At 39.4% G+C, this 137,199-nt stretch overlaps 4 protein-coding genes across 4 annotated transcripts in view; 2 read left to right on the plus strand and 2 right to left on the minus strand.

Annotated features, from left to right (window-relative positions):
• rbm15 (RNA binding motif protein 15) overlaps nucleotides 1–2,372 on the plus strand; it is a 4,650-nt gene extending 2,278 nt beyond the window's left edge. Inside the window, exon 1 of the mRNA XM_080846598.1 lies at nucleotides 1–2,372. This exon is cut by the window's left edge and continues 2,278 nt beyond it. Within this exon, the coding sequence (XP_080702724.1) occupies nucleotides 1–419 (419 nt within the window). The 3' untranslated portion in view covers nucleotides 420–2,372.
• Nucleotides 2,373–24,332: 21,960 nt separating this feature from the next.
• dock3 (dedicator of cytokinesis 3) lies at nucleotides 24,333–102,244 on the plus strand (the record flags this gene model as incomplete). The annotated part of the gene is given in 55 exon segments (XM_080846109.1): nucleotides 24,333–24,369; nucleotides 38,940–39,023; nucleotides 40,763–40,803; nucleotides 41,515–41,570; nucleotides 45,613–45,709; nucleotides 47,406–47,554; nucleotides 49,120–49,204; nucleotides 52,066–52,107; nucleotides 52,375–52,529; nucleotides 55,614–55,695; nucleotides 55,805–55,865; nucleotides 56,942–57,089; nucleotides 57,676–57,764; nucleotides 59,917–60,042; nucleotides 60,736–60,860; nucleotides 61,058–61,226; nucleotides 61,771–61,877; nucleotides 62,270–62,441; nucleotides 63,162–63,259; nucleotides 64,892–64,975; nucleotides 66,209–66,309; nucleotides 66,482–66,563; nucleotides 66,823–66,993; nucleotides 71,154–71,346; nucleotides 72,127–72,254; nucleotides 73,386–73,532; nucleotides 75,133–75,231; nucleotides 75,896–75,990; nucleotides 76,296–76,365; nucleotides 76,930–77,030; nucleotides 77,792–77,850; nucleotides 78,862–79,010; nucleotides 79,180–79,265; nucleotides 81,495–81,521; nucleotides 81,896–81,991; nucleotides 82,211–82,271; nucleotides 82,996–83,089; nucleotides 84,030–84,178; nucleotides 85,657–85,743; nucleotides 85,960–86,064; nucleotides 86,305–86,446; nucleotides 87,149–87,315; nucleotides 87,651–87,737; nucleotides 88,012–88,191; nucleotides 89,378–89,461; nucleotides 89,739–89,855; nucleotides 90,834–90,943; nucleotides 91,405–91,477; nucleotides 93,151–93,226; nucleotides 94,070–94,188; nucleotides 94,578–94,665; nucleotides 96,199–96,320; nucleotide 96,322; nucleotides 98,709–98,791; nucleotides 101,711–102,244. Coding segments are annotated over 55 exon segments (6,090 nt in total).
• A 12,710-nt stretch (nucleotides 102,245–114,954) lies between these two features.
• Nucleotides 114,955–117,702, minus strand: rbm15b (RNA binding motif protein 15B; the record flags this gene model as incomplete). The annotated part of the gene is given in 2 exon segments (XM_080846492.1): nucleotides 114,955–117,657; nucleotides 117,660–117,702. Coding segments are annotated over 2 exon segments (2,562 nt in total). The 3' UTR covers nucleotides 114,955–115,138.
• A 2,240-nt stretch (nucleotides 117,703–119,942) lies between these two features.
• manf (mesencephalic astrocyte-derived neurotrophic factor) lies at nucleotides 119,943–125,614 on the minus strand. Its single transcript, XM_080846787.1, has 4 exons — nucleotides 125,420–125,614; nucleotides 121,701–121,828; nucleotides 121,455–121,596; nucleotides 119,943–120,380 (listed from the first exon to the last, which is right to left on the minus strand). The coding sequence occupies exons 1-4, from the start codon at nucleotides 125,505–125,507 to the stop codon at nucleotides 120,196–120,198; spliced, it is 543 nt and encodes a 180-aa protein (XP_080702913.1). The 5' UTR covers nucleotides 125,508–125,614; the 3' UTR covers nucleotides 119,943–120,195.
• Nucleotides 125,615–137,199: the final 11,585 nt, after the last annotated feature.

A 137,199-nucleotide genomic window follows, 5' to 3' on the forward strand; every position in this document is an offset into this window, starting at 1 on the left:
CCAGCAGGCTGCTAGTGGATGGCAGCACTGGTAGTCAGGTGTGCCAGCTGAAGATCACCCAGCGCCTTCGCCTGGACCAACCCAAACTGGACGAGGTGGCACGCCGCATAAAGATGGCAGGACCCAGCGGATATTCAGTACTACTTGCTGTGCCTGGAAGCTCAGAGGAGGGCCCCTGTGACACGGGCAGCTCGACAGAACGGCCCCTGAAGAATCTGGTGTCCTACCTTAAGCAGAAACAGGCTGCTGGGGTCATCAGCCTCCCAGTTGGGGGGAGCAGAGACAAGGACAACGCGGGAGTTCTGCACGCCTTTCCCCCTTGTGAGTTCTCCCAGCAGTTTCTTGACACCGCAGCTAAAGCCCTCGCCAAAACCGACGAAGATTACCTGGTAATGATCATAGTCCGAGGAGCATCATAAAAAGTAACACACAAGTAAATGATAACTTATAATGGCCTGTAATATATAGAGTGCCGCTGTGTCATAGAATATAGTCTTGAATGTCAAAGGGTATTTTGCAGTGTCTGTCTGTCACTGGAGAAAAAAAAAATTGTAACATTGTGCTTTCAGCAGTCCAATGCCTCAGATATGATTCTGTTTGTCTTTATGCATGGTAGTCTACATTTTTTGTAAGATTCACTCTTAAAGCAAATGCGAATGGGAAACTTTGACGGTACATCAGAATAATGTGATACATATTTTTCCTGACACAATGTAACACTACATGGCCTTCATTACAGAGTTAAGTTTAGATTTACCCTCAGACTAAACATTGTTGTCCATCAGTCAATGTGCACTCTACTAAATGATCTACCTGATATGCTCATAGTAATTGTCCTGTGATTTCTGCTTTTACTGAGTTCTGCAAACTTGTTTTGAAATACATATATTTTTTGTTTCTTAATATTGCAGTCATTTGCAGACAGATTATATGTTCCCAAATCATCACACTCATAACCTGACATTATTGCTATAGATAACTGAGATTTGAATTTCATTACATTGAACAAAGAGTGTTCTTTGAATCCTGAAAGAGAAAAAAAACCTCGATGGTTTATTGTTTTGGAAATGCATTCTTAATTATAAATTAATTTAATGAGATGCTATATGGAATTGCCCCTCAGTCTTCAATCTCTGAAAATGTACATGTGACTGGGACTGAAATATTTATGAAAATGTTGGTTTATTAGTATGTTTAAACTGAAATTGTAGCCTAAAGGTTTTATTTTTCGACACAAGGGCCTCTGCCATCAGATATTGAACAGGAATTTATTATTGGGTTCTGGTCAGGCATGAAAATCGCCTTTGTGTGTTTATGTAGAGTGTGAGAGAAATATTAGCCTACCAGTTCTACATCAGACGCTTCCTACAACTACAGATAACCTGTTCAGAAAAGATGGTCACTCCAGATGGTAGAAATAAAATGGTGTTTATATGACTGTAGGTTTTACTGGGATAGGTAATTCAATTTATGAAGATAGAACTAGGTAATTGTAAATCGGTTACTTGGAAGAAGAGTTGCCGGTGAAAGAAGAAATAGTATTGATTTTCTAAAGATACTGTTTTTCCCCCCGAGATAGCTTCTTTGTATTGTGTTTCTGTTGTATTTTTTTAAATGTCTGCTTAATTACTTTTAAACAAGTCTTTCATCAGATAGGATCATGTAAAATTGACTAATATTTGAAGACACTAGTCCAGGGGCATTAGTCATTTACAGGCGTACATACAATTCTTGTATTAATAAAGGGGGTTCCTTGTTTTTATCAGATGAAATCATATAAAATATGCTCCAGGTCATCTTCAATTACATTTGGTCTTAATTTGGTCCCACTATTACATGTTTCATTACTTTTGGTGCAGTTTTTCTTTGCCAGTCTGCTTACGTACTCAAGGGTGGTGAAAGACATAGCCTCCTAATTCTTTTTTTTTAGTGCAGTCATTTTCTTGTCATGTAAACAGCTGTCATATTTTTGCTGATCTTTTGTTTCTTAAAACAAGTATACTTGTATGGACAGTGATTATTGTTCTGAGAGGATTCTAGAAAACTCAGCCGTGGACATTCATGGAAACATGTGCATAAAAAAAAAAGATCATCCATGATTCTCAGATTACAGGCATTGCTTTGTGCGTCTAACTGAACAGACTGCTCTTAAGTTGTGTAATTGCTTTGTTATGACTGTGCCCATGTTTTAAATGGAAGTTTGCATTGTGCTCTTTACTGTACAACTGAATTCTGGAGAGAAAAAATGGAAACCATCTTTGCACATGCGACTAAAGAAGTAGCTGTTCACCACAATCACACACAAAGAAAAAAAACATGCATCTGGCACTTGCTTGATTTTTGTCTCAGTGTCAATAAATTGTTTCTCTTTCGATGGAAAATCCGTCTGTTTCTGCCTGGAAGTGAATTGAAGACGGCCGATTTGTGACCTTTTCTGTTTTGTTTCGCCAAGGCCCCTCATTTCTGTCTGATACAGAAAGGATATCCACTCCATACAGCACAGACAAAAGGAGTGAGAGAGTGGAGAGGGAGGGGGGAACACCCCAAACTTGTATCTGTTTTGACCCTTGTTGCATGACATTTTTGCACTACTTGTTGCTTCTTCCAGGAAGAGGGAAGTCATTGTCTTCCTGTGGAGGGGTAGCAGGCTGTTCTGTTTGACCTGCGCGTTATGAGAGCGTTATGAGTTATGAGTTGCACGTGTTCAGCCCAACTGCAGACAGCCGCCACTGCATATGTTGTGGCTGCCCTCAGGTTTGTCTTCTGGCTCTGGCCCAGATCGTCGGAGTTGAGGATCTCCTTGTTGGCGCTTTAACACAGCTGCATTTCAGGGCATTGGCCACTGGGCCCTCCTCCAACACTATCAGGAAGCAACCTTCAGTGCCTTCACAGAACAAGAGGAGTGAGTGACCTTTCAAGGTTACTCTTTCCTGCCCTCAGAAAACAAGGATCAGCTGTGATTTGTGAATTCCTGAGTTTATTAGCAGATTTGCATTGAAGCCTGGTGGAAGTATTGTTAGGAAGGCTCAGCGTAAAAGGAGAGGCATTGTTTTCAGCTGGTGCAGGGATTCCCGCTTTTAATGAAGTGCATTAATTGGGGAAACTTCCAGTGTTATTTGTACTGAGAGCATCAACAGGGATCCTGCGTTTGAAGGAGCCTCACCAGCTTTTGACAACATTCACATTTAAACACACATGTACACGGTGATATCAGGAGAAGCAGAAACCTCAGCATCTGGGTCAGTCAAGTCCAGGAGCCTGTAGGAAATGTCCTTCACCTGAGCTTACTGGTTTCTCTCCCTGGATGTCCCTGTTGACCATCAAACCCAGTTGCCTGAGTGTTTTGATCTTAATCTTGACCTTCAAACAGAAGAGGATGCTGATTGCTACTGATTCCCTTGATGCAGGTAAAGTGATCCACCTACACTGGCTCTGCTGGATTGGCAGGGGATGTATGTATGGCTGTATGTACGGAAACCACCCTAGCTCAAATTTTATGCAAAACATATCAATGTTTTCAAAGGTTTCAGGTGATGTGATGGCATAAGGAGAAAATGTAGAACAGCACTATGGAAAAATATTATTTAGTTGTGTTACTATTTTAAATGCCAACTGAATAGGGTCTTTATAACTGCTAAAATTATAATTGATGTATGAAGATGTGTGTGTGTACTATTATCGACCTGCTAATTGAGATTGAGTGTTTCTTTTAGTTCTTATGTTCAAAATGTTATGGCCTGACGGTCAACAGTGGTTGACTGCTTGTCAGTTTATGTCAACATACTAGTAGTTTAAAGCAGAAAGGACAATCAACCCAGTTACCTAAGCTGATTGTATCTGTCTCTCTGGTTTGTACAGCTTGAACAAGGCAGTCTCAGAAACATGCACCTCTACTGAAATCAGTATCTTAAAATGTGAAAAGGTAAGACCCAATTGGTACCTGGACATGCAGATTATTCAGGAGTTGAGAAATTGCAGTAGTTTAAGTGGACATGTATTGATATATAAATAATATATTTGTCCATATGACCAACAGTATACATATATTTTTCCATATATATATATATATATATATATATACATAGGCTACGCCTTTATAAATGTAGTCATGCTTAAGTGTAACCACTTCAGTAAACACATTCACAAACATTTGTGGCTTTTAAAGACAAAAAAAACGATATTTAATGCAATTGAATTTATGACTAGGCCATAGAGTCTTACAAATGTACTGTAATCTGTTTTTAATTTATGAAGCTCTATTATCACTCTGCTCATCCACCAGTATGGATTTTGAGGTTGGATTAGAAGTCATTCCCCCCTTCACAAAAATCATACACCTTTACCTCCCATTTTATTTATATAGTGCCAAAACAATTACATTATTTCAAGGTGCTTTATGAAGCCCAGGCCCTGTACCCCCATTAGTGTTTCAAAAAATATAACTCTGCAGTATTCTACTACTTTGGTGGACTGCTTGTTGACTGCTTGCGCTTAGGACTGGTAGCAGAAAATGATAATATGCCGACCAATAAAAACATTTGGGCCGCCTGCACTGGCCACCTTTGATTGACACGCCTCACCTCAACCTTTAAATAGTTAAACGTATAAAAACCTTTAAAACGGATCACATGACCAGACCCTTATGTCCCTTGGCCATAATGAAACTCATGCCTTTCTTCAAATCTAGCATACAGCATGCAGCACATCATTTCCTTATATCCAATCAGCACATTAAACATGCAGTATGACCATAGCTAGTGGTAGTCTATTTGAACAATTACAGTAAGAGTCACACATGTCAACAAATATAAAATATTGAACTAAGTCATTTCATGTGGGGTGTGGTGGTGCAGTGGTTTGTGACAACACTTTGTTTACCAAGGTTTGACTCCCAATTGGTACAGGTTGGCTGTAAGTGTCTGCCTTTCAGACTTTAGTTATAAAAACTTCACAATACGTTGTCAGTGACAAAAAAAGATTGATGACTGAACTGAACACTACTTCCAGTTATTCATACAATTAATTAAATACCCAGCAAAACAATGACAGTATTGTAAGCTAATATCTGAGAAAACTTGTACAATGTAGCCCAGATACGGTAAGAGCGGTTTCTTACACCACAACCAGCTGCTGGGAGACAGTATGGTTTGTCATTTTGAAGAACATCATAAAACTAGTAATGAAATGATAGGAAGTTTGCTTTATACAATATAACAGCCTTCCAAAAAGGACAGATAGTTAACTTATCAAGAGATGTTGACTGATTATGACAAACCTACTTATGACAGATAAAACATGGCTAGGTTTAATGAAGTTCCCTTCCATTAAGCTGATAGTGAGTGTCTTGGTATAACGAGATAAAACAACTATTTCGTTTATCTTCCTGTCTGCTAACTGTTTTTCTTTTCTTTCCTGACAATACCTCCCTTGGTGGAATGGCTGTTGTCATCAATGTTATTCAAATACCATGGACTTTAGTTAGACTGGAGGGAAAGATGGATTTCATTTCCCTACTGTCTTTTTGACATGTTGGGCTTGGTTGCTATGATGTACATTTACCCTGTACTCTTGTAATATTATTGTTTTAGGGGCTATTGAATTGCCTGGATGAAATCCGAAACTTAACTTAACAAAGACTAAATCTTGTGAATGATTTAAATAGCTAATCTTTAGCTGTGTGTGCTCTAGGAAAATATGATGTTAATACAGCGGCATGTGGTTTCTTTTAACTGAAAGGCAAGCAGTCCACTCCACCCCCAAAATACCACTAACATGTGGGTCATTATTGTGAGGAAGCCTGAAGGGTTACTAGATGAAAAGACTTATCAAACAGGCAATAGCAGATTGTGTATGACTTCAATATTTTATATTATAATTTGTGTGTGCATTTTTGGCACTGGCTGGGCAATTAATGCTTAACCTGCCACTTAAACATTCATGTTTATAATACCAGGGGAGAAGTCAGCAAGAAAGACCACAGTACGGTAGTAAGGTCCAATATCCTACATAGGGGTCTGAAGACGGTAAATGCACTTCCCTTTCAAAATGGGCAGGTGAGCTATTGGATAAACATCTAGCAAGAGGTAATACACTGCTCATGTGAAATAATACTTAAGATGTAATACACTCCTCATGTGAAAAAATACTTGAGAGGTAAAACAATATTAGGGGTCTGAACAGCAAAGCTGCTGGAACCCTGACAAACTATATATTCTCTATATTCATCTTAACTCTTTTTCTGCCTCTAGAGGCGTCTCATGAGCACAAACAGTAAGGAAAACATGTCCCCAGTGTGTGTATAATCACTTTTGCGCGTGTGTGTGCGTGCGTGTGTGCGCGCATGTGAGTGATGCTACACACTCGCGTCAGATGAGAATGTTGTATCCCAAGGGTCATCTCTGTGTGAGTATAATCACGTCTGCTTGCCATTAGACGATGCTCTGATGAACAATTTTTAGACCCTAGATTGAGGGAGAAAATGGCAGCACACGTACACTGTTTCACAAAAAAAGGACATAGTTCATAGAGAGGGTGGAGGTGTGGTCAGAGGCACTAAGTGGGCAGAGCCGGGCAAAGGTTAAGTAGTGAAAAGTTTGGTTAAAGCCTTCTGATAGCATTGTCTATTGATCTGTCATAGTCAATCTGTCATCATTAATGCAACTGAATGCATCAGACAAGATTATAATGTAAGATGGCAATATGGCTGCGGGTTCTGGACAGTGATATAAATATAGCCCATCTCACGTCCACTCTGGAGAATTTATTTAGGCCTAGAATGTCAAATGTCCAAACATGCGTAACATTTGATACATATTCAATTCATTAATCAAAATTTGTATAATGGAAGTTTCATTTTCAGTTTGTATAACTGAAGAGAAAAATGTATTGTGTACAACTTTGCTAAAATGTAATATGTTTCAGCAGACATTCTGGCACTGGCTGTGGTGCATCTTGTGGGAGCAGGGGAGGTCAAGTCTAGGCCCCTTAAAATCTTGAGAGTTGTATGGTATAGAATCAGAAACAGTCTTTAATGTGTCTAGGTTGGTCTGAGTGTTTATCCTGAACTTAAGCAATGTCAGTGACATTAAGCATTAGGACATTCCAATGGTAGTGTATTTCTGGCAAAACTAACCCTATATACACAAGGGAGGGACATGAGATGAAAGTGACCATATTCAATTCATGTTCAATGAAAACGTTGAATGATATGGTTTTTACATAGAATACTGACTGCTGATTGAGTAACATTATCCCGGTAACCTCAGGTCAGAAACATCTATTAGGGGCTCAAATCAAGCAAAGCTGGTGGTTCAGTGGCTCTTGTGTGTATCTAGGGTAAATATTTGAATTCAATTTGATCCTACAGCACCATTTACAATTCACATTGTCTCAAGGTGCTTCACAGAGCCCAAGGGCTGAACCCCTTAGACCAAGATCACAGGCGACAGCGTTTTTTTAGCAACTTGAGGCCATGGCAGTATTAGTTAAGAGATGGTATGTGTTGAAGCAGCCAAGGTAGCTCTATCAACAACGGGGGGGGGGACAGCTGAACATGTGCATTGTGAAGATAGGCAGAAGGATCTGGCGGTGTTGTCTTCTTAGCTGACTCCAAATCCTGTAGCATGTGTTTATAACATGCACAAGCATTCCACTGAACTCAGAATGTTAGCATGCTAGGCAAACACAACAAGAACAACAAACACTGAACTATAAGCTATAGTAATAATAATAATAATAATAATAATACCTTAGACTTATATAGCGCGTTACCCAAAGCCACTATAACAGAGGAATGTTGGGGAATTCTAACTCACAAAGAACAGCTCAATTCCCCCTGATATAAATCGATGCAAACTTGGGTAGCTAGCTAGCCCAACATAACTAGTGTCTGAGCAGCAAAAATCATAGGGTTCCAACACAAAAAATTGCTCATAGGTTCATATTCAAATAACTTTTTTCAATAACTAGAATGTTGCCATGCCATACCACAGGTACAAGTCATGGAAATAAACTATGGTTCATAATGACTAATAATATTTCTTGATTTTTTTTGTAAAATACCAGTTTGTCCTTTAAACACAAATGTCTGCCAGTTTGAAGAAGTACTCGATGTCAAATTCTTCTTATACAAATCATTCGATGTGAATCATTTTCAGACAATGCTGAGGTGTGAAAGGAAGAATGATGTCTCTGATATATGTTATCTGATACATGTAATCAAAATATAATATCAGTAAAGTAACTAAAAGTGACCTCTCCAATAATTATAACGTCTAATGTAATTCATTTTATAATTTGGCTATTTGTAGGTTTTGCATTTCCAGGTTTCCACGTTTCTTCCATTGATATTTCTGAAGATTTCTTAGCTTTGATACACAAACTGACTGCTGCTAAGGTGTTTTCTCTCCTTAAGTTCTCTGATCCTTAAGTTCCTCAATTTGGCAGAGCTGAGTGGTGAAAATATCATTGATGACATGAGGACCATCTGGTGAGTCATTCTTGCTATGGATATATAAAGTTACCTTTCTGTTGTTGTATTACACTAAATGTAACCTATTAATGTATGACACTAATTCTTTATTATATATATAACATTGGTTCTAGTTCATGAGATCTACACTGGCTGATATTTTAAAGACCCCTGTGTTCCCTTGAGACATTACATACATAATTAAATAACTACATACCTGTTGCTGGTTGCCATTGTGAAATAATTAAATCATGAAATATGACAAATTCATCCATCAGAGCTAGTGATGTTTTTTTTCAGCAACTAAAGTTTAGTTTTAAGTTTAGGTAAAGAGATTAAAAGACCCCATAACATGTCAGACCCAATAACATGTCAGAAAAAAGGTAAACTTCATCTCTTTGACTGCTTTGGTCCGTCAGGTACTACACTATGCTACTATGCTACCTTTGTTTTGTTACACACACGCATATATATTAGTTACTGCCATACCTTTTGTCTTTTTGAGGGCATCTTAGTTTTGATGAGCTAGGAGAGGGAACTCGGGTACAGGATCTACTGAACAAATGGTGCGGCTTTGTCTTGGTTAGCTGTGTAGCTAGCATGGGTTCTTAATAGGCTAGTTAGCTTATTGGCTAGCTCACGCTAGGAATAAGCTGCCACCAAAATAGTTGCTGTTGTTGATATTATTTCTAAATATTTGAATTGACGTTTTCTTTATGTGTGTTTTTTGCACTGGTGGTACTAAGAGACTTAGGTAACAGTAGGCAACTTTTGGCAAAGTTGGATTTTGCCATTTTCGCCTTTTAAGTTTGTCTGTTTCTCAGAATGAGTGAAGAGTTTAGAGCAGAGTTCTCTGTAGATACTGAATAAGGGACTGGTATGAGTTGAGAATACATTAAAAATATAAGTTATCAGTATATAAGTACATAAGTATATAAGTATAAGAATAAAAGTTAAGAATCTGTGAAACATCAAGCCCACATACGGAAAGTTGACCTCATCTCTAAAGTTTCTCCAGACACGGGTAAGTCAATGTTGAGGTGCAACTTGCTAAACTGGAAATGAAAAGGGTTCATATTCAGCAGTGCGTTACTCAAGAGTCTGCAATGCTGGAGTTGGATAGGAAGTGAATGAGTCACATTTCTCAGTGTTGGTAGAAAGAAATTGAACAATCAGCAGCAGAGATTGCAGTTCGAAGGACGTAAAATAGCCAGCATGGAGGTGGATAAAACTTTTGATTTGAATAGAAGCATGCAATGGTCACAAGACAAATGGTCACTCCTCGTGAAGAGTGTGTTTACTGGGAGAGCTTAATGCTGCACTGGACACCATGCAGTCATCATCTTCTGATGTTGTGAAGTCTGCTGTCCTGGATGCATATGAGAGGTTTACAGACAATGCTTTTGTAACCTGAAGAAGAGAGAAGAAAACATTCGTCCTGATTATGAGAAATTGAAACTGTGGCCTTTGAGGTGAAAAACTATCTAGAATATCCAAACAAAGACATCAAGAAAGCTGCTGCTGTGGCAAAAAGAAAAAGGTTTTTAATGTATTTAATTATAATGTAATAATTTTGTATTTATTAAGTTTTGGTGGGGAGGTGTTCCGTACACATCTATACACGCACATTACATAGTACATTAACATGCATTTATATTGTATTTATTTTATTAAAACAGGTGTGACATTATCAAACATCTTAGTCCTTGTTAAAAGATACAAACATTATTTTTTTTAACTGAAAAAAAAAAAACCTAGAAAAAAAAAAAAAAAACACCCTGAAGGCATAAAGCAACACTGGCTCTCTGTGCCAGACTGATGGGGGACACTGGAGAAACCCATATTTGGTGGGGTAAAAATAGGTAAGTCTCATCTCTTTGGGGGTCTGTCAGGTGCCAGACCATTTGAGTTAGGTTTGTTTTGTTTTGTTATAGACACACACACACACACACACACCTTAGTTACTGCCCTACTTTCCGTCCTTTTGAGTGCTTAGGTTTAACAAGCTGGGAGAGTAGCCTTGTATGTAACAGTGTTTTGTTCCACCTATTAAACATCTTAAGTTTAACAGTAATGTTTGGTAACATAGCCTTTTTAAGTCAATTTGTCCACCTAGCCTACGGCCATCTTATGTTTCTTTTCTTCCTCCATAGACAGCTTGTCATAGGCCATGTAAAATGTGTATCAGCGTTTTTATTTATTTAAGAGCAGGCCTCTCCAGAAAATCTTGTGGCCCACCTAACAACATAAAGCTGGATACAGACGTGCTCGCCACACATATGACAGCACAAGAGCAAAGTATCTAACTGATAGCTAGCCTTATTGACTGTAACAGTCACTCATTACAGGTTTGGTGTAATCTTGTTTTGAATTGATGAATGTCATTAGAAGCACCTGTTTTTTAAAAACTAACATCATAGCTAGTGTCACCAAACAGAACTCTGTCATATACACCTTAAATTATCCTTAAAATAAATACTAATTTGTCCGTGGGAAAACTAAAGAAATTTGTGCAGTTTTTTAAGGGTCAAAACTGCTAAATTTGTCTTCTAAACAAGATAAATGGACCTCTTAAATAACAGCAGAAAAGGATTTCCATATTACCCTAATTTCCAAATATTGCATGATGGCACTTTTATACATACTGTACAATGTTCCTCAATGTATGATATGGAGTGTTCTATTTATGTATGTAACCATTTGTGTGGTTTTGTCTCTATTGTTTTACTTTTTGTTTTGACCTTTTCACCCCCTGGCTACTTATGCTGTAGTATATTTCTAAGTCTACTAAATATTCTGCTTGCTAGACTTCAACTGAACCATTGTAAATAATTCACTTGAGCTACTCCAGTGTTGCTTTAGCCTTGTGCCTTGGGTAATTGTCCTACTGGTAGGTAATCCCTCCTCTTAACCCTAGTTTTACAACAGACTTCAACAGGTTTTCTTGTGATATTGTGTAGATTTAGATTTGATTTCCAATCATCCTCCCTTCCATTCTAAAAGGTTTGCAGTGTATGCAGTCAAGAAGTATCCCCACAGCATGAGGTTACCATTGTCATATTTAACAATTTGGGTTTGTGTTTCTTGAGGCATTGGCAGTGTTAGATTTACGCCACAGTGCTTATCTACAAAGCAGCTGGGTAGTGTGATGCAACTTCCACCTTATTCATATGGATCCAGTGATAGTCAATTGGACATCAAAACACCTGGATCCACTTCTCACATCTCACTTAGGCATTTGAATCACCTTGTCCCTTTAGGCTTCACTGCCTGTTATTAACCAACCTGACAGATTACCCTTAAACAGACTGATTTTTATATCCAGAGAGATCTCTGGATATAAACTTAATCTAACTTAACCACTGATAAGTACTGCCTAATTATTCAATTAAATTCCATTTTATTTATATAGCGCCAAATCAATACAATTGACTCACGGTGCTTTATGATCAGTTATGGTCAACTAAATGGCACCTCTGTATTATTTGTGAATAATTTGCCATCTGCCTTAATCTAGATCTCAATAGAACGGGCCTCTGAATACTAATGCAAGTAGTATATTTACATTTTGATAAATTACTTATTTTGCCTTTGAAATATACACTGTAAAACCTAACAGTGTATTTTACTAATTAGATTAAGTTAACAGTAATTAAAAACCGCAGAAAGTTGAAATGACTTAAATGGTGAACGTTTATTGAACTCATTAGAGATTGGTTGTGAGAATAACTCAAACAAATAGAGTTTACATGTTTGTTTCATTCATGTTTGAGTAGGATGTAATTAAATGCAATGAGTAAAGTCACAGCTTCAGCCTACGCAAACGTCGGCCATGGGTCAACCAATCAAATTGCCTATTCTCCCAAAGCTTTCGACATCGAAAAATATTTCAACATGGCGGCCGTCTTGAAAAACGCTAGACGTTAACGTCTGTTGTTCGTTATTTTAAGTCTAGATTTGATTTATGAGACGAGAAAGTACTATTGTTTAGTCAATACATCCAGTTAGTAATACAAACAAATTCGCAGGAGGTGAGTTGTAAGATGTGTGTCACAGCTCAGCGATAGCCAGCATGTTGGCGTAGCAATTGGTTGTTTAACTGTCAATCTCAAACATTTTGCTCAATGGACTGCCCTGATTGGAGCCTGGTCTTTCTGCGAAGAAGAGACCCTCCCTACCTCTGCAATAAACTCAACGGACATACTGTGGAAGCCATACAGACTTTCCTGCAAAGGTGAGCTTCACATATGTCCCTTTCTCGCAGAACAAAAAAATAAACTTCCATTCTGTTAACTGTTGTTAACATAAGCAACCCTGTAATTTCTGACTAGTGGAGGTAGTTGCATACTTATGTGTATTTAGTCCAGCTAATTATTGATTCAACACGCTAACAACCAAAGGCTAGCTCGCTACCAACTAGTGCTTGAGGTAGCAGCTACTGGCAATATAGTTGATATCACTATCATATTCTCACGTTTCAAAATTAATTGTGGGCATATTTTATTCCACAGAAAGTTAGCCCCACTAATAATGTAATAAGTGGAAATGAAAAGTGTGTGAGTATTCTACTGTACTTATGTGTATTTAGTCCAGCTAATTATTGATTCAACACGTGTTGCTAACAACCAAAGGCTAGCTCGCCACCAACTAGTGCTTGAAGTAACAGCTACTGGCAATATAGTTGATATCACTATCATATTCTCACGTTTCAAAATGATTTGTGGGCATATTTTATTCCACAGAAAGTTAGTCCCACTAATAATTTAATAATTGGAAATGTAAAGTAGCCTATGTGAGTTTTCTACTGTACTTATGTGTATTTAGTCCAGCTAATTATCAATTATTGTGTCAACACGTGTTGCTAACAACTAAACGCTAGCTTACCACCAACACGTAAGTGAAAAGCTGAAATTGTATTCTAATTTGTGTAATTTGTGTTGCTTTTACAGAGCTTAAAAAGCTTGAAATTGTATTCTAATTTGTGTGATTTGTGTTGCTTTTACACAGCTGTACAAAGAATTTCACCGCATCACCAACCAGAACCTACCATTCTCATTTTTTGCGGTGTTGGATAGACACACCACAGCTTCTACACCTGTTCAAGCAGAAGCGGTCTGGCAGTTTGGGCAATAAAATGGCTGATCTCATGTCTGACTACAGTAGGCAGGTAAACATCATACATCATACTGTATCAATACCTCTGATACAGAAATGTTTTAACCAATTGCCCCGTGATGAAGGATACAGAGTGCTGTCATTAGGAAAAATTATGAGAAAATTTGGCACAACATTAACTAAGTGTCATAATGGCAGCTAAAGCCACCCTATGGGGTAGCTAACCTTCACTTTCACTGCCCCAATAGGTTCGCTTTAGTTGCCGTGCTGATATTTAGTCAATGTTGTGCCAAATGTTCTTGTTATTTTTCCCATACTGACGGCACTCTGTGTCCTCAATTAACAGGGCTATGGGTTAAAAACTACCCACATTTTTCATTAATTGTACTAGGAACATTTATGCATTAAACAACGTTGTCCATGGACATCTGCATGCAATGGTCTTTCCCTTCATGGAATCATTTTCTTTTGTAACTTTTCATTTGTCCAATATACAGCCGCGGAAAAAATTAAGAGACCACTTCAAAATTATCAGTTTCTCTGGTTTTACTATTTAATGGTATGTGTTAAAGTAAAATGTACGTTTTTGTTTTATTCTATAACCTACTGGCAACATTCCTACCAAATTTCAAATAAAAATATTGTCATTTAGATCATTTATTTGCAGAAAAATGACAATTGGTCAAAATAGCAAAAAAGATGCAGTGTCTTCAGATCTCGAATAATGCAAAGAAAACAAGCTCATATTCATTTTTAAACTACACAATACTAATGCTTTAACTTAGGAAGAGTTCAGAAATCAATATTTGGTGGAATAACCTTGATTTAAAATCACAACTTTCATGTGTCTTGGCATGCTCCCCACCAGTCTTTCACATTGCCATTGGGTGACTTTATGCTACTCCTGGCGCAAGAATTCAAGCAGCTCAGCTTCTTTTCATGGCTTGTGACCATCCATCTTCCTCTTGATCACATTTCAGAGGTTTTTTATGGGATTCAGGTCTCGAAATTGGGCTGGCCATGACAGGTCCCTGATCTGGTGGTACTCCATCCACACCTTTACTGGCCTGGCTGTGTGGTATGGAGCATCGCCCTGCTGGAAAAAACACTTCTCAGAGTTGGGGAACATTGTCAGAGCAAAAGGAAGCAAGTTTTTCTTCCGGGACAACGTTGTACTTTGCCTGGCTGAGGTTTGTAAAAGACCATAAGGATTGAAAAAGCGAACTGAAGGTCATCTTCTAAGTTCATCTTCTCTGAGTCCAATTTTCAGCTTTGCCCAACACATGGTCGTCTGATGGTTAGAGGGAGACCTGGAGAGGCCTACAAGCCACAGAGTCTTGCACCTACTGTGAAATTGGACTCATCAGAGAAGACGAACTTAGAAGACCCTCCAGTCCGCTTTTTCAATCCTTATGGTCTTTTACAAACCTCAGCCAGGCAAAGTACAACGTTGTCCCGGAAGAAAAACTTGCTTCCTTTTGCTCTGACAATGTTCCCCAACTCTGAGAAGTGTTTTTTCCAGCAGGGCAATGCTCCATGCCACACAGCCAGGCCAGTAAAGGTGTGGATGGAGTACCACCAGATCAGGGACCTGTCATGGCCAGCCCAATTTCGAGACCTGAATCCCATAAAAAACCTCTGAAATGTGATCAAGAGGAAGATGGATGGTCACAAGCCATGAAAAGAAGCCGAGCTGCTTGAATTCTTGCGCCAGGAGTAGCATAAAGTCACCCAACGGCAATGTGAAAGAATGGTGGTGAGTATGCCAAGACACATGAAAGTTGTGATTTTAAATCAAGGTTATTCCACCAAATATTGATTTCTGAACTCTTCCTAAGTTAAAGCATTAGTATTGTGTAGTTCAAAAATGAATATGAGCTTGTTTTCTTTGCATTATTCGTTATCTGAAGACACTGCATCTTTTTTGCTATTTTGACCAATTGTCATTTTTCTGCAAATAAATGATCTAAATGACAATATTTTTATTTGAAATTTGGTAGGAATGTTGCCAGTAGGTTATAGAATAAAACTAAAATGTACATTTTACTTCAACACATACCAATAAATAGTAAAACCAGAGAAACTGATAATTTTGAAGTGGTCTCTTAATTTTTTCCGCGGCTGTATGTCCAACAGGATAAGAATGACATTCAGGCTGCAAGAACAACAGTCCTATTTGGTTTGCCGCTCTACCTGAAGGAAGATTCTTCCCAGATATTCAGAAGTTGCAAGGTTTGACCTATATCCTTCATCTCTCATTAACAAAGGCCTTGCTATCCTCTTATCAGTCTCTCACCTGTACTTTCTCCCACAGCCATAACACTCCCACACATACAGTATTTCATAAATCCATACACACATAAACACTTATACAGACACTTCCTCCTCTCACACAAATTCATTCTCTGTCATACACGGATTCACATTTATGAGATATTTCTTTTTACATGCCAATGTATTACAGTGTATTTGATAACTCCTGGTAATCATGTACAATATCGGTTTATAACATTTTCAGGAAGAAGACTTTGACGACAGCCAAAGAGGAGCAGTTGATCTGTTGGCAGTCACAAACGAGGATACACCAGCTCTGGTTCCTTTCCACACTCAACAGGTGGTGATTATCCTTGAGGATAAGGTTGTTCAAACCCATAGGTCTTGGACTGATGCCCTTGTCAATTTATTTGCCCTTACCTATGCTCCATCTGCAGTACCCAGCAAATTTAAAGGGATACTTTGAATTTACGCAGATTGTGCTGCTGCATTTGGATAATGGTAGAAATCAGCTGAAGTCAAAATTATGGTCACTGAAAAACGAATAAGAACTCAGTGATTAGACGTCAGCTGTCTGTTGAATGAGTGTTTTGGAGCAACTCCCTCAAGCTCTTCTTTATACAGGTCTGCTTTACCTGCATTCAAAATCAGAGTTTGAGGTCAAAAACTGGTTTGGCCTCTCAGCACTAATCTAGGCTTGCCTCATCTGTCCTCAATTTCTAGCTTGTCACTTGGAGCTAAATTTAGAATCACCGTAGAATAGTTTTGCAGCTTCTTCATGTTACCTTTATGCAATGTTAGAGTGCTTTGTTTAGCATGCAAATTAACTGTGGCTGCAGTAGTTCATTACGTGTGCAAGGTATGAAGTGTAATACAATGTCCATGATGATTAAGAGTGTTAGCAAAGCACGTTTTTTTGATCAACAAAACCTTACTTTACAAAATGTTTAACATTTTATATTACAGTTGGACGTGAGATGAAGAACATGTATTTGCATATTTATGTGTGACGTATGTCTACGTTAAAGAGAGGTTCATTCCTTATTGCTAAAACATACTTTTTTATTTCCACATTCAAGCTATTTTATCTCATTGCAAATTCCCAGGATCTATTTTTAAATGGGTCATGCATTCATAATTAAGGCAGCACTGTATCTATGACTGGTTTATCTGGTTTACGACAATTGGAGTTAACTTTAATGTAAACTTACATTTAAATGTAAAATGAAATGTCAATGTGTTTTATGTTGTTGTGTGGCCTTTTCAAAATAAATGGATTTTATTGATCTCTGTCTACTTGTAAATATTTGTAATGAGTTACAGTAAATTAAATAGTGTAAGGCAATCAGTTTTCTCAAATGGATTGAGTAGTAAATTCACTGTATTAAGACTAGTCACTACTTAAATGGAAAAGTAGTGTTCACATACTTAATTTATGTTGATATGAAGTAATTCTTACTTGTCAATAAAACTTAGAAGAAATGAGTAGCAATAAATGTTTCACTTCAGTTGAAGTTTGGTGAATGTAGCAAGTTTAGTTAACTTGACTCCTTTAAGTTAGCACAACACAAAATATACATGTAATGACAACTCAGTTAAATGAGTTATCTACACTTACAATAAATGAGTTACCAAACTCAAATGAATTAAGGCAATCGGTTTACAAAGGTCATTTGAGTTAAGTTAACTTCCCAGGTTTTACAGTGTACTAGAGCGTACATGTTAATAATAAAAGTATGGATTGGAAAATGATGTGTAACTGTCTTTTGTTATTGGGAAAATGGTGATTCTCAGGGGGGTGAATAGTTGTTCTAGCCACTGTACCTAGTGTTGAACTGTCTACAGACACAAAGTGCTGCCTTATCTCAACAGTTCAGACACACGCAAGACAAACGCAACATTGCTCTTTGTAAGGCATCAGTAAAGAAGTTACTTAAAAGGAATGCAAACACCTTGCAAATACCACAAACAGCCGAATTGGTACTGATAAAAGCTTGCTAACGTGCTAACTGGTTACTTTTGGAGATATAGCTGGAAATCCCCTGCTGTGAAAGCATGCATATTGAAATGCTTACATTTCACTCTAGTGTTCCCTCTTATGACTGTAAACATTTTGAGAAGGGCCTTAGAAAAAAATTGAATTTAACATTTAGGGTATCTGTCATGTAAGATGAAGATGCCTTCAATCTGTAAACATGTGATTTATTAATAATCCTAATTTTGATGAACTCAGGAAAATACCTGCATCGCATATTTCAGGACATTTTAAAATAAGTAACTAAGAGCTTGGCTGAATTCAAGGTAAGGGGAACATGGTTGCCAATTAAATGTAAGGCTTTTGCATAGTTTCATGGGCTGAAAAGTGTAAATGTCAGTTTATTTTAAAGGCCAATAATGCGAGAATTGGTATTTTGTTATACTGAGCTTCCCCAAAGTTGCAGAGTGTAGCTCACTTTTTTGCCACTGTCGTAAATACAAATCTCGCTTTGAGACCCCTAATGAACAGTGGTACACATGTATTTGTTGATAAGCTGAAGTATATTGAACTGGCAAAGACAACACCAGGGTACTATTCGGCGACACTCGCTAAGCGGTTTAGCGAGCTAAACTCCAGGCTAAAAAAAGACAACACCGCTTTAGCGGATTCGCCGAAGCAACTTTTGCTCAATTTCCATGGTAATTAATCGCTTAGCCCTAGCCTGCTCCAGGGCAGGCTAAGCAAAGTTTAGCTGGCTAAACTTGCCACACCCACGCCAAAAGGAGGGATCCCATTGACAAGGAGTCATAGTTTGATTAGCGTAGGAAGAGTTCTTTGCGATCGCCAAGAAGATCCATTTTTCCATCATGATGAGTTCTTGTATGAGCACTACCGATCCACCCGACAAGGAATAATTAATTTAGAAGACCTTCTCGAGTCATTTATTGCACCACCGTCAAACATTGAATGTCATCACTTTCTTGAGAGTGGTAGTCTTCATTTTTGTAATGTCGGCGATGCGGAGAACAAAGCACTCATAATTATATGACAGTGGTAGCCTAAAGTAGAGTTGAGACATTGGTACAGTTGATAAACCCGAAATAACTTTCATAATGCAGCCTGAGACGTGATTTTTAGTTTGCACATGAATACTAACGTTTTCTTTGATCCCAGGAAATTTGAGCACATAACCCAAATAGATATTGGCTAAAGTTGTTTTACCTACTTTAACTTACATCATTGCAAACGTTTAGTTTTGCAAACGTGTCTAGTGTTTGTGCGGTAGTGAATGGTGGATGGTGGAGGTGGATGGTAAGGTGGGTGCATGATAAGAAGAGAGAAAGAAACACAACTTATTTGGATTGCTTCAATTTATTGAATTTCTTATTAATACATTTTCATTTAGTCATTTAGCAGACGGTTTTATTCAAAGCGATTTAAAACTACAATTCTTACGAAGGTGAAGGGAATCGAACCGGCGATTTACTGCATGCAAGCCCTACGCTCTGTCCGCTGTACCAAAGTCACATGTTCAGGTTAAGAAAAGATATCACTAATTAGACAACCTATGGACAGTTTCTTTAACGCTGTTGCACTCGCGACAGTGATGAATTTTGACATGATTATGGTCTTGAATTCTTCATAACGCGTTCATGGTCATATCCCGCCTTAGCGGAGAAAAAAATGAGTCTTTTTCTTTGAGTTTAGACTATAATGCCGTTCAAAAAATCCTGGTTTTGGTTATCGACCTTTCATGCCTTTTAAAGCAGGACGTGCACGCGCAATTTAGCTGACGAGATAAATTAACTTGAGGTTAAAATAAATTAGCGCCCGTCGCCAGACCGGCTTGGCCTGTTCTCATTTAGCGAGCTAGTTAATCTCCAGTTGCGAGCTAAATTAATTATCTTAGCTTCAGTTGTACGCCGAACAGGGCCCAGGGTACTATTCGGCGACACTCGCTAAGCGGTTTAGCGAGCTAAACTCCAGGCTAAAAAAAGACAACACCGCTTTAGCGGATTCGGCGAAGCAACTTTTGCTCAATTTCCATGGTAATGAATCGCTTAGCCCTAGCCTGCTCCAGGGCAGGCTAAGCAAAGTTTAGCTGGCTAAACTTGCCACACCCACGCCAAAAGGAGAGATCCCATTGACAAGGAGTCATAGTTTGATTAGCGTAGGAAGAGTTCTTTGCGATCGCCAAGAAGATCCATTTTTCCATCATGATGAGTTCTTGTATGACTGCTACCGATCCACCCGACAAGGAATAATTAATTTAAAAGACCTTATCGAGTCATTTATTGCATACACCACCGTCGAACATTGAATGTCTTTTATTTTTGTAATGTCGGCGATGCGGAGAACAAAGCACTCATAATTATATGACATTGGTACAGTTGATAAACCAGAAATAACTTTCATGCTCAGCCTGAGACGTGATTTTTAGTTTGCACATGAATACTAACGTTTTCTTTGATCCCAGGACATTTGAGCACATAACCCATCACCATTACGGAGATATTGGCTAAAGTTGTTTTACCTACTTTAACTTACATCATTGCAAACGTTTAGTTTTGCAAACGTGTCTAGTTTTTGTGCAGTGGTGGATGTGGATGGTAAGGTGGTTGCATGATAAGAAGAAAGAAAGAAACACAATTTATTTGCATTGCTTCAATTTATTGAATTTCTTATTAATACATTTTCATTTAGTCATTTAGCAGACGGTTTTATTCAAAGCGATTTAAAACTATAATTCTTACGAAGGTGATGGGAATCGAATCGGTGATTAACTACATGTAAGCCCTACGCTCTGCCCGCTGCACCAAAGTCACATGTTCGGACCAAGGAAAGATATCACTACTTAGACAGCCTATGGACAGTTTCTTTAATGCTGTTGCAGTCGCCACAGTGATGAATTTTGACATGATTATGGTCTTGAATTCTTCATAACGCGTTCATGGTCATATCCCGCCTTAGCAGAGAAAAAAATTAGTCCTTTTCTTTGAGTTTAGACTATAATGCCGTTCAAAAAATCCTGGTTTTGGTTATCGACCTTTCATGCCTTTTAAAGCAGGACGTGCACGCGCAATTTAGCTGATGATTTTAGCCTGGGATAAATTAACGAGAGGTTAAAATAAATTAGCGCCCGTCGCCAGACGGGCTTGGCCTGTTCTCAATTAGCGAGCTAGTTAATCTCCAGTTGCGAGCTAAATTAATTATCTTAGCTTCAGTTGTACGCCGAACAGGGCCCAGAAGCCAAAGAAGCATGTTGACTCCCAAGGCACAATAATATTATTACTCAAGATTTTACACAAATGTGACTCTGCATAGTTTTATTTCTTGTAATATCGGAAATGAAAGCTTAAATAACTGAAAGAATAATAAAAAAAGAATGACCAATTTTTGCTGAAGTACTGATGTTTCAGCCTCGTTACATACATGTGGAATATGTGTAGCCTAATCTAATACAATGTTGTTGGCGACATGGATCTGCAAAATGGGTCAGGAGCAGAGTCCATTTGCATGGTAGGACGGATCTAGAATGGATAAGGATCACGGATCCAGAACCAAATCTGGCTGGACCCTACCTGTCTGGCCCTGACATACGTACCTGTACCATGAAGCAGCGCATCCAGCTAGGATCCAATTTGGACCCATTGCAGGTAGGGTATTCAAACTGGCATATCTGGCCGAAGCTGACCAACTTCTAGATTGTGCCTGACCAACATCTAAAACATTTCAGGAACCACCATTGCAACCATCGGTTTTTATGTTTTAAAGGAATACACACAACCACTAGCTTTTCAACTGAAAGTATGCTGTTTGAAAGCATTACACGTGTGTCATGAAAGTGAAAATCATGTGAGACTTGATTCTTTTAAAGAAAACAGCATAATTTAATATGTATTCACTTTAAAGTAACACTATGGAGTTTCTGAAGGCCGCCAAGTAAGGGGCTACTTTCTGCTGGACTATTCAGTAACTTGTTTTTTGTCTTGTGTTGCACTTGCTTGATGTTTGACTGTGTAAGGAAAGTTCACAGTTAAATGGACAACTTCATTGTCAAATTTTTGCCTTCAAGAACACCTAGTCATCTAATGTTGGTTTATTGGAGGTTCCGAGCAACAGCCATTAGAAAATCCAGGACGCAGCCTTTGTCAATTATGCCCCAAAGCTATGGAACACACTGCCTATACAGTATATATCAGGGAAGCCAGCTTGCTAAACATGTTTAAAGGAAAGCTAAATACTTATCTCTTCACCTTAGCTGTGGGCTGTGACACTGTAGCTTAGGCAGGTTATTAGGGCAGTTATTGTTATCACCTATTTTAATTCTTGAATTGCACATACTCACATTCTAAAACCATCCACCGTGTACAGCACTCAATCATAGAAAATGAATTCCTCTGATAAGTTTTCATTTACACACATGCTACAAAGATGCTCTCTCCCACACACTTTCTCAGTCTTACACACACACCAAATTCCTGTAAACACAAATCAAATAATTGTTTGCACTTCCCTCTGCCCAGCAGCTGCTGAGGTGTCTTCTGAGCTTTGCTGCCTGGCGTCCAACAATAATTTGCACATACCTCATCCAACACTCAGTCAATCTAAAAATGAAATGAATGGTAAGGACTTGTTTGGAGAAGATTTGCATCAACTGATACATCAATCAATCAATCAATTTGTTTATTTGATAAAGAGGGACAGTGTTCATTCATGAACATTAAGATGTTAATGCACTCAATTATAGCCAAAAGGCTAGTTTCCATTGGCAGTCACCCTGCCAGAGTGAAAACATTTATAAAATAAATAGAATATAAGATAAATAAAATCCTAATATACAAGTTCTACAGCTCACCCACTAATGTCACTGCATCCACTTTAAGGTTCTGCTGATTGCTTATAAAGAGCTGCCAGGCCTGGCACCAGGATAGAGCTTCTCCACCCCTATATTCCCTTAAGATCGCTCAGATCTCTCAATCGAAGTCTGCTGGCTGCTTGAGAGTCCATTCATTTGCAGTTGTGGCCCCTAAACTCTGAACCAGCCTTCCTCTCAGTAAACCATGTGCATCCTTGGGTTCTTTCAAATTCCTAAAAAAAATGTTTAATCTGTTTTAATCTGTATTCATTTTAATTCATATATCTTTTCATCCCAACCGATGGTTTATATTGTATTCATTACAGTTTTATAGAAGTATTTTCTGTAGCCTATTTGTATTTTAATGCATTTTTTTGACTATGGCCCAAAATGTTTTGTTATTTTATTCTTATTTTGTAATATATACTTGTTGTATTGTGTATTCTTATATAACCATATCATATGGGATAAAGTCTCATCTAGTGGCCATTTTTTAAGATGAACGCCATGGCCTCTGGGGCCCTGTTTGAAGTACCTCAATTTCTAAATCGGATTAGAACCCCGTTGTTAGCTTTTCTGCCATATGTGTTTATCATAAAATACATAATTCTTATGAGCGTATCAGTTTAACAGTTTAACCGCCCTACTAACATGACTGCTTCTGCTAAAGCTCTATTTTTCCAGACAGCACTGAAACACCAAGCCAACATTTTATATAGGCTATACAAACCTTGGAGGACGGTTTTAAAATCCTCCGTTTTTTGAGGAAGAAAATCACCGTTTTATGGTGGACATGCAGGTCAAACAGAGAGGAAAATATGCGTTTTCGAATTTAGCGGTTTAGTGTGGCCTAGGTCTATCTATGCCCTTATTTGGCCTAATATAGGATTTAATTCATTATTATGAATTACTTCAATAATGCGACAAAAACTTTTCATATGATGTATGACTATTTTTTGTGGATATAAATAAACATTTGGCTTATTGGCGCCCCATTTTGTTTGGAACCTGTCATCATTGGATAGATCTAAAATTTCATTTCGAGCGCGCACTCTGACAATCTGCGTCATGTGATGACTGTTGGTTAAAGATGACGCAATTGTGGCGGCTTAAGGGTCCAGTCCTCATCGCCAAACGTACACGGAATAAGGACGATGCTATGACCTATGTTGTGCACAGCCTTGCAACCCGATTTTGTTTATAATACGCTGTAGTTTTGGAATGGAATATGTCACGTTTACGACCGTTCCTTTCGGCAGTATCGATATGCGATGTTTTGTCCGAAGACTAAGGTATTGAGGAAACTAAAGTGCAGACATAGTGCGACTTAAACAATGACAGTATTAAACGTCTGTATCCTGATGGTCAGGTGCAGGATGGTAGGCTATGACAACATTTTTTTATTCTAATGGCCTAAGACATTTGGAGGTGTCGTGCAGAATTCACTGGAGAAGAGGCAGAGATCTCGCAAACCTCCAGCTGTCTCTAAAGCGTGTCGAAATATCCTAAGGAAAACGTTGTTTCCCCAGATGGTGTACATATTTGAACGTTTGTGGATTTTAATGTTTTTATCCAACTTCATGGAAAATAATCGGTGAAAACAAATGAATCACAGTTGGTTCATTGGAAGTCGCATCATGTGGGTACCAACAGAGGAAGACAAAATAGGAGTGGGTAAGTTATTTGCAGTTTCTATCGGTTGGCCTAGTTGTCATCCAAAAGCTTGCCGAAAACATCTAAAAGGTCTTCAAATTGGAGCAAATATTTAAAGGATATCCTTATGTAGCCTAAATGTGTTAACGGCTACAACAATTAACTGTTATAGCCTAATTCAGAATGAATTAGAATAAGCCGGATAGCTGCCTTGTCAAGCTCAACCTTCTGAAAATGACTAAGTGTGAGAGACAAAAATAATGGACTATTTAACCACAATATCCACTTAAAGCAATCCCACACTATTTGGCCTATATCTTAAGTGAGGCTAGGTACGTAGCCTAGTAGCATACGACCAATGCATAACGCTGTGTCCAAGGCTATAACCGCTATACTGAGATGTAAGGTATTGACATAGTTGTCGATGCACAGGCATCGGCTACTTTTCCAACAAGTGCACAGGTCCAAACATGATAGGCGACTTGGCAAAGCTTGACCTATAGGCTGCATGTCTAACTAATCCATAAGGGCCCATTGGGCTTAAATCTTAGATGGGCCTTTAAACTTTAATATAGTATTATGTATAAAACATGAATGACCCATGATTGCTTAAAGAGACAGTATGCAACAATTCGCCACTTTTTAAAGCATGTTTTTACAGGCAACTAGAAATAATATCATCTTCAAATTCATGGCATATGCGAAAGACAGATAAAAACACCTGTCCTTCCAATAGCCGCCTAGCTGTGCACTAGCAGTTTTGTGGTCCGTTAGTTAAGAGAAGATATTCAGAGCACGACATCTCCCACTATATTGGCCTCTACATACTAGCAGGCCTTTCATCTGTGCCAACTGTGCTGTTGTTGGTGCCTGTATGGTTTTGGCATGCCTTTTCCGTTTTTGTCCAAAACTCCTTACAGCTTTAAACCATCACTACAGTGTTCTAGCTGACTGGACAGGAGAAGAAGAGAGAATGAACAGCGACAACAACACAAATGCTAGTCTTATGCATGGTGTGAGCCTGATTTTGCTTAGAAGGCATTTCATTGGTTCAGTCTAATCTGGTGACCTATAATCTGAGACCTACTTAACTAGGCAAGGCAGTAGGCTGGATGAATAATGGCCGTTATCATTAGGTCTGTGTAATAAAATGAGAAGAGTTTGAACATTTACCATAAAACATTAATCACGTAATGGAATGGCAGGCATGCCTTTAAATATTCTATAGCATATTATTTTCAACAAAAACAAAGGTTTTTATTGTATTTATTTGGTCTGTCACTGGATTTTGAGAGCCACACATAGCTCTGCAGTTGACAATAATATTGGTGGCTTGACAGCCCAAAAAACACACCCCTCCCTTCTCTGCCCCTGAAGCAACGTGGGAGCACGAGCACCCTTTGTTGTTGATTGGCTTGAATAGTGTATGGCACAGTCTGAACCACTTTGTTTGTCTCCCATTTACAGAGCCAGAACTGTGTACAAATATATATATATATATTTTGAGTGGATACACTGGACGGAGAGCTAGAGGAAGTTGTATCTGAAATAGCTCTGGGTAAATCCTAAAGGGTGGTGCAGGGGTAGGTGGGTGTTGTGTATGTTCACAGTGGAGAAGTCATTCAAAAATTATGTTGGGAGCGATGCTTGTGTTTTTATTGTGATGATTACAGAAATGTCTGTTTGCAGTGACCTCATAGTCTGCACAGCTTTGACTTTATGAATGGATGCATTTCCATGTGTTAAATGTGACCATAATTTGACTTTTGGTGTAGCCTATTTTTTTTATGTAGCCTTGTTTTTCATTTAGTTGTCTGATGATTTAGCCTACTCCGAAGCAAAGGCAGAAACAGGAAAAACTATTTCCTGTAAACAAGCTGATCAATCATGGCTAAGATGAATGGGAGCATGCCAGTGCGAGGGAGAGAAGTAACTCATTGAAGCTCAAGCAGACCCCAAGAGACTGTGAGACCAGAGAAAAAAAGCTCATTCATTCATCTTGACCATGAATGGGCCTTTGTGATGCAATGGGACAAGCTTAAAACAACTGCGTACACTCTTAGAGCTACTTTGGGATCTCTCTAACAAAGTTTTTTTTTTTCAATATCAACATTTCCCCTCACACTAAACAGATAGCCCAAGAACTCCTTTCCACAGGTAAATGTAATGAATTAGCTTGCTTTTTAAGTGAAAAAAATCTAAACTATCAGACAGACGTTTAACACTTCAAAGGCAAGCAAACTAAAATCAGCGGGCATTAAGCCACTCTTTAACACTCTGGACCCTAAGGCCTGTTATACTATTTTAGGTAGTCTGCCATGCCTTGCTATTTTTGTATATTTCATATAACTAAATACATTGAGACAAAACTATGCATGTATGTATGATTATATTCTCGAATACCTAAGCAATAATAACATGAGAGTAAAAGGAATGAAGTTAATGGATACAGTATCAGCCCTCTGTTGGAATTGGTTGGCACTCAAGGTGAAAAGTGACACATTGCATACGCACTGGTAACATCTATAAAATGTTAAGGGTTGGAGAAAATCAATGAAGAAATATTAGAAGTATGTTTTTAAAGCAAGTGGCAAACCGGTGGGCTGTTTTGTCTGTAACTCACCAGTGGATTGCCTGAAAACCGATGCTTTCGCTATCAGGGATGTTTACAATGGCAATTCACTGACTAAACTCAGTGGATGGCATTCAGTCTAATAGTTTGTTATTTTTGATCTGATTAGTGTGAAGACGTTACATAAGTTGCATCATCCCCTCACCTGTTCACTTGTAAGATACCTTATGCTTTCATGGAAGCCTGAAATTCGTGGGATTCCTCTGCACACACACTGGCTAGTCCCATTAAAGTGATACAACACTCAACAGTGATTGGACTGATTTTCAAAAAAGGGTAGGTTGCATGAAATATACGCCAGTCTAGGCTACTGTAAAGTGAGAGACTTACAACGATCTTACTGAGAAAAGCTTTCCTGTCATCATAGTCATGGTATAAAAAAGTGGCCTATATAATCAAAATAGGAATATAATGACATGAAATATTTCATTAGGTGTTATTTTTATAGAAATATTCATGTCTCAAGTCACTTAAAGCAGTAATAAGGAGTTCTGTTTCAAAACTAGCAAGCTAACTACTTAAAAGGCATGCAAAAACCTTGCAAACACCACCAACATCCCAGCTGGCACTGATAGAAGCTTGCCAACACACTAACTTTTTTTTTTTGGCAGTATAGCTGGCAAGGTCATGCTGTGAAAGATTTTCTTCCATTCCAGCGCGGTACGCAGAACTACATAGGGCATATCCTGGATGACTAGTGGGAAAGATACAGGTGTTTGTCTGTCCTTCATATGACCATATGCTATCAAAATTTATTTGAGGATGGTACCAAAACAAGTTGCCTATAAAAACCATACCTTAAAAAGTGTCAAATTGTTGCATAGTGTACTGAGGAAGCCATACATAGAGACCATACAGAGAGCCCAGAGAGCTTAATGAAGCCATTCAATATAACGCATAATTCTTAATGTGCCTTTAACCATGTACGTGGTGGCGTTCAGCTTACTTTGCTACTCCCACTTTGCTTCTCTCTTTCCCTTGCACTCTCCCTTCACATCCGCCTTTCAATTTTTATAGTCATGTTTTCCTTCCTTTCATACCTCCCCTGCTCCTTTCCTTCATGTTTTGTTATTCTCTCTGTCTCCTTCCCTCTCTCTTACACACACATTCAGACACACAATTCCACCGGCCTTATTCTCTCTGCACTCTAATGACACTAAACCATGACATTTAAATGTATAAATATTTAACTTATATTTCACATGCATAAGCGTATGCTCTGTTGTTGACCTGCTCAGCAATGACTGACTGCATGGCTGCGTTTCTGTGCTGTGTCTTTTGAATTTTTTGGGTTAACTTCTTTTAGGTCTCAGCAGTGTAATTTGAATGTTAGTTTGAAATGAAGCAATCGTTAACAAAGGCAGATTTTGAAATTCAGGGAAATATTCACCTTTTTAGTCAGTGAGAGAGAGAGACAGGTTTATGTAATGGACTCAATTTGTAGCATTCACTGAAATCACAGAGCGCTGTGTACAACAGAAGCACAATTGACCTTTGTGCGGCATAGCTGTTATATAGAGTATGTAATGCTAACTAAATTCTGAACTGGGCATCATTGTATGGGAATTGTACAACAAGTATCTAGTAGTGAAAACCATTTGCTGTTTAGAACCTGCAGGCTTGTGACAATCTTGTAAGCAGTCACCCCCTGTGAAATCAAATTGAAGTGTTTCCTTCATTACTGTGTTGCTGGAAAATTACCTCCCTAAAGTTCTGTCAGTCATATCTGACCTGCAAATTTAGTTTTTAAATCTTTAAGACCAAATAGAAATGTAATGCAATATGTAAGGATGTTGGTTGTTAATACTTACTCAGCTAATGCTTTTGCACTTAATTAGGTATCGTGAGTTTTGAGGGCTTGTTTAAATGATGATAGGGTGGTAGCCTGACGGATGTGGATGGGGAGGGCGTTCCAGAGGGAGGGTGCAGCAACTGAGAAGGTCCTGTCACCCCAGGTCCAGTGCTTGGTCCTGATGGTCTTCTGTTTGCGCCGGCGGACCTGAGGCAACGGGTTAGGGCGTGGAGGGGGAGGAGGTCTGAAAGGTAGGGAGGGGCCAGGTTGTTTGGGGCTTTGTAGGTGGTGAGTAGTATTTTAAAGTCTATCCTGTTCCTGACCGGGAGCCAGTGGAGGTTGATGTGGACCGGGGTGATGTGTTCATAGCGGCGGGTGGAGGTGAGCAGTCGAGCGGCCGAGTTCTAAACATGTTGAAGTTTGTTGAGGATTGTGTTGGCAGAGCCATAGAGGATGCTGTTACAGTAGTCGAGTCTGGAGGTTATGAGGGCACAGATTCGAATTTTGGTGGTTTCAAAGGACAGGGAGGGCTGGAGGCGTGCAATGTTCTTGAGGTGAGGAAGTGAAGGAGTAGTCTGGAAGAAAAAGCTTGCGAAGGAGCATCAGATGCACAGAACGAACAAAAAGACTTGTCAAATAACTGCACCCTCTATATATTCCTAACTGCACTACCTCTACACAGGGCCACTTCAACCCATAAATGTGCATGTCTTGATGTCAGGAAATTTAGAAAAAAATAAATTTTAATCGATAACCGCTGTAATATTGTTACTAGGTACTAGGATTAAAATGCAGCAAAAATATAAGCAGACGGTGCAATATGATGTTTTCGAAGGTCACCCCACTGGTGCATGCTAGTTTTGGACAGTGTCAAGAAACATCTTTGTGTACACCTTTGAAAAATGACTGACACTTGACTGGATCAGAAATTATGTAAACAGTGAATGGATTATGTCGATTGTAATAATTCAGAATGGAAGAAAAATCTTGCATGTTAAAAACTATTTTTTCTTAGCCTATGAATATACCTACCCCCAAGGTTGAGCATTGTCCAAGTGAGTGAAGTTGTTATTATCACCTTTGGTTTTAGAAGAGAGAGCCCCATCTTCTCATAGCCTCTACAGGTTAGTGCGTAACCGATGTGAGAGCAACCTTTTAAATGTGAAATGCTTTAATATGAAAAACATTTTTAGACTCTTTAACCTTTTAGAGCACTTTGGTCATCAGGCCATCAGCATTAAAGGATTTGTTTGTAAATTCTCCCCATCACCCTCTCTCTCTGTCATTATTGACTGAATGACCACATTCTTATGAGAGGTTGTGGCAGTACTGCCGCAACATTGGTTTGGACAGAATCTGACCTGAGTACGATAAGAGTATGATAACACTGTTGCTTAATTTTGTATCTCTGACAAAACTTATACCGATCAATAACATTTAGTACATAGCCCATTCCAGCTTTTTCCTTTATGATGGTGCTTGCCTCCAACAACGCATTGACGTTTCAGATCTTTGTCTAAACCACTTGCAGGTTTTAGTGTAGGAAGGAGTTGCACACTTGCATTCCAGATATAACATCTACCATCAGAGCATCTAGAGTATCTGATGGTAAGAGTCAGATGGTCTTGTTTCAGAAATGACATCTACCATCAGAGCACCTAGACTATCTGATGGTAAGAGTTAGATGGTCTTGTGTCAGAAATGTGGAAAGCTGTGAAATGCTGCCAATTTTATCCAAACTAAATTATATTCTGGCAGTGTCTGCTTAATACTTACAGCTTCAAGCACACATTCTTTCCGCCACAGCATGTTTAGCTCTGGTCCTTATCAAAACAGCATCTTTGTGAAGAGAAGAAGCTTTAATGAACACTAGACCTGTCCAAAAAGAAAGCATTTGACTACTATGGCCCATGCTATTTATGCCATATATGCCTTCCTTGTGTAGTGGTCTCAAATTGGCCATGACAGACAGACCCTGGAGTTCCGGAGTTTTAATTAAATCTGTCAAGTCAAATATAGATTCAGCTGTTAGAGTTATTTAGTCATGGCTGCAGCTTGCAAATTATTAGTTTATACAATATATTTCTATGTGTTGTAATACTTAGGCATTCACCCATGATGGAAGAATAAAATATAACATAATAAAAAAATCAAAAACAAAAATACAGCTTTTATGGTTCAGCTTACAAAATATATTTATATTATATAATAATCATTTAGAACAAAATTAATGCATACTGTGCAGAACAGTTTTAATTATGGCAGAATAAAATGAAATAGCACTTAATACAACAAAAGTAATAACAATACAACAGTACAAATTTTCATAATCAAACACATTGTTTTAGTGCGTTAGCTCTGAAATACATGATGAGATGCGTTCTAATTAATTCTGTGTTGTCCCTACATCATATTCATGGATGTGGCTGTCTGAATGGGTACACTGATTCCTGCTATACAGTTTGAACCACTGGAAGATAAGCGATTACAGTGACTAATCTTGTATAATGGTGGCTTAGCCTACTGGTCCAGTTTCAGCAAGCAGTCGCCATCTGGATACTAATACTGTGACCCTCCATTTGTATGGCCCTCTGCCTGGAAAGAGACAAAAACACACACTTCTCTTTAACACAAGATATATGTGTTCTATGCTTTTTTTAGCGGTGGAGTTAAAGGAATGGATCAGCTACAAGTAGCTTTGATGGTGTTGCTGAGCAACAGATAATCAGACTTGCAGATTTATTTACAAATAAAGATAAAGTATTGGGCTAAATAGTTGTGAACCCACTACGTTACTCCAAGGATTACCAGCTGTTCCACTTGTAAAAGATACAATCAGCATTACACTGGAAAGACACCAAACTCGGGGAACATGTGAAATAGTAGCAGAATGAAGGATATCTCTCTAATTTATTAGGGATTCAAAAGATCGAAAACTCAAAGAAAATGAGTCTAACACCTCAGAACCTTTTACAGTAAATAGCTCCTACATATACTGTTTTCCTCAGTCAACCTCAACAGCACACCCCTTGAAAGGAATGAAAACCATATGCTACAGCAACCTGACCATAACAGTATCTGTTATATCAAAATTGGCCTATCCACCATTAGTAGCATGAAATGTTTATCATAAATGATGATTCATAATATTATCAACCGGCAGTGTGGCCAAACACTTTTAAGACATCATTCACCAGGTGGAATTATTTTCAGTTCATGAAAAAACATTTTTCCAAAATATTAACAATGTTTGCCCGGGAGTTGGAGGGCCCAGGAGGCTTTCATGCCCAGGGGCTGCTAATTTAATTATCTGTCCATGCTCATTCTCTCATTTAGTGCATCGATCATGGTATGCACTGCTTTGCGGTATGTCTACTGACTGGTAATCAAGACACAGCCCATAAATGGTACAAAAATTTGAATTGGGAAAATTCTAGGGGTAGTTGGGGGGAAGACAAGTTTGTTAATGCTGTCGGAAGTCATTATGGTGGTAGAAACAAAAACATCTCGTAAGTAGGCCTAGTTAGCCTAATATCACTGTGGGACAGAGCATAGCCTACTGATTCAAACAAGGTGCTAAAAGCAGAAAGTATTGCTGCGTGTATCTCAAGCACAATGCAAGCTGAAAGTCCTGATAACACATCACTATCAATACTCAAAACAAAATCAGCTAAGCAGCAGGCCAAGCAGCCCTGTACAACAACTTTGTCGTATGCTCATTTTACCACAAGTTGACATGGTTCCTTAGGGTCTTAATGAAATGTCTGTAACATACTTTGGTCACTCATGAACACATCTAAGTGCCCATCTATGACCATGTCATTGTAGTGTCGAAAGGTATCAATGAGAGAGCTAATGGCCTTAAACCGTGTATGCAGGAGGCTGTTAACACCTCTCACCATCCTTACACAAACACACAAGGGAATGTCTTTTGGATACGTTTTTCTCAATATACCATTATGCAAATGTCAACTCTGACAGAAATTACGGTCCCAAGACATCCAAACCAATTTCTGTACAAGTAAGCATACATCAAATGGGCTAGCCTAAGGGTTCACTGTAGCCCACACAGCCATCAAAGAAAAAAATACTCAACACTGATCATCATCAGTAGTTGCTTTGCTGCAGCTACTGTATACTAGTTGGCTCCAAGGCCAGTTAGTAAGTAGTAAGTTTTTACCTCAGCTGTAAAATTGAAAAACTGTCACTTTGGTAAACACAAAAGAATTCTACTCCTGTTATTAATTTAGAATAAAAAACGATCCTCGGGTTGCCGTCCAAACGTGGGTTTGGCCAAAAAGATCAGGGACAGAGTGAGGGTTCAAAGATATATGTTTTAATATCACTTCAAAATATCCAGGAGACCTGCTTACCCTCTGTATATGCAGAGGACCACAATCAGCAGTCTCTATAAGTAAAAACTTGCTAAGCCTCTCATTTAGCAGAGGACAATAATCAGCAGTACCCGGGTCACAGCTATGCACATACCTGACAAGACAAGATTTCCCCTCACATTGTCCCAATGCAAATTGTTTGATGTTTGCGTACACATAAAGTTCCCCAGATATAATGAAACCCAGTTGAACCATAACTACACTAGTTAGGTAGCTTGCTATGCTAATGCTGACATCCATCAGTTATAATTATAAGTAGATTGGCACTTGCTATATGACCATTTATGGGCTGTCTCTTGATTACCAGTCAAAACTAGACATACCGCATAGCAGTGTATACCATGACTGGAGCTATGTCTACTACCGTGCACTTTACACAGTACACAGCAATACACAGCACTTACATCTGTAGTGCGTTCTGTCTCTTGATTACCAGTCAAAACTAGACATACCGCATAGCAGTGTAAACCATGACCATGACTCTAGCTAGAACAATGAACATACAGCCGCAGAAAAATAAAGAGACCATCAGTTTTTCTGGTTTTACTATTTATTGGTATGTGTTTGAGTAAAATTCACATTTTAGTTTCATTCTATAAACTACTGACAACATTTCTACCGAATTTCAAATACAAATATTGTCATTTAGAGCATTTATTTGCAGAAAAATTACAATTTGTCAAAATAACAAAAAAGATGCTGTGTTTCCAGATCTCGAATAATGCAAAGAAAACAAGCTCATATTCATTTTGAAACAAAACAATACTAATGTTTTAACTTAGGAAGAGTTCAGAAATCAATATTTGGTGGAATAACTTTGATTTGCAATCACAGCGTTCATGTGTCTTGGCATGCTCTCCACCAGTCTTTCACATTGCCGTTGGGTGACTTTCTACTACTCCTGGCGCAAAATTGTAAGCAGCTCGGCCTTGTTTGATGGCTTATGACCTTCCATTTTCCTCTTGATCACATTCCACTGCTTTTAAATGGGATTCAGGTCTGGAGATTGGGCTAGCCATGACAGGGTCCTGATGTGGTGGTCCTTCATCCACACCTTCACTGACCTGGCTGTGTGGTAAGGAGCATTGTCTGCTGGAAAAAAGACTCCTCAGAGTCGGGGAACATTGTCAAAGCAAAAGGAAGCAAGGTTTCTTCCAGGAAAACTTCGTAAATCGCTTTATTCATGCGTCCTTCACAAAGACAAATCTGCCCGATTCAAGCCTTGCTGAAGCACCCCCAGATCATCACCGGTCCTCCACCAAATTTCACAATAGGTGCAAGACTCTGTGGCTTGTAGTAGAGATGCACCGAAATGAAAATTTGTGGTCGAAACCGAAACTGAAAAATAATGAATCGCTTGGCCGAATACCGAAACCGAAACCGAAAATGACAAATCTTCAAATGTTGGAGAACTGATATCAAGGAACTGTTAGTTTTAGATTTTGAGCTCAGATGTTGGAAGCGACATAGTTTTTTGACCGTGCAAACTTGTATTTCTATTTTTGATCCAGTAAACATTTTTTATTGAAGTTTATCTTGTTTCACGCGTGTCAATTAATAGCTTTAGAACTGAACTCAAAAAACGTGGTACAGAAGACTCAGACAGACGGAGTGCCACTACATTTAGTCAAAAAACTAGCTTAGCTGAACTTCGCTGGATTGCCTGTACAAGGAGTGGAACGCAGCTAGCTTGCGGCACCGGTGAAAAGGACGTCTCCCCACCGAAGCTAAAGTTGGAACTGGTAATTCATTGAAGCATTCTACGAGAACAGGTATCGAAAAATCCTTTCTATCTTTCAGTATTAAGAAGATACGAAGATATACGGATCAATGAAGATAACTATTGAAATTGGATAAAAACCAAAGTTAAACTGTAACTGCTCCATGCTGGAAATAGCAACGTGCTTCACCCCTAGCAAGAATCTACACTGATAGCCTGCCTTGAATCAGTCAATGTGGAGTTTTTTAGCGATTTTTGAGAAGCTGCGTTGCACTCGTTTATAAAGAAAAGTTCTGTGTAAGGAAGAGCTTTTGAACTGTGGCATACAGCTTGAGCATTAACTCTGCAACGTGTACGATGTCTGATGGGGAAGAACAGAGAAATGTAGAGGATATGATGGCGCAGGGAAGATCACGTAAGCTAACTGAGAAGGCATTAGAAGACAAGTTGCAGAAATACATTGCATTGAGGAGACGTAAATTAGGAACTCTGACGACCCATAAAAAGCTAGAGGGGGTGGCGTCATTGTTACATTTTACTATTTTGAGATCGTATAGGTGGCCTGTGCTCCTTGCTTGTGTAATCAGACAAGATTGTATAATTTTGCGTCACCACCACTTTTCGGCCTCCGATTCGGCCACTCATTTGGCTTTCGGCCGAAAGCCGAATGTGTCTTTTTTTGCGTTTTCGGCCGAATTTTTTCGGTTGCCGGATTTTCGGTGCACCTCTAGCTTGTAGGCGTCTCCAGGTCTCCGTCTAACCATCAGAAGACCATTTGTTGGGCAAAGCTGAAAATTGGACTCATCAGAGAAGATGAACTTAGAAGATGACTTCCAGTCCACTTTGGTTCAATCCTTATGGTCTTTTACAAACCTCAGCCAGGCATGTACAACGTTGTCCTGGAAGAAAAACTTGCATCCTTTTGCTCTGACAATGTTCCCCAACTCTGAGGAGTGTTTTTTCCAGCAGGGCAATGCTCCATGCCACATAGCCAGGCCAGTAAAGGTGTGGATGAAGGACCACCAGATCAGGACCCTGTCATGGCCAGCCCAATTCCCAGACCTGAATTCCATTTAAAACCTCTGAAATGTGATCCAGAGGAAGATGGATGGTCACAAGCCATGAAAAGAAGCCAAGCTGCTTAAATTTTTGCGCCAGGAGTAGAATAAAGTAACCCAATGGCAATGTGAAAGAACCCTCGAACAAGTACATTATTTGCCATACAGTACTGACTCGTGTACCTTATTGCCTTTATAACACGTTTGCCAGCGGCATTATAAATATTAAGTAAAATTACATTTTTAATAGTAAGCTATGCAACAGACAAACAGCATTGGGAACACCACGTCTGTAAGCCAAGAACCGAAAGTTGGTTGATGATTAGGAGATCGACATTGATCTCACACCATTCACATTGCTCATTTTATAAAGTTGCCATTAAAATAACAAAAACTACAATGGGACACTTTCAACTTTGTTAATATTTGTTTATATTGATTTGGATATCGCCACTAACTCGCATGTGAGAGCTACGTTATACTTATTAGCAGCGAGGCTAGCTAGCTACTATGTGTTTCAATGGATTTTTGGTCTAAGCGTTAGCAGCCATCTACAAATAATATTCGAGACTTTCAGTTAAGACTTACAATACTCTGCAACATTCGAGTAGCACAGAAACAACTAACCGAGTCAATGTAGACATATAAAAAGTCGTGTAGAAAGCTTAATTCACATGAAACATTTCCGTCTAACAGGTTCCCAACACGCCACCATCTTGGTTCGATTTTTTTTTGAGTGTGCACTGATATGGAACGCTCAGGTAGATGTAAACAGGTCGTACAGTTACTATATCGCTGATTAAAGCACACCCCGGAACTCACTCTCAGAATGCTTGATTTCATCTACCCGTGTTATAAAAATGATTATAACACGGGTAGATGAAATCAAGCATTCTGATTGGTTGAGAGTGAGTTCCGGGGTGTGATTTTATCAGCGATAAAGGTACTGTGCGACCTGTTTACATTTACCTGAGCGTTCCATATCAGTGCGCACTCAAAAATAACAGTAGATTCGAAATCGAACCAAGATGGCGGCGTGTTGGGAGCCTGTTAGTGGGAAATATTTTATGGGAATTAAGCTATCTACATGACTTTTTATACGTCTACATTGACTCGGTTAGTTGTTTATGTGCTACACAAATGTTGCAGAGTATTGTAAGTCTTAACCAAAGCTACCAAATATTATTTGTAGGTGGCTGCTAACGCTTAGACCAAAAATCCATTGCAACACATAGTAGCTAGCTAGCCTCGCTGCTAATAAGTATAACGAGTCTCTGGGCTTTTTCACTGATGTTCTATGTAAGGTCAGCCATTCTAAATAGGTTCTACACATACGTGAAATACATTCCCTATGTAATGGATTGAGAACAACGCTCCCATCATTACTCCATAGCAAATTACTTTAGTTGTCATTTCAAGCTTGCTGGAGAAGGCACTTCCAACACCGAGCCACCAGCAGAGAGCAACAGTGGTTGGAAGCAAGATCATCAGAGACGAAGGGGACATGAGAAACGGTTTCCAGGGATGCACAATTAGTGGCGATATCCAAATCAATATAAACAAATATTAACAAAGTTGAAAGTGTCCCATTGTCGTTTTTGTTATTTTAATGGCAACTTTATAAAATGAGCAATGTGAATGAATAAAATGGTGCGAGATCAATGTCGATCTCCTAGCTAATCATCAACAAACTGTTGGTTCTAGGCTAACAGACGTGATGTTCCCAATGCTGTTTGTCTGTTGCATAGCTACTGAAATGCGATACACAATGTTTGGTGGCTACAACTTTTTTGTGTTGAAAGGCAGCTTACTTTTTATAATTTAATTTGACTTAATATTTATAATGTCGCTGGCAACCGCGTTATAAGAGCAATAAGGTACTCGTGGCAGTACTGTATCGTCAATAATGTACTTGTTCGAGGGTTTGCCACACAAAGACAACACCCTCAAACAAGTACATTATTCAGTACTGCCTCTCGAACTTGTGAAATATGAACTTGTTTTCTTTGCATGATTCGAGATCTGAAAATATTGCATCTTTTTTGCTATTTTGACCAATTGTCATTTTTCGGCAAATCAATGCTCTAAATGACAATATTTGTATTTGAAATTTGGTAGAAATGTTGTCAGTAGTTTATAGAATAAAACTAAAATGTTCATTTTACTTTAACTCATACCAATAAATAGTAAAACCAGAGAAACTGATAATTTTGAAGTGGTCTTTTAATTTTTTTCACTGCTGTATTTACGAGGTGGCCAGCACGTCTAAACAAAGGGGTAGACACAAAAATAAAAATTAAAACAGATGACAAGCCAGACCCTGAAACATAAACATAGAATTCCTCTGTAGGCTTAAACATCAAATAAATAACTATGTAATAAATCATAACATTTATGTATGTAAAATAAACACCTTATCAAAGTGGTCTGGCCCAGACCATTCCCAGTGTCCTTTCTGCCAGTCACATTAGCAGTGTAATTCAATTAGGAACCAAAATAAATGTACTGGGTTTCCAGTGGCGCTTCTTTGTGTCGATTTTTCAGCTAGCAGAGGACACAAACTCCCAACCGGTTGGTAACCCATTCCTGGGTTCAATGACACCGTTGGTGCACCAACTTAGTTCATTTGAATAAATGGTTCCAGCTTTGTAGAAGTTTGTGCAATAAATTGTGGGTTTGTTTGTTTGTGTATGTGTGCAAAACCCTGTGTGTTTGTGTGTTAGCGGTCGCAAATACAGGGCAGGAGTGTGCTGTTTCTGTGTGATCACACTAGACCGCCACAGACCTATATCAATGTGTTGAGCACAAGTGGAAGTGTAATAACAGTTTGGGTTGTGTTTTGGGTTGTCCTCTGAGTATGGGATCATACGGTAACTTGATTGAAAGATGTTAAATTCAGCATTGGCTCCACCTGAAGATCTGTGAATCTCTTGATATAATTTTATATGTCAGTTTGCATTTCTGTCTCTGATCCTTTCTTAATGTTATTTTTCAGTGATCTGCAGCTTCCAGGTGTCTGTTTCACATGGCCTGACCCTTGAGATTGGTGAAACTGTGCAGATACTAGAGAAGTGTGAAGGTAAGCCTCACCATTGAATTGGCTATTTGTATTTCAACCAGATTTCTAAAGGTGTTTATTAAAGAGTTCTCTGGCTGTAGTTTGTGTATTTGTATTTGTATTCGCATTGGTATCCGCGCAGAGCCTCTGCTGAAAAAAAATAATGAATATGTTGTTGAGAACTGCCAATTCCTACTTCATAAACTTTTAAATAGCTAGTAGAGCTCGCACCACAACTACATAGTATGATGTAACGTTCAATAAACTGTGTTAATACACAGGTGTGCTCAATACACAGGTTTGTTTTATAAAATGACATAAAATACTGTAATGCGGTTTATATACTGTGTATATGGTTAATAGTCAGGAAAATACATTATGTATGGATGTTAATCAATTAACAAGTTATTGTAATGCCAGGCATTATATGAATTGTATTTCCTCAAAGACTTTAGAAACACGGTGAGTCAAGAATAAAACACAGTGAGTCAAGAATAAAACATCTATCATGTATCGTGACATGTATCAACCAACATCAAAGCACAGTTAGGTTGCACAACTGTTCTTGTTCTAAAAACAATGGTCATTCACTTTAAACTAAATCAGGAGACAGAGGCACATTAAAAGTGACTCTCTTCGCAAGCCGATAAGCCTCCCATTTACGGGCTTTATTGCCCGCGGGGACACAGGTACAAGCCTGGCCTGATGTCGTTTCCCGGTCCTCTCCCCACCTCTTCTCTGCCTTGCTTTCTGTCATAACACTTTACTGTCCTGATAAAGGCATTTAAAAGCCCCAAATAAATATTTTTTTAAAAAGGGACTCTCGGTCAACACCAGATGTGTTTCTCATTGTGAAACGTTCCTGAAAACATAGAGCCTTACAGTGCGACAATGTCAAATAACCTGTATTTATAAATACTTAATGCGCCTCATGTTCCACTAATATTTAAGTGGAAATAAAACTGTAGTGATCTTAATTCCATTCAAACCACTCAAACTTTTTCTGAGAAGATAATCCCATACGAATAGGGCTTCATCACATTTATGCACAAAGTGTTGTTTCATAAAGAGCATTTCATTACTAATTCCTAATATTCATAACTTGTTACAGTGTAGTCCCTATCAATATCTTTCTTATATTATATGGCAACGACAGTACGAGTGTTCTGATTGGCTAGTGCGTAGTCATGCATACCACGTATTGCCCTCTGACCGAAAATGAATGAATATAGTTTATATCACTTGTGTTACATAAAATAAAAGCCATTTTAGCTGATCCGTGTTGTCCGTGTTCTATTGATCATTGTAACTTGAAGTTAGCAAGTAATTGGTTGCTACACAACACCTGAAACACATTGTGTCATGAGAAGACTTGAGAGCTGAACAATATAATAAACAACTTACTTACCTCAACCGTTCGGTCATGCCGGAAAATATAAAACTTAGGCTTTAACATATCGACCAAGCGATAGCGAGTAAGGTTTAGTAAGTAGTTATGATTACATATTCATCTTGTTTTTAGTCTGTGTTGCAGGACATTTAATCACACTGCAGTTTTAGGGTGATATAATACTTTTACAACAAAGTTTATGAATACGTTTATTTTTCAACATCACTGGCAATGGCTGAATGGTCAATAGCCGAATACAATTTGTTTATTTGTTCGGTATGCAATTTGTAAAGTATGATACCAAATTGATGGAATGGGAATAGATATTTGTCTGTGAGTTTTTTAGCGAGCTGTTTTCTCTTTCTTGCAGGATGGTATCGAGGGTTCTCTACCAAGAAGCCCACAGTGAAGGTAAAAATTACTTAATTAACTCTATGGACCATTTGTCACTGTGGCGATTGATTGAGCCTTGGCAAATGTTCTAAATTTACATAAATCACTGGATTGTTCCCATGTTAGAAGGATTGAATGAAGGTTTTAAGGTATGATTTTTGTAGACATTTTTTGTAACATCTTCAAATTAAATTTCATTTTAAGGGGGTATAAACACCTCTGGTGGTCCTACCAGCTACCCAGGCTAGTCATTACGGCACCTTTTCCACTGACTGAAATAGGTACACACTGGAATAGGCATCTCAGCTCCCAGATATAAATCCAACCAAAACTCTTTGGTGGGATTAAAGGAGAGCAATAACTGCACAGAGCCCTAGGAACATCACTCAGCTGGAAGCATTCACACATGAGGAGTGGATTAAGTGTGGTGCCAGAAGCTTGTGAGCACTTACCAAAATTGTTTATTGGAGGTTATCAAGTAAAAAAGTTTCCTCACAAAATACTGACTATTTTGGGTTGAATATACTTTCACATGCACAGTTTTGAAGAGAATCAGATTTCTCATTTGAACTATTAACTGAAATTCCCTCAAACCACTATAATGTTTTGTCAGTGAAAGGGACCTAATAATTTTAATGGCAACTGTAAATGACCTTCTCTGCATAGCTGAGTTTCCATATATACATTTGGTACTGGAACCAATGTCACACTCTACTCTTCTTTTTACAGGGTATCTTCCCTACCAACTATATAAACCTGAAGAGGGCTGTTGTCACTAACAAAGGGTAAGGACCATGTTGTTGAATTAATGCATTTATTGGTTATACAGTGATCAAATATTGAAAATAACATGTCACCAACACAGTTCACAGTCCCTATGCAGATATTTGTTTTGATGTTTTTGGTCAACCATACCGTATAAGTAGTGGATTTTATCATCTTCTTGCTTTCTCTTTGTGACTAATTGAGTTTCATCCTTTTTCCGTTTTGAAGTATTCAATTCCAATTTTAAGTTCATGTTTTGTTTATTCTATTTGATAGGGCTGGGGGTAAACGATTATTTTCTAAACGATTAATCTGGCGATTATTTTATCTATTAGTCGACTAATCTAACAACTAATTGGACGATTAGTCTAACGATTATTTTTCTGTTGCTCGATTAAAACCATAGTGCTCTATCTTGCACCCAGCGCAATTGACATTGTCACCGACGCATGTATCATTCCATCTTGCACCCGGCGCACAGCGCGATTTTCCCTGCAGAGGCGCGCTTCGAAATGAACTTGCGTCGACATGGGCGGTGGCGGAACAGAGAAGGCGTTTCTCTGGCGCAAGTGGTATTTTGCAGTTTCAAAACAACGCCGTGCGCCATTGACCACAAAAAAGCTGGTCTAATGTCAGAGGCGCAATGTCTAAGGTCTGTAACGCATATTCAGAACGCTATTTTAAGGGCGCATGTGCTTGCCCGCACAGTATAGGACCTATAGGCTACACTTTACTTCTGTCGTCTTCACGAGAGATTTACACCAATTTTTTGGCGAGCCATATATAATTACAATGAAAATAAAGTATTAACCACATGAGGAAATCATTGTGATATCCATATCCAAGATATTTTAAAAATAGGCATACAACTAGCATACACATTGACCCAAATGATTCAGGTTAATTGTAATGGCGGTTCTGATGTCTGCCATCTCCTGGCAGATGAGCTGGGGACACACGCACACTGTCCATATCACAGTCTGCGGCGAGATAAGGAGAAAAGGGAGGGAGAGGGAGAGATCGGAATAAAGGAGAGCCCAGTGAAGTAGTGGTCCTTGGAGAAGTGGGTATACTCTTATTTATTTTTAAGCAGCCCATACAGCACAGGATAAACACCCTGTTTTGAGAAGTGGGTATACTCAATGCTGACTGAAAAATAAGTGGGTATACTCCGTACACCTGCGTATACCCTGGACTACACCACTGGGAGAGCCTGATCAGCGCGCGCGCGCACACACACACACACACACACACACACACACACACACACACACACACACACACACACACACACACACACACACACACACACACACACACACACACACACACACACACACACACACACACACACACTCACACTCACTCGCTCTCTCTCTGGCAGATGAGCTGGGGACAGACGCACAGTGTCCCCATCACAGTCTGCAAAAAGTTTGGCTATACATGCAGTTACGTCAGGTCTAGTCCGACATGCTGGGGAATTCATAAAATTTCCCGTAACACCCGACAGCCAAGAGAGGGCTAAGCATACGTATTCACATACGTGCCCCCCCAGTGTTTTACACAACATTGCCATGAATCATGGAAGTGTCAATGACATAAATGGGGATAGATTAGAGGACTTTAGAAGACGTGAGGTTGAACTGCATGTGCCGATGGGTGCAATATTATTACCATGCATACATAACCTAGTGATTCAGTGAGGGTGAACCCAAAACATCGGAAAGTATGTTTCTGTGACTTTTATTTCAAATATGTTGCCACCAAAAAATGAATGCTAGTAACTGAAAAAATAAAAACAAGAAATGAAAAGTAGAATCATTTCTCCAAACAAGCATGGGAAAATATTATACACGTTCTGGTGGCCTCACGGTCTTCCTCCAGGTAATTCCGCCATTATAATAACAAGCCGCTATGGAATAGGCGCTCCTCGCTCTTAAAGGGAATGTGAGATGACGCTCTGATTGGTTTATTGCATATTACGCCCAAACCACACCTATGGCTGAGTAACCTCCTTTGGACCAACCCTTTTGACACTTGCGCTGGACGCAAGTGTGTTTTTTCCGCCGTTAAAATAGCAACTGCGCCATAGAGCCGCCCACACAGCTACATGCGTTTGGCGCCGTTCTACTTGCGTTTCTGATAGGGCCCATAATGTATCTCAAATAAACACCAAAAAAATCTTAAAATATATACTTTATTGAGCACCGTTTTGCACAGCAAAAGTCCAACAATGCATTTCATGTTTATCTAGAGGCACAATAAAAATGTTTGGTACTCAAATGAGCCCTATCACACTTGGATGTGGTGCTCATTAATTTAAATGTTTTCAGTGCTCATAAAAACATTAATTCATTCATGAGCACTGCGCACCACCTTATATGCAGCCCTGGCCTGGACATTGCTTGGCGCCATTAGTTGACATTGGCGATCTACAGAGTGAATCATGATACATCCTATAAGCTGGCCAACGTTAGTCTAATGCTATGTAATGTTATGTGTTTGACTCCTAAATGACCACAGCATGAGTTAGCTCTCTGTGCCGTTTGTTCGTGCTTGGTTGCCGTGTTCTGCAGCCGTAAGTTAACGTTAACTAAACTAACACAGCTGTCTAGCCGCTAGTAGTTAGCTAACGTTAACTACTAGCAACCAAGCACGAACAAACTGCACGGAGAGCTAAGAAGATAGTTAGCTTGCACCACCGAAGTGCGCAGAGCTCAAGCTACACAACACACTAAACAAACGTTAAATACGAGAGACAATAGGGTGCGTTTGAGAATGGAGATAGAAACGCACCCCATTGTCTCTCGTGAAGGGGACAATAAGTAACGTTGGTTACGTAAGGGATAACGGCCTACGAGCTGTGCAGTTCTACGAAGTTAATGGACGCTGCGGGGCAAAGAACACCACGACGCGGAGCGGAATGGTGTTGGTCCGCGAAGTCCATTAACTTCGTAGAACTGCACAGCTCGGAGGCCGTTATCCCGCTTATCTCCCGTTTACAACATCCAAAAATGTTTTTATTATTATTATTATTTAGAATTTCCTTTATCTTTAGGAAATTTAATATGCATAATAACCTGATGAATTCTTGATTTGAAGCCTAGTGCTCCCGTTAGAGAAAGTAGTGCCTGGAACCGGCTGTTTTTCAAAAAAAAAAAAACGTTACGTTGGTTGTCAATGGTAACCATTCAAGAGCATTGATATGGAACGGCGATTTAACTTTTCTACTGGGACTACGTCCAAGGTGTGCGGTTCCACGAACTTAATGTACACCCCATTAGCCAATCAGAAAACAGTATTTCGTTCCAGAGGGAGATAAATTAATTTAACGTTTGTTCAGTGTGTTGTGTAGCTTGAGCTCTGCGTACTTCGGTGGTGCTAGCTAACTATCTTCATAGCTCTCAGTTTGTTCGTGCTTGGTTGCTAGTTAGCTAGCTACTAGTTTGTCAGTTTAGTTAACGTTAAGTTACGGCTGCAGAACACGGCAACCAAACACGAACAAACGGCACAGAGAGCTAACTCATGGTGTTGGTAAGCTTATAGTATGTATCATGATTCACTACGTTAGATCACCAATGTCAACTAATGCCGCTAAGCAATTCCCTGGGTTTCTGCTCTCTCAGTCCTTGCGCAATGTTTGTTTCTGTTTGGGTCAACCACGTTTATTTGGCGAAGCGTCGACGTAAAAACATGGCGTCGTCGTAATTTTGAAATCGATGCGTCGACATCATCGACGCATCGCTACAGCACTACTATTTGACAGGTTATTCTGTGCGCTATCTTGTGTTTTCATATTTTAAACTGTAAAGACATGTTCATTATTTGAACAAACACATAAGCCAAACAGGAACCCTTCCAGATCATGTATTTTCTCTCTGACTCTCTCCGACTCTCTCTCTCACTCTCTCACTCGCTCACTCTCTCACTCTCTCACTCTCCGACTCTCTCTCTCTCACTCACTCTCTCTCTCTCTCTCTCACTCACTCTCTCTCTCTCTCTCTCTCTCGCTCTCTCGCTCTCTCGCTCTCTCTTTCTCTCTCTCTTATGTCTGGTTTATAGACAATATGAGGCAGTGGTGCCCATGGAGGATGCTGTTGTGACAGAGGTGACATCCACATTGCAGGATTGGGCGGTACTGTGGAAGCAGTTGTATGTGGTGAGCTTATCTGTTTTTTTCACACTCTCTGCCATTGTTATGACATGAACCTACAGTATGAGATTTATATACAATGGGCACACTTAAACCACAAGGGACAGGAAATCACATGCATGTATTTTTAAGAAAGGCGTTTATCCATCCAAGTCATACCAATAATTTAGAGACTGGTCCTTTGAAGAATGGCATAATTTTAACCAAATGCAACAATCTAAACTATCTTGGGGGCAGATAAATATGAATGTCTGATTCTTAATAAGTTAGCCTGTTACCTATCTCATGACAGTTGTTTTTAGTTATACACAAAAAAACATGTAAAATTCCTTGTGCTATTGGTTGGGGACCTCCCACAGTGGCCAATCCTCCCACTGTCACATGCAAGTAGTCAAACAAACCTACCCAATATATAACAACTCTGCTGGTGACAGCCTCAACACACGCTTGTTGGCCCTCCTTCCCAGTACAACCTGCGCTGTCTGTAGCCTACAACTGTTAAACACCACAACATGAATTCCCAACCATCGAACCAGAGCAGCAAAATACAACAACAACAACAAAGCTGCCTTCTTGTTTCGTTGAATTAGGTCGATGTCTGAGGCATTAATTAACATGTGAAGCGCTTTGAGTGCTATGAGTAGAATAGTGCTATGTAAATGCAGTCCATTCACCATTTAATTGACACCTCCAGAAGGCTCAATATTAGTGTTGGGCATCTCAGACCCACCCCGTCCATACTCATGATGGGTTAGGACACATGCAACTACCAAATACAACAACAGATACACCCCAAGGTACACCTTAACATGATTTAAAACATCTTTGTGTTAGTTCAGGTTAACGCACGAACCTAAGTCTGTGAAGGCCTCAGCAACAACCACTTGCTCGCCTTTTTCAGCAACCCCAGACAACTCTTTTAAAGGTTCTTTCCAAATAGGTTGGAAATCATTGCATATGTCTTAAAATGTGGTATTCTCCATTGAATAGTTTGACCCCTAAAATATACGTATATGGATCCATTCATTCTGCGACATTGTTTGACATGCAAAATAGTTTGGGTCAGATATAGTGCACGACTCAGGTCTGTCCTGGTGATTCTGCTTTTAGTAACATTAAAAGGATAGAACTGTCTGGCTCCTGTTAATGTAATGGAGGGTGTGTAGCTGGTTTAGAGCAGTGGTAGGATGGACCAGTGACAAGGAGGGAAGAGGGAATTATGTTACATGGATTGTGGTGAACAGGGAGGCAGTTAAGAGGTTTATTTATCATGATTTATTATGAGCGGCACTCAAAGAAGAACATCTCCCTTTGATAATCAACTACAGACACTGAATGGGGTGCTTTGTCAGAGACCGAAGAAGACAAGTAAAACACTGAATGTACAAACAGTAATTTTCTAGTTTCGTTACAGTTATTGAGGTAAAAAGACACAGGAGAATCTCTCTCTTTCCCTGTTGTCAGACCACTTGGTCAACAATTGGTTGACTTTGATGTGCTGGCCTTTCCTCGTATGATTCCAGTTTCCCTTTAACAACTTTATAGTTAACATTGTGTGAACTTGATGTTGGGTATAATTCTTTGACTTAAGGGTATTTTGTATAAATATAATCCCCTTTGCCACATCTCAGTCTGTTCTTCTACACCTCTGTATCAGTCTCTTTTTCTTACCTCTCCTGTTTCTCCCATATTGGACCTGCAGAAGCACAAAGTAGACCTCTTCTTCAAGCTGTGTCACGTTATGAACGAGCTTATTGACCTGCGGAGGCAGCTGTTATCTGGTCACCTGACTCAGGATCAGATCCGTGATGTAAAGCGCCACGTAACAGTGCGTCTGGACTGGGGCAATGAGTAAGTAATAGTAACTTCACTTCCTGTCATTATTGACTTGCAGGGAAGGACCCATGACTTAAGAGAATTTTAAATATGAATTATCGCAGATATCGAGAGAAATCAAATCTTCATGTTATTCTCAACTACACTGATTAAGTGTCTTGCATTTTGAATGATCATGAATGTGAAATGCAAACTCAGACATCAAGCATTTGGATTTGGTGAAAAATCTAGTAAATATTAATCAAATTAACTTAAGCAATCAGAGAAATCCGTCATTATTGCATCTATTACAGAAATAAACCTCAAGACCCAGAAATCTACCAGGTACATAGCAGAGTTGAACCATTTGGGCCTCTCCTCTCTACCCATTTCTCATGAAATCCCACAACAAAGGAACCATACCCCATCACCAGAACGCAGATTTTATCACAGTTATCTTAAAACTAAACAAAGATGGCCAATGATGACCCAATTTCACAATATTAATATAACATTTTGTCCCTCAAAATGATTAGCAAAATATTAGCATCCAGATCAAGTAATTTCATCACTGAAGTTAGCATTCCTCAGAAAACACTGGAGACCAATTTAACTTAATCCCATAATGATAAAGAAACAGTGTATTTAGAGTGAGGTCTACATTTAAATTGATAAACTAGGCTAAATGTGTTATTAGGCCTAGATATATTCAGAACTTAATTGAGTCAGTTCAAACAGCCTTGACAATGTATTGTCCAAACTTTCCGTCATGGCTTATAAATACCGTACAAAAAGTTTAGCCTGATATCTAATTTTGCGATACTGCTTTTTGAATTGTGATTGATGCTTGATAGATTAACGGCTAGTGTGATGCACTGAAACAAAGCTGAACACTCACAAGCCATTTATAGCATGAATAGGAATTTTCCATATTATGCAATCAAAGCTTGCCTATTGCTGTATGTTGTTTCGTGAACAAATTTGACACATTTGGCAGCTTCCTTTCCATTGCATTTTTTCAGCCCCAGTTTTTACCTTCCATGATCCAACCTCTCCTTTTCCAAATTTCTACGCTGTGTACAATGTTAACTATGGGCTGTATGGACCAGCCAATGTTCTTTTTACTATGAGGAATGCTTGTAGCATGACCTGTAGACAGGTTGTAGCATGAGCTGCGGTGTCACAGCCATAGGTCAGTAGGAGTCTAAACTGCTCAGAATGGTAATCTTGTAAACCAGCCTTCAGTATCTAGACTTAAGACAAGGTTAAACAATGATATGTTAATATGTTATGTTAATTAACAATGTTAATCAATTAGTTTGGTCCCACCCAAATGCTTGGAAAATATTTTTCATTGAGGTTGAATGCAAATACATGATTTGCAGTGATGCTGCTGGTTTTAAACATGAAATGGTGCAAAACGGATATTGCAAGATGTGATTGATGACCAAGGCTTTATGGAGAGTAGAAATATTTTAATGTAATATCGTAGCCATCGGCTCTGCATCTACTCTTATCTTGCCTTTTCTGACACACCTCCATCAAATGCCTTGTCTCCCAGCAGCTGTAGACATCCTCTGTGCCTGTCTTTATCTTTCTAGACACTTGGGCCTGGATCTTATCCCCAGGAAAGAATTTGAGATGGTCGATGCAGACCAGATCAGTGTGTCAGACCTCTACAAAATGGTAGGTGGACGTGCATCTATTTTGACCACCTACAGTATACCGTACAACAGGGCTCTTCAATAAGTTTGGAGCTGGGGCCGGTTCTTGAAACTGAGGCAAAGTCAGGGGCCGGAGGATATGAGTAGTTACGGTAACTTATAAAGAAATTACAACAACATACTGAAGGAGTCAATATATTCTATTTTGTAAGTGCTAGAGGCGCATAAGCCCAAGGATTCAAAAATCAAATCAGGTGAGCAATAACCAAGCCATATTAACAGACAATTGAATAAATGCAATTAACTAACCAAAACGTGCACTTCATTTTACCTAGATGTACCAACACAATTTTACTGGTCATTATCCTCAATATTTAAGATTAAACTGATTTGAGTGACAGGCTGAATCAAATGTATCTCCACCAACAGTGCATTGCATGGAACTGAATAGAATTGCAACAACTTAAAAGTGCATGGTATTATATCAAGGAAAAGTGTTTCAAATTTCACTCAGTTCAGGTGAACTGTATCAGTTCTTTAGAATTTCATACATTTAACTGGCAAACAACGTCCAAGTGCACCAATTCTTTTTTTTTACTATTCTGCCCGTGCTTCTCTGTTTGTGGCATGGTCCCTCTAAATTGGCTTGGCAGATAGATAACAGTTTTCCCAAGAGAAAGTCTGAAGCTTGAAGTTATTTTCAAACCTTTACTTAAGAAGCACTGTAAAACTGAGCAGACATACAGAGTAATCTTGGTAATCTCATCTCGTGACATTCGTTTCTAAAAGCAATCACTTAGCATTGCATTTTTAACTGTGAAAGAAATTACGTTAGCTTAATGCTAATTTATAGGGGAAATTCCATAGAGACCGCGCTAGCGTTTAGCATATTCATCAAAGTAAACAATTCGAACAAACTACGGTTCATTACAAGTGGTTTCCACAAGAAGTAATGTTTCTAAGTAATAACTGATCAACTGTTAAAGAAAATACTTACAGGCAAAGGTTTTCTGGCCATATATGGGCCATTCTACCGAATTCGTGTAATATGCAGTCCCTCAACAATAAAAACTATTTACAAAACAATTAGGTATTTAGGCATAGATATTTAATTAGAAAATGTTATGGTCTATATAAACCCAATGCATTACATGAGATAGTGATAAGCTAAATATATACAAAATCATCATTTATAGGGTACTTTCTATTGGGAAGTAGCTGTCCCCAACCCTGACATCTAAATTTCAATGCCTTTAAATAACACTTTTCAATTTTTTTAGATTTTTTTCAATGATTTAATTTCAAAGATCTTTATGATTGGGTTGAAACAGAACTTGGAATATTTAGATTTATTGTGGGTTTAATTTTTAAATCAATTTTCTATACTCAAAAAATCATGTCCCTAGTTTTCATGTCACTACCGAAACACAAGAGTTTTAGTCCATTGGCTGAGCCTGTGTTTTAGCCACGACTCTGCATTTTTGACCATGCAGTGACACTGCATCTCTGACCCTCATGGTTGAATGGTAAGTAGCTAAATCCCATAGTTTTTATATAAATGTGTTCCAAAGTCTGAAAATCGACGTGTAACCTTAAGAATTGTCACTACCGAAACGCATGTTTTCTTCAATTAAGTAAACCTTTTGGGGTTTCATGGAAAATCTTATGTTTGTATGTGTGTTCACCTCTTCAAAGATGTGTTTGCATGCCGTGTGCTTGTTAGAATTCTTTATTTATGCTTAAAGTTAGCTAGAATTGTCACTACCGAAACAGTCACTACCGAAACATATGGTAGTGACCTGATGATTTCAGTAGTGACAAAATGAATTGGTAAGTAGTTCAATCCCATAATTTTTAAATAAATGTGTTGTGTGGACTAAAGGGCGGCCCAGAGCACCTTTTGGAAGATTTTGGGAGAGAAATGAACATCCATCCAACAGTGCAGTCACTACCGAAACACTGGATGTCACTACCGAAACAGTGCAGCACTACCGAAACACAGGATGTTTTGTAAAAAATTAAGTATATTGAGTAATCAACTAAAATGTTATGATACTGATTGGATTAATGTATGTTCAATTTCATCAATGAACAACTCTGGAATCAATATGATCAGTATTTAGCATTTTACAAAGAAATATTGCACTTAGATTTTGATGAATTGTATAAATTGAACTTCAAAATTTGGTAAAAAATTCATTTTTATGGATTTCATTGTGAAAACCTTCAAGAAATATTTGTAAAAATACTCTTCAGAGAAGGGAAGGAAACACAATCTGAACAGGTCAATAATAATACTTTTTTACTATAGTAAATGTGATGTTTCGGTAGTGACAATTTTTGGAAGAGGAAAAACATTCCAACACATTCTGAAAATACAATATAAAAATTGACTGTTCTTTTACTAGATAAGTGTACTTTAGATATGGTACAATATACATACGGACAAAGTTTTGGGAATAAAACATAAAAAAAATCCAAATATTTCCGACCTGACTTTGCACCAATTCGGTAGAATGGCCCATATATCAGAGTAGGAAAAATATATACCACTACCTATAGGCTATGGGTGCATACCGCCACCCACTGCACGTGAGAGTGTACAATTAGCAATAGTCACAAACTGAATTAGGTTACCGGAGCTCACTCTGGGGGCCAGTCCAAAGCATCGCAAGGGCCGGATCCGGCCCGCGGGCCGCCTATTAAAGCGCCCTGCCGTACAACAATCCCTTGTGTGTGTGTGTGTGTGTGTAAGAGAGAGTTATGATGCATTTTTCTATGAGAAGCATTGTTGCTTTTCTTCCTTGTCAACAGTGATTTGTTTTATTGTGAGCTTTGTAGGGGTGTTGTAGGGTTATCAATTTTGCCTTCTACTCTCTACAGCACCTGTCCAGCAGGCACAGTGTCCAACAGAGCATGACCCAGGTATTAAAACATTTTCTATTACAAATATTCAGTGTATAACCACTTTGACTTCAGAGTAGATTTGTGATCATTAACTCTTACACAGAGAGGAAATCATATTGTGGAATTGAGACCAATAGTATGTGCATAATACTAAATCAGGAATAACAACTAGTGATACAACATACCTGACAAAAACCTTTGTATGAAATGCGAGACAAATAATAGTGACTGTAAAATGAAAACTTAAATAAGCTGAAATAATGGTCTTCTTAACTGTCTTCACAGGGGGACAGTTTGCGTCATCGGCATGGGGAGGCCTCTCGCATTCCGGTACCTCACCATCTCTTCATGAACCTAAAGAACTTCACTTACAACACCATTGGCGAGGACACGGACATCTTCTTCTCACTCTACGACCTGAGAGAGGGCAAGCATATTAGGTGAGGGAAATTATGGAATACCTGGAGAGGAAAGAGTTAAAGGAACATGATGCATGTATGGTTTTATTGGTAATCACCTTCAAGTTCATTTTGATGGCGTGTCTTCATGTAAATGACAGATAACACATCTGTCATTCCTGCTAGTCGTCAGGACTATTCACTCTATAGTTATGTGGTTCGGGTCGGAAACCCTGCACAGAATGTAAGAAAACCTTTCACAGCATGCTATATCACCAAATGACCCCAGTTAACATGCCTGCAGGGTTCTGTCTGCTATCTGTGTTAAGGCTTTTGCATGTTGTTTTGTAAGTTAGCTCACTGGTTTAGACTCCGTATAACTCTGATATCTTTAGATTAGAAGTTTTTCATATTTTATTCTAGTTTAGACCATCAGACAGTTTCAGGTAGGATGAGGCGATGTTAGACTGGGTCCTGATCAATAACAGAACCCTCTGAGTGGAACAGGGGTCAGATATGCATCCACAGATTACAGCAAGAGAAAGGCGATAGGCTGAAATTATTACATTTTGTTCAGAAACATGCAATTGAAATTGTAATTGAGGAACTTTTTTGTTCATGTATCCTTGCATTTGGACTTGTATGCAACCAAATCATTACAACTGAAATACCAGACTGTAAAATAAATGATCCCTACACAAAGTAAATGGGTTGACAAACTTGCACGCGGAACTACAGTGGCCGAACAAAGGAACACACACAAACATTCTTTCTGGCGCACACCCGACAATGCGCTCTCGAGCACACAAGGTTGTACACTCACACACTCCCTCTCTCTGCCACGAACACACTCCCCCTTAGTACAGCTGTTTGATTACATATTATGTGTTTTATTCCTGATCATTTTGTGAATAAATGCTTTGATTGTATACGCTGGTCTATTTACAGTAATGTTGCTCAAGAATGAATGCGGTCAACCTCTTCTAATTAGAAGACCTTTAACCTTTATTTGCTATTAGTAAAGAACCTTTGATTCATAATTAAATTCATTACAACAAGCAGAATTTAAAATTGATTAATATATTAGATTATAAAACAATTGGGTTCTAACACGTTATTTAGCTGTTTCTGATTGGACGAAAGACGTTCCATGCTATAGATTATCCGTCCACGTACCAACGGGGACTTTTTACAGCTAATAATAAATCACTCCGCGATGAAATATTCTATAGCGCATTGATGATAACCGTTAATTCAAAAATTCTTATAATTCCAAACCAAGACGTTGACAATGGAACTATTTTTATTATAGTAAATAAACCATTTTTAATCAATAACTTTGTGTTGAAATGTTAATTTGTTGACTGTAGAATTGTTATATAAAAGCTGACATAACAATTAAGCAATATAGCACGAGAATCAATTAAGCAATATAGCACGAGTGGGAGTGGGGTAGGTAAGGGATAATCCCACGTGTGTTGTTGCCTACGCCACTCGGCCTCCGGCCTCGGTGGCTACGGCCGAACACCACCCGTGGGATTATCCCTTACCTACCCCACTCCCACTCGTGCTATATTGCTGAATTGATTTATGAGACTGATTTGTGACTGATCTTTTTTTTGAAATCACATGGCGCCCACATGTGTTCCAACTTAATTGATCTGCTGTTGTGTTGAATAGGTCTATTCCAATCGGGCGAGATCGCCAACATATTATTGGTGCTGTTATCAGGATAGTACCAACATTGTTATGTAGGCCCTCATATTGTCTTACTATTTATGCACAATTGCACCCATACTTATTTGCGCCCACCCTAGGCAAGGTACCTGTGTGAGGCTGGTACCCATTGTTCCTACATTAGTGAGTAAACTTCACTCCTTGATACCTCGACATTACCACCCAAGGATTTCAGCCTCCTTGGTAGCTCGTCCACCTTCCATGTCCGAGGGCGTGGATTCAAGTCCAGAGCTAGACTGTGCTTTTTTTAATTCAGATTACATCAAGCACGTCCTGTGTCACACCAATATAACACTAAGCATTTAAGGCGGAAATGTAATTTAAACTTACTCTGTATGAGTGCATATCCCAGAGAGAATAGTGTATCAATGATTGTAGTGTATCAGTGTATCAAGGTTAAATAAGATATGTTAATTATTTTTAGTATTATGCATGCTAGGAGGTATGTAAATCATAGCCTTAGCCAATGTGAAGACTGAGTTTCATGAGTTCAGGTCAAATGGCAGTTCAGTCAGCCGCAAACTAGGAGAGAACATTTTTACAAAAGACTGATACCAAATGCAAGAAACATATTTGTTTGTGGTGACTTGTAGTACAGCATATAGAAGATGAAAGCCAGGGAAACCAAGGCGTGTGTGAGGTTCCAAGACCATTTTCGTGGAGTCATAGACAACATGAGGAAGTAGGGAGAGTGACACTAGGGCACAGGCTGGCAGAAATGTTGAGGTTGAAGTTCAGAAAACAGTCAGGCACAATGTTCAATTGATAAACCACACGAACCAAAAGTAACTATGCTCAAAGCCCAAAAGTTCCTCTGTGGATAGCCCACATGCTAAAGAGGGTAGCCTTTGGAAGCGCATACTGAGCCCTTAGACAACCCTAAAAGGGTCACCTGTGTACAGCTTCCATAGGATCCACATGTTTACTGTATGCACCTATGCACCAGAACAAATTTCAGGTAGGCGCATACCTACGTGACAATAAATCTGTTTCTGACTCTGACTCTGATTAGTCTTACCACAGACCAGTAGGGGCCACTATGAGCTGCTTAAATGATATCAAATTTTAAACCCACACTATCAGACCAGATTAGGCCAGATCTTTAGAAAATGATACCGTTTATTGCAGAATAATTTGGAAATTAACCAAATGTTCAGGATATGCTCTGTCCTGGGAAAGGATGTTGATAACAATTGGTTTCATTTTGTCATCTGCTTTTAAGGAACTGAAGCATCACTTCTGCTTTCCCTCATGGCACTCCTATGCATCAAACTTTACATTTTGGTGTTTTGTTGATGCCTTATTGCTTTTTTCCGTAATCATTTATTGAGAGAAACTCCATCTCCATGAGGAGAGACTCATTCACAGCCTCGTTCTCTTCATGCACAGTGAGAAGTTCATGGTGCGACTCAGCAAAAATGGTGGTCCGAAGAACCCAGAGAAAGTGGATCGACTGTGCGCTTTATTCACAGTATGCATTTTAATCTGTTTAACATTCCCCTTCATATCATTATTGTTTTGAAGTCAGATTTGATATGAATAAATTGTATCTAATATGGTCTCTTTTCTAACCTCTACAGGATTTGAGTAACAAGGACATGAAAAGGGACCTGTACATTATTTCACAACTCATAAGAACAGGTGAACTACTACCTTTTCCTTGAATTCTGTGAAACACATTTGGCTGCATACACACACACATACATACACACACACAGACACACACACACACAGACACACACACACACACACACACACACACACACACACACACACACACACACACACACACACACACACACACACACACACACACACACATATACACACACACACACACACACACACACACGTATGCATTCCATTCCGTATGCAGACACATTATGGAGAGCATGCACATAGGGTCAAACACGGCATCAAATCCAGATCAAGACACAAACAAAGCAACAGAAATATAATTTTACATTGTACAGGTAGCATATCTGGGTAATAATGATAATAATAATTCATGTAATAAATCTGCAAGTGGTATTGTAAACATATGGAAGTACTGCAAAAAGAAGGTCTCAAGAGTGTAAGTGCGTGTGTAAGTGCGTGACTAGAGTTCAATGTTTGACAGGTTCAGGTGGGTAACAGCATAGAGGAAGAAGCTGTTTCTGAGTCTGGTAGTGTGGGTAAGGGTTAGGGTTAGGGTTGCCTGAATCCAGAAACATTTTCTGGATCCGGTACCTTTTTTTATCGAGTTCACACAGAGCCGTGTCAAGAAAAATCTGCGTACACACGGAAACGCTAGAGCAGAGAGGAGTGGTTGAATCTGCTGTAAAGATGTCATGGAGCATGCGCATAAAGTGACAGTGGCCCCTAAAGTGGCCCCTAAGGTTGAGCCTATGTTCCAATCAATCTTGTTTGCTTACATGGCGTAGTGTGATCCATTAAGTACCAAATGTAGCATACTGTACATGCTGCATACATACTTGATACATACAGAGATGGTTCATTAAAAACAAAGTGAGCCAGCTTTCAAAGAACTGTTTTTAGTTTAGTGGGTGTAAATAGTTCAGAGACTGTCCCATGTAGTGTGCTGCAATTGTAGCCATGTTTATATACAATACAGTGACATTTTGTATAGAAGCCTATCTGTTGTTTTTGATGTTATTCATATATGTGTTTAAAATAATTGTGTCTATATTTGTTTGTATGTACGTGTGTACCTGCAGGCCGGATGCTTCTGAATGACTCAAAGAAGGGCCCGGCCCATGTGCAGTATAGACGGCCATACGGGTGCGCTGTGCTGGCCATGAGTGATGTGCTGCAGACCATCTCAGAGATGAAGGAGGAGAAGGACTTTGTGCTGAAGGTTTACACGTATGTGCCATCATATGCAACCACATTTACAAACACACACAGTTAAGCAAACCAACATGCAGGGAAGTAGTTCACACCAATTAAAAAATGAAACAATAAAGAGTGCATGATGCATCATGCAGACACGCCTAAAATTTGGGTAAGATTTTGGGCCCCATTTGCCATAGACTTGTGAACAGAATTCTCACATTTTCGTAACATTAAATAACTTAACAATCTCTCTATATTGTCATGATATTTGTTACACTCTAGCAGTCATAAAACACACAATATGTTCTCACCAATATGAACAAATGCGTCACTTTTGAGATTTGTATATTTTGGTATAGTAAACATTTTTCACAGTGGATGAAAGAAACCCCTAACAATGTGTAACATTGTGTATCCACAATTTGGACAGTGTACTTAAGATGTGGATAGTGTACTTTATTACATGCTTGTGTATAGTACAGCTAGCATTAGCATGCTCATTGGTTTTCAAAATGGGGCTTATTGCACTCCTAATTACATTTCATTTTGTGTTTCTCCCTTCTTTCTCTCTCTCTCTCTCTCTCTCTCCCTCTCTCTCTCTGTCTCTATCATGTAGATGTAATAATGAGAATGAGTGGTACCAAATCCATGAGAACATCATCCGCAAGTCCAGCACTAAGTATACCGCGCCCAGCACAAACTACGGTATTGAAACGTTCTAATTTGCAGTATCAGTTGAGAAATCAAAGTGCCTTTAAAGCCTTAAATAGGTGAAACCATTGGGGCTGACTTATACCAAAGGCAGCTGCCTGCTGCCTTGCTACCTTGAGTTGCCTGCCTGCCTACCTTCAGCTGTCTAACTTGTTTGTTGCTGTAGCAGGCACCAAGGTAGCTTTTACAAGCTTTGTTTCGGGCGGCCTACCAAGGTAGCAACGCAGAACACTGTTGGCAAGATACGGGACACTAACTTCATAATTAAAAAATAATTGTGTGATTTGAAGGCAGCTAAGGATGCATGTATGCTACCTTCCAAATTCAACCGAACAAAGATAATTTTCTCTGTAAATATCTAAGACTGCAGATAAAAAAAAAATCATATCAGAGAATCTTTGCTACCTGTTCATCATACATGTGGCACAAGAGATCAAAAGTTAGTTTGGACTGGCTTTATGTACAGTATGTCCAAAGATACATTTAGTTTGTGTGGATTGGAGTGTAGTCTAATATCCATGTTAAATATACACTGATTTATTGTTGGTTATATACACTATATTACTGGTTGGTGAGAGCTAAAAGAGACAAAAGGATCAGAAGTTAGATGCCGAGCTGGTCTTCTCTGTGTTGGACTAGTCAGTAATAACTCATTAGCTGTCTTGCCATGTCTTGTGTGTGCTTGTTTGATGTTCGGGTGTATAAGGAAAGTTGTCATCACGCTAGCCTTTCATACTAAACATCTCTGCCAATGTTGTTTATGAAGTAATACGACGTAGGCTACAATCTTATTGGTGTCATCCCTGTTTCACAGAGATTTGTAGTTTTTCTACATGCCTAAAGTCATCAACCTCAGTCCCGACTCAGGCTTGCATCCAAATGAATTCATCTTTATGGATTCACCTTTATCAGTTTTATCCGTGTTATCACACACTATGCATTGAAACCATTAGAAAACAAAGGCTGAAAATGTGAGCTGTATTTCAGAAAAACTAAAATTAAACTTTTTCACATTCTTTCTCACATGATGGGTATCGTGTAAGTTCCTGTTTCTGACCACTGTGCAGATTTAACCTTCTTTTCAAGGGAAGAGGTAGCCTGACGATGTCATACTCATAATTCTAGTCAGAATATGAGTCTGATACTGAACTATTGGGCTGTGATTATGGGGCGTGTTTCAACGAACCAGGGGGAAAAAATGCCTCTTCGCTCAATTGGATACCTTGAACCAATCAGAGCAACGTAGTATGACCATCTGATACATTAAAACTTTAACCTGATCCCGTAGGAAGGACGGCAAAAACATCTTTTCGATAGACAAATGCCTTGATCGCGTTTCTCTGTTCCTCTTTTAAAATGAATACGCTGTCAATATCTGTTGAGATATGCCTGCTCATGTTACTAATTAGCAACAAGGCTATAGCTAGCTACCATGTATTTTAATGGATTTTTGGTGTAGTGTTAGCAATGCCCTAACAATAATGGTCTAGAGCGCTTCAGTTAAGACATACAATCCTCGGCAACATCCTTGATGCACATATACAACTAACCGAGTCAATGTAGACATAAAAAAGTCGTGTAGATAGCATAATTTACATAAAATATGTCCCACTTACAAGCCGGATACGCCGCCATCTTTTGGAAGATTTCGAATTTACCGCTGGATAATCTGTCCATCATCGTATAAAGCCCGCCCTGACAATTTGATTGGTCCGGCTTTATCTGTCCGATGAAACCCTCTCCCAACTAACTCAGAGCCAGACCAAATCTCCCTGACCAAAATGTTTGTGGGCGGGGTTTGGGCTGGTATCCAGGCTAGGGAAGAGGCATAGCAACTCTCGAACTTTGCACGGCTAAGACCCCCCTCCTTGTTTTAGTTTCATAGTGTAAAATAACATTTAATTCTATTTCAATCTCATCTGTGCAGACACACTACAGCATCTCCCTTCCATTGTTTATACTGTGTTTGCATTGGTAAAGTTAAACCTTATTTAGAACCAGTTTGGTCTGTTAGGAAGGTTTTTTTCAGAGGTATTGGGCAAGTTAAGTGGACAAGTTAAGAGCGTTGAACACCCTCCAAGACCTCAAATCAAACATCTACACACACCACCTTCCTTTATTGCATTATTTGTCTTTCCTCTTGCAGGATTGGTTATCTCTCTGCAGCTGCTGAGAGGAGACATTGAGCAGGTCCGGAAGGAAAACCCTATGATGTTTAACCGGGGTGTGGCTATCACTCGTAAGGTGGGCTTCCCTGATGTCATCATGCCAGGTGAGACCATGACAACTGCTGCGGACTACACGAAACTCACAGATATTTCTCTGAATATGATATAACCTAACCTAAACGAATTGTCCATCCAGTGTTGTGCGATCTGTACACCTTTTGGGTAAACACATGGCATTAATCCAAAGCCCTGTTAACCTTGGCTCAGCTATCCCATGCTCGCAAACCCTGTTAATTCATGCACGACAATCTAAGTAGATGTAACTATACTTGCAAACTGATGTGGGAATTATTAGATAGCATTTAAGATGCTACACTACCATTGCTACACTCCCAATCTACTGAGTAAGTAAAGATTAGTTAGCTTCTGTGTGACTGGGCTGACAGTTTTTTTGGAGGAGAAATTCTGTCCAATAACAGTTCAAATGACGTTGCGCTCCACAGTTAATTGTGTGCGCTATCTATCGGTAAATCTATTGTGTACGCTATCTATCGGTGAGTTGGCTCGATTCAATTAGCTTGCCATCAGAAGGATAACAAATATTAACAAATACATTTGATCTCAAAATGCGACTGATCACTTGGAGTCTGGATCCCTGACTCTAACCATAAACATTTAAGTAACTGCCTTTTCAGATTGTGATTGTGTTTTTCACCTGTCATCTGTGTCATTTACAACTAACCCTGAAGAACGTTTCAGGCTTGAGGTGTTTAAGCGTCTTCCTGTCTGTGACCTAGGTGACATCCGAAATGACCTCTACCTGACCTTAGAGAGAGGAGACTTTGAGAGGGGCGGTAAAAGTGTTCAGAAGAACATTGAGGTGGCGGTGTATGTGCTATATGCTGATGGGGAAGTCCTCAAAGTATGTCATCCTTTTTGTTATGTTATGTTACAGAGCCCATTTTATGTTTTTAAGTTCAAATAGTTTGTTTTTGCAAATCTAAAAATAAAACACTAAAATATTTAACACGCAACATTTATCCATTAGTATTAATATGTTGTGTCTATTTCTGTGTTTGAATGCACTTGTTATTTTTCCCCGTGTATATTTTGTCTCAGGACTGCATCAGCTTGGGGTCAGGTGAAGGTGAAGCAAGTATCACTGAATACCGCTCTTTTGTGCTGTACCACAACAACAATCCCCGTTGGAGTGAGGTCATCAAGCTTCCCATCCCCATCGACCGATTCAGGGGCTCACACCTGCGCTTCGAGTTCAGACATTGTTCCAGTGAGTGCCCCATTTCTGTCATGGATGTGATTGTCTCACAAGCCTACGTGGTGGGTTCAGGGTGTGTGTGTGTGTGTGTGTGTGTGTGTGTGTGTGTGTGTGTTTATGTGTTTAAGTGTTTAACGGCCCATTTCTCACCTCAACAGATCTCACCCTAAAATGACATCAATCAGTGAATGTTGATTCCTGATAAAGTGAATCTATCATCATGGATTGTGGATACAGTATTTTAATTCAAATTCTAATCTTGTTAATTAGCTTCAGATTCCTGTCATTGCCACTGCCACTGACTCTAGATTTCTTTTATGATAATCCAGTAGTAAAATCGTGGAATTGCTGCTGTAAGATGGCCTATACCGTTTCAGGAATGCCACTGGAATGGTAGAATGGTAGAAAGCATAAAATGCATTTACCTAATAAAATACAGAGTAAAAGCATCTCATCCTTAGTGAATTATCCACATAGTCCAAAGACAAACAATACGTTGTTGACATGAATGCAGGCAGGTGTCTAATGATGACTTTGGCTAATTATACTACCACAGCTAAAGATAAGGGAGAGAAGAAGCTCTTCGGGTTTGCCTTCACCCCACTCATGAGGGAGGACGGGACTACGCTGACTGATGAGAGCCATGAACTCTACATTTACAAGGTCAGCAGGCTGTCTTTATATAATCCCTATACCTGTTTTTATATAATCCCTATACCTGTCTTTATATACTCCCTATACCTGTCTCTATATTCTCCCTATACCTGTCTCTATATACTCCCTATACCTAAAGTGTCCTTAGAACTAAAGTGGTCCCTATAAACTCCCTATACCTGTCTCTATATACTTACAATGATATTATAGACTTTATCTGAGGTAAGCAGTTTGAGTTGCAGAGCTCTTGATGCCATGCTATGTGCTATGGTCTATGTATGGGCTCCACCTTACACATGGTTTACAATGAAAGCTAGGCAACAGAGCTTTTGTTTGAATCACTCAATGTGTGGATGAAATGAGCTGCTTTGATCCAACATATCTGACTTGCTGTTTTCCAGTGTGATGAGAACACTACCTTCAGTAACCATGCCCTTTACCTGGGCTTACCTTGCTGCAAAGAGGACTTGAATGGCTGCCCCAACTTCCCTTCCAGCCTCATATTCCAGCGTAATCAAAGAGAGACCTTGTGGATCTCAACTCAACTCTCCTCCACCAAGCTTACTCAGAATGGTATGGTCATCCAGTCCTTAATAATCTGCTGATTGTTTAAATCATAAAAACATTTGATTTGAAACCTAGTTGAATTAAGTTATGCAAGTTGGTATATTTTTCCCGTTTAGGACTCAGATGTAGTGAATCGTATGGCACCTAATGACAAAATAGTGCTTACATTGTCCCTGCAGAGGGGATGTTGAGTGACTGTATCAGTATGGTAATGAAATTTTAACAATAAAGGCGTCTGTAGATAGCTAGCTTGCTAATATGCTAACATATTCCCAATAAGCATCATGAAATAGGCATCAATAGTTGTTGTAAAAGGCTGTGTGAGACAGTAACTATGAGGAAGATGAGAGAAGGTTAGAGGAAGATGGTGGGGTTGCTGGATTTCAGAGAGCGCAACACGGCCCACGTGGCAATGATGTCATGTTGCAGACGCAATATTTCTGGCGTATGTTCTGAAGTTAATTGAACGTATTATGAGTTTTCAAGTCTGTTTTCAAGTTGAAGTTGTGGTAACTCATCATACTTTTTTGTAATGAAGAGTAATGATTGAGTAATGTACACAGGCCTTTAGCAGTGATGAGTACATCTTTTTTGCAGTGGTACATAGGTATTTGCATACTGTCGTACTGCAATCTGTGATTTATACATACATAGTATAAATTGATTCATAATTTCATATCAAGGTTTGATTATTTGAATGTTTGATCAATGCATTTTCTTGGCTAGTGGACCTGCTGGCCTTGTTGAAGTGGAAGGCTCACACTGACCATGTTATGGATATCCTCGGAAGACTGCGCCATGTGAGCGGAGAAGAAATTGTAAAAGTGAGCTAACTAGGACCCTTGACGGTTTGAAGATTGTTGTATACAATATGTGCACCATCAAATAATAGATCCTTCTGGAAAATGTTACTAAAAGGAAGACATGACGTTCATTTTCCCTTGTTTGTTGTTATTAAAGAACAAACAAATTCAGCCCATAGTGGATTGAACTTGCAGTACAATACAGTGGTTTTGAGTAGGGATGCACCGATCCGCTTTTCTCACTTCCGATACCGATACCGATATCTGAGGTTTAGTATCGGCCGATACCGATCCGATACCGATATAAAAAACAGCGCAAAACTATGGTAACTGTGTGTATGTGTGTGACCACACGTGCGAGAGGGAGAAATTAGGAGTGCATGATATGAGATCTTGGTGCATTTTTTGCTCATTTGCTACTTAACATCATGTCTAGTCATCACTATCAATTCATAACATAGGCTAAAAATAATCACAAATAATGTACGTTCTAACTAGCGCTAGTGTTCATATTAGTTAGCAATCATATATCCGCTAGCGTCAACTTTAACGTTACATTGTAGAGGCTCAGCATGGTGACCTGTTAATGTATTTGCTGGTTCTAGGCTGTTAAAAGACCCACGATTACCAAAGCAGTATTCTTTATCTCCCTTTAATGTGCATTCATCAATTTCCATTACATGACGAATGCATGTGATCCTACATACGTGTGTGTCTGCAATGAGAATGGGCTGCACTGAATTACTATAACATGAGTTATTGCTACACAATAACAATTACACAACTAATATTACTCGATACATATAATTGTGGACATTACACAAGGCAACATATATCTCATTCATAGCTCATCCAGCCGAAATCTTAACAGGATGAACCCATCTTTATTACAGCCAATCAACATCAGGACATAACTAAATCTCCGCTTAGCATGCTAATCGCTTCTAATAGCAACGTGAACTCATAATACACTACCAATATACATAAACATAACATTTTTTTTTTTTTTTTTTTTTTTTTTTATAATTGTCACCGATACCCGATCTAGAAATGTCTTCAATAACGTTACCGATACCGATACAAATATCGGATCGGTGCATCCCTAGTTTTGAGGTAGTCTGAACTGAATGAAAATCAATGTGATGTTTCGTGTTGTGTCACAAACTGGAGACTTGAAACCAGAAATAGGATGCAAAAGGCGTGTTTTACTAAAATAAATCAAAATGCCACGATGGGAAAACAAGGCAAAGTTCACAGTACTGGAGAACACAGCATGTCTTACTGATCACAAAACAATTACACACAAAGACAAAGGAAAAGTCTAAGGCTTACATAGGAGCTTAATTAATACATTGACTACAGGTGAGAACTAAACTTGATTGACACAATGGCTACAGGTGAGAACTAAACACAATTAACACATTGGCTACAGGTGAACCAAACATCGAGGAAAGCAAACATCGTGGAAACCAAACATCGAGGAAACCAAACATTGAGGAAAAACTAAGTTGTGAGGGAAATACTTAACACAGGAGATGATGAACGGGCTGGAGTAGCATATGGGGCAAGAGAAACTGAGGAGCGTGTAGCTAAGGTAGTGACAGTTTGTTTGTATCTTTATCAGTCAATAGACATTTTTCATTCATTTTGCAGTTTCTTCAAGACATTTTAGACACCTTGTTCTCCATCCTGGATGACAACACTGAAAAATATGGACCTCTTGTCTTTCAGTCATTGGTGAGAATAATTCTCTTCCACTCTAATTGTGTCTGTGTGTGTCTATTTGTGTCTTTTTCCATGCTCACGTGAGAAGTATAGCTTTGTGTTAATGTGTAAACATGCACGTGTTGTAACGTGAGTCCATCTGTGCCTCCTGAGTAGAATGCATTCATGGGGCACAGTTGGCCTTCCCCCAAACGTTAGCAGGAGTTTAGCACTGTATGTTGCAGATTCCTATTGGACTCAGCTTGGGCATCTCTGGTCAGATGACTCTAGCAGCTATCTTTCCAATGCATCCATGTGATTGGCAGCATATGGAGATACAGTCCCTGAGGAACATAAGGACAGCCATAGTGCAGCTTCTCATGGGTTTTGTATCCACCGTATTCCTACCTCTCATAATTCCTTGCAAGCAGTGTGCTACGGTCTTCTGCTGTATAACGAATTGTATAGGTTGGTGAACCCTAGAAAGCCAGATAAACAGTGCCTCTCAAACAATCGCAAAATAAGTACTGTAACAATCTCTGATCCCTCAAAGGTTCAGTGATAGATTGGAATACAACTTCAATTAAAAAAATAACGCACAGTAGCATAGCTGTGTGATTCAGTTGTCAGTGATGGTGAAGCCATATACAGTACATTTGAATAATCTGTGAGGCTTTCCAGTAGCTACCTTTGTGGTAATAAAACTATCTAACTACCTGATTGTGACAGTGCTAATTATCGGACGGCGTGTGTTATCGGCAAACGTTTGCCGTTGTCATGTTAATCCATTATTAAACTGAAATTATAGAGTGTTTATCAATTAATAAACTAGCATTTTGATTGTTTAAAATAATGGCCGATGTTTGACACTGTCCGATAACTGACATAGCTACGCTACCTTACTTAACTTCTGCTCACAATGTACATTTTCAATTACACCTTCCTAGGGAAAACATTTAGAAGCCACTTAGCCATAGAATGGAAAGGCATGGTTGATTCACTTCCGTTATCTGTATATTGAGCTCCATTGAAAGGTGTATGACTACCTCATTTATGACAATGTCAGGACTGTACCACCACCCCATTTTGTCCTTGAGAGATCTTCCATCCTTGAGAGATCCTCTCAAAACGGAGAGTGATTGCTTTAACTAAGAAAGGTGTCACATGTCTGCCACTCTGACCCCAGGCACTGCCCTCTGTTTCCAGTGCCCAGTTTATTTTTCAACTGCTTGTCCCTCATTATGGAATCTAGCCATCTTGTTTCAGGTGTTCATAATCAATCTGCTGCGTGATAGCAAATACCACCACTTTCGGCCTGTTATGGACACTTACATCCAGAAGCACTTTGCTGGAGCCTTGGCCTATAAGTGAGTGATGAACAGTATGTTTTGGTATTTGACATAATAAAACTACAGGCTGACTACATCTTCTCCCATCTTACCATAATGTATTGCAAGTGTGAATGTTAAGCCTGTTACTGTTTATTATTATGTAACCATCTGAATTCAGTTGTTGAGTATAGTTTCTTTTTGTGTGCAGGGAGTTGATTCGCTGCCTGAAATGGTACATGGATAAGTCTGCAGAGGTTGTCAGACAGGACCACATTCAAGATGCAATGAGGGTAAAACACATGATGACATGATGATTCTTCAAGACAGTTCCAACTGATTGACATTGACTCATCACTGGTAGATTTGCCCCCCTAAAATATTGGGCTAATAGAATAGTATGTGTGGATTGCAACAATTTCTCTTTCATTAAAGTAGTAAATTCATTCACTAATATTGTTCAGTCATATAGGGAAATATTTTGATATACGTATCGTATACTTGGAATTTCTTTTTTTTAAGAATGCTATTGAAAACTTTAATTTCCTCTAGGCTCTGGAGTACCTCTTCAAGTTTATTGTGCAGTCACGTATCCTATACTCTCGCGCAACCTGTGGAATGGAAGAGGAGCAGTTTCGTGCCAGCATTCAGGAGCTCTTTCAGTCTATTCGCTTCGTGCTCAGCCTGGACAGCCGCAGCTCAGAGACTCTCATCTTCACCCAGGTCAGACCCAAACCTCGTGTCAAAGTGCATCACAACGTCTGACGCATAGCTTTATAGTTGGCAAACACCAGGAGAATCTCTCTGCACGTTCATTGTTTGCTCACGGTCAATTTCATGAGTGTGTACACACACATACAAAAAAAATACTGATGCACAGGGTGTTTTTCATCACACATGGAATCAAAACTTTTGTTTATTGAGCTGGTGACCCTTACATCAAGAACATAAATCATAAATGCCATGAACAACATAAGTCACAACATTTAGAGATGTTGATTTTAAACATCACCTAAAACTCCCAGGCTGAGAGGATAAAGAGCACTTTTAGGTTGGGTCTTAAACGCAACCAAATGTATATAACATGTACTTACTTCAAAACGTCATGCTTGCAAACATTAGTAGCTAGCTCGTCTGCTCACAAACTTCAGTAAAGCATCTCGGCAAATTTAACAATTTCATGTTTTCTCTCGATCCTAGGCCAGTGTCTTTTGAAACTTGCTTCTTCTGTATTTCACCCTTCGACTACTGGGCTGTAGTGTTGTCCATTATGTTGAGCAGCTTGTGCAACATCCTTCTCTCCATAACCAAATCTAGGGGCTCCAGAGCAGTCCCCAGCAAAGAGCCAGCCTTCTTTATCAGTTTTTCAGTTTCTTTGAGTCACTGACTCTGATGCTGCTGCCCCAACAGATGGCCGCAAACAAAATGGCACTTGACACAGTCTGGTAGAAGATATGCAACATCTTGCTGCACACATTGAATCACCTAGGCTTTCTCAAGTATGCTCTGTCCAGTCTGTTGTCCAGGTGGACGCCCAGGTTTTTGTAGCCCTCCACCACCTCCACCCTCCCAGGGTGGAAACTGTATTCAGCTTAGTCCCGGTCCTCCTTAAGTCCACAACTATCTAATTTTTCTTTGTCAGATTTACGAGAGGGTGATTGCTCCTAAACCATGCCACAGAGCCGTCCTCTAGTTCTTTTTACTCCTGTCCCCCACTGACACACCCATCAAGTACAGAGTCATCTGAAAAGTTCTGCTGATGACAGCACTCTGATCTGAGGTGATAGATCTGAGGGCATAGCCAGGGTTCAGAGGGCAAATCCAGGGTTCAGAGGGCATAGCCAGGGTTCATAGACAAAAGTCAGGGTTCAGAGGGCATAGCCAGGGTTCAGAGGGCATAGCCAGGGTTCAAAGGGAATAGTCAGGGTGAGGGGGAAAGGTAAGAGTGCAGTGCTCCTGTGCTGCTAACCACCTTTTCAAATACGCATTCTCTCAGCCACATAAACTGTCTGTCAGGTAGTCAATAACCCAAGAGGTTGTGTGGATAGACGTATTAATGCATGCTCAGTTTGTAGCATACACAGCCAATGGGCACAAGTCTGCATAGACAGTGCTAATGACGAATTGTGCATCATGCTTACCGTGCGTAGACCACATCCACTGAAGTATACTTCCTACTTAAAGTAGAATATTATTTACGAATGCATTTTTTAGTTTTTAGTGTTTATTTTCTTGTTTACATTAAATCTTTATATATCTTGTTTACATGATATTGTTATATCATTATATATGTTTACATTATACCCAGTGGCGCGGGAAGGGGGGTGCTAATGGTGCTGCAGCACCACCTAGCTCCAGGCAGGGAAAAATAAATAAAGCTCTTACTAATTTGTATGTATTAAATATATATTAAAACGGTTTAACTCATATTTTTGCTTTGGGGAAGAAAATGAATGTTAAACAAATGGGTTTGCTAGTTTTTAGTTATCACAGGTATGCATAAAGATCTTGCCATATGAGGTTCATGTGTGTGTGCTGAAGTTGGCACTGTAACTGATGAAGAAAACCGTAAACGAACTTGGAGTATTTTGGCAAAAATGCGACGAGTTAGAAGATGGAGATGCTGCAGCATCTTCTTCTACTTTCCACTCACGCATAACTGTCGCAATGACTAGCAATAAGCAGAAACATATTTTGGAGTTGTTATTGAGGAGCATAGTTAAGATAAGTTAAATTAGCGATGAACAGTCAAGGACGTCAACAACAACGACGACAGAGTAAATCGTTGGCCACAGGCTATTCTGTTCAAAGGCTAAAATTTAGGCTAATAGTTTATGCAGGCCTACTTTATCTGAGGGTATCTAGAGATAAAGGAGCAAATTAACATATACCAAACTTTCGATTTCTTTATTGTGGATTCACAGGAGTTGTGAATGTTAATGACGTTTATAGTTTATGCCGAGATCTGGAACATGCCACATAATCGATCGTGTTATATGTTTTGTTGTTGTTGTTCCATTATTTTTTGGATTTGTTTACATGTTAAGATTCTCGTTGGAGATAGGCAATAATTGTAAGGCAATACCCAGCCAATTTCAACTTCGGCCTCTGGGCTTAATTTAGGCTATGTATGTGGATATCATCGTAGATGATGGAGGACATTTGCACTGATGGAACTCCGGCAGTGAATGTGTACTGGCTACGGAAAAATGAAATAAAGTTTGCATGTATTAGAAATAGTTCATGCTTGGTTCTGGTGTATTTTAAAAGTTTTTTAAATGTCATTTAGTGGTCACAATCAGTGCTATAGCCCCTAAATACTTGTCTAAAATCATATTGTTGTGACGTCACATAGTAGAGCCCACAGCACCCCCGGCATGAAAGAGGTTCCAGCGTGCCTGATATACATTGTGTATTGTTTCTTTAGGCAGGCCCAAATGGTCCACCACTCTGTTTTAGGAGTTATGCAAATAACCCAGGCCATCTATATCACCCAGGACATCTATATAACCAAGTGGTACTCAGACCTCAGGGTTATGTTACTTCTGTTCACTTATAAAAGGCAAAACACTTTATCTCAGTTTTTTTAATTTCAAGTTAAGAAAGTAAGTGAAAGGAAACATCAGTGAAATTACTGGTCAAGGTCTTCTTATGGTTAGCACATTAGTTCTGCAGAATCCACACACACAATGCACAAGAAGCAATAGCATCTGTCCTCCTTTTGGTTTAGGTTTAGAGTAGCCGTCCAAATTATTTTTGATGTTTCTTAGTTTTTCCCTTTTTTTGACCTTGCTTTGTGACCTCCTCCTGTCCCTCCCCTGGCCATCCCCCTCAGGGCTCTCAGCCTGCCACTGGACCACCAGCAGGCTCTCTCAGTTGTTCTCAGGCGTGGGCCTCAGCAAACCCACGTTCCTCTCCTCTTTCTGTAAGTATAGGTGCCCCAGCCTCTTACCTCACCCAATACTCCTGGTGTGTGCTGCTCTGTGCCTCCTACAGGTCCATGTTACTTCAAGTTTCTGATCCAGTTTGCAGAATCAATGTCCCAATAAACATGAGGTGTGAAATGTTGTCTGTTTGAAAATTGACTGAATCAGAAGCTTGAACGAGAGGGCAGGAGTTCAGAACAAACACACTGAAAACCAACCACTCCCACCCCCACCCTCACCCCCACCCAGAATCACTACCAGCAAGTACAACCCACCTTACCAACCAACCAAGCTGTCAACAATAAAACCCCACCCCTTCTCTCCCAAATGCGTTTGATGGTTTAAATTTGTATGGTCTTTTTTGTGTCATGTGTTTCTCACAAACTTCCCCTTCCTGCTCGTCTCCTTCACTTGTTTGTTCACGGCTCATCTCCCTCTATGTTGCTCACCAATATGTGGACTCCTGGAATGGAATGGTCTTTTTTCCACTGAAGGCCAAGACTAGTCCAAGGCTTTTCCTTGGTCTTAAAAGCACTTCGGTCTTTCTTGTTCTATAAGTAGTTCAAAACATTGGCAAAGACCACTTGTCACGCAGAGTTTGACAGGCTAGTAAAGTGCCTAGTAGCAGTCATGCATGTAAATCTAAGAACTAGCATTATAGCCACTTTAAAATGAAACGACAACACTGACAAGCTTCAGTGAATTTATAAAAGCTATGCACATGATTCTTTTTTTCTGTACTCCTTTTATCTAATGCTAACTACAAAAGCTACAAGTGACATGTTTGTTTTAAAATGTCTTCCATTACTCTTGTGTCGTATTCCATTCCTAATGTTCTTGCATCAGCCCTTATTCAACCCTTCTCAACTCCAGGACCACAATGTTTGAGTGGAGTAAAGCACTACTGCCACAGCAGTTTAACTTCACCATTTTGTGTCTCTTCCATATATCCCACAGGCTGCCTTATTAAACTCCTTCCCAGCTATATTTGATGAGCTGCTCCAGATGTTCACTGTGCAGGAGGTGGCAGAGTTTGTGCGGGGCACATTGGGAAGTATGCCCAGTACCGTTCACATTGGGCAGTCCATGGATGTGGTGAAATTGCAGTCCATTTCACGCACTGTGGATAGCCGACTCTTTGCCTTCCCAGGTGAGAATCTGATCCTTCAGGTCTGTTACTGAACAGTATCAGACATGTGGATGCTTTTTGCACAAATCTAAAAAAGGTTACAGTTTATTTGGATAGCCCACCTACAGAGGATATACACAGAGTACTATTTCAACAACTTGCTAGTTTAGATATGAAACGATTCTGTTTGGCTTTGTCTGTAGATGTTATATAGAATATATATATATATGGAGTTTATATATATGTGTGTGGTTTATGAATGTACTAGCCTACATGGCCTACACTAGCCTAATAGTCCACTTGTGGTTTGCTTACTGTAATAAATTATATTGAGTTAAAAGCAATAATGGTTTGAGTTTTGTCAGCTGAATACTAGTATCAACTTTTCTGAACTTTAATTAAATTACTAGATTATTTTAGATTACATTAGACTTGACAAGATTAGACTAGATTAAAATGCAAGTGAAAGCATACTCATAGTAAAAGTAGTTAAACATTTGCATTTGTATATAATGTTTAATATAAGTTCCAATTTTTTTTAGCTTTAGAATGTTCAACAAATTGTTTACTAATTGTTTGTTGAATATAGCGATTAGCTGAAATTGAACTAAATTATTCTGAGAATATGTACAGTAGGTATGTTCATGAATCGGCATACATACTCCATTTACAATTTGTTCAACATTGTTATTGAAATGTATTGCATTGGAATGGTTTATAGAGTTCTGTGTTTGAGAGGTTTTAATGTTCTTCACATTTTTCACTCTGAAATGTTGACATGTGTCCTATCAACTCCCCCAGAGTCACGTAGGATCTTACTTCCTGTGGTTCTGCACCACATCCAGCTGCATCTCAGACAGCAGAAGGAGCTGCTCATCTGTTCCGGCATTATCAGTAGTATTTTCTCCATCATCAAGACCAGCTCACTGGTAAAACATTACAAAATGAAGCACACATAAACACGTTTACAGCACTATTCCTCACCAAGGGTTGAATAGAGGTTAATAGGTTGCACCCTCGGCCGGCATCAAGCGTTGCCAAGCAATAGATACCGCTATTCTGCTCTCCTGCCTCTTAAGAATGAATGGAATGCTGTTGTTGTAGAAACACAAACACAAAGTGATCAGTAGCTGTGAAGAGTCTGAGGACTCATGGAAGGCTTTTTGTCCAGTCAGAAATCAATACATTGTTTCACCAGGACTAACTGTTGTTTGAAACATAGAAATATAGAACTTAAACAATACCAAAATAATGCATTCATACACAGAGCAATGTTAAGGATGAAAACAACATTTAAAAATAATGATTATAGCAACAGCAAACAAATGTGAAGGGGCATATAACTAATAATATCATGAAAGAGAAGGGTCTTTAAATCACGGATTGCAAAGACAATCGTCTTTAATCAGAGGAACAAACTGGTCAAGAATAAATGTAAGGGATGTTGTGATTCACTGTGTCAAATGCTGCTCTTATAAAATGACTGGTTAAGTTTTTGCTACTCTCAAAGCTTTTACCACAGATAATGGAGCAGTTGTGGTAGGTTAACCACTCTTAAAACCACTTGGTTATCCAGCAAATTATTCTGAGAGAGGAAATCAGAAACATTTTAAGTAGTCTTTAATAAAGGGGGAGAAAAGAGAGAGGTCTGTAATTTTTCACATCAGACATCACGAAACGCTAAACGGAACATGGAGTAACCCAAACCTATTTTAACACTCTAGGAACGTCTCCCAAACTATTTACAATATGTATGGTAGGCAAGATTGACTGGAGGAGGGTGGTGGAAACATCCAGGATTCAGAGAGAAAAGCCAGGGTTCAAAGGGCATAGCCAGGGTTCAGAGGGCATATCCACGGTTCAAAGGGCATAGCCAGGGTTCAGAGGGCAAAGCCAGGGTTCAGAGGGCATAGCCAGGGTTCAGAGGGCATAGCCAGGGTTCAAAGGGCATAACTCCCAACTCCCCACTCCTCTAGTTTGAATCACTGTTTTAGTTTCTCTCTTTATCCTGAACTTCTATCCATCAATTATCATATTATCTTTCTCTTTCTTTCTTTCAGGAGTGTTCAGTGCAGGAGGAAGTGGAGATGATGGTCGAGAGCCTGCTGGATGTGCTCCTGCAGACAATACTGACCATCATGAGCAAGTCTCAGTCCCAGGAGGCGGTAAGAGGCCAACGCTGTCCCCAGTGCACGGCTGAGATCACTGTTAGTAACTAACAATCTGTTTCTTCTTCCTTCTCAAACTCTCCTCTCAATCCATCCTCTTTGTCTTTCTGTTTTTATAGATTCCGATCAGTTAGCCAACCCATTATCCAATTGGTTTCCATACTGTGTTCAATGACTCAGTATCTCATTGTGTTTGTGTGTGTGTGTCCGTTTATCATTTATATTTTACATTACCATTTAGTCATTTAGCAGTCGCTTTTGTCCAAAGCGACGTACAAGAGAGAGAACAGTCAAGCTACGAGCAATAAAATAAATAAGTGTAACAATAAATACTACTTTACATAAGAAATAGAAAAAGAGAGATAGAAAATAAAAAGAAGTGCACGAATGTAACTGCTGTAAGTGCAAATTAAGCACTAGTCGAAGTGCCAGTTAGGAAGGGAGGTGCTCTCTGAAGAGTTTATCAGTGTTCACAAAACACACTCCAGACCAATTCCAATTGTGCATGAAGCCACTCAAATCCATCTCTCAAACCTCCCCACCTTAACCCAGGAAGCAGGCTTCTCCCGAAAACGTTGCCAGTCAATGAGTATGATGTCAAATATGGCCTGTAAATCAGATTGATATTGGAGTTTTAAGATTGAAATAGCTGACTTCCTCACAGTGACCGCTCAGACTCAAAATTAAAGTATCTCAATATATGAAGTTTTTAAATAATGTTGGCCAAAATAGTAATTCAGCCCTATACAGTATGCTCCATTACTTCAGAAGTAGATGTTCAGACAACAACAAGACAAAATATGAAATAACAGCTTCCAAACCATGTTGCTACACTAACTTGTAATATGGAGAATGGTGTGTGTGCCATGGTAACAGCACGCCTGGCTTTGCACTATGTAACTTTGGTGGACAGTGCGCAAGACCTTTCGCTAGAGACCCTTCTGTTAGCTTTGAGAAGAAGCTAGCATGGTATTCTCTGTATGATCATCACGGCAGAGACGACAAGGAAACTGAGGAAGTCGTTGTCAAGAAATAAAGAAGAGAAAAAGAGAGAGTAACAAGCATGAGAACGAACAAGAGTCAGTCTCAGACTGGCTTTTATTCATTAGCGAGAACTAAAAGAGTTTTTATTTTTGGAATAGTGTATTGAATATGATGTTCATCTTTGTAGTGATTTTTGCCAGGTTCGGTCGACACCTTGTATATTTTTGACCAAATGAAGCACACATTGCTAACACTTGAAATTCAGTGGCCCTAGTTTGTACAGTTATGGTGATTTTTCAGGTGTTGGAATTCTACTTTCTACTGCCCAACGTAGTTTAGAAGGAGTATTTGTTTTTAATGTTTCGGTGGATGTATATTTGCAGCTGTGGTTTAATGCAATGGCATTGTGGGTTAATGCTCCTGTGTTCCTCTTGAAATGGTAACCGTGGGTAACGTATTTTGTTATATTTTGAGGTATTTCACTTCAGCTGTTTTCACTTGTGCTTATTTCATTTTACTGCACTTTTGTTTGCTTTATACATTTGTATGTTTTTTACATTTTATATTTTGCATCTTTTAAACACTATAGTTGTCTGATGGAGAAAAAGAAAATCTGATCTAGCTCACAAGAATCTGAACCCTTTTTCATTGGCAGGGGGAATATGTGTCATGTCTCCTATCACTGCTGAGACAGATGTCAAATATACACTTCCAGCATCTATTGGAGAACTTCCAGAGCAAAGAGGAATTGAAGGTGAGCAGGAACTTTTTAAATACATTTTTGGTCAGGTAAGGGTTAATATAGTTAATAAAAGTTATGATTAAATCTAGAACTACCAGAGAAAAACGTATTTTGTTAACTGAAATAATAACTACAGTTTTCAAAAACACAAAAAACGAAATAAAAGCTTAAAACTACAACGAACAATGCAACACAAAGTTAAACAAAAACAAGCACCGATACATGTGCCCCCTTTTCTTTTTAGTCTTCATTATCTGATTATAAACCCTTAGAAAAAGTGATTTTCATATCCAGGGAGTGATCTCTGCTATAAAACCTTGTAGGTAGTACCAAATTATGATCAGTTTTAGCCAAATAAGTCTGTATCAATTGCGTCTAATTTCACATCTGTGTAAAGTATGTAGTGTAGTGTATTTCAAAGTTGTATTTATTTATTTGTAATGTATAATGAATATACTAGAGCATAAAGGTTTGCAAAAAAAATATTCTGATACTCTTTTTGTAAGTATCTTTTGGAGTTGGAAAAAGTGTTTTCCAGGAGGGTTTAGGGGTCTGACAGATTTACATTTAATTCTAACAGCTGCAGCTAAGCCAACTATCAAGATCACGTGCCTCATTTAAATGCATGTAATCTTCCTCTGTGTTTCTCTTTTCTCCTCAACTGTTTGTCTCTAAGGAGTTCTTGCTTAAGATCTTCTGTGTGTTTCGGAATCTGATGAAACTGAGTGTCTTCCCACGAGATTGGAATGTAATGAGGCTGCTGACTAGCAAGTAAGCTTTTACACTCATGGTCAGTGGAACACACACACTCATGCAAACAACTCCAACCAAAGTGGCTGGAATATGGGCATTCAATTTCCCAGGCGGTATCATGACGGGAAGTATATTCAAAACATATTAGTTCAGTGAAATTACTATGAAATTTGCTTCCTTTGAATACCTTTGCCCTGAAAGCAGCTGACACAATGTTTTCACATAGTATTACTGCTATTTAAAATTATGTCCTTGTATAGTCAGTCTCCTGGTTACTCCTTTTTTCTGTTGGTCAGAACAGCATGCCTTTTTCTGTCCTTTAGCATCATTGCCACCACGACTCAGTATCTCTCCCCGGCCCTGCACAAGAACTTTACAGATTTTGATTTTAAGGTGAGTGACACCTGACATCGTAAGTCTAACATGGTGGAGACAAGGTAATATAGGTTGTTGGGTAGACTAGCTTCAGTCTTTGCTTCGTATTTTGTGGTTAAAGTCATGAAAAGCTGAGAAGAACATAGCATAGGCTGTTGTTGAAGTAAAGGATGTTATGCTTCATCTCCCTACCTGGATCAGGTAAATTGAGCTTGATTTATTAATTGTTCTTTAGGACATTTCTGGCTGCTGTAGTCTCAGTATTCATGACTAGTATGTGTGTATGTGTGTGTGTGTGCAAGTGTGTGTATGTTTAAGATTGTTTTGCTCTTCTACCTCAACACCCATCACACTGATGGCTATATGCCAAGGGGGTACATGTAATGTGAATGTGAAATGTAATACCAACTGTTAGTGCTTAATATTCCCCAAAAGAGCAATGTGAATTCCAATTGTGACATTACAAGTTTATAAATGTATATATTTACCATTTAAGTTAGTTTGATGATCCATAATTCTCCTACCTAACCTTGTGTGTATATTTGTGTGTGTGTGTGTGTGTGTGTGTGTGTGTGTAATCAGGTATGGAATTCGTACTTCAGCTTGTCAGTGCTCTATATTAATCAGCCCAGTCTTCAACTGGAGACTTTGAGCTGTGCCAAAAGGAGGAAAGTCCTGGACAAGTAAGATTGAATCTGTGTCCTCATATAGACATACCAATCATTGATTTAATATGTGTCCTCATATATGACATATCAATCATTGCAGACAATGGGATATTATATAGCCCTTTTCAGTTCAGGGAAAGAGTCTAGTTTTGCACTGAATGGGTGTGTGCCACTACTATATTTTCTGGTTCAGAGTAAATGTCTGCAGGTATACACAGGTTTACACTGCTCTTCAAAGGTTTGAAATCGTTGTATGCTGTACGCAGGATCTGTAAAGGCATAAAGGCATTTTTTTTTTTAATGGGAGATTCCAAACTTTTAAAAGGTTGTGTTTATGAATTGACTTGCTATTACATTGCATTTTCAAGCCATATAAGACAGGGGGTCCAGGAAATGTAAACACAGTCTGCCAAAAATACGTAACAATAAAAGATTTGTGCTACTTGTGTGTTATTGTAGACAAAGATACTGGTATTTTTTTTTGTACAGGTTTTATATTAAAAAAAGATCTAACAACAAAAGTAATTAGTCACCACAATTCTGAGTATAATGCTAGTAATGCTAGTGATATTACATAATTACATTACAATTACATAACTTTGTTAGCAGCAATTGTCCGTTACCAGTCTTGCAACGAATATGGTCACATGAGACTTGTTTTTCAACAGTAATGATGTTATCTTTAAACATTTCTTAGCTGTGTAGGGGGAATTGTTTGAATATAAAAAGTGTACTACGAACAGTACATTAATAGCTGTGATGCAATTGTCTTGCAGGTATGGAGACATGAGGGTTATGATGGCCTATGAGCTCTTCAGCATGTGGCAGAACCTCGGTAAGACTAATCTAGCAATCTACCAATCATCACTCTGTTTTTCTGCCCCCCTTTTGTCACATCTGCTACCGTTTTAAAAGTTACTTTTCGAGTTAAGATTGCAGAGGTTACTAGTCTTTCACATTTTAGTAATATTGCATGTGTGATAAAGGTCAAACGTGTTCAGTCATGTCTGGCTAAAACCAGGTGGTATTTAACATCTGTCAAAACATCTGGTCTTATCTTGGCATAGACTTGGCTGCTGCTGTTTGATGACATTGATGGCCACAAAGAATATTTGTCAGAAGGGAAAGAATGTTTTCCAGTTGGGACATTGTTTGGCCACTAGAGGCCGCCAAAGACGTCTGGATCTTCTGTGTTTTTGTAAAGGACAAGACCTTTTCCTAAGATCTGTACTTGGGTCCAAACTTTGCTCAGCATGATGCAAACTGGTTCAACAATCTAGCGGCCTGAGTTCAGTCCTTGACTCCGGCCTGACCGTTTTCAACATGTGTTAGTCATAGGAGAATGCTTTAAGAACTCATCTCTTGCCAAGCCGTGTCATTCTTAATTTAAAAATCAAATAATAAAACAATGTTAAATAAAACCAGGCTTTAAATACTGTCAACCTTAATGACATATATGTATGAATGCTCCTAGTCAATAAGCAGCTAAATAGGTCACCCCCATTGGTAGACCTAGCCACTGGTCTGTCAGTAGTTAGTGCCTCTCTCTTCAAATCTGGCCCATAGTCTGCATTTCTCTCATCACTGTAACTTCACCAGCTCTCTGTAACTTCACCAGCTCTCTCTTCAGTCTTTTGATTGCCATTCTTAGTCAATTTGCCTTTTCATTGGTCTATATACCCATTACACATATACTGTTAAATGATAACCAGCTTTTTATTAAAAAAAAATGTTGTGAAAGCCAAGGTAATTCTGTCACCCATTTCCTATAAATACTTGTAATGTAGGTTTTCAAATATTAAAGCATTTTCAGTAACGGTATTGTGCTGTGGTATGTGTTCTGAAGGTGAGAATAAGATCCACTTTATCCCTGGGATGATTGGCCCCTTCTTGGGAGTGACGCTGGTACCTCAGGAGGAAGTGAGGAACATTATGATCCCCATCTTCCATGACATGATGGACTGGGAACAACGCAAAAATGGCAACTTCAAGCAGGTCCTCAATGTTTGAATATCTCTTTGCTGATTCTTTTTTTCTCTGCACAAATGTGTTATTTGTGTTCCCTTTGTCTTAGCTCAAGACTGTTTATCTGGTAATCTGAGTACCATTATTTCACGTTGATGTAGTTTATGTGATGTTCTTGTGTGATCCTCTGCAAGTGCAGGTGGAAGCTGAACTGATTGACAAACTGGACAGTCTGGTGTCAGAAGGGAAAGGAGATGAGAACTACAGGGAGCTCTTCAGTCTGCTGTGAGTGAACATTAGACTGCATTTAAATGCCTTTTTCTTTTTTCTCGTCTGCAACAAAAAAAATGTAACCTATTTTATTTTCCCTAAAAAGAATTGTCTGGCACATAATATACAGTGGGGTCAAAAAAATCAGCTATTTTTGCGTAAACCTGGAAATAATCTGAAAGATTTACTGTCATTTAAAAACACAAAACAATGACTTCTCAAGTAAGTAGAAATAAGATTCTGTCTTTGTTTTGGCATAAAAGGGGAGGAGTTTGACGGGAAGGGGCAAGAAATGCGTGATTTGCACAGATACACTCACACACTGCAGTTTGTCATGGAACGGGGGCATGGCTTAGGCATGGGGGGAGTGGATGATTCCTCATCCACAAAGAACAATCTGCATTGATATTTGAACTGGTGCTGTCAAACGATTAAAATATTTAATCGCGATTAATCGCATTTTTGTCATAGTTAACTAAAAAAAATTGCAAATTTGTATCTATTCTAAATGTCCCTTCAATAATTTTTTCCCCTCATTTTTATTTTATTTAAATGCTCTTATCAACATGGAAAAGTGGATTGGCTTGCTTTATGCAATGTTTTATTTTATTGTAAAACAACATTGCCAATCAGGGCGGTACAAAATAAAATTATAAAGTGCACATTTCAGATAAACAAGGACTCTAGTCTAGTTAAACCATGACTTAATATTTTCCTTTTTTCAAGAATGCTGTGAACATAGTAGTCAGGCCTCTTATTTTACCAATAAAAGGTAAGCCTACTACTTCTGTTTTTTTTTTTTAACAGCGCGTTAATCGCGCGATACAAAAATGTATGGGTAATGGGTTTGCGTTAACGTCGTTAATAACGCATTAAACTGACAGCACTAATTTTAACACCTGATGTGTTAAACTAACTGTACACTTTCTGGACGATTATGTGTCCATACATTATGTTTTCTTGTGAGATTGCTTTTATTTTCTCCTTAATGCCCTACGCCATCCCTTGAGGGCAGCTCATTACAAACTAGATAACGCTAAGGTAAAGTTAGCCTTATTAATTGGAGTGTGTTCCATTGAAACAGTCTTTCTCAGTTAATTTCACATGAAAGTCGGTGACCTACATAAAAGCACCATTTTATTATCCTGTCTTGAATGTCGTGCTACAGTGCCCACTACAGTGCATCCATTGCATTTGTGCAGGGTTGGAATACCATAGAAAAAAAAACGTCCCTCTGCAAAGTACGCCAATTCTAACTCGTTTCCAGTTTAGCTAGGTATTGTACTTTCTTATCTGGTGTGAAATTATAGGTGTAGATTTTTCTTTGTGGAGTCCCATTTTATGACACTGAGGGCCTGATTTACTAACAGGATTGCGCCCATTTCAGGCGTAAAATAGTGGTCGTAAACATAAAACGCTATTTACTAAGGCGCATTTGAGTAGAAGCACATTTTTACGCTTTGTGGGTGTAAACCAAAACGAGATGGGAGGTTATCAGAAACCTGGGCGTGAGGCGCAAATATATGGGAGGAGAGAAGTTAAGTGCGCCTTATGATGTATTGCGTGTTATTTACTAAAACTGCCTGGCGAGCGCAAGTCTCTAATTAGAGACATCAAACAGGACTTTTTTTTAAATCGCAAACTTTCCGAACGTAATTGGAACCATTGATTGCACCCACGTCCATATATATTGTAGTGAACCCATGTCCTTTGTAGAAATTATTAATCTCGCCATGTACACATCAATATTGTTATAATAGACAGTTTATGCATTACGTTCAAAAGATTTCAAGTCCTGTTTGATGTCTCTAATTTCAGCTATGGCAGTGGGGAAATGTATTGACCATGATAATAATTGCCCAGCGCGGATCTGGTTTGATAAATACCACGGAAAATGCGCAAAAACGCTGTGCGTTAATGTGCGATCGCAGATTAAGCTGCGGTCGCAATGTTAGTTAATCAGGCCCTAAAGGGCGGAGTAAGCCCAAAAAAACTCTCCTCCCCCTAATGCAAAAACACCAGACAGATTATGCAACCAAAAAATACTACATGTCACTGAAAAGGCTGTCATAAAAAAATAAGAGAGAAGATTGTCATTCACAAAGCATATCGGATTAAATTAAACAAGTTATCTGAACCAAACTGATATTCCTGTTTGTTATGATATCATATTTGAGGACCACATTAGCTAGGATGCACTGTGTAACAGTCTTATACCTGTTTTCCTTGTGCTGCGGGAAATAGCACCCAACTCTTTGGGCCATACCCCAGGTAAGATACCAAGACTACATGTCTGGAGTCACTGAATCTGTTGTGTGTGTGTGTGTGTGTGTGTGTGTGTGTGTGTGTGTGTGTGTGTGTGTGTGTGTGTGTGTGTGTGTGTGTGTGTGTGTGTGTCAGTGCCAGTGTTTCCGTTAGATGGTCATTTCTTGGTTTTCCCTGGTAAAATAAAAGATAAATAAAAAACTTGTTATAATGCATAAATCATAAAATATAATTAATATTCATCATGTTTCATTCGATGTGGGCATACCAGGCCTTGTGGAAACCCTGTTGTGTGTGTATGTGTGTGTATACATGAGAAAGACAGAGAGTGTGAGGGGAATCAAATGTAGTTGCTCACTGTGGTGCGTATGTGTGTGTAGTCTCCTGGAGAAGATCGAACAGGAGACGTGGAGAGAGACGGGCATCTCATTTGTCACGTCTGTGACCCGTCTGATGGAGCGGCTTTTAGATTACAGGTACTTTTATTCATCCTGTTCACATAGTTCCTACAGGTTCTGTAGTTCCTCCTGTTCACATAGTACCTACCAGTACTTCATACAACACCTCTGATAAAGTATTGCTCTAATTATGCCACTGTGTAGTGCATTCACATGAAGCAATACTTGCTGGAAAGTCACTATACTCTGTGTTTGCTCTGTGTTTGTGTGTGTGTGTGTGTGTGACTGTCTGCTCAGGGACTGCATGAAGGGTGATGAAACGGAGAATAAGAAGATAGGTTGCACGGTCAACCTACTGGTAAGTCCAACTCTGGCAAGTATCTCTGAAGGTTTCAACCATTGAGGTGTTACAAAAACCTACCATGGTAGCAGGCTCAGCCCAGGAAGTGCAGTAATGTGAGCTGACGTATCTGCACATATTTGCATATTTAGTTTTATGGTGGGTGCTCAATTTTAGCAATATAATGAATGATTAGAAAATAAAGTTTTCAGTTGCTTTAATAGTAGAGGAAAAAATGGCTATGAAGACACACCCTTCTGGGCACCAAAAAAGGAGGATGCAGATAACTAGCTGAAGCTGGTTAAACTGGCTAGTTTCTAGTGGTAGTCTAGATCATCCATACCTCAATCATACACAGCCTCATATGAATGGAGGAATCCAGTGAATCGATATTCAATCCATTTCAATTCAATTCAATTCAATTTTATTTATATAGCACTAAAACAATTCAATTGCCTCAAGGTGCTTTATAGTCATGAGCCTGGACCACCTTAGAGCAAGTAAAATGGCAACAGGGGCAAAGGAAAACTCCCTGTTAGTCAGGAAGGAACCTTAGGCAGAACCACGGCACATAAGGGGGGACAAATCATAATATATATACATAATAAATATACAAGCATTATATGATACATACAAAAACAGCTTAGTGGGTATACAGTGTGCTCAAAGGGTTACTGTTACAGGGGCCAGGAGAGTAATATGAAATACAGTAATCTATATAATCAATTTTTGGCCTTTGCAGAGCTTCTACAAGTCTGAGATCAATAAGGAAGAGATGTACATCCGCTACATCCATAAGTTGTGCGACATGCACCTGCAGGCGGAGAACTACTCTGGTGAGACGTACAAGTTCAAATATTGCTTTTGGCCCCCAATCTTAAAAGGGGCCACCCTAGGACATTAGTCTGCAGCAATTCATTTCAAGTTGTATTCAATTTTATTTGTATACGTAGTGCCAAAGGAATACAGTTATCTAAAGGCACTTTACAGAGCCTAGAGCCTGAAGCCTGGAGCAGGCACAACTATGACAGGGGCAAGGAAAGAACAGGAAATTTGATATGAAAGCATGGATGAGAAAAGAAAAGAAAACATTGGTACTTGGGAATCTGTTGAATAAAGTATGGCATGTATGGTAACGGTTGTATTGCCAATTCTAACAACTAGCTAGCCTGTATGTTTATAACAAGTTTACACTATTTAGTTAGCTAGGTGGGTTGCAAGGAGATTGCATTATATTGTTTATTACCTAATTCCATGTACTGGTAAGTCAGTGGCTCATACTGTTTTAAATAAGACGTTTTTAATTTGTATTATTATATGGCTCAACAGAATGTTGCAGCATTAATCATCTCTGCCATTGGCAACAGGTTTTTTGCTTCTGATTTACATATTTCATATAATTCCGCAAGAAATCTGTGTCTGTAGATAATTGGTGAAATGGAAAATTATTTGTAAACCTGGAAGTATTAATAGTTGTATTAATTAATCATTGGTTAATGCCAGTCACCTTACCGGAGCAGAGAAACTATCCATATCCACAGAAGTAGAATTAATTAACGATTGGATAATACCAGGACCTTTACTTGTCCTTGTGTTCCGGATCAATATCCTGATTTTTTAACGGCCCTTTTTTATTTAAATGGCATTACACGTACAAACACTTGTAAGTTCTACTAGTCCATCCAGCCATAGGCAGATGCAAGTCACACATTTGTGGTCAAATGAACAAATATTAAATATTAACAACCTGGGAATATTGACTGTTTGTGTCTATAGAGGCGGCATTCACCCTGCTTCTGTACTGGGAATTACTACAATGGGAAGAACGTCCCTTGAGAGAGTTCCTACACTACCCAGCTCAGAGTGAGTGGCACCGCAAAGAGGGCCTTTGTCGTAAGGTCATCCATTACTTCAACAAGGGCAAGGTAAGCACGTTATAATATAGCTTGTCTAAGGCAAGAGCAATAGAATAGCTGCACATTCAACTGAGACAACACATTTACGCAATATTGGAGTACAGGTAAACGTCAGGTATTTAGCAGACCCTTTTATCCAAAACAACTGAAAACCACACCTTACAGCAGTTGGGAATCAAACCCGGGTCAACCGCTTAGAAAGTGGCAACGTTAACTTAGAGATGAAAGGTATGAAAATGAATCACAATTATAGTGACCAAAATTATCATATTTATCAGTATTGTCACAGTGTTGTAAAAAACATTTCCTCATATTCTATGGTCAAGTAATAACCTCTAGTATTTTACAGATTGTGCAGCACTGGTTGTGCCTGACCAGAATTATTTTAGCTTTTTTTCATTATAAAGTAGTGGGTGGGGGTCACGCAAAATATGATCACATTTTAAACAAGTCCTCCAGAAATGAACAGCAAACCGGAACTTATCTAGATATTACCTGGAGAGGTTGTAGATGACAGAGCAGACGTTCGATTCAGTTAGAGCGGACATTAAACAGACTTTACTCTGCTAGCTCCCAAGTACAAAGTCTGTGTATTGTCCAATTGAGCCCATGTGTGAATAGAGCATGTCATTGTCCGCAGAATTCACAAGCAAGCAAGTGTTGATAACAACCCTCGAGACATGTTGCTGAAACACATGATACATATGTGCCGTCACAGTTTTTAAGCTTAAACTTCGAAACATAGCATAACCACCTAGCTACCTGATAGGTGATAACTAAACTGAACAGCAAAAACTTTCTTTCTGTTTTGTTCAATTGATTACTATTGAACTAAAGGAAGTGTGATTGAAATGCAGGATGTTTATGTGGGATGTTGAATTGATTCGAGTTAATGTTACCATTTTGGGTTTACCATGCCATGCTTTTCTGAGAAAGAAAAAAAACGTTTCTAAAAAAACGCTTGTAGTGTTCTTGTTTAAAGGCCTCATTTCATAACAGCTAGTTGTTCACATTTGGCTGGCAAGAAAATGTTCACAATTGCATGCTTGCTACTGAAGTTTTGTCATTGTAACTAGCTTCAAACCAGCTTTTTCTAAGCTTACTAATGTCTAGCCTACTTGTTTAGTTCAGTTTATTTATTCCTATGTCTGTGCTTACATGTGTGGTCCGTGCGACTTTACGGTAAACCAAATGGAGTATTTCCAGTAGGTGAGAACATGTCTGACACAGACTGTTGTGTGCTACATGTCTGAAAGGGAAACTCTGTCTGAAACTATGAAGAGTCCATATGAGCCTTAGACAAAAATATAAATACAAATATATGTGTAGTATTAAAATTTGTATTCCAAACATGTCTCTTTTCAGTTACATAGCTTAATGTGGATATACTGTATGTACACTCCTCTTACAGACCAAATGTGAAAATAGTTAGAATAGTCATGCATGGTTTTTTGGACATATGTGTGTATGTGTTTATATTCCTGCAGTGTTGGGAGTATGGCATTCCTCTGTGCAGAGAGTTGGGCTTCCAGTACGAATCACTGTATGACTATCAGAGCCTTAGCTGGATACGGGTGAGCAATTTGCACATTTGCACACGTCTGGTATTTCACACAAGCCTAATTGGAAATCTGCATTGTACCTAATATTATGCTTGAAAATAAAATTATAAAGAAAACTGAGAGTTGTTCTATCAAGTTTACCAAAGCTTTTTAGTGTTTAAAAAAATGTATGCTTTACCTCAGTATCAACTATGCCACCTTTGTAAAGCAAAAATGTGTTCCACTCAGAAAATGGAGGCAGCATACTATGACAACATCATGGAACAGCAAAGGCTGGAACCTGAGTTCTTCAGGGTTGGCTTTTATGGACGCAAGTTCCCCTTCTTCCTCAGAGTAAGTATGTTTCCTGTGAGCCTAAAGTATTTGTTTAATTGAATCTATTGGCATTTGTAATGGATAGTTTGTTCCCTGTTATTGAGGGACTGCATTATTGAGTCATGATAGAATCAACATTATTCTATCCTGCACAATGTAAATATTTTGAATGGATTGAAAAGATGTTTTTTGTTAATGTGGTGAGGCCATGTTTAGCAGTGATCTGTGCTCCTAATGTTATACTCTATCCTTTGACAGAACAAGGAGTTTGTCTGTAGGGGTCATGATTATGAGAGACTAGAAGCCTTTCAGCAAAGGATGCTGGGAGAGTTTCCACAAGCCATTGCTATGCAGCACCCAAATCTACCCGAAGAGGCCATTCTACAGTGTGATGCTCAGTGTATCCTCCTGGGGAAAGAAAATTAGACAAATGTGGAGAATTTAAATAGAGACACAAAATAAAAGCTATGAGACAGCAAGTGTTACAATACTAGATTTATAAATGCAACATAGATTTGTAATGTCTTTTTCACTTTGATATATGCCAGATGCAAATCGGTCCACTATGTGTGTTATATTTACACACATAGCTCTCAGTGAGCCACATTCAATCACCCAAACACTCCTACAAATAGGTTATGTCACTAACAATGCACTGTCAAGGCTTTATTGTTACATTTACAGCAACAGTAAAGTGCAATAAGTCGCATTGCAAGTGTTGTTGTTGTTACCATGCTAAGCATCTGTGATGGCCTTGAACTATCTTTTTTAAAGAGGGGTTGCAGATTGATGGAGTCTTGCTGCTCCCTCTACATCAGAGGCTCATTATGTTTCACAGCATTAGATCTTCCAATGCTGTGAAACATAACCTTTAACTAGAAAAGTCTGCAGTAGGGAGCCTCTGATTTAGAGAGAGAAGCAACACTCCATCAGTCTTCAAATCATTAAAATATAAATATATATAGAGGATCGGCTAAACCTTGGAAATACAAATCCCAAAAGCTGTAGTTTGATTGTTTGATAGATTCATTGGGGTCTTAGAGTCATTGACATTGAAATGCTCCACCTCTGCTTGAAAAATGTTCTTGACCGAAGTCCTCAGATCTGCAGATCTATGCAGTCACTCCCGTTCCTGAAAGTGTGGACGTCCTGCAGATGGACCGCGTGCCTGACCGAATCAAGAGCTTCTACCGTGTGAACAATGTGAGACGGTTTCGCTATGACAGGCCCTTCCACAAAGGCCCTAAAGACCGTGAAAATGAATTCAAGGTAAGAGAGTCAGACATTTTATGGTCTGCTGTGCCGTGCTCAGGGGGCATATGTTTGTGGGTTTCCAAAGTCTAGATCCAAACACTATTTTTGTTACAGGACAAAATCAGTCTGGAATTTCCATGCCATGCACAATATGTTGAGTCCCACAGCGGGAGGCTTGATGTATTGTCTGTGTGTGCCTGTGAAAATAAAGGAGCTCTGTGAAGCCCATCTGACAGACCCAGCAAGAAAACAGTAGCAGACATATGAGTGTTCTGTTGATTTTTTTTAATTTTGTTGTAACAAAGTGCTGCAATCATAGCCACACTTACTGGTTCCATGTCTGTTCTTAGAGCCTGTGGATTGAGAGAACAACACTGACCCTAACCCATCCCCTGCCAGGCATTTCCCGCTGGTTTGAGGTGGAGAAGAGAGATCTTGTAAGTAGACCCTTGCCATCACGGACAAAAAAACCTTGATCCAATATTGGAAGTTCTGAAGCTGCTGAAAACGAGTAGCTCTTTAGTCTCTCTTACTCTCTTCAATCTCTGTTTAAGATTGGCATGTCCATGTTGGCTGTGATGCCAAGTACTTTTCATTTCATATAACGCTGAGCAGCCCCATAATAATTTGACATTTGCCATCCTCTATGTGTGTGTGTGGACAGGCTCACATACAATTTTGTGCCGATGTTTATGTTTGTTTTTGTTTCAGGTAGAGGTCAGTCCACTGGAGAATGCCATCTCTGTGGTTGAGAACAAGAATCATGAGTTGCGCACACTAATCTGCCAGTACCAGCACAAGCAGCTACATGGAAATATCAACCTCCTCAGCATGTGTCTCAATGGAGTCATCGACGCAGCGGTCAATGGAGGCATCGCCCGCTACCAGGAGGTGGGCATTGTTCCAGTGTAATAGAGTACTTAATAGCTGTTCTAAACCTGATTGTTCAAATCCTTGATTGTGATTGGCTAGAAGCCGTTGTAAAATCCAGCATTACCTTACAATTTGACCTGATTACATTCCATATTACTGCGCAGCGAATGGCAAGGCATTCATATAGCGCATTTCATACCCAGTGTTCCATCTGGCTGTTGCGTTGCTTCAAGGGTTGCGTGGCAACGATTTATTTAGGAACTATAATTTTTAGTGGCGGAAGAATGACGGTTTATCATTAAACTATTGTTTCTTAAATTGAATTGTCTTTATTTATGAAACCATATAAAATATGTGTAGTAACAGGTTTAGAAAAGCAATAAGCCCCGCGAGTCCGTGCTTTGCGCTGATTTTAGAACAGGTAAGGGGGTTTAACGGCACTCAGCTTCGCGTCGTGCCTAACAACTCCCTTACCTGTTCTAAAATCAGCGCAAAGCACGGCCTCTTGGGGCTTATTGCTTAATAAACATGTTAACATTATGGTGTTTAGGTAATCAGGTTAACAGATTTGCTATTTGGCCGAATCCTTTGTCACTAGTTCTTTTTTTGACTACTGAGGGTTGGCTTCACTGAATCTAATGAACAACATGGCAAAATGAACACTGCACTGCAGTCTGGAGGGCATGTGCTCTGATTGGAGGCAGAAAGAAATGGCAGTGGAATAACATGTATGAATGTTCAGACTATGTGTACACACAGTTAAGAGATAGAAATTAATGAATGTATGAATGTTCAGACGATGTGTACACAAAGTAGAGATAGAAATGAATGAATGAATGAATGAATGTTCAAACGATGTCTACACACAGTGAAGAGATAGAAATGAATGAATGTATGAATGTTCAGACGATGTGTACACACAGTGAAGAGATAGAAAAAAATGAAGATGTACATCAAAAAGAGGGAATGTTCTCAAGTCCCTAGAGGTTTGCCTTCTCACTGTAACTGATCACAAGAAAGATCAGTATTTGACTTTGAATGAAATAAAACATTCAATTCAAAGACATCAATTTGCCAGGCTTGACCACGTTTGAAAATGTAGAGGTCATGCATATAAATCTCAACCTGAAGCTTAAGTAGAGGTTGATGTGTACCTCTGTAAAAACCTTTGACTTCCTCAACTTTCATCTATGATATTTCCTAGGCCTTTTTTGATAAGGAGTATATTGCCAGCCATCCAGACGACTCTGAGAAAATCACCCAGCTGAAGGATCTTATGGAGGAGCAGGTGAATATGATGAGTAGCCATGCATTGTGTGCTTTGATTAGGTATACTGTTAAAGCGATAGAAATTCAATAGTAAGGAGTTACATTTTTATCAGAAATGCTGTCTCTTATGTCATATTTCCCAGATTTGAAATTAGGTAGTAAATCTAGTCATGAATCGCATTGTCATGTTAACATTCGTTATTAAATTCTGCCAACTGTATATCTCTGATATTATCTGATAGAAAGTTTAGAACACAGAGGCATGTTTGGGAGTAACTTTGTTTGGGATGGGGAAGGTACACATCCTAGGTGTGGGTCTGGCTGTACATGACAAGTTGGTCCATCCAGAAATGCGTCCCCTGCACAAGAAGCTGATTGACCAGTTCCAGATGTTGCGGAGCAGCTTGTGCCATGTGAGCCTCACACCATGCCCAACCACATTTTTGTACTCTCAGTGTTCAATTTACTCTAAATGTAGAGATATCATTTTCTGACCAGAGAACATAAATAGACAAAATAATCATATTTATATTCCTTACCTGTCCATAGGGGCTGGACTAAGACCATAACCTTTGTTTTTATTGTAATTGAGCATTATGTAGATGTTTGCATGCAGATGAAACAGTCATTGCGGACACGTGTCCAGTTTTCCGAGCGTAGTCCGATTTCAATCGGAGATCCAATTCATGTAACTCCCCATATCTAGATTTCCTGTGTCCGACTGAAATCCGATGTACACCCCCAGATAAGTGATCGGATTACGCTGGAAATCGGACAACGCGCACATGTGACTCTCGAATCTAGATTTCAACTGGACAACAACAACTTTTGCACGTGCTTGAGATCCTGCCCATAGACATATACATGCTATCATGATATGATAATCGCTGCTAGACGCTCACGGTTCTTGTGCTCCCTCTCATTCACTTTGAAATACTGAAACCGAAACTGAAACTTTGAAACTGAAACGTTGACTGCGACTGAATGTGCTAATTTACTGAACAAATATTTTCATATTACTTTTCCACCACTTGTTAGTCATGTAATCCATTCATATTGATGTGAATCAATCAATACTAACACAACTTTAACTGTGGTGTGTTTTTGTTTCATTTCACAACTTATTTACTGTATAATCAATGGTAGCAGATACCTGCTTGTAAACATTCCACATTTGATTTGAACTGACGCAGCCAAGATCTGGATTTGTCCCTGCCATGTGCCGTGAGATAACGCAGTTAACCCCCCATGGAGAGAGAAGTCGGGGTTTGGCCGAAATCGGAGTACTGCCATCATGTGAACGCACTGAGTGTATATATTGAGTAGGGTCTGGATATCTGTGTGTTGTATTAGGGAGTTATTAGGGATACTCATTCTGTGTGAACTTGCAGGGCCTGGCTGGTCTTGATAAACTCAGCTCAGGAGCCAGCACTCCTCGAGGCCTCCTTACTGCGCACACCCCAATGAGTCCAGATTCTATCAAACTCATTCACAGACACAGGTAAGTGGAGTTTAAATTATATTTTTGTAGCCAGTTGTAGGCAATGCACATCAAAATTAACCCTGTGGAATTTCAAACATAGCAGAGGATGCAGAGCTAAATGATGAGCTAAAATACCTACATGGTAATGATTTTATTATTCGTTTCATGGAGGAGCATGTCAATCTGGACAATGTCCACTGTACATTTTTGGGTAGCCAGCAGGTACAGAGCTGTCCAATGAGTAAACCTCATTCCAAACCACTTTAAAGACAACAATATATAATTGTATATAAGGAGACAGGCTTTCAAAGAGCTTGGCCTCATGTCAGATCTGTCAGTTTGTGTCCTGGCTCTCTTCTTCCTTTTTTTTCTCCTCCTCTCCCATTTCTTCCTTTCCCTCCCTCTGACTGACTTGGTTTCTCTTTAGTCTTGTGGCAGTGCTGTGTGCTAATCCTTCAACTCTGTTCTCACACTTCCAGCGAGATGGGGAATCTGCTTATCTTGACCGACGGCCTTCTGGTGGAACACCCTGAAGATGTCTACCGCATACAGGTCTGTGCCCATGCCAGTACCATCCAGATGCCAACAGCTACCTCAGAGAAGCTTATCAGCCTAGTGAGCCCCATTGTGTGCTATCCAACATAATAAGGCAAAGCTGCTCAAGGCATTGTGTTGGCCAATCAGTGAGGTACAATCATGCAGTCTGGTTTCTAGGGTAGTCATTCTACCGAGACTGCTCTTGTATCTGTGACTGAAGCATTGAGAGTAGAAAAGCCTCTGATTAGTCATCAGTTCTGAGATAACTAGACTTGTCAGCAGCATTTGATACAGTGGACCATGACACAGTGAACTTCCTCTCTATGCTATCTGTTTTGGAAATTACAGGGAGAGAACACAGTTCTTTGAATCATACCTCACTGGATGTTCATTCAGTGGGTCTTGACAGGGACAAGTGTCAAAACCTTACCACATCTCCACTGGGGTACTGCTGGGATCGGTGCTTGGACCTCCTATTTTCTATTTACACCCTTTCTTTAGGGGAGATACTCCGTTCCCAGGGGTTGTCCTACCCCTGTTATGCAGATGATACTCAGCCTTGTCCTTTTTTTCAGCTTGCATTTCTGCATGCCTCAGTGATATTTCACTTTGGAAGAGGGGCCGTCACCGTTCGGCTCAGTCTTCTGAAAAACTGATCTTGTGTATTCCCAGCCAATCCGGCTATCCAACAAAATATTAACACCCAACTTGGTTCTTCATCATTGACCCCAACTAAGACTACACAAAACTTGGGTGTAATGAGGTCTCGTTAGTTCACCCTCTGTAATATTATAATATTTGGAAGATCAGACCCTATCTCTCAATATGCTTAATTATTGTGCAGGTAGTCAAGTCAAGTCACATTTATTTACATAGAAACAACAGAATTTGTACCAAGGTGCTTTCAAGTAAAATAGCCATAGTGGAATAGAATGGACACATCTACATCCTGCAACAGTACTTCCACCTGTGCACCGGTTAAGTTAGATCTGCGTTTTGTGCCCGCTTTCCGCTTCGACATGACTCGCCTTACGAGTTGCTTTCACGTGGATTCGGTAGCTTCCGACAGCACACGTCACTACGGTTGCGTGCCCTTGTAAGGAGCTGGCGGGGCGTGTATGTATGCAAATCCACATAACGAGAACGCGCATCAATTTAAGAAAACTATTCTGGGGGAGCACAGCTGAGAAGACTTCTGCTGCTTATGAACACATTTCCAAGCGTTCATGAATTTGGCAGAGGTTTTTTTTTTTACGTTGTTTTTCCGAAACCCGTAAGAAACATTTCAGAAGAAACAGAAAATGTTCGAGAATGAGGCCCATTGTCTTGTTTGGCTTGTATGTTTAAGTGTGTAATAAGTAGTTCTGATGAGGAACGACAATGCTGTCACATAAATCAGTGTTACAAGAATTGGTCCTACTAACATCTTTTTCAATAGCCGCTGTCTATTGATTTGATAATGATGTGCATGTATAAGTTCTCATGTGCGTGCGCGCATGTATTAGCATATGGAATTTTTACCATAAGTTTTCCCATAAGTTGTAAATACATTCTTTACTAACATATTTTAACATGATGTGGGTCTGTGGTGCGTGTATGTGTGTGTGTGTGTGTGTGTGTGTGTGTGTGCATTGTATGTTGGTGTGTGTTTAAAATCCTGATGGTTGTGGTTCTGTGCTTGGTTGCAGCCCAGCCCCTCCTCTTCCAGCCTCAGTTCCACTCACTCTGCCCCCTCACAGATGATCAATCCAACAGGCATGAGAGGTACATCCCAGCATAAAATGACTCAACACTGTAATCATCTGAAATTGAAATCAAATAAAATGTGAAGAAGTTAGTCATTGTAACAGGTTAAACGATTGGGTGCTAATGCAAACTGTAGAATGTTGACATGAAGGGAATAATCCTGTTGGTGTATAAGCACATTACTGAGTCTGACAATTTTTTGGCTAGAGTAAGAACTGACACGATATTTTACCTGGTGATTTCCGAATGCTGTAAGCGGACATCGTTTGATCCAGTGTGGATAATCATTTTGGACTATCTGTGTTTAGAATTAGTGATTAGTTTAAGGTTTGATTCTATGTGGTTTGCTCTAGCTCCAGGTATACAGTTGGAGACGGGTTGTCACGGAAATCGATTTATTTCGACTTCGTCCCTGCTTTACCAGTTTTGTTGCAATCATGATGAGTAAGACGCAAGTAGTTACCAAAAAAAATTGATTACTGTCTTAAAGACAGATTGGTTAGAAAGAATGGTGGAAACGTTTCTGCTTTTGAAAACAGAGAGTTGATTCAACTTACATTTTTTGGGCAGTTTTATGCTGAAGAGTGGTAAATAAAGGTATTTACAAAGGCATTTTACATTTCTGTGGTTGTACAGTACACACCTGGTTATTCCAACTCCACACCTTGACAGGAAGTAGACTATATTTTGGCAGTGTTTGTTCCTATAAATCCACAGTCTCCTGGACCTGTAATCAATCCCCCATCACTTGCAGTTCTATTTAACCACTTTTAGAGTTCAGTGACGCTTACGAGTCTGATTGTTTTATTTAATTTAAAAATCTGTCATTAAAATACTGTATTGGTATGATGTTTTTTACAGTGGGTTCTCCATCACTGCTGGAGAAATACAAACACAACAGAGAGATGTTGATGCTGCTGCCCCCCCAGAGAGACCGACCCAGCAGTGCAATATACTCCAACATCACTGAAAATGGACAGGTACCCTCCTACTTGATAATATCCTGAATGGAATTGATCTTTGCAGCGACATGTCAATAACTGTACATAACTGTGATATTTCATGGGAACTTTATGATTCTGTAAAAAATGTCAACCTTTGTAAACATGAAAATGACCAGATGATGATCATGATACGTTATATGTATGGTATTTATGGATAAGGAATGAGTGTGTATAATCGCCTGAAAATTGCCTGAAGGGTAAGCTTCAGTTCATCAGGACCATGGAGTTGTCTATTGGTTCATACATCAGCACACCTTGACAGGAGGTGGCCCTTCATCAGAGTGTGGTGTTGCAATAGAAAGTTCACATTCTAAAGTAAGTTGTGTCTGATTAGTATGTAATGTATTGTGATGGAACTTTTCCAGCCAGCCAACCTCCAACGGGCACTGCTCCATCAGGTGATTGGTCCATGCAAGCCTAGCAGTGATCCCAATCTCTCCGTGGCAGAGAAAGGTACAGTTTTCGCTTTATTACACTATGACTTTGTAATGATTGATTGGTTGCCCGCCAAGCTTGACAAGCCTCCTATAATCATTCATGGTTTTCTGATGTTGTTGTCTTTGTTGATAGTCTTTGAGGCACGATCAAGCATTGTATAAAGTATTGGGCCTCTTTCCTCTGCGGCCCACTCCAACCTATGTCATGTATGGGTTGTATTTGATTATATTTGTCTTTGTCGTTTGACACCCATGTTAAGAAGCTGACCATATCTGTCGTAACCTGAGATTTGTCGTTTCAAATACAGAACTGGAGATGCTTATACTTGCCTAAATCTCATCTTGTATAGCCTACTATGATGCACTTTTCTCCTTGCTTAGTACATCTGTCCTTGATTGTCTGCACACAATTCAGTATGCTGCTGCAAAACTACTTATTGGGTCAAACAGACATCTGACCCCTCTCCTTATTCATGGGGGAGGGGGTGTGTGGCAGAAGGGGAGGGAAAGAATGGAAGGGAAAACCATAACAGAATAAATCATACATGTAGAATGATGAGCATGGTAGCATACAAGTGGTAAATGTACTCAGCATAGATGTACTTAATGTACATAATACATACAAACATCATATGGTACATACATGATGCATACAAAACAGCTTAGTGGATATACAGTGTGCTCATATGGTTACTATTACAAGGGTAAGTACCGTAGGAACAGAAAACTGTCAATTGCTTACATTGCAGGCAAATGCAAGCATAGAGTATTGGGGAGAAGTGTATGACAGTATGGTGGGGATTGGTACGTGTAGCAGCATCCCACAGCAGCATCCCACAGTGAAGATCGTCTAGACTAGACTAGACATAATCAAGAATAAATTAAAAGCTAGTGTGTTTGTTATAATTGCCACCATGTCAAATTGGCTTTGAGATGCAAATAAAACAAATTTCTCACTGTCACCGTCTATCATGCAAAGGTTGTCTACAAGTCCTCCCAGACATTAATTCTGTTCTTATCTAAGGGCAAAACGTACAACATAGAATGTAGGATTCTTAGAACAAATCAAACGGTTTGCAAACATAGTTAGTGAATGAGGTCCATTGTCCCAGCAGTCAAACATGGAGGTGGGTCACTGATGCTTTGGTGTTGCTTTGCTGCCTCTAGTACTGGGTGCGTTGAATCTATGCATAGCATGATGATATCAAGAGGATGATATCAAGTTAATTTGGAGCGGAATTTTCCACTCAGTGTCCTCTAGCAAGACAATGATCCAAAAGACACACCAGAAATCATCCAGGAATAGTAAAAAAAAAAAAAACACTGGACTGTTCTAATGTTTGTAACTCAGTGTTCCATCCAGTGTCCCCAAGTTAACTTTCTCCATCAAAGTTTATTGGTCCTGTAGCGAGTCCATCCAGGAATTTGCGTGTCATATTCATTAAGCTATGACTTTCAATTTGGTTCATTCTTTCCCCTGAGGATTTGTTTATATTATAATATGTAAGATATTTGTGCCACTATTACTAAGAATCTCTTTCTCCCTTAGTCCTCACTGCTCCCAGTAGCTGGAGTTTGGACAGTGGAACTCGTGAGGCGCTGCCATTTCTTTCTGCCCATGTGGGGAGTGTGATGGCACCACCAGTACCCCCTCGCAACATGCCCCCTGGTCAGTACATACACACACACACATACACACAGACACACACAAGACCAATACCCCCTCGCAACCGGCTCCCTGGTCAGTACATACACACACACACAAGACCAATACCGCCCTGCAACCGCCCCCCTGGTGACTACATACACACACACACACACACACACACACACACAAGACCAGTAGAGAAGTATTGACCACATTAGAGTGACAAACAATACAATCAAAGGCTCCAGTGTACTGACACAGGAATTTAAGGGGATTGAAATTAACCGGTCGTGGCACAGGACTTTTAGAAGATTCAAATCAAACAGTAAAATACACACCTTTTCCTGCACCGGCAATGCTGGAAGTAAGAGACTGGTTGGTAAAGTATGTGTGGTGTATTGCTTGATAAAGACAACAGATGCAGAGAAATACTCCAAAATCAACATTTAGAATAAGACCATCACAAAACACAGTGAGTGAATGTGGTGAGCAAGTGATAATTGCCACTGTGAAAAAATACTGATTTATACAGTAGCCATATCTCTCTACTTAATGTATCCCTACAGCTTAACAAAGCTGCCCATTAATGTAATGAGAGATTGCTCCATACTATAGTCTGCCACAGGCTACCTTGGGTTAAAGGTGTTGGATGGGGATGGACAGTAACCACAGGTATACCAAACTAGAATTAAAATTGGAGAGTTGACATTGGACATAAACCCAGCACAAATAAAGGGAAGGGCTAAACAGTAGGATAGGCTGTAGGTAGGGGACATAAACCCAGAGTAGGGTTTAGGCTGGGAAACAAGCCAGGGTCACCTTGTAGGCACCCAAGGGGACCAAATAAATCATTCAGTTTTGTTAATTTATAAAGAGCCATTAACAGTAGACATGGTCTCAAAGTATCAGGGTTGACAGTAGACATGTCCTCAAAGTGTCAGGGTATAACAGTAGACATGGTCTCAAAGTGTCAGGGTATAACAGTAGACAAGTATCAGGGTTGACAGTAGACATGGTCTCAAAGTCTCAGGGTTGACAGTAGACATGGTCTCAGGGTATAACAGTAGACATGGCCTCAAATTATCAGGGTGTGTGAAGGAAGATAGTAACATTAGAGCATAATACAAATACAAGCCAGAATACACATATAGTGAACTTACAACATTTTGAGGATCAATATAAATACCAATATAATGAGCAGATGATTGTGCTGTTGCATATAAACAGATAAATGGGTAGGGAGGCTTGCAATCAATATGTGTGTGTGATGTATTGTGGGCAATGAGTCGTAGAACTTTGGACGCGATTGTTGGGGGGGGGGGGGGGGGGGGAGCAAGAAAGAATCAGGGGACTTTTTATGGGGATCTGTGAATGTGCGTGTGCCTGTGTGTGTGTGTGTGTGTGTGTGTGTGTGTGTGTGTGTGCAAGTTGAGGGGACAAAAAGATACAAAGTGAGACAATGGAATTAGGTATTCTAATACAGAGCTTCACAAACTTTTCAGACCATGTTCCACTATATCCCAAACCAAATGTACCACTTACCACTACAGATGTACCAATGAAAGGGCAATCTCACTTGTAAATGTAAATCCACCCATGATTGCAACTAATAATAATCATCATAATCATAGTATACATATTTTTGTGAGATGGATGAGCCTGTTTGGATTGGCATTGTCTGGAAAAGTCAGGCATGAGTGCAATCAGCTGCAGTTTTGGCTCTCCATCTCCATCCATTCGATTGTGCGTAAAGTCTCTGAGTTGTAGTGTCGTTGAGTCCAATGTGTATAGGGTGAAGATAACAGGGGGACGTTTTTTTTTTACATGAAATCATTATTGTACAAGGCTTTCAGTGTCGTAGGCAGTGCAAAGAAGTGGTCCTACCCCATTGAGAGACAAAGCCGATGGCACTAATGAAAAAAACTTGTAATGTTATAAAGAAATGTACTAAAGAGATGTTTTAAAGAGATGAATACTCTGAGACTAAAAACACAAAATAAGCAGCTCAACTATTTTCTTTGCAGTAAAATACTGACAGTAACAGACATTTAGACTTTTTATTTAGGTGGTTTTAGGTTTAATCTGTGTGGGCTTTTTTTGTTCATAAGCAAGAAATGTTGTAAATTGTTGTAAAAAGAGAACGTCCAGTGTGGCCATCATGTCTCGTAGTTCTAAATCCACAGGCCACTAATCTAATTTGTTTTGCATCCAATACAACATCCAGTTACTTCCTGTCTTCCTCTCTTGGCTTACCACCTCCTAGCTATTCCGTCCCTTCCGGTTATGTTGTGTGTGTGTGTGGTTGTGTGTGGTTGTGTGTGTGTGTGTGTGTGTGTGTGTGTGTGTGTGTGTGCGTGTGTGCGTGTGTGTGTGTTTTTCCAATATTCTTTCCTCCTGTGTTTCCCCTTTAGGCCATTTCTCGATGCACTTTGATGCTTTCCACCACCAAATGAATGAGCTCCCTCCAGCTCTACCTGTACGAACCCTACGAAAGGTACCCTCCCGTGTCATCTGTTCCTCTCTCTCCCTACAACCTTGTCCCACATGACCCCTCGAACCCTTAACACCCAGCTAAAAGTACGGATTCCCTGGGATACTGGACTGAAGCTCTCTGCACACAAACTGGTTCTTTTTATGGGAATTATGGCAGGTTACATGGGATCAAAATCGTAGGGCATTGCCTTAGGGCTGCCAGAATTACATTTTATGAAAGATATGTGTTTGAGAGGGTATCTGTTGTTATTGTTAGGCCGCTGTCAAGTTAAGGATTGTGTCATGTTGGAAAGGTCTGTATTAGCTATGAAATTCAAAAATGATGATACTGGGCCTTCATTTCATTGACGGGGCAACGAGCAAAGCCTGTTGCACATGAACTAAAGCTATTGTATGCTATGTGGGAGCATTGCCACCATGTCTTGCTCATGGTATTAAATTAGCTTAAGTTCATGTGCAGAGGACTTTGGACCCATTCCTGACAATTAACACATACCATCTTCTAATTTATGAAGAAGAAGAAAACATAACTCCCAAAAGACTGACATTTGTAAATCATCTAAATCATTTCCATACCATTCTGACAAAATCATCAAGGGATTTTTATTCATCAAACTGTTATACATGTGCTCATCAGGACATTCTGTGGAGCCATGCCAAGTTTCTTGCAATTTCGCTATAACAGCTCTTAATGTTTATGAAAATTGAAATTTGTTGTGCTTATATTTTGCCACATCTAATAATGTTATAACCTTTATCTAGAGCTTCCTGGTAGTGGTTGTTCAATGATTGTTAAAGCAACATTATGCAACAATTTGCTACTTTTTGAGGTGTGTTTTTTGAGTCATCATGGTCATTTAAAGGATGTTCCCACTAGCTTTCCAGGATATGCACAATTTAGTTCTATTTTCTGGGATGGAACACTTCGCAGAAATGTTAGAAAGCTTTAACAGCATGACATTGCTAAGTATAGACTAATCAGATGAAGTAATGGAAGTACAGAAATCACCATTACTGCATTGGTGCAGTGGCGACAGTATGCCCACTTGCTGCTGGTAGTCAGCTTTTAGCATGTTTTGTCAGTCTTTGGGCCTCATTTATAAAACGTACTTACGCACAGAATCGATCAAATCCACGTCTAAGTACAGATTTATAAAAACCGTCTAAGACGTAGAAAAGGACGTATCTCTACGTCTGGTTTTAGTTTGTGTAAGTACATTTCCTTGTGGCAATACTGGAGTACTGCAGGAATTTAGAACTCAAAGCGCAGACACGCAGTTTCATCATCATCGTCAGCGCCACCGTCACCATTAGGGCTAATGTTTCGCTCAATAAAATCAATTAAACTATTAGAACAATTCACACATGAATGAGATTCACGTCTAATAGGTATTCCGTTTTAATTTCACAAGTGTAAAACATTTCGCTCAATCTATAGCCTAAAGAAAGTCTAATAGTGGCTTAGTTTTCATTAGGAGATAAGGCTGCATTGGCGTTGTTAGAGGATATTGCCACCTGCGCAATAAGGAGAGAAAGGGTTTTTTCGTGATCGCGCAGACACAAGATGATGTATGGCTGATAAGCAGGTACCGCTTGCCGAGAGCGTTGTACCCAAATGGCCTCTCGTCTACAGAGGCGCACCAGATGCAACCAGGCCATACACGTTCAGGTTTTGGCTGTTCTTGGATTCCTGGCTATAGGAACGTTCCGAGGAGAAATTGGAGACCAGTCGAGCAATCCCCGTCATCATTAAGCAGAATTTTGCCCGATGTTCTTTGCAGTATTATCCCTCTATATGCCCGCATCAATTAGAATTCCATACAGTGCCCAGGAACAGCAAATTGTGAAAGAGGATTTCCTGCGTAAAACAGGGTTCTCATCATGTAATCTCATCCAGATTGTGCACACTCAAACAGCCTAGGAAGCCCACTTCAATACAGCACATGCCCGTGCGCGGTCTGTAGTGGAGCGCACCAAAGCCATGGTGCTCCTGCCGTAGATGCGGCTTCTGGTGCTTCGGAGACGTGTCTACTACATTTCACATACTTTGCTTTTGCCATTACGCCACCAGACAGGCTTTCTATTGGCCCGCATCTGCTCTTCCATCAGCAGAACGTTGATGTCAGCCTCACTTTAATTCTTCTGATTACATGTTTCTTTCTTGATTGCCACTGTCACAGAGAGTTTGTGCATTGAGGATGCGCTCTGTTTGTGCATTGATTATGCTGATTAGATTAAATAGGGGCGTTTTGAGGGCGGAGATTCAGTTGCGCACAATTCAACGACCATTTGTGATTTATAACCGAAAGATTGGCGTACACGTGTTTTTTTGTGTGTACGTCCGTTTCTGTGGATCTCACTTACGCTCATTTCAGGAAATGTCTTCGACAAAATGTAGGATGGTTTCTACGCAACTTTTTATAAATTAGGCCCATTGTAGCTAGCTTCTAACCGGCTTTCCCTGAGCTAACTAATGTCTAACCTACTTGTTTAGTTCAGTTTAGTTATTCTTACCTTATTTTCCAGACCGCACCGTTTATATAACGCATTACAGTATTTTAAAACACACAAGTCCCACCCAGCAGTGTCAAGGCCACACAAAAGTACCTGGTCCAGAGTAGTCCATATTCCTCCCCCGAAAACAGTCCTATAAGGGATCGTACAGGTTTAGTTCCTGCAGTTGAACTAAGGTGCAGACCACCCTAAAACCACCTGCTAATTTTTGTAGTGGAAACCACCTTTTCACTGCTTTTATTATGAGTTTAATTGTAAATCAGTTCCAAATTGATGGTTTCAATTATCTTGATCGCCTTGCAGCCTAAAATGTGAAGTCATGTTTGATGTAGAAATGTGGCTGAAATGTGTGAAAAACGTCTCTTTTCTCATTGTCTTTGCCTCTTTCTCATTTCTCTTCCTGCAGTCCCTCCTGCACCGTATACCTGCATCTCCCACCAGTCCTCAGTCAGGCCTGGATGGCAGTAACTCCACATTATCAGGCAGTGCTAGCAGCGGCGTGTACTCCTTGAGTGAGAACAACTTTGGCCAATCATCCTCTGAGCCAACAGATCCTTCAGACACATTGGATTTCTCAACCACCAAAGTCTGGATCACTGATCCTGGAGAGGCTAACACCTACCTGCCTGTGCATTACAGCGTGTCTGAGCCAGACATCTCAGAGTCAAGCAGATCCCAACCCTGCCACAGCCAGTCAGCCCCTGGAGTGCACCCCATTTCTCCCAACCCCAGATTTAGCCACCATCAACACAATCTGCAGTGGAATTCCAATGAGCCTCCAGGTGTGCTCCCCAAGCCTTACCTGTGGGAGGGCTGCATCCCAGAGGAGAACTTTAAGCCGGTACCCAGGCCTATAGGCCGAAAGATCTCCCAGCCCCTGTTCACTAGCAAGGAAGAGCAGGCTATGGTCGCATGGGAACATGGCAGCACTGATGAGTGATGTGTGTATGTCTGTATGTATGTTAATGGGCTGGGGGAGGCTGGGTGGGATTGTGGCAGCTGTCATGGGAATTTGAAAGGGGATGTATGCTGTGGGGGAAATTCATAGCCCATGGAACTAATAGCATGTTCTGCTCCTTGTCCCCTTTTCCCCTTCTTGACACTTTAGCTTGTTTTAATCCCAAACCGTGAAATATGCTCTGGTTCGTGTCTCACCCTTTTGTGTGTGTGTGTGTCCAGTCTCTCTGTCTCTCTACTCTTTTGTGAGACAGAGTAAGCTTTGGTCATTGCAAAAAGCAGCACTTTAAGCTTATACATAATGAATAAATATAGGGAACAGAGGAGGCATGGGAGTAGTAATAACATAAAGATTCTCTATACTCTGTAACAATTTCTCAAATTGGCTTCAACATTCCAGTGAGGTTTGATGTCATGCTTACTGACCTCAGCTAAATCATTATTTTCTTATAGATAAGCGGCACTTTAGCACTGGAGCACCAACAATTAATAATGTGGTTTTCTTTTTCACAATAGTTTTGTCAGGTAAATGAAACACTTCAACAATAGGACAAATAGCTCCTTTAAGGTAACTGATTGAACTTACATTTTTATTATACATTTAATATATACATTTTATTTTATATGACAATGTCACAGAGGACACTGGAAGAGTGGCACATTAAAGGTAGACTCCAAGAAGATACATACATTATTCATAATTCAGGCCCCTTGACCATTGAATTACTCCTCTGCTAGGCAAAGAATCCAGACGGACAGGACTTATAGGAAGACTAAAAAAGAAATGCCGTTTTACACCGTGAAAGAAAAGTTGCTGCAGTCAGCACTTCCTGTTGTCTTTTTAGGGTATAGCTTTTAAAAGACATATCCTATAATTCCATATTCCTATAACTTTCACAAAAAGTGTGTAAATTGTTATAACTAATAATGTGGCCTACAAGAACTGGTTTTCCATGACATTTTGTAATTCTACAAAGGAGTGTTGGATCTTTCTGGCTGCTTGATGATCATGTACATTGAAGTAATTTCTGAGTATTTACAAGGAGAGATCTGATGGCTCCTTTTTTATGGGTAGGGGACTCTAAAGCCAGTACATTTTTTACAAGGTCATGTGTGTCTCATGGGCAGGATCCTCTATCACTCACTTGAGTGCTTTCTAACTGTCATAGATCAATCATCTGGGCAAATGAGACCTCATGTTACTGCATGACAGACGGACCACCTGCCTAGGTTGCTGATGAGAGGACCCAAAGCAATATTGGTTTGCTATTGTTTACTGTAAAAGGCTACTGAGTACACAGTGGACCACAATTCAACTTGTACAAGCATTGTACCTTATCTCACTAACATGTTGCTTATTTTTTAAAGAACACACTTAATGTTGTTGGCGATGATGACTGAAAAGAGATCTAGAAAGAGAGCCTTTTTGCAGTTATTTATTTTATGTAGTTATTATTTGATTGATGTATAAATATAACTTTGTCATAAATGCCCTGTATCCATTTTTTCATATACCATTAAATGAATTCAGTATCCTTGAATCCTCCAACTGATTTCAAAGTACTCCTTCTAACATACAAGCCCTAAACGGCTTAACCCCATGTTACCTCAAAGAATTAGTTGTATTTATTGCCCACCAAGATCACTTCATACCCAGAGTGAAGGTCTCTTTGTAATTCCAAGAATATCAAAAAGCACACTAGGAGGCAGAGCCTTCAGCTACCGGGCCCCACTCCTGTGAGATAATCTTCATGCTTCCATCTGAGATGCAGACACCCTTCCCATTTTCAAATCGAGACTAAATACATTCCTCTATAGTGCATCCTATAGCCCACAAATAATGCATCAAAAACTTGTCTCCTGTTGAACATTCTTTGCATCTTCTTGCTGGACATGTTGTTGTGTTTAGCAGGAGTGGGCTAAAGACAGCGGACTAAAAACAAACATCCACCAAGCCAGCCAACATACAGTAACTAAACATAACTCAGACAGCGCATGTTTTACCAACTCATTTTGTTTTTTTTCTACCCTCTTTACCCCTGTGGTAGCAAATGAGCACAATGTATACCCACTAAGCTGTTCTACAATACTTGAATGCTCTCTCCCCACCTTAACCACTATCAATTTTGTATATACCATGTTATGTTTGTATGTACTGTGCACATTTACAACATGGATGCTATGTACATTTCCCGCATGTATGCTAGCATGCTCATCCTGATACTTACATGCTTGTTTCGCCCCCTCCCTTCTGTGCCCACTCTCCCCATCTATCTTTCGACCAGACCCAAGCAGATTATATGATCTGACAGATTATAGTATTGACATGGCTAATGCTATGAGGTAAAACACCAATGACCTTTTTAAAGCTGGCAGAAGAAAGAATGTAACGCTCCCCTTTCCATCAAAAGTGTCAGAAATGAATGATATGATTGTTTGGTGATAACTACATTGACACTGTCAATTATTTAAAATGTTCTAAGCAGGTAAACAATGAGGAGCACAGCAATTGTAGACGCATGGAGGCATGCAATTAAATGAACTGCAACAAACTCAGGACAGTTTGTTGAGTTGACATTAAATTTTTTTTAATTTGGACAATGTGGAATGTGGAGCCTCATTAAAGAGGTCCATTAAGCTGTAAGCTAGACATACAGCCTGAGTGCTTTTAAGGGCACCATAGTTGTCCAAACTGTCGCTTGTCAGTTGGCAGGTCGTAACACAACAAGGCTATCCGGCATAATTACCTCCAGCAAGGAGGTTATGCGATCGGGTCCGTTAATTTATTTATTTGTCCGTTTGTCTGTCTGTGGACAAGATTTCTCAGAAACTACTGGGCGGATCTTTCTGAAATTTTCACAAGAGGTGCATATCGGTCCTGGGACAGCCCCATTAAAATTTCAGGATGATCCGGATCTGGATCCGGATTCTGTATCCGGATTTGTGTACCGCCTTGCTGGAGGTCAGAAATCTCTGATTGCTCTTGTTACATAATAAGATTATGTTAAATTCAGTGTGTTGAATTAAAAGAAAAATGTATATTCCTGTAACCAAATGTGATCTAAAAACTTTATTGACAATACAAATAACCGTAGTATATAAAACATAATACAACATATTTCAGGTCAGAAGGAGCGCAGTATAACATAAAGGTATTTATTCAGTGTTAACTTGAAAACACAAGGGAAGAGTCAGTATTTTGACCCAGATGCCTCCCCTAGGCCTGTGCACAAGCTGACGCTTATTTCTGAATTATGTTATTCTATTGCTGCTGTGTGGCTGCAGGATTGAAGGAGAAAGCATTGGCTGATGTACAATGAAAGCGTGTCCACTGTCAGCCGGCCTGATAATAACCTGGGCTGTCTACCTCTACTTTCATCTCGGTTCAATGCCCATCTGGATGAGTCAACAGCAAGTCCACAAATCCATGGGGCCACACAGGGACACAAATGCTCCACTCACTTAGTCCCGACCAGGGGTTCTCAAACTTTTGCAAGCTGGCGCCCCCCAAAGCTGGTTAGGCCCCCCCGCCGCCTGCCGCTCTCAACTACACCACCATAGATAGATAGCATATTGTTATTGATAGGCCTTTGGTCAAGGTTAGGCTATTGTTATAGGCCCATACAGACAATTTGTATTACTATTACTACTATTTATTATTATTATTACAGTGCATGAAATGCCCTGTATTGTTATTCCTAGGCTTCTTTTTCTTCTTCTTCTTCTTCTTCTTCTTCTTCTTCTTATTACAGTGCATGAAATGCCCTGTATTGTTATTCCTAGGCTTCTTCTTCTTCTTCTTCTTATTCTTGTTACCTTTTTCTGCGATTAATTCAGCCCGAACCGCTTAACGTAGAAACTTCATTCAAACTTTGACGCGTAGGTCTTGTAAACGACACTTATGCTATGTATTTTTCACTTTTCTAAACTTTATACTTTTTAAGATATTAAAGAAAAACAAATATAAATTTCTCCCATTGACTTACATTGGGCCATTATGACATCATAATAGGGTCTTTAAACTGGCTTGCACCTGTGCTTCACTGACAGCTGCACCAAATCAAAGGAACCTCTACTCTCTCTGTCCCTCTCAATTTAACTGTAACTAGGAACATTAAGACACCATCCATTCTCTACTTTTTTTTCTCTCCATCTCTCCATCTTTCTCTCTCAGTCAACTTTCTCTCACCCTCAATCTCTCTTCTTCACTCCATTTTTATCTCCTTTTTTCAATATTTTCACTCTCTCTTTATCTCTTCATCCAGAGCCACTCTTGTTCACTCTTCTTTCCTTCTTCCACTCTTCTTTCCTTTCTTATTTTCTTCTTTCACTCTTCTTTCCTTTGTTCTTTCCTTCTTTCACTCTTCTTTCTTTTCTTATTTCCTTCTTCCACTCTTCTTTCCTTCCTTCACTCTTCTTTCCTTTCTTCTTTCATTATTTCACTCTTCTTTCTTTTCTTCTTTCCTTCTTCCACTCTTCTTTCCTTTCTTCACTCTTCTTTCTTTTCTTCTTTCCTTCTTTCACTCTTCTTTCCTTCTTCCGCTCTTCTCTCCTTTCTTCACTCTTCTTTCCTTTTGTCTTTCCTTCTTCCACTCTTCTTTCCTTTCTTCTTTCCTTCTTTCACTATTCTTTCTTTTCTTCTTCCTTTCTTAACCTTTGCATTTCATGCACTGGTATTTCCTTCAGGAAATGCATTTTCTAGTTCTTATTCTTGTTACCTTTTTCTGCGATTAATTCAGCCCGAACCGCTTAACGTAGAAACTTCATTCAAACTTTGACGCGTAGGTCTTGTAAACGACACTTATGCTATGTATTTTTCACTTTTCTAAACTTTATACTTTTTAAGATATTAAAGAAAAACAAATATAAATTTCTCCCATTGACTTACATTGGGCCATTATGACATCATAATAGGGTCTTTAAACTGGCTTGCACCTGTGCTTCACTGACAGCTGCACCAAATCAAAGGAACCTCTACTCTCTCTGTCCCTCTCAATTTAACTGTAACTAGGAACATTAAGACACCATCCATTCTCTACTTTTTTTTCTCTCCATCTCTCCATCTTTCTCTCTCAGTCAACTTTCTCTCACCCTCAATCTCTCTTCTTCACTCCATTTTTATCTCCTTTTTTCAATATTTTCACTCTCTCTTTATCTCTTCATCCAGAGCCACTCTTGTTCACTCTTCTTTCCTTCTTCCACTCTTCTTTCCTTTCTTATTTTCTTCTTTCACTCTTCTTTCCTTTGTTCTTTCCTTCTTTCACTCTTCTTTCTTTTCTTATTTCCTTCTTCCACTCTTCTTTCCTTCCTTCACTCTTCTTTCCTTTCTTCTTTCATTATTTCACTCTTCTTTCTTTTCTTCTTTCCTTCTTCCACTCTTCTTTCCTTTCTTCACTCTTCTTTCTTTTCTTCTTTCCTTCTTTCACTCTTCTTTCCTTCTTCCGCTCTTCTCTCCTTTCTTCACTCTTCTTTCCTTTTGTCTTTCCTTCTTCCACTCTTCTTTCCTTTCTTCTTTCCTTCTTTCACTCTTCTTTCTTTTCTTCTTCCTTTCTTAACCTTTGCATTTCATGCACTGGTATTTCCTTCAGGAAATGCATTTTCTAGTTCTTATTCTTGTTACCTTTTTCTGCGATTAATTCAGCCCGAACCGCTTAACGTAGAAACTTCATTCAAACTTTGACGCGTAGGTCTTGTAAACGACACTTATGCTATGTATTTTTCACTTTTCTAAACTTTATACTTTTTAAGATATTAAAGAAAAACAAATATAAATTTCTCCCATTGACTTACATTGGGCCATTATGACATCATAATAGGGTCTTTAAACTGGCTTGCACCTGTGCTTCACTGACAGCTGCACCAAATCAAAGGAACCTCTACTCTCTCTGTCCCTCTCAATTTAACTGTAACTAGGAACATTAAGACACCATCCATTCTCTACTTTTTTTTCTCTCCATCTCTCCATCTTTCTCTCTCAGTCAACTTTCTCTCACCCTCAATCTCTCTTCTTCACTCCATTTTTATCTCCTTTTTTCAATATTTTCACTCTCTCTTTATCTCTTCATCCAGAGCCACTCTTGTTCACTCTTCTTTCCTTCTTCCACTCTTCTTTCCTTTCTTATTTTCTTCTTTCACTCTTCTTTCCTTTGTTCTTTCCTTCTTTCACTCTTCTTTCTTTTCTTATTTCCTTCTTCCACTCTTCTTTCCTTCCTTCACTCTTCTTTCCTTTCTTCTTTCATTATTTCACTCTTCTTTCTTTTCTTCTTTCCTTCTTCCACTCTTCTTTCCTTTCTTCACTCTTCTTTCTTTTCTTCTTTCCTTCTTTCACTCTTCTTTCCTTCTTCCGCTCTTCTCTCCTTTCTTCACTCTTCTTTCCTTTTGTCTTTCCTTCTTCCACTCTTCTTTCCTTTCTTCTTTCCTTCTTTCACTCTTCTTTCTTTTCTTCTTCCTTTCTTAACCTTTGCATTTCATGCACTGGTATTTCCTTCAGGAAATGCATTTTCTAGTTCTTATTCTTGTTACCTTTTTCTGCGATTAATTCAGCCCGAACCGCTTAACGTAGAAACTTAATTCAAACTTTGTCGCGTAGGTCTTGTAAAGGACACTTATGCTATGTATTTTTCACTTTTCTAAACTTTATACTTTTTAAGATATTAAATAAAAACGAATCCAAATTTTCCCATTGACTTACATTGGGCCATTATGACATCATAATAGGGTCTTTAAACTGGCTTGCACCTGTGCTTCACTGACAGCTGCGCCAAATCAAAGGAACCTCTTCTCTGTCCCTCTCAATTTAACTGTAACTAGGAACATTAAGACACCTTCCATTCTCTACTTTTTTTCTCTCCATCTCTCCATCTTTCTCTCTATCGCTCTCAGTCTACTTTCTCTCACACTCAATCTCTCTTCTTCACTCCATTTTTATCTCCTTTTTTCAATATTTTCACTCTCTTTTTCTCTTTCACTCTTCTTTCCTTCTTCCACTCATCTTTCCTTCTTCCACTCTTATTTCCTTCTTTCACTTTTCTTTCCTTTCTTCACTCTCCTTTCTTCCTTCCTTTTTTCACTCTTCTTTCCTTTTCTTCTTTCCTTCTTCAACTATTATTTCCTTCTTTCACTCTTCTTTCTTTTCTTCTTCCACTCTTCTTTCCTTTCTTCACTCTTCTTTCTTTTCTTCTTTCCTTCTTTCACTCTTCTTTCCTTCATCCTCTCTTCTCTCCTTTCTTTACTCTTCTATCCTTTCTTCTTTCCTTCTTCCACTCTTCTTTCCTTTCTTCTTTCCTTCTTTCACTCTTCTTTCTTTTCTTCTTCCTTTCCTAACTTTTGCATTTCATGCACTGGTATTTCCTTCAGGACATGAATTTTCTAGTTATTATTATTATTACCTCCAGCAAGGAGGTTATGCGATCGGGTCCGTTAATTTATTTGTCCGTTTGTCTGTCTGTGGACAAGATTTCTCAGAAACTACTGGGCGGATCTTTCTGAAATTTTCACAAGAGGTGGATCTTGGTCCTGGGACATCCCCATTAAAATTTCAGGATCTTTGTTTTCACACCTAAAGTGACATTTCTCGAAAACCAATGACCGGATTTTAATGAAATTCACGATGAATGTAGACTTTGGGCTATTGTTCAGATGAACGTTTTAGATCTTGCTTTACTATCAACGTCAACGCTTGCTGGAGGTCAGAAATCTCCGATTGCTCTTGTTATTATTATTGTTACAGTGCATGAAATGCCCTGTATTGTTATTCCTAGGTTTCTTATACTTCTTCTTCTTATAATTCTTTATACCGACTTCTGCGATTAATTCAGCTCGAACCGCTTAACATAGAAACTTCATTCAAACTTTGCCGCCTAAGTCTTGTAAACGACACTTATGCTATGTATTTTTAATTTTTCTGAACTTTATACTTTTTAGGATATTAAAGAAAAACTAATACAAATGTTCCCATTGACTTACATTGGGCCATTATGACATCAATTTGCTTCAAGTACCCAAAATGGCATTTCTTTTCTTGCAGAAATTCCCTGTATAAGAATTGTGATATATGGGAGAAATACATCACAGAAGGGATATGCTTGATACAGCAATATAAGTATAAAAGTGTATCATAAAATGTAAAAAAAAGTTTAATAAGATCATGGCCCAAATATCGTGATAGTATCAAATCATCACCTCTAGTTGATATGGCTTGCAGAACACAGCAGATAAAATGTAGTTCACTTATCGCCATCAGGTATCCCATGCCCAATTCAGAGATATCTCAAATCAGATTGATATTTGAAATTGATTGATGTAAGGAAAATAAAACACTCAAAAGTGTTAACTGAAAAATGGGCCTTTTGTGTCACAACTTAATCTAATGATGTCAGTGGCAGCTGGTAAATGGAACACTGATGTCACAGTGATAGACATGACATCACAGAGGTTACTACACTGGAGTTTTAAAGTAGAAGCCATACTGTAGAGACACCAGTTGAGAGTTGCCAGTTGTATGACCAAGGAGTTGTGAGTACACACATCTATCTATAAATCCAGGAATCTCTGTGTGTGGGTGTGTGTGTGTCAGTGTCAGTCTGTTAGGGCTTATCTCCCTGACGGTAGATACGTTAGTTATGATATTTCGTAAGTAGCTTACGCATGTCATGAACCTGTGCATCCTTGATTTTGAAGATTTTTGAATTTATAGTTCGCGAGATATTTGTATTTTACCGTTTCCCATAGGAAACAATGGGTTATCGTTTCCCGTCCCGTCGGCACTATGGGTAGTGACGTCACAATCAAACAATATACGCGTAGTAACTATCCTGCCTTCACTCAAAGTGCAGAATACCGTTGGATAGAGGAGGTGAGGTCCGCATTCAAATTCTTCTTGGTGAACAGATACAGACTTTTGCTCAGGTAATCTTAACACAGTGATTGATTTTATCTATTCGTTTATTTTTAAGCTTCTTTATATTAAGTTTTAAAAGTAATGTAGCTTACGCATGTCATGAAACCTGTGCATCCTTGATTTAGAAGATTTTTGAATTCATAGTTCGCGAGATATTTGTATTTTACCGTTTGCCGTAGCCTACGGTGCAAACCCATGTCACCGTTGTAGCGGTGTAGTACTCCACTCTTGCGTTGTGATTTTGATTGGCACCCAGCCTTTTATTCACACACTCTGACAGGTTTAATGAACACAGAGCAAAGGCGATCACACACAGTATCTTCCGAATGACAGCCTCTCCCAGCCAGGGTAAATGCAAACTGAGGTTTATAATATTGCAATAATGAGAAAACAAAGTAAACGAATTACAAAAGATACATCAGGACACTTTTTTGTGAATGATGTCATAGTCATAGAACAGTCGTCGTCATAGATGTTACCCCCTACGGGCACTGCACTAGTTAACTTTTAAGGAGCAGATTTTCACGGTACAGTATCTTTTAAGAACTATACAGTCCTCTTTCAGGCAAGTTATTTTTGATTTAGTTTTTACTGGCAAACTTACTAAGTTTCTTTTTAAATTTATATTATTCTGTAAATTGTGTCTGCAATGGAAAGATAAACATAATGTTGATATAATTGTTGAAAAGAAGGCTAACTTTGTCACTATAAGGAATATAAAGGCGGCAAGACTATTTTTGTATGGAATGTTGTTTCTTCCTTATAATTTGATCAAACAAGTTGTACCTAGAACATCCAGGAATGGATTAATCAGGCTTAAAATAATGTGTAAGATTTCACATTTGTTTTATTTGTCTGTGTTTTTATAGGAAAACCTTAAAGGTGACAGACTTTGATGTTTCCCCCCTCACACTGTAAATCCCAGACCAGATGGTTGATCAGTAGATGATGGAGGAAACCACTAGCAGTGGTGCTAACAACGCATCTAAGCAGGCATCAAAGCGGTGTAGTGCTCCAGCCCTTGAGGCTTCCCACTCAAACCTGCTTTTCATTGGACTACTCTGCTGCCCCCCTCATCAAATGCACTAGTGGTCACGCATGGCTAAAAGGTGGCTCCACAGAACCATGCCTGCACCAGAGCATGACAAACCACTTAACTGGACAGGTTCTGCCACAGCGTGTAACCTCATCTAGAGTTCAAACAAATATGTCAGAAGGGCTACCAGGCCTGTTTTTTTGGGAAGTATAAGAAAAGTTCAACCATTTACTTGTATGGGACGACGTTAGCTAGCATTAAATTTGATACAATAAAACAAAAATATTTATTTAAAACATAACATACGACAATCCTGCTACAGATACTTACATGTATATTCGTTGCTGGAGCTAGAATTGCAAGCAAGACACTGCTGATGTCCGCCATGTTTTATAGTTGTTTGTTGTTTTGGTAAATTGGACATCGCCGTTGCAATGTGGGATGCATTAGTCGATGAAGTGAGCTCTGGATATATACCTGAACATTTTCGCCACGTTAGTAAATCATCAACTATTGTGTAATGTAAAATTCGTGTTATTTTACGTATTCCATTAGAGTTTCTATTTTTTAGAATCACAGCGATCTCAAATAGAAACATTGTTTGGGGTTGCCTGGGTTCCTGCAAGAGTCGCGACAGAAGCGACATTCTAATCCCATTCATTGCTGTCGTTGGGAGGCAATCCATTGTGACGTAGACCAGCGATTTGGGCGAAGCGAGCGATCAAAGTTGGGGAAAGTTGAATCCTATGCAAATAAGGAGAGATCTGCCAATCATATTGTTTGGTGTTGTCTCTGACGGTTTGAAATTTGCAGGACTATGATGCGTTCGGTCTTTTAGTTTGCGCAAAAGAAAGGCGTGGATGGCCTTGTAAGGGCTTGTTGTTGTTCCTGATATGTTAGATCCCGGGCTTACTTTAACAGAATGACAGTTTTGATAAAACAAGTGACTAGATAGCCTACTAGCTGGCTGGCCTGCTAACTAGTCCAGTCTGTTATGCTATTTCCAATTTTCCACACGCTAAAGTGATGGAAGCGTCTCACGTCGCTGGCATGTGTTCGCGTTTATTTGTGTTCGTACCAGAATTCCCCGTTTTTCACAGATCCCAGAAAGGATAAACCAACACCGGCACTCGAGAGGGACTCTTTCTGGCACCTGTCGGCCACCATAGCTTCTAACTGGAAAGGGAGAGGTATTTAGTTGGTTGCTGTCTGCAGCCTCACCACCATTCTACTAAATCGTACATACTGTACCTAGGGTTAAGCAAATATATTTTACAATCTAGGCCTAAATGGCCCCCCAGAATGGTTGCGTTTATTGTATAAGCTACTAAGTAGATCGACAAATATATCTTTTTAGATCATCTTTACAGGCTAAAAATCACGTGCTAAAACAAAACATTACAACAGTCAGTTCAAAGGGCTGTGGCTTGGGCATTGCGTTAAAAAATATCTAACCCACATGAGCTACTTTCCCAAGTTCATAGAAGGCATAAACTGATGCTCTGTAAGGACACATTTAACTGCCTCAGACTGGCCTCTAGTGGTTGGAGGAGAGGCTTCACCTTACTCATAACTGTACACATCCCCTCAGGTGGTTGTTGCAATAGCACTTTCACTGCAATTTAGACACCACAACTCTGATTGTCTCTATACACAGCTTTTTGTGACCCACAGGATGATACTAAAAATTAGTCACAGTACTATATTGGACAGTGCATAATTCAACATACCATAAAAAATTAAGACAATTTAACACAAGGACATGACGTGTTTACTTAACTTTTTGCATACAGCATACAGTTCATAATGACTTTAAATAACAAACTACCTGATATATTAAAAAGGAGTGTGTCATCTTCCCTTTGTAGAGTTCAACAATAATAACTAAATGAGAACAGGTTTGAATAAACATTTTGTGCAACAAGACCGAGGAAACAGTTTAGTGTCAATTTTAGAGCAAAACCTCTTTTACACTGGAGTGGTGTATAATTCATCCAGTCTTGTTTTCCTATGAATTATGCCCACTTGTATAAGATTGTAGTGTATTTTCAAAAGTTTTTAACTCGTACTAATGCTGTCCTTGATAATAGCTGTGATAAAGATTGATGCAGATAGAAGACAATTCAGGTTATGAGAGCTCAAAGGGGGAGTTAGAAATCGTTTGTTCTTTTTCTGTCTGCTCTGTCCAGATAACCGAACAGGATTCGGTGGAGGCAGTAATGATCACTAATGCCACTGAATGTTTGATGCCATGAGTTAAGGTAACTTAAGTAAAAAGTATTGTTATTCCTGCCTTTGCTTGAAGAAGGATTACACCAATACAACATTGCAGAGGTAGATAAGGGCCTTTTTAGACTATATCCCTTATACAGTTTCTTGTTGCCAAGAAGCAGACAGTTCAATAAGCCCTGACGTTCCTTTGTCAGTACAAACATACAATCAAAAGAAGTCAGGGAAGTTAAACAGGAGTCAAATTGTGTGTGGGTGCGATACAGATTAATTAGATCCAGAAGAAAAACTGTTCACATCAGTCACTTCCTGACAGACAGACATCCATTAAAACTGGATCAATCAAAAATATCCATTGCAAAAATGCCCCCTTGCATGCATTAGAAAATACAACTTTTACATTTTAAGACATATCATGTTATGGACCACTAATTTAAAAAAAAAAGGTAAAAATTAAAAGACAGCGTTTCTCTTGGCTTTGCAGACCAAATCTTTTTTTCGAAATACATATCCAAATCACCATGTTCACTACAGTCTGCAAACAGCTGTCAGTCATGTAAAATGTAACTGTTTTCAAACTGGAAGCTGCAGGGCAGGAAGATCCTTATGCCAGGACTGTGGGCTTCTCAGACGGACAAGGACACTTCTGTCTGCCTAGGTTTCTCATGGCTGTAGAGTTTTGTCCACCTAAAAACTACCAAGAAACAATTTTGTTAAATAGTATCTTTCACAATGACAATGACCAAGTGTTCCTCCTCCACTTTGCCTGAAATTCTGATGGCACTCTTCAGGTATTGCTGGGAAAAGTCACACGGTGGGAAAGCATACAACATGCCTCCTCCCTCTTGCTCTTTGGCCCCTCCAAGTGGCAGGCTAATAACACCAGCTGCCTGTTTGTTTCTGAGGTATGTCACCAGATTTCTTAGCAGGCGCTTCTGTAGGCCCGGTTCAGTAGGAGGGGGCTCTCTCTCCATGGGGGCTTGCAGGGCAAGCAGCACCGTATAGCCCTCAGGTCCACCCAGATGAATGCGACGCATTACCTCATCCAGCTTGGGCTGGTCCAGCCTTAGACGCTGGGCGATCTTCAGTTGGCCAATGCTGGTAGGCTTGCTAACTGCAGGGTCCCGCAGCAAGGTTAGGGCAAAAATAGAGCTCCCCTCTAGCAAGTGCATGTCAGTGGGAAAGCAGCTGTTTTTCAACACAAGTGATCCATGCCACACCTGGTTTAGAGACTGGGCAAGCTCAAAAAGTGTGCCCACAGGCTTCTGTTTTTTTTCCATCTGCGAATCTACATCAGTCTCACCGACACACTTCCTCTGTTTTAGCAGTGTGGGGGGTTTTATGTGTGTGTCTGAAGGCTCCTTGCTGATATTTGGAGAATGGAGCCCCCCTTCAGGTGACTCTTCCTGAGGCTCAGAAGTGGAATCTGGGAGCCGTGTGCACGCTCGCTCTGGGCTGTCTTCTGGTGACACCGGGCCACCACTGCCACCTGCTCTGGTTTTGGAACGCCCCCGGGCATCACAGGGCCTCTCACTGGACCGACTGCCGCGTTTCCGTCTCACCCCTCCTCCACGCTCCACATCCCGGTCCTTCAGCCAGCGCTCCCTGCTGCGGCTTCTGCTGCGTGCGCGGGTGCGCCCAAATACTTCCAGTGATGCCGTCCGCCTCTCCAAGTTTTTTGGGGGACTCCAGTCTTGCTCAGCCACCAGGGGACGCTCCCGTTCAGCAAACAGTGGATGAGTGGGAGAGTGCCCCCGCACCCTCAGTTCCCGTTCTAAGCTACGGTGGTGGCTGTAGCCATCTGTAAGCAGCTCATAATGGGCAGGGAGGGCAGCCAGTGGTGGCTGGTACTGCTGAGGGTATCCACGAGGAGAATCCTCAGCTTTGGCAAAGTCCACACGGAGCCGTCGGCTGGGCCCACCCAGAGGGAAACCCCTCATCTGTGTGCAGGCAGCTTGTGCTGCATCTAGGCTTTCGTACTGAACATAGGCAAAGTTGTCACCTTTCACATAGTCAATGGTGCGGATACTGCCAAAGCGGTCAAACTCACGAGCCAGTGCAGCAAGAGAAATGTTAGGTCCAAGACCCCCAACCCACAGCCGGGTCGTGGGGTTGGCTTTACCATAGCCAATCTTTACGGCGTTGCCTCCAATGATGCGTCCCTGCATTGCCACTTTAGCCCGGTGTGCCATGTCTAGGTTCTGGAACTTCAGGAAGGCATAGGCTCCTCCCTGGCCACGCGCAGGTCGTTTTATCACCACTTCCTCTATTATGCCATATTTCTCAAAGCCTTGCCTCAACTCAACCTCTGACACACTGTGCTCCAAATTTCCAATAAAAAGGTTTCTTGTAGCACGTTGGTCATCCTCTGGCTTTAAGTCCTCCTCTGGAACTTGGTAGGTATAGGGACGGCCTCTTTCATCCAACACATTGTAGTAATCCAAGACCCGCTCACGCTCCCTACTAAGGCCCAAACCATCTGCTGGGTAATGTCTGGGTCTTGCTTCTCTTATGCTGCTAACACTTGCCCCTGGGGAAAGGGACCTCTGTCTATACTGGTACACACTATGTAGGGGCACATACCCGACATCAGGCGGCGTGCAGCTGCGTCGCCTCATATACATGGGCTCTACTTTGAGTGGGCGGTCATACAGTACTAACCTGGCTTTCATGTGCCTGGCTTCTCGGGCGTTCTCTGTGTGTCTGAAATTCACATAGGCAACACGACCGAGCTCCGGGGTATGCGACAGCTTCACACTGACATCTCCAAACTTTTTAAACTCGTGAAATAATCCGTCTTCCACATGCTCGTCAGACAACTGTGAGCCAAGGTTGCTAATCAGTAATGTTTTGTATTCCAGCCCGGCTGCCGTCCGGCTGCCTAACAATTCGGCTGACGATTTACCCACTACGGATGTAGTTCGCAGGGGTGGGCGACCGAGTAAACCAATTTCATGATGAGTACGATGAAGCAAATCCCCGACGACACCCCTCTCCTCCCGCAGCCTTGGCTTCTCTCGCTCCCTGCTCCGGCTCCGCGCCTGATGCTTGTGATAACATCTGGTATCAGCAAGCGATACAGCGAGCGGTGTGGGCCCATCATCTCTACGACTCTCTTCTCGTTCCCTCTCCCTTATTCGCTTTGATATTGGTCTTGCAGGGCTCGAGTCACGCTCGGCTTGTCTTTTCATTTTCAGACGATACTCAACTTTCCCGTGCGAATGTAAAATCATACGGCTTGGAAGCAAATCCCTCCAATGCGGCGAGACTTGCACATCAATTGCGGTTGCAAATCGAAAAAGATTTTGCTGAAGTGCCACAATAGAGTGGCCAGAAGGCGAAATAAACTGGATAAACACATTTACAACGTATTAGCATCCTTGAACGCTTACCCAATCCGCCATCTTGAACAATAGCAATGTGAGCGCGCTCTTAGTTGAGGGAGGAGATGCGAACAGACGTCAGTCGGAAGGAAATGACATCACTTCCTAACACAGTCCAAAACATAGATTTTCAATGAAACAATCAAAAAAAAATCCTCATATTTTTTCGCAGCCCAGTCCTCACAGTCCCTGAAATTGAAACAATAAATACATAAAATATCTAAATACTAGTTTGTTCCGACAGGATGTTTTAACTAGGACATCTGGAGGATTTCTGACATAGGGTCCTATTGGCGAGCAAGCTTAGAGACCAATAAATAGACACCTAATTTGGCTCGATTGTGGTTTTAAATTCAAGCTCATACCACAAGTAATGCAGTTCCATGTATGGTCCAAACATCACCATGTTCATGCTGATTTGACAGAACACCACCAGAGAAATGTCAATGACTACAAGGTACCGAGAGCTAAATAAAAACACCCAAGACTTGCATTTAAGTGCCAGAAGGCAGACACTTCAGCTGTAGTTGCTGAGCTACTGCTTGACTGTCACCTGTTGCATGCAAGGACTTTAAAGTGCATATTTTGAAGTTTGGATATTATTGTATGATCTTTGCTGAAAGTGATGCAAAATAGCTGTGCAAAATAGCAGTCACCTCCACAATTACTGGTACCCCTGGTAAAGTTGAGTAAATAGGGAATTCACCATTAATCCAACCTTCATTAGTAATTTATTCTGAGAAAAAAAGTATATATTGTAAAAAACGTATATTTATAAAATGTATATATATTGTGAAATTATCATAAACATAATGTAACTGAAGCATTTTTTGTTTCACTGATATTTTACTTTTTTTAAGTTGATCAGACTGTTCAGGAACCTTTAACCTTTGTGTTGACCTTAAATCAGGTAGTAGCTATAAGACATAGTGGAGGATTGCTTAGAGAGGCAAAACAATTGCCAAGGATCAGGATGTTGACGTGGTTCAGGAAAAAGTTGCATCCTGGGTTCACCATGTCTATAAAACTGCCATCAGATGCCACCTCCACGGCAACAGATTATTTGGAAGGCCTGTCATGAAAAAAGCCTTTCCTGTCATGTAACCACAAACGTAAGCACCTAGAGCTTGCTAAGCGCCACTGGGACTTTGACTGGAGCCATGTTCTTTGATCAGATGAAAAGACAATTGAGCTTTTTGGCAACAGACAGTCAAGGCGGGTTTGATGTCTATAATGAAAAATCCTGATCCCCAGTATGGTGGAGTCTGTTATGTGGTGTGCCTGTTTTTCCTCCAGAAATCTGGTTAGGGTAGCTAATCTAGTCCCTAAACTGAAAACATTCCCACAAACACAATCACTGAAATTAAAAGTTTTTTAAGTGCCCAAAGCATATTGACGTGCCATAACATGAATTTCAACATTAACCTCCTCATTTTTATGGATGTTATTTCTAAAGGAGAGTTTTCAACGGCTCAACATCTATTAGCTTATCATTGATAGTTTGGTGTTAAACATGTAACTTAATCTATTCCCTAAAATGAACAAGGTTACAGAGCTTGTCAATGTTAACCTGTGACTTTCAATGTAGACCTAGTATATCTTTATGATGTAAGACAGCCATCTGCTTGTCGTGGCGCACAAGACCATGAATCGAACAATATGCACATCCTCGGAATAACACTGGAGACATGTAAGATTGTGCAACCACATAATACGCAAAGGGACAAACACTCAGGGTGCCAACGCAGTTTCACCCCCACTTGGCCTCCGGTCTGTAAAATATACCTTGAAGTTAACTGGGTGATCCTTTCCCATACAATTGGCATGATGCTTTAGCAGTTCAGTTACAACAGTACAAGGAACACTAGGAGCCCTAATTACATAGGGAAACGAGCACCGCAAACAGGCTTTTTTCACCTCAGCAATGTGTTGAAGTTGTTCAGGAGCATAAAGTAATTGCTGAGTTTAAAAAAATGTTGTATCTACATCAGCGTCACATGTACTACGGATGCAAGCACACCCACATGGTCATGCACACATTAGAAGATCCAATAATGCAATTTAAATTTTTTTTTCATAAAAAACATCATTATCACGGTGAAAGGTTGTAACACAGTCCATGTCTAGTCCATCATCGGTTTTTATGGTTTTAATGAAAAATTATAGAACAACTGGGATAAACATACAGTTTCTACATAGGTACATCGTGATAAAAATCAAGTACGTTTTGCAAAAATGTCTCTCTCATTCAATCAGGAGACCATTCCTTACAAAGATATGCAAGACTGTCACACTGTAGGGTTCAGAAAAATGCTGCGTTGTGAACATCAGCCCACAATACCTTAAGCTTCTCCCAAACGTTCAGGATTTCAATAGAATGAGTTACGTTAGAATTCTGTCCGTGCCTTGGCTGCATTCGGAGCATATTTTGGCATGAGTTCCTGGATTTTGCGGATGAAGTCGTTCTTCTCCACACAGCCTTTACACGTCTCATCCCAGTGCTCTAGGATTTTCTTCAACTCCTTCACCTTAAGTGTTTTCAATTCCACCGTGCTTAGGTCCAACTCTTTCTCTGTAGAAGGAAAGACATGGTCATGAGATATGATGGAGACTCAACTGAATAGTTTCATGTTATTACAACCTCCCTTTTCAGGTTTTCGTATTCTTGATGGCTACTTAAACAAACTGCAAAATGAGGAAGTCATGTCACACTGAAACAGTGCAGCACAGTGCATTTGATTTGCAAAACACTTTAGCTATGCAATAGAAGGGGCACTTAAATTCTTCATTTGTGATTACCTTGATGGAAGAGGTTGAATACATGAGCATAGAAATTGACAATTGTAAGGTCAGCAGAAAACTTAACATTATCATATCAAAAATATACAAAACATGCATTACAAGAACAGACAATAGGTGTTACAGCCAGGAAACACAGAGTTTACAAAGTGCATAACCTGGATGGCTAGTGGTAAAGACACAGGTGCTTATCTGTCCTTCAAACGACCATGCTATCAAAATGAATTAGAGGATGGTACCAAAACTAGTTGCCTATAAAACCATACCTCAAAAGGTGAGAAATTGTTGCATAGTGTTACTTTAAGACTTGTCTTGAGAGCCACTGTTGTAAGTAAATATAATAATCTCCTGGTCAGCAAATACTGATAACTATTCCCTTTTAATCCAAGAATTGCAGAACACTGTTGGGATCTGGGGGGCTTGGGGAGATGTTGGCCACTGACTGGTGGAATATTTAGTCCAATTTATATGCTTCCAGAGAGTGTTTGCATTATTTAGCATCACTGCCAACCCTCTTTTTTTTTGCATTGCTTTATGAACTGAATCAAAGTTTCTTTCTTGTTTGGGTTTTCATGCAAATCCCATCCATGAGCCCTGAGTGATCTGGCATGGAATTAAGTGCCTCACCATTTTGTGAAGCAGTCTTCCATATATTATATATATATAGAATGTTATAATGTAAATATATATAGAATGTTAATGCTGGTATCAGTGTAGGTGACAACCACAATTACATTAACGTCATGCATAAACAAGCATTTAAGACAAAGTCTGGTTACATGTGCTAACTAAATCCCATGCTGTGCTGACAATCAATGTTGGTTTGTAAAATAGCAACTCAGCATACCATATTTAAGCTCACAGATTTGACTGTCTTTCTTCTTGAGTTTCTCACAGATCTTCTCCACTGGCACATGGTGACTCAAGGGCTTGGAGACCTCGTTGATGATTTTAGTGGCTGCATCACTTGTTGCTCCTATGTAGTAACACTGTATGCCAAAGTGAATGTTAAAAACATCAAAGTACACTTAAATCATACTAGTCTATTATGCATAACTGCAAAACCAGTTACAAAGGAAACGAAAATACTCACAAGCCTATTCTCCTTTCCCTTCGCATCCTTACAGGTTTTGACGAACGCCTTCTCAATTTCTGCACTGTTGAACTTTACATCATTGTCTTTCAGTGACTGATAAAATCTCCCAAGGAAACTTACACACACTGCAAGAAAGAAGAGAAAATGTTAATAATCAGACATAGGAATTAATCTGATAGGGGTCCTAAAATAGACTGTTTTTTTTTACACACAAGCACCATTCAATATAGAAAAAATTGTAACTAGAAAATGCATTTCCTGAAGGAAATACCAGTGCATGAAATGCAAAAGTTAAGAAAGGAAGAAGAAAAGAAAGAAGAGTGAAAGAAGGAAAGAAGAAAGGAAAGAAGAGTGAAAGAAGGAAAGAAGAGTGGAAGATGGAAAGAAGAGTGGAAGAAGGAAAGAAGAAAAGAAAGAAGAGTGAAGAAAGGGAAGAAGAGTGAAGAAAGGAAAGAAGAGTGAAAGAAGGAAAGAATAGTTAAAGAAGGAAAGAAGAAAAGAAAGAAGCGTGAAAGAAGGAAAGAAGGAAAGAAGAAAGGAGAGTGAAGAAAGGAAAGAAAAGTGAAAGAAGGAAAGAAGAGTGGAAGAAGAAAGGAAAGAAGAGTGGAAGAAGGAAAGAAGAGTGAACAAGAGTGGCTCTGGATAAAGAGAAAAAGAGTGAAAATATTGAAAAAAGGAGATAAAAATGGAGTGAAGAAGAGAGATTGAGTGTGCAAGAAAGTAGACTGAGAGGGATAGAGAGAAAGATGGAGAGATGGAGAGAAAAAAAAGTAGAGAATGGAAGGTGTCTTAATGTTCCTAGTTACAGTTAAATTGAGAGGGACAGAGAAGAGGTTCCTTGGTTTGGCGCAGGTGTCAGTGAAGCACAGGTGCAAGCCAGTTTAAAGATCCTATTATGATGTCATAATGGCCCAATGTAAGTCAATGGGAAAATTTAGATTAGTTTTTATTTAATATCTTAAAAAGTATAAAGTTTAGAAAAGTGAAAAATACATAGCATAAGTGTCCTTTACAAGACCTACGCGACAAAGTTTGAATGACGTTTCTACGTTAAGCGGTTCGGGCTGAATTAATCGCAGAAAAAGGTAACAAGAATAAGAAGAAGAAGCCTAGGAATAACAATACAGGGCATTTCATGCATTGTAATTAACTAGTCGACTTAGTGTATAATGCATAGCCTAAGAAACAAATTCCTTCCCTGCGCCGTTAATTGGTGGGTGCAGTCTGGTTTTGAAATGGTACAGACGTAATACTTTTTCTTGCCACTGATAGGATTGTTGGTGCCGTTGGGTTTGCTATCGTAAACAATAGAAAGCAAGGCAAATGCTTAACAAAAACCTGTAAGTACACCACGGCACTGTACCAAAGTCATATAGGCAAGTCTCTCCACTCGACAGGCATCATAGCAAAGCCCCTGAGCAGCTATTTCAGGCAAACAAGATCATGCTCCTATATAAATGAATGGGAGAGATCAGGCTTAACGGGCGAGAACAGAGCTTAAACTGCACAAAACGCTGCTAAAAAAGCGTCTGAAAATGCACATGACATAGTTGCCATCATATCTTTTTGTGACAAAACTACTGGGAGTAGAGAGCTAATATTTGGGACTAATGAGTGGGAGCTATTGTCACACTTGACATGGAATGACTCTAGGGTGTGTACTATGCACTAATGTTAATATGAAGTGAATATGAACTTGTGTTAATATGCACAGGCACCCTGAGGGTTTCTACCTTTTCTTATTATGAGGGGCCAACTGAAAGATAAATAGCTGCACAGGCACCCTGAGGTTTTGTAGGTCTACCTTTTCTTAGGTTAAACTGAGGAGTTAACTGACAGATTTCTAGCTATTATTTCATGCAAATGGAATTCTGCCATTTAAATCATATATGGTTATTTAAGTTTCCTTAGCTAGCATAGCCACTAGATAACCACAGCGACCAGGAAAGACCATTTTGCTGAATAGCCTGAATCAAGGTTTAATGACTAAAAATCAGCAAAACCAATAAAAGGAAGTCTTAGGTTAGAAGGGACCACAACCACTTGTGGATGGTGTTAAATTAACTCTCACCGACTTTTCTTTCATTTCACAAGCAAACGGAAAGTTCAAGTTGGGATTTCATGCGATAAAGTCCAGATGCCAGGCACCTGCAATCTACAGCAGAATACATTGGGAATAGGAATATAATGGACATGGAAGGGGTCGTTTCTGATCTTTACTTCTTGGAATGTACAATTAACACTCAATTAAAGCATATCCACCATAAGGTAAATAGACCCATCAGACTTCTCTAGGCTTGTCCTTAAAACGGTCATGTGCTGGAATAGTTTAGTAACCCATAGCATGCTAATGTTTCATTGCAAAACATTTTTAACTGAAATATGTTGGCCACGTCCATATGTCTTTCTTTAGGACTATACAGTTGCACTACTGTTTCTATCTATAACGTATACATGCTTCATTAATGTGTAAAGAGCTCAGAGTGCTCCACGAGTGGTAAAGCGCTACATAAATGCAGTCCATTTACCATCTCCCTGTGCTTTAGTTTTTGTTCATCTTTTTAATTGAATAACCTCAATTGGTCATACATGTTATTCATTTGATGAAATCTTTGTATATTTACTGCTTAGGCAGGATAATGGAATACTGTTTACTGTATGTTTCCAAATTATTATACAGGGACATTATCATTGTCAACACCTTTAGCTCAGGGGAAGATTCGTATTTACTACAGCCATTTGACAATTATCAGTAGGAGCATTCTCATGCAATTTTTCAGTTTTCCCCAAATTCACCAGAGGTCACCATTTTAGGGCTAACTTTAAAAATGTTCTGTCTTGGGTTCACAGATGTATGCTTCATACCCTGTGTCAACCACAGACCTATATTTACATTGATACATTCTATTTTCCAATGTACAACAACTTTGTTGCCCATTTTGTTGCATGTGAAAGGCAGACATTTCTCTTTACCTTGCATGTGCAGAAAGCGAAATCACGTTTAGAAGCTGTTTATCTTTATCTAGTCTGTTCATTTTACCTAAATCTACTAATTTGGAGAGGAGTCATCAATCCACTAACACACTTTAACCGCACATGTTAATTTGATTCAGATGTGCTGATAATGTACAACCTGATTCTTTAAACGTCTTACTCTTTAAAAGTCAGTCACAAACACACTATTCTACTGTAACTCTTATGCATTGCTAATGAGCTAACTTCCGGGAACTATTCAAAGGCTCCACGATCCGCCATTGCTGTAAAAAAAAAAAAAAACATTGAACATTGAGCGGAGATGACGCGACTCATCTCTACATGGCTCTTGGTATAGCTAGCTAACATCAACGTAACATTTGCTATCAATAAGCTCGCGCTTTTTAAGTGGGTGAGTGACATTTACTGGCTAAATTGTAAAGCTTCACTCCAAACCATCAACGTCTAGATAAGCAAAATTTTGCTGTAAAAATACCTTGACATAACCGGAACAATTACATACTAAACAAGCTTGTTTGATTGAGACAACAAGGCATGATACTGGCTACAGCTGGAAGCTCCTGATGACTGGGTAGCAACGTTAACTTATGCAATGATTCAGGTGTCTAACAAAGATGTTTCCTAACCTGTTTAGAACCTTACCAACACATGGGTCCGGACCTCACGAACCCTAAATGATTCGGCAGGTAACGTAAATAATACATATTTGTACAAGCACTCACCTTCACAATCGCCATCTTTTAAAGCGTCAATACTACTTGGTACCAAAGCAAGAATTACTGCCACATATAGACTGCTTAAATATAACATCGTGAGCACTGCAATAACGCCAGATATCACTAACGTTACAGTTACTACAAGGTACGTTTTGAGGCATCCAGTATGCCGGTTGGCGAGCAAGAGACGTAGCTAAGATACTAATTCAAACTTCCTACTCAAATGAGCCCGCCCCTGTAGAGCCCATTGGTGGTCTCACCACGATGCAGTAAGTAATTGGTTCATATAGTAGTTTGTTCCAACAACAGTTAACTGATAGGTTTAAATATATTCTTTTCAGGGACAGAGTCCAGTTGTCGCCCTTCCATTGGCTAACACCACTTCCTCCATAACCATGAGAAGAAGTTTCAGTCACTGGGCTCTGTAAAGCGCCTTGAGACAAGTTTATTGTTTTGCTGCTAAATAATTAAAATTGAATTCAATTGAATTCGTTGTTGCTCCAAAATTAGCCTCTTCACCCATTCCCTATCGCCTTCCACAAACCAATTGCAGGGAGCGATGAATTAAACTAGTTATAACAAGTGGATTATAAAACCCTCCAACAGAATCATCTGTTTCCTTAAAGTTGGTATATTTGATGACAATTCAAGCACATGGAGATGTTTTATTGGTTTGACTGATAATTCATTTTCGTTCATAAACCAATACAACCAGTGGTGTAGTGGTCCCTGGAGAAGTTGGCTATAGGCTACTCTTAATTTTTTTAAGCAGCCCATACAGCACAGGATAAACGCCCTGTTTTGAGAAGTGGGTAAACTCAATGCTGACTGAAAAATAAGTGGGTATACTCCGTATACCCATGACTACACCAGTAGGCCCTAATACATGTGCCAATGTGATCAGAACAGTTTATCGTATCGTATTCGCGTGTAGGTGTGAACATTTTCAAGGGAAACGGCTCTTGTCGTTACGTGTTTACATGTGCAAAATGTGAACCGTTTACATTGCCTCGGGCATGCGCAAAGACCACGGAGATGTGCTCCCACCTGGTTTGTTTACCAACAACATCAACGTGGATCCGCATCTTGCACAGGCAGTGTAGTGGCTTAAAGTTCCCTTCTTTCTATCAGCATATAGTTCTTAATATTTTCTTTGAATAACCACTCCCAGATGGAAAGAAAACGAGTCTACGCGTGGATGTGTTTCAACAACGGTAGAAAACTGTGTTTGCTCCGTCTTTTACTGAACTCATAATTATTTGACAGTGGTATTAGTTACAGTTGAGACACCCGAAATAACTTGCATGCGCAGCAATCCTGAGACGTGATTTTTAGTTTGCACATGAATACTAACGTACGGAACCCTGGAGGGGTCATCACAAAATGTTTCACATGTGCAGAGAACGTGCGCTCGTTTTACTAGAACGTGCGCTTGTTTTACTACAAAGTGCTCTCGTTTTACTATAGTGTGCTCTCGTTTTACTATAGTGTGCTCTCGTTTTTCTTTATTGTGCGCTCGTTTAACTAAAGTGTGCGATCGTTTTTCTATAGTGTGCTCTCATTTTACTAAAGTGTGCCCTCGTTTTACTATAGTGTGCTCTCATTTAACTAAATTGTGCTCTCACTTAAAGCATTGTAAAACGAGGGAACCATTTATTAAAACGAGGACACTATTTACTAAAACGAGGGAACGATTTGGTACAATGAGAGCATCATTTAGTGTGTGCACGATCTACTTAAACGTGGCCACAATTTGTAAAACGTGCACTCGATATTGTCTTGAGTTGACACATTTAAACATGAGCACGTTACAACAATCCAGGAGATAGTGGAAACCTGTCTAGCGAGATGGATCTGGTCAGGGTATACCATGGTTTGGGCATGGCTTACAAGGATATATTGAGAACTTTAGCCACCCAGCATGCCATGGTTATGAGTTTGAGCACATTAAAAAGGATGCTGAGAGCGAACCTTCTCCTTCACTTTTTTTCCACACCTCGCATGTCATTGAACTCCTCCTACAGATCCTATAGTTACCACATAATTGAACTCCGCCGTGCCGCAGAGGCAAAGCGGCAACTCTGCAAGGACAAACAGAGGAAGGCTCCACCACCACACACAACCTCAACATTCCAATGCCCACACTGCAGCAGAATCTGTGGGTCACGGATCGGCCTTTACAGCCACCTGAGGACCGACAAATAAGAAATAAGACAACCCTATAGAGAGGACAGTCATACTCGTCTCGAGTGACCGCCGAAGAAGAAGAAGAGTATAGGTAGGTGACATGATGATGAATGAAGAAATTCATTGGAGCAAATCTCTATGTGTGGAAAGTTGAAGGAGTCATCGTATGCCCATTTTATCACAAGTTGATATGGTTCATTGGGGTCTTAATGAAATGTCTGCAACATACTTTGGTCAGTATGCAAGGATCATATAAAACAGCAACCTTTTTACCGTATCTAAAAACAGCCATGACCTGTTTTGAGTGCCTGTTCATTTAAATGCTAATGAGCCAGCTCCCCCTTCCCTACTCACAACACTAATGAGGTGGAAGGAGGTGTGGGACATAACTTGTAGTAATGTATGTTTATCTCCATTTATTTCAGTGTTTGGACATAGTTTTCTCATTAAATCATTGTTATGATGAATAAATTACTCTTCCCTCTTTCTTACTTCGCCTACTGCTCATCTTGTGTCAATTGTTGACATGTTACAGCACACAAAACTGCTTCTATAGACTTTTATTGTCAGAAAGATTGCTATAAAGAATGCCACAGAGCTTTTTAAACATAGTTATTAAATTTACTGGCTGCACATAAGAGCACATTGTCTATAGGTAATGCATACAAAAAAGACCAATTATAATAAAAACATTGATTGCAAATATACACTTTGTGCCATCTGTATAGCCATACTGGAAACAGAACACTCTAAAGATGTGTGTCACCATTTATTTTCTAAATACAATGTAAACTTTGCTCAGCCATTACAGGTAGCATTAGAGAAGCTTTGTAAGCTGGTGTTGGGTATTTTCTGGGACGGAGAATCAGGGTGGTACTGCACTCCTGCATGGTGCTACGGATATGGAGAGATGCTCCATATGCTCAAGGAAGGTACATGGGGTTCAGACTTGCCATTCACAGATATAAAGAAAATATTGAATACAAATTGATAATAAAAACATTGATTACCAAAATACAATTTGTGCCATCATTAGCCATCCCAGAAAAAAGGAAACCTTTATAAATCCTGAACCCTCTTTCAAACCTGAAGAGAGGCATCAAAGACGCCAAAATGCAAGCAGGGATGGATTAACGAACGGGCCTACCGGGCCCAGGGGCCCATGAGCTCAGGGGGCCCATAAACTCAGGGGGGCCCTAAGCCAGAGCCTCTGCGTGAAGTCGCTGTTATGCATCTCTTATTTGTGGTTTAAAAAGGTGTATTTTGTTCATTTGCTAATGGCTTTAATTGAGTGTACCTGTGCTGTGTTAGAAAATGTGCATGTGCGCCAGGGGCATAACTAGACAATGCAGCCAGCGTGGAAGGTTCGTAGGCAAAGCAGACCCTGCTTTCAAAATGTTGTCGATATTATGGATGTCAAAGTGACGCTAGTTTAATGCAACATTAAATTTAATTAAAAAATGTTTTTTGACCATCTGAGATACCTTATGCGATGTATTCCGTCAAAATGGCAAACCTGTCTCTGTCATGGTTTTCATACTTTATAGGGGGAAATTGTCAATAGCAATCTAAGACAAATGAAATGCTTATCGTACATGTGACGAGACTATACGACAGGGGTGGGCAATCATTTTCCCCAGGGGGCCAAATGAGCAACTGAAAATATTTTGGAGGGCCGGGCCAAAATGCCGAACTCAATTATGCATAATATACATTTTATTTCTATATAAAAAGCAGTAAATGGCATTGTTTTGACCGCTGGTAAGAGTGTATGTTATTATTTGGCAATTAAAATGTGACGTTAGCTTTCAAAAATATAATTTATTCTAATTGAATTTCCAAAATGATAAACAAAATGTGAAATATTTTACTCATTTTCAGTCACATTAATAACAAAGGGCATTATACTCCTGAAACAAGGATTTTCTTAGCTTCACATCATCTTTGTAGCCAAAATAAACAAGACAACAAGTCACTGAACTGTGTAACTGTGTAAAGAAAAGTGCCCTGCTATACGATATAGCTAGTTTAGGCGCATAATCTGACATGGCACAAAGACAGTCGTGTATCTTTCATTAGTGTGTCTAATTATAACCTGTTTTATACACGACCCTGGAATGAGGCATTGTCCATTCTTTATCTGGCTGTGGAATTCTAGCCTTCCTCACACTTTTCAGGAGCATGTTCTGGTCCTGATAGGAGGCCACCATGCAAATCCATCTGCATACCAGGACTTGGTAATGGGACCAGTGTTTCCCTCTATGATGGAATCCTCAATAAGGAACATCTTGCTCTCCGTATAAGACTGGAGAGCTTTAATTCAAAGTGGCATAACTTTCAAGTTGCCCTGTATGAATGCCCTCTGTCCTTTCTCCAGTTTTAGTTTTGCTGTACCCAGGGCTTCATGATTTCCCCTCTGCGGGTGTATGGAGCATCCTCACACAATGTCGTTATCTCACCACATGTCCAGGGGTGCACATTGATGATGTGGTAAAGGATGGAGATCCACTTCTCTTTAAGTCTGGCTACACTTCCTCCACAGGTGCTTACACAATACCACAGGTGATTTGTTATCATCCTTATCCAGTCAGAGCTCCTCATTGTAGGCCTTTAGTAACCTCTTCTTTACAGACCTTACAATGTGCCACAGGTCATATTCTTGCTGTGTGTCTGTGTGTTTTAGTCTTAGGACCTGCACAGAAGGGTGGCAATAACAGAAGCTGTTCTTGACTTTGTGACTTTGGCGGTTTCCCGCACTACCAGTCTGACTTGGTATCCAGAAGCAAGTTCCAAATGTTGCATTGTGGTCAGAGCTGTCATATCTGCGGTCTCCACACACAACCAGTGGTTCATCATACACTGTAGCCAGCACAGCTTCACGTCATTTACCTCGGCGATGACATGAGCCTTCTGAATATTAAACAATTTTCAATTTTCTTTTAGACAATTTCCAGACCAATGGTGCCATACTATGAACTATTCTAGAATGTGAAATGGTATTCTCTCATTCATATAGTCCTTTTTAAAAAGACACATTTCCTGAGAGCGTGTTTGACAAATGGATTAAACTTTTTCAAAAGGGTGATTCCATTTGTCATAAAAACACACACAATTTCATATAATTTGTGTACCCTGTAATCCTCCAATATGGGTTTGGTAAATTGGCTTTTCATTTTTTTTTTTTCAATTCAATAAAACAAATTGTGTCAGTAGATCAATTTAAAGTAATGCTGGGTTTCTGCTTTGGCTGACTCATGTGATGTACAGTGCCCTCCACAAATATTGGCACTCCTAGTGAATGAGCAAAACAGGCTATGAAAAAATATGTCTTTGCTGTTTATCTTGGTCTTTCACTCAAAATATTCACAAAAATATTACCTTTTCATTGAAGTAAAATAACCGAAAGAAATAAAAACTGTTGACATTAAATAAATATTTCCCCCCGAAAACATGTGTGCCACAATTATTGGCACCCCTAGAAAAATCTTGTAATAAAAATGTAACTGAAATATAATTTCAGTCACGTTTTAAAATTTTAAATTCACCTGTTTGATAAGGAACTCCTAGAGGTCAACCATGGCTTCCTGTTCCACTGGCGTACCAATATGAGGTAACACAGGCCAAATTCCATTAATCATTCATCACTATGGGAAAGACCCAAGAACACAGTGACGATCTGTGACAGAAAGTTGTTGAGCTGCACAAATCAAGAAATGGACACAAGAAAATCTGAAAAGAAAACAGTTGAAAATACCCATTTCCACTATCAAAGAAATAATTAAGAAGTTTAAAGCGACAGGAGATGTAAGGAATCAGACTGGAAAAGGACCTGTCTGTAAATTGACCCCACGCACCGTGAGGGGGATGGTTCGACTGGCAAAATAATCTCCAAGGATCACAGCTGGAGAATTGTAGAGGTTAATTGAGTCTTGGGGTCAGAAAGTCTCCAAAACTACCATCAGACGCCACCTACATCACCACAGGTTGTTTTGGAGGGTTGCCAGAAAAAAGCCTCTGCTGTCAATTAACAACAAACTAAAGGGCCTACAGTTTGCCAAATGTAAGTCAGACTTTCAATGGGAACGAGTTATATGGTCAGATGAGACCAAAATAAAGCTTTTTGGCAACAAACATCGAAGGTGGGTTTGGCGTTGACAGAAAGATAGCCGTAGAGCATCCCATACCCAATATGAAGTATGATCTTTGATGTTGTGGGGCTGTTTTTCTTCCAAAGGCCCTGGACATCTTGTTAGGATACATGGTATCATGGACTCCATCAAATACCAGCAGATGTGAAATGAAAACCTAACCGACGCCTCCAGTAAGCTATAAATGGGTCGTGGTTGGACCTTCCAGCAGGACAATGATGCGAAGCACACCTCAAAATCAACACAAAAATGGTTCACCAACCGCAAAATAAAGGTTTTGCCATGGCCATCACAGTCCCCCGACCTAAACCCCATAGAAAATCTGCCTCCCTCCCCTCTCCAATTGAATCTGTTTGATTTTGAATGTTTAAAAATGTTTTATCATGTCTTTTCTCCTCTTTTTTATCCTAAGGGATATCACAATTATGGTAAGAATTTAATTTTGACCTGTGCCAGTGCCTATATCCCACACAGTAATGTGTGGGGATTTTCCCCTAACCTAAACCCCATAGAAAATCTGTGGGATGAGCAGAAGCCGAGTCTACAAACGTTGACCTCAGAATCTGAAGGATCTGGAGAGATACTGCATGTAGGAATGGTATCAGATCCCGTGCCATGTGTTCACCAATCTCATCACGCATTTTAGGAGAAGACTCAGAGCTGTTAGCTTGGCAAAGGGAGGCTGCACAAAACATTAAATAAAGGGGTGCCAATAAATGTGGCAAACATGTTTTGGGGAAAATATTTATTTAATGTCAACAGTTTTTTTTTTACTTTCAATCATTTTTACTTAAATGAAAAGGTAAGATTTTTGTTTTGAGTGAAAGACCAAGAGGATAAACAGCAAAGACATATTTTTTCATAGCCTGTTTTGCTCATATTCACTAGGGGTGCCAATATTTGTGGAGGGCACTGTAATTGTTTTTGCTTGATCCCCCCTTCATTGTATTGTTGCTATTGTTATTGTATGTCCCTTTTAGTAGACATAGACTATACCATATTTTTCCCAGATATATTCAATTGACTTTCGTCATTTTATTGTTATTGTGTAAACTCAGGACATTGCTTTAAGAGTTTAAAGCTCTGTCAATTTTCCTTGAATAAACAATGATTGATTAGTCTGCTTTTATTATCCTGTAATTCAAGATTTTAAGAATAAGCCAGTTGAAATTCACATAAGAATACTTAAACAACCTTGGTTTGCGCAGTGAGACTAAAGTGCTTAAGATGAATTGTATTATACTGGAGAAATACAGGCTCTGTGTAGTGTAATTTTTTTTTTCATTACGATTTACGGGCGGATGACACTTTATATTGAACTAGAAAATGCATTTCCTGAAGGAAATACCAGTGCATGAAATGCAAAAGTTAGGAAAGGAAGAAGAAAAGAAAGAAGAGTGAAAGAAGGAAAGAAGAAAGGAAAGAAGAGTGGAAGAATGAAAGAAGAAAGGATAGAAGAGTGAAGAAAGTAGAGAAGAGAGGATGAAGGAAAGAAGAGTGAAAGAAGAAAGGAAAGAAAAGTGAAAGAAGGAAAGAAGAGTGGAAGAAGGAAAGATGAGTGGAAGAAGGAAAGAAGAGTGAAAGAGAAAAAGAGAGTGAAAATATTGAAAAAAGGAGATAAAAATGGAGTGAAGAAGAGAGATTGAGTGTGAGAGAAAGTAGACTGAGAGGGATAGAGAGAAAGATGGAGAGATGGAGAGAAAAAAAGTAGAGAATGGAAGTTGTCTTAATGTTCCTAGTTACAGTTAAATTGAGAGGGACAGAGAAGAGGTTCCTTTGATTTGGCGCAGCTGTCAGTGAAGCACAGGTGCAAGCCAGTTTAAAGATCCTATTATGATGTCATAATGGCCCAATGTAAGTCAATGGGAAAATTTCGATTAGTTTTTATTTAATATCTTAAAAAGTATAAAGTTTAGAAAAGTGAAAAATACATAGCATAAGTGTCCTTTACAAGACCTACGCGACAAAGTTTGAATGAAGTTTCTACGTTAAGCGGTTCGGGCTGAATTAATCGCAGAAAAAGGTTACAAGAACTAGAAAATGCATTTCCTGAAGGAAATACCAGTGCATGAAATGCAAAAGTTAGGAAAGGAAGAAGAAAAGAAAGAAGAGTGAAAGAAGGAAAGAAGAAAGGAAAGAAGAGTGGAAGAAGGAAAGAAGAAAGGATAGAAGAGTGAAGAAAGGAGAGAAGAGAGGATGAAGGAAAGAAGAGTGAAAGAAGGAAAGAAGAAAAGAAAGAAGAGTGAAGAAAGGAAAGAAGAGTGGAAGAAGAAAAGAAAGAAGAGTGAAGAAAGGAAAGAAGAGTGAAAGAAGGAAATAATAGTTGAAGAAGGAAAGAAGAAAGGAAAGAAGAGTGAAAGAAGGAAAGAAGAAATGAGAGTGAAGAAAGGAAAGTAAAGTGAAAGAAGGAAAGAAGAGTGGAAGAAGGAAAGATGAGTGGAAGAAGGAAAGAAGAGTGAAAGAGAAAAAGAGAGTGAAAATATTGAAAAAAGGAGATAAAAATGGAGTGAAGAAGAGAGATTGAGTGTGAGAGAAAGTAGACTGAGAGGGATAGAGAGAAAGATGGAGAGTAGAGAATGGAAGGTGTCTTAATGTTCCTAGTTACAGTTAAATAGAGAGGGACAGAGAGAGAAAAGGTTCCTTTGATTTGGCGCAGCTGTCAGTGAAGCACAGGTGCAAGCCAGTTTAAAGACCCTATTATGACGTCATAATGGCCCAATGTAAGTCAATGGGAAATTTTCGATTCGTTTTTATTTAATATCTTAAAAAGTATAAAGTTTAGAAAAGTGAAAAATACATAGCATAAGTGTCCTTTACAAGACCTACGCGACAAAGTTTGAATGAAGTTTCTACGTTAAGCGGTTCGGGCTGAATTAATCGCAGAAAAAGGTAACAAGAATAAGAACTAGAAAATGCATTTCCTGAAGGAAATACCAGTGCATGAAATGCAAAAGTTAAGAAAGAACGAATAAAAGAAAAGTGAAAGAAGGAAGGAAGAAAGGAAAGAACAGTAAAAGAAGGAAATAAGAGTTGAAGAAGGAAAGAAGAAAGGAAAGAAGAGTGAAGAAAGGAAAGAAGAGTGGAAGAAAGAAAGAAGAGTGGAAGAAGGGAAGAAGAAAGGAAAGAAGAGTGAAGAAAGGAAATTAGAGTGGAAGAAGGAAAGAAGAGTGGAAGAAGGAAAGAAAAGTGGAAGAAGGGAAGAAGAGCCGAAGAAGATAAGAAGAAAAGAAAGAAGAGTGAAAGAAGGAAAGAAGAAAAGAAAAAGGTAAGAAGAGTGGAAGAAGGGAAGAAGAAAGGAAAGAAGAGTGGAAGAAGGAAAGAAGAAAGTAAAGAAGAGTAGAAAGAAGGAAAGAAGAGAGGAAGAAACAAAGTAGGGAAAGAAGAGTGAACAAGAGTGGCTCTGGATAAAGACAGTAAAGAGAGAGTGAAAATATTGAAAGAAGGAGAAAAAAGTGAAGCAGAGAGATGGAGTGTGAGAGAAAGTAGAGTGAGAGTGATAGAGAGAAAAAAAAGTAGAGTATGGAAGGTGTCTATTAATATTCCTAGTTATACAGTTGAATGGAGAGGTACAGAGAGAAGAGGACCCTTGGAGGCTTGCTGCAGGTGTCAGTGAAGCACAGGTGCAAGCCAGTTTAATTACCCTATTATGATGTCATAATGGCCCAATGTAAGTCAATGGGAAAATTTAGATTCGTTTTTCTTTAATAACTTAAAAAGTATAAAGTTTAGAAAAGTGAAAAATACATAGCATAAGTGTCCTTTACAAGACCTACGCGACAAAGTTTGAATGAAGTTTCTACGTTAAGCGGTTCGGGCTGAATTAATCGCAGAAAAAGGTAACAAGAATAAGAAGAAGAAGAAGAAGAAGCCTAGGAATAACAATACAGGGCATTTCATGCACTGTAACTAGAAAATGCATTTCCTGAAGGAAATACCAGTGCATGAAATGCAAAGGTTAAGAAAGGAAGAAGAAAAGAAAGAAGAGTGAAAGAAGGAAAGAAGAGAGGAAAGAAGAGTGGAAGAAGGAAAGACAAAAGGAAAGAAGAGTGAAGAAAGGAGAGAAGAGCGGAAGAAGGAAAGAAGAGTGAAAGAAGGAAAGAAGAAAAGAAAGAAGAGTGAAGAAAGGAAAGAAGAGTGGAAGAAGGAAAGAAGAAAAGAAAGAAGAGTGAAATAATGAAAGAAGAGTGAAGGAAGGAAAGAAGAGTGGAAGAAGGAAATAAGAAAAGAAAGAAGAGTGAAAGAAGGAAAGAACAAAGGAAAGAAGAGTGAAAGAAGAAAATAAGAAAGGAAAGAAGAGTGGAAGAAGGAAAGAAGAGTGAACAAGAGTGGCTCTGGATGAAGAGATAAAGAGAGAGTGAAAATATTGAAAAAAGGAGATAAAAATGGAGTGAAGAAGAGAGATTGAGTGTGAGAGAAAGTTGACTGAGAGAGAAAGATGGAGAGATGGAGAGAAAAAAAAGTAGAGAATGGATGGTGTCTTAATGTTCCTAGTTACAGTTAAATTGAGAGGGACAGAGAGAGTAGAGGTTCCTTTGATTTGGTGCAGCTGTAAGTGAAGCACAGGTGCAAGCCAGTTTAAAGACCCTATTGTGATGTGATAATGGCCCAATGTAAGTCAATGGGAGAAATTTATTTTTGTTTTTCTTTAATATCTTAAAAAGTATAAAGTTTAGAAAAGTGAAAAATACATAGCATAAGTGTCGTTTACAAGACCTACGCGTCAAAGTTTGAATGAAGTTTCTACGTTAAGCGGTTCGGGCTGAATTAATCGCAGAAAAAGGTAACAAGAATAAGAAGAAGAAGAAGAAGCCTAGGAATAACAATACAGGGCATTTCATGCACTGTAATAATAATAAGAAGAAGCCTAGGAATAACAATACAGGGCATTTCATGCACTGTAATAAGAAGAAGAAGAAGAAGAAGAAGAAGAAGCCTAGGAATAACAATACAGGGCTTTTCATGCACTGTAATAAGAAGAAGAAGAAGAAGAAGAAGAAGAAGCCTAGGAATAACAATACAGGGCATTTCATGCACTGTAATAAGAAGAAGAAGAAGAAGAAGAAGAAGCCTAGGAATAACAATACAGGGCATTTCATGCACTGTAATAATATTTACAGCACTGCAAAGTTGTTGACTATTTAGAAGATAATATGTATAGTGGGTGACTGGATATTTCAAAGTTCTAGCATCTCCACACTTCCTGATTCAAAAGAAAAGCATCCCTATGAAAAATGAACGGGTTTTCGCAAAATCAGGTGTGAGCGGAACAACGCCAGTAGAACATACGATTGGCCAGTGACTTACCGTTAGTCTGTCATTTGCTCACCTTTCTCTATGGTCAGTTCTCCCAAGGTTTAGCACACGAATTGCGTGATTACAACGGAAAATGTCAGTTTCTGTCAACTTTTATTGGAATTGTAGACATCCCATAAGCTCCGTACTCATACGTGC

This window comes from Sprattus sprattus (assembly GCF_963457725.1).
Source record: "Sprattus sprattus genome assembly, chromosome: 10".
In the NCBI taxonomy this organism is placed as follows: Eukaryota; Metazoa; Chordata; class Actinopteri; order Clupeiformes; family Clupeidae; genus Sprattus; species Sprattus sprattus.

Coding starts and splice junctions, on each gene's coding strand:
- manf (XM_080846787.1), bottom strand. CDS start 125,507: ATGTTATATTTAAGCAGTCTATATGTGGCAGTAATTCTTGCTTTGGTA. Junction 121,829..125,419: donor AAAAGATGGCGATTGTGAAG/GTGAGTGCTTGT, acceptor TCTTTCTTGCAG/TGTGTGTAAGTTTCCTTGGG. Junction 120,381..121,454: donor AATCTGTGAGCTTAAATATG/GTATGCTGAGTT, acceptor TTCCTTCTACAG/AGAAAGAGTTGGACCTAAGC.